Source organism: Erythranthe guttata, chromosome 11, assembly GCF_056151865.1.
Source record: "Erythranthe guttata isolate IM_541 chromosome 11, IM_541, whole genome shotgun sequence".
Lineage (NCBI taxonomy): Eukaryota > Viridiplantae > Streptophyta > Magnoliopsida > Lamiales > Phrymaceae > Erythranthe > Erythranthe guttata.
Genome location: NC_142543.1, coordinates 15,127,056 through 15,255,014, shown reverse-complemented (window position 1 = coordinate 15,255,014; position 127,959 = coordinate 15,127,056). Strand labels below are relative to the sequence as shown.

General features: G+C 34.4%; 3 protein-coding genes, 1 long non-coding RNA gene and 1 pseudogene across 6 annotated transcripts; 1 reads left to right on the top strand and 4 right to left on the bottom strand.

The window, feature by feature from the left end:
• Nucleotides 1-17,901: 17,901 nt before the first annotated feature.
• On the bottom strand, nucleotides 17,902-18,417 carry LOC148767075 (benzyl alcohol O-benzoyltransferase pseudogene; annotated as a pseudogene).
• A 9,649-nt stretch (nucleotides 18,418-28,066) lies between these two features.
• LOC105953396 (uncharacterized) lies at nucleotides 28,067-32,979 on the top strand. The gene is made up of 7 exons (XR_016034518.1): nucleotides 28,067-28,382; nucleotides 28,717-28,786; nucleotides 29,363-29,499; nucleotides 30,225-30,287; nucleotides 30,418-32,231; nucleotides 32,328-32,415; nucleotides 32,639-32,979. It is a non-coding gene; the product is annotated as an uncharacterized LOC105953396 (long non-coding RNA).
• A 14,972-nt stretch (nucleotides 32,980-47,951) lies between these two features.
• On the bottom strand, nucleotides 47,952-49,462 carry LOC148767074 (uncharacterized). Its single transcript, XM_088825754.1, has 2 exons — nucleotides 49,283-49,462; nucleotides 47,952-49,105 (listed from the first exon to the last, which is right to left on the bottom strand). Exons 1-2 carry the CDS (start codon nucleotides 49,372-49,374, stop codon nucleotides 48,037-48,039), a joined length of 1,161 nt encoding a protein of 386 aa, XP_088681880.1. The 5' UTR covers nucleotides 49,375-49,462; the 3' UTR covers nucleotides 47,952-48,036.
• Nucleotides 49,463-62,187: 12,725 nt separating this feature from the next.
• LOC105953395 (homeobox-leucine zipper protein ROC8) lies at nucleotides 62,188-123,586 on the bottom strand. Of its 3 annotated transcripts, none has more exons than XM_088825753.1 (10): nucleotides 123,436-123,586; nucleotides 67,110-67,314; nucleotides 66,092-66,198; nucleotides 64,722-64,870; nucleotides 64,435-64,552; nucleotides 64,164-64,355; nucleotides 63,550-63,936; nucleotides 63,388-63,479; nucleotides 63,076-63,286; nucleotides 62,188-62,884 (listed from the first exon to the last, which is right to left on the bottom strand). In XM_088825753.1, the coding sequence occupies exons 4-10, from the start codon at nucleotides 64,832-64,834 to the stop codon at nucleotides 62,546-62,548; spliced, it is 1,452 nt and encodes a 483-aa protein (XP_088681879.1). In that variant the 5' UTR covers nucleotides 64,835-64,870; nucleotides 66,092-66,198; nucleotides 67,110-67,314; nucleotides 123,436-123,586; the 3' UTR covers nucleotides 62,188-62,545. The 3 variants fall into 3 exon arrangements, with proteins under 3 accessions (XP_088681879.1, XP_088681877.1, XP_088681878.1); XM_088825751.1 differs by having other exon boundaries at nucleotides 66,092-66,183; XM_088825752.1 differs by lacking the exon at nucleotides 123,436-123,586 and having other exon boundaries at nucleotides 66,092-66,183; nucleotides 67,110-67,395.
• LOC105953394 (homeobox-leucine zipper protein HDG11) lies at nucleotides 117,060-123,455 on the bottom strand. Its single transcript, XM_012977055.2, is given in 12 exon segments — nucleotides 117,060-117,631; nucleotides 118,174-118,220; nucleotides 118,223-118,229; nucleotides 118,403-118,671; nucleotides 118,746-118,929; nucleotides 119,121-119,330; nucleotides 119,433-119,525; nucleotides 119,643-120,029; nucleotides 120,206-120,400; nucleotides 120,478-120,595; nucleotides 120,725-120,873; nucleotides 123,339-123,455. Coding segments are annotated over 11 exon segments (2,004 nt in total). The 5' UTR covers nucleotides 120,838-120,873; nucleotides 123,339-123,455; the 3' UTR covers nucleotides 117,060-117,250.
• Nucleotides 123,587-127,959: the final 4,373 nt, after the last annotated feature.

Sequence of the window (127,959 nt, the reverse complement as noted above, 5' to 3'; positions counted from 1 at the left end):
CAAATAATTTGGGGAAAAAAACACCCTTAAAAGACATATCATAAGGGACAGATGGAGTAATTAATAACATTACTAATAAGGGGAGCTAGATGATACATCTGTTTATTTATACGAGATGGATTTCAACTGTAGATCTGATTAAAAATTCATCTACTAAGCACACATACACATAGGTCTGTTGTGTGTGATTATGTATGAATCTACAGTTCAAATCCACCCAATATAAATAACTATGTATTATATTTAATTATCCTAATAATAATAACATTGTTATAAATAAAAATTAGTAAAAATAATGCTAACATCTGGCAATTAATAAGGGAAAATAATGATTTACTAATTAATATTAATATTTGGTTATTTAATTAGTATATGAATGGGCCAATGAAAGTTCCAATATAATTGTTCCATTTACAAAATAAAAAACAACAATAACTAAGATAATTAAAAACTCGTTACAAACTAAATTTCTCTTTAGCTACTCGCATTGTTGTTGTAAAACGAACCCGCATCGTAGAATTATGAACTCGACTTTTGACTCACTTTTTGTAGCCGATAACAGATATTTAACAGACACATACAGTAGAGTTTGATAATTTTAATCGTTCGATGTATAAATGGATATATCGGTGATTTTCAGTTTACTCAAACGTCGATTGGTATGCTGATGTCGGTCAATCGACTTTTTTAATAATAAAAATGTATTATAAATATTTAATTGTAATTCTTATTTTCTTGTTAAAATAATATATCAACGAAGTCAAACCTCAAAAAGTGAAAATACAAATTTATGAACATCTGTGTATTATTTCTATATTATAATTATTATTTTATTTCCTTTATTATATATTTACTTATTGTAGAATTTAGTTAAAAAAACTCTAAATTTTAAATACAATGTTTATTCGATAGTACCAACCAACCGACCCATTATTTATCTGATAAAGTCATATGTCAATAATTATCCAACCCATAATGATCAGGTCGGTAATGATTTTCAATATTCAGCAAAATTGGCAGGTCATCTAGTAGGTAATTGACCGATATTTGCTCGATCCGACCCCATGTCTGACCGGACTTATTTCTGTATTTGTACTGATAAAATTAAATAATTTTCTTACATGTTCTTTTGTATTAAAATACTCATTAATTGGAGATCAAAAGTGAGCAATTTGTTTGTCGAATAGATTCATGTTTGCACTTAGGTAAGATGAGTTATATATATGGGTTTTAAATTAGACTAACATTTTTATTTTAGAAGTGAAATAGCTGTTGGGTGCTAAATACCTAACACGCAAGTGCACGTATCGCAAACAAGTAGTAAAAGTGGATTCGTGAGAGTCGGATGTCGATTCCACAGGGAATACTCAAATTATCTAATCCTAAGTACCAATTTCTAACAACTATGATTTTTATCCAGCCTACGCAAGTTTGTCAAATTAAATCAACTAAAACAATTAAACTAATTATGAAAGCAAATAAACACTAGAAAATATCAATAAAAACGGACCTAGGATTTTATCTCCCCCCTATGCAAGAATTGCTCACCCAAAACCCCTCAATTATGAAATACATGATTCATGATTATTAACCCGAGACACTAATTTACTCATAACCCGCTGTCGCGTGTATTATGAGTCTATTATTCATAAACGATTCACTATATGTCTATGCAAACCAATTATAAATAAAGCATTAACTAACAAGTCTCGTAAATGGCTACCTAAGGTGATATCTGTATGTCTACGACACCACATGCAATTGACACACTCATCCGGTGAAAACTACTCGAAGGCTCTTCTACCTACCGTCTAATTATCAAAATAGCTCTGTCGAGTCAATCCCAATAATCACAGATAAAGCACATAAATTGATCAGGTTCATGCACTAACAATCATAACAAGTAGAAGAAATAATCATAAAATCATAATTGCATAATCTCAAGAAAACGGGTTCACCATCCCCACATAGGGTTCCGACAAAATCCTAGATTAAAAACTTAGCTACTCGTAATTCTTATGATAAGCAAAATAGAATAAATAAAACAAATAAGAAAAACTATGCTTGAGTCTTCGTTGATATTCGTTCTTCGCGTTTTGGGGTGTAAAATTTCGTGCTTATAGTGTAGAGACTTGTTGCTTTTATAGGCTTTTCTTGATAAGGAAGTAGTGGAAACGTAATAGGAATCAATTTTCGCCACTTTCCCCCATCAGGGTTTGTTCTTCGATTTTCGCCATGTTGGAGTCCGAATTTTGGAATGTTTTGTAAATAAGAATTGTAGCCCTTGAAATTATCTTTCCAATGCCGTAAACATCACCTAATTCGGGGTTCGTATGAGAGAGATATGCTCGAAATAGTGGACACTGTCAAAGCTGTGGCGAGATTCCTTCTTCCAATTTGATTTGTTTCCTTATTTGCAACTTTTTTCTTTCTTTTTGATCTTTTTTCCTTCATGAACACCTAATTCTCGTTTTTCACCTATAAAACACAAAATCAATCAATTAAAGCACAAATATAATTAAATCTAAACAAAAGATCCACGTAAAGTTAACGTATTGAGTGTATTATCTACACTCAACACACCCCCAAACTTGAACTTTTGCTTGTCCTCAAGCAAAATCTAATCGTAAGCAAATGACTCAACTACTGCATCTCATCACATAGATCAATGACCAACTTCATGTTTTCAGAACTTGTAATTATAATGAAAATTCGTAGGCATTCGCAAGCTCAAAATTCAAAAGCACTTAGTCACTTTCCATCATCAAAAACCACAAATCATGCAATTGCTTCAAGCATCCAATATTTGTAAATTAAAGATAGAAAAAATTTATGCTTACATGCATATGTTTGACTCCAAATACTCACCAAATTATTCTACTCTACTAATATCGAACATTAAGCTATTGGGGTCATTGGGGCTTTTTGGCTTTCAATTGTTAGGCTCTTTGGTCCGAGCTAGGTAATATGGGTATGTGTGGCTACTTTTTCTGAATTGAGGTGATTACGCCAAAATTTGAAATATAAGCGTTTGAAACAATGAAGTCACCTCTAAGGACTTTAATAAACTCGATTCTTAGGAGTTCAAAAGTCTCCACTTTTGCTCTTAAGACAATGGATCGAGCTTTCAAAACAATTCAACAACTAGTCCTTACTTCTCCCATCAAGTCTCTTCTTCTTCTTTTTTTTTTTTTTTTTTTTTTTTTTTTTTTTTTTTTATTATATATATAGACACATATATATTTTTCTTCTTCTTTTTCTCTTCTCTATTTTTTTTTTCTCTCTCTCTTTTTTTTTTTTTTTTTTTTCGAAAGCAATAAATAAACTAAAACAACTAAAATAAAAAAAAAAATCCTAAGCCATGCAAACTAAAAAATTAAAGCACATAAAAACAAGCAATTTTTCACCCCCAAACTTAAAATTTACATTGCCCTCAATGTAATTAACACGAAGTTCAAGGATAGAATACACCTGAATAAGTCGTCTTGGCCGTCTCCGGTTTTCTCTCCACCCTCGCTTTTATTATGCTTCAGTTGAGGTTCGCACGGCCGTATGAGATTTTGAACTGTTTTCCGCACGGCCCTGCGAAACTTGAATTCTGGGCAGTAGCCTATTGTTTCTCGGACGACCCTGCGAGAATTCAGTGTAAATTCCGCACGGCCGCGCCCCTTCTCAATTTTGGGCAGTAGCCTCTCCGATTTTCCACACGGCCGTGCTGGATTCAAGCTTTTTTTGGTGCGGCCGTGTGAAGTGCAAAATTGCACTTTGACCCCTGAAAATAAAAAAAATTGCTTATTTAATTAGCTTGCATGCTTATAAAATAAATAAATAAAATAAAACAAGAATCATAAATAATAATAAAAAAAAAAAAAAAAAAAAACGAAAATCTCGGGTTGCCTCCCGAGAAGCGCTAAGTTTATAGTCTTCAGCCAGACTTTGTTCCTTCTCTTCAATTCCTTAGCTTTTGAACCCATCTCCTAACTTCCTTTTGGAGAAAGTCTTGAATAAATGGGTTGATCCGATTCTTCTTTCGACTGGTTCGCTTAGGAATGCCCTTTAATTTATTCTTTTTGATGTCATGAGGCGTGCCAACATCGTCTTTTATCACGGTGTTTTGAGTAGGTGTTGTAACCAACTCAACCTTTTTCTTTTGTTCTCCTACATGCTCATTAGTATCCACAAAAAAATTTAAATCATGTAATTTAACAGGAAAAAGTTTAGAATCACTTACCTCATCAAGAAGATAACATCCATTAGCCGTAATAGGCTTTTCATCCACCCGGTACACCTTGAAGATCACTGTTTCTTCCCCCACACTCATTCTTAGCTCTCTCTTTCCTACATCAATAATTGACCTACCGGTTGCTAAGAAGGGGCGTCCTAAGATAAGGGGAATATTTTCATCTTCCTCTATGTCTAGTACTAGAAAATCGGCCGGGAGTATAAACTTATCTACCTTGACCAACACATCCTCCACTATACCTAAAGGGTGAGTAAAAGATCTATCGGCTAGCTGCAAGGTCACGGAAGTAGGCTTAATTTCTCCTAAATTCAGTTTCTCATAAATTGATAAAGGCATTAAATTTACGCTCGCCCCTTGATCACACAACGCCCGCCCAAAATACCTAGTACCTATTGTGCATGGAATGGTACAACTGCCCGGATCTCTAAGCTTCGGTGGAATTTTATTTGCAAGGATAGCACTACTTTGCTCATTGAGGTCTATGATTGCTGCACACTCCGGAATCCTAATCTTTTTCGATACAAGTTCCTTTATAAACTTAACCCAATTCGGCATATGCTTAAGTGCCTCAACAAAAGGAATATTAACATGCAATTTTTTAAGATAATCCAAAAATGACTGAAATTGCATATCAAGCTTAGAGTTTTGAAAACGTTGAGGGAAAGGTACCTTGGCAGTAGGTTCACTTACTGTGATCTTTGTGTTGCTTGGCCCGACCTCGGTTTTTTCCTTGGGCTCCTCTACAATAGGCGGTGGTGCAACGGACTTTTTAGGAACTTCCTCTAATTGCCTCCCATTTCGCAAACTCACTGCATTGCACTGCTCGATGTTGCTCTTTCGAGGATCTTCCGTATTCGACGGCAGTGCTCCCAACGGCCTCGCGTTTAGTTGGGTTGCAAGTTGCCCCATTTGTGTCTCAAGGTTCCGAATGGATGCTTGAGTCGCCGTCATGAATTGTGCTAAGATGTCAGCGAGGTCAACTCCTTGCGGTGGAGCTTGAGGTGGTGCTTGCCTTTGTCCTTGCTGATTTCCTCCCCATCCAAAGTTGGGGTGATCTTTCCATCCCGGATTATAGGTGTTGGAGTACGGGTTCCTCTGTTGTCGATTAGTGTCATGCACATAATTTAGAGACTCCGTTTCTTCTACCCACTGGTTGGGAACTTGGACTGCATGGACTTGTTGAGTTTGCAATGCTGCTACTTGCTTCGATAGTTCTCCAATTGGGCCGTGATTGTAGTGACTCCGTCTAGATCCAAAATTCCTCCCGTCTTGACTGCTCCGCTATTCGACCAGTCCGATGCCCGCATGTATTTGTTTCGAGCGATTCGCTCCAAGAGTTCGTATGCTTCGTCATAGGTCAAACTCATGAACATACATCCAGCTGCAGAGTCGAGCACTGTCCTCGAGTTGTCTTGCAGTCCATCGTAAAATATTTGCAGTTGGCGCCACTCTTGTAGTCCGTGATTCGGGCACCTCCTTACTAACTGTTTGAACCGCTCCCACGTCTCGAATAATGCTTCACCGGCTTCTTGTATGAAGTTTTGAATTTCTCGCCGGATTCGCTCAGTTTTTGTTGGGGAGTTGTATGTGTTCATGAAAAGTTGAGCTAGCTGGGCCCACGACGAGATGGAGTGCAGTGCACGAGTTTGCAACCATTCTCGGGCTGCTCCTTGTAGGGAGTGCTTGAACAGGCGGAGTTGCAGTGCTTCGGGTGCTACTCCGTTCATCTTGTGCGAGTCACACGTTTCGAGGAAGTTGACCAAGTGGAGGTGTGGATCTTCATGAGCCAATCCGCTGAATAGACCATTGTTTTGGAGCATCGTGAGAAGTCCCGCTCGAATCTCGAAATTGTTGGCTTCAATGGGGGGCTGCTGGATACTTGATTGAAACCCATTAAGCGTTGGAATGGTGTACTCCTGCAGTGCTCGTTGACGAGGTGGTGGATTAATTAGCTGGCGTTGTTCTTGCTCAACGACGACTTCCCCTGCCGCATTCGGTAGGCGCCCTTGGTCACCTCCCCCACGATTATTTTCTTCTTCCATTGTTGCGGGAGTGTTTTGAGCTAACCGTTGATTTCTCATGGCTTGCCTAAACGTTCGCTCAATTTCGGGGTCGAGAGGTAGCAAGCTCGTGTCGTTTCCTCTTCGCATAAAAAGTACCTAGAACAAAATAATAAAATAATTAAATAAAATAAAAAAAATTTGGCTGAAGTAAGAAAAACTTGTTGGGTGCTAAATACCAACACGCAAGTGCACGTATAGCAAACAAGTAGTAAAGTGGACTCGCGAGAGTCGGATGTCGATCCCACAGGGAATACTCAAATTATTTAATCCTAAGTACCAAATCCTAACAATTATGATTTTTATCCAGCCTACGCAGGGTTGTCAAATTAATTAACTAAATAAATTAAACTAATTAAGAAAGCAATTAAACACGAGAAAATATCAATATAAAACGGATCTAGGATTTTATCTTCCCCCTATGCAAGAATTGCTCACCCAAAACCCCTCAATTATGAAATATATGATTCATGATTATTAACCCGAGACACTAATTTACTCATAACCCGCTGTCGCGTGTATTATGAGTCTATTATTCATAAACGGTTCACTATATGTCTATGCAAACAACTTACGAATAAAGAATTAACTAACAAGTCTCGTAAACGGCTACCTAAGGTGATATCTGTATGTCTACGACACCACATGCAATTGACACACTCATCCGGTGAAAACTACTCGAAGGCTCTTATACTTACCGTCTAATTATCAAAATAGCTCTGTCGAGTCAATCCCAATAATCACAGATAAAGCACATAAATTGATCAAGTTCATGCACTAACAATCATAACAAGTATAAGAAATAATCATAAAATCATAATTGCATAATCTCGAGAAAACGGGTTCACAATCCCCACATAGGGTTCCAACAAAATTCTAGATTAAAAACTTAGCTACTCATAACGAAAAATATGATAAAAGTAATAAAAGTCATAGATTAAGAAAAGATAGGTGAAAGAAGAATTATGATGAAGAGTTGTCAATTCTCCGTCTTCGATTCTTCGTTCTCTCGCTCCTCTCGCTCCAAGGTTGTGTCAAAAGTCTCCTTTGATTCGTGCTTGGTTTGGGCTTAAATAGATGTCCCAACTTGGTAGATGATTCTAGGTTTCCTTGTGTGTTTAAAAGTCCAAAATTGCTTCCAGCGTGATTTGGCACAGCCGCGCGAAAATCAGTGCAATTCTCGCACGGCCGCGCGAGAATCGCCGAACCTTCTGCCCAAATTCAGCATTTGGCACGGCCGTGCCAAAAATAGGCTGATTTTGGCACGGCCGTGCGGGCCTGTTTTCAGCCAATTTCAGCATATTTTTGATTATTTCACTTTTGGCCCATATTTTCTCCAAATTTGCAGTTTTGACCCCAAACTTTTCCAATTCTTCAATTTATACGTAAAATACAATAAATCAACTTTTTAAGCACCAATTATCGTTAAATCACACCAAAAGCTCAAATAAAAAGATTCGATAAAGTGTAAAAATATACACTTAACACACCCCCAAACTTGATCTTTTGTTTGTCCTCAAGCAAAAACTAACAACTTTCACAGCAACACTCTCAACAAATGCCTCTCATCACATAGATTAATGGTCAATTTCATGTTTTCAGAACTTGCAATTATCATGAAAATTCTCAAAAATTTACAAGCTCGTCATTGCTAAAAACCACAAACCATGCTATCGCTTCAAGTATCCCATATTTGTACATTAAAATTTGAGAAAATTTATACTTACATATTAATATTCAACTCCAAATACTCACCAAATATCTTTACTCGGCTAGTATCAAATAATTGAGCTATTCGGATCATTGGGACTTTTTGGCTTTCAAATGTTGGGCTTTTTGGTTCGAGGTAGGAGATATGGGTAGAGGTGGCTATACTTCTTGAATTGGGGTGATTACGCCAAATTTTGAAAGATAGGCGTTTGAAACAATGAATTCACCTCTAAGGACTTTAATACACTCGATTCTTAAGAGTTCAAAAGTCTCCACTTTTGCTCTTAAGACAATGGATCGAGCTTTCAAAATAATTCAACAACTAGTCCTTACTTCCCCTTCTAGTCTCTTCTTCTTCTTTTTCTTTCTCTTCTTTTTTTTTTCTTCTTTTTTTTTTATTTTTTTTTATTTTTTTATTTTTTTATTTTTTTTTTTGGTAGATGAAGAAGAAGGACCTTATAAAATTTTCCAACCGAACTCCTCCAAAGGGTAATTCTTCAAGAATGTCCATTTATTCTACCTTATACACATTGGCTAAAAGAAAGAACACCGTTTCTCCAAGGCTCAATCGAGGTTCGAATGATAAAAATTTAAAGGTAGGCTTGAAAGGCTCAAACGGTTCAAAGATGGCCCAAATCACTTCCCAAATTGCTCAACAATTTAATATTTCACTTTGTAAATTCATAAGGCAGGTTCTAAAACCGAATAGCATATGATATAACATAAATTAAATCAAATTTTAAAAACACAAAACTTTCAACCAAAGCAACGCATAATTCGAGATTCCTAACAATGACTCCTTCTTACGACACTTTGAATCAAAAGCTCACCAAAATTCGATCAAAATCAAGATAAAGCAAGCAATTTCATCATTAAACATCAACCATCTTTCATCATCATGATTCATCGAAACATTTATCTCAAACTTTTTTTTTTTTTTTTTTTTAAAAAAACAATAAATAAACGAAAAAAAAAATCCTAAGGCATGCAAACTAAAAAATTAAAGCACATAAAAACAAGTAATTTTCCACCCCAAACTTAAAATTTACATTGTCCTCAATGCAATTAGAACAAAGTTCAAGGATAGAATACACCTGAGTAGTCGGAAGGTCCTTCTCCGGGATGCACTCTTTGCTGTTCGTTTAATCCACATTTAACGTCTAATCCCTTAGTGTTTGACTTTCGACCTAAAAATTAAAACAAGATTAAATTATTAGTTTGCGCATGCTATAATCCTAAGAAAAATAAAAATAAATAAAAATACGAAAATCGATAAATGCTTGGGTTGCCTCCCGAGAAGCGCTAAGTTTTAAGTCTTCAGCCAGACTTTGCTTCTTAAAACTGTTATGTCCAATCCAAAGCCTTGTAGATTGCGCATCCATCCATGAGCTCTATCACTTCAATTGCAACCAAGGCATGGATAGCATTGCAATATATCAGGATCCACCTTAGCTTGTAGTCTTTCTTGGTTGTAATCAATCGGGACGAAGCTAAGATGGGATCTTCATCACCCGCTCCCTCAAATCGGTACACAAAAACCTCACGTCCGCGTATAACCTCCACTTCAAACACATTCGTCTTCTCATCAACCTCTATTGATGCCTTCAAATCTACATTTAGATCAACGACAGGGTCCACAACTAGAATATCTTCAATCATTACATCCATCTCCTTCTTCTCTTGTTTTGAGACATCTTCGTGGTTTAGCTCGATTGCCTTCTCAGATTCATCATGCTCAAGTGTCTTCGTAATTTCTATTTCTCTCATATCGACACTATTTTCTGGACATGGAAGATTTTTCTCACCGCAGGCTTCACCCGAATTTTCTTTGATATAACCATTGCCGATTTCGTTTGGAATATTTTCAAGAGATTTAAATTTTAATTTGAGCGTCATCTCTTCCAGTTGCATCTCCATGTGTCGAAATGATGCTTGAGTGGACTTCATGAATTCGGCAATGATGGATACCAAATCAAGTTGTTCATCAGTGGTCTGCTGCTGCATTGGATAATAATTTTGAAAATCATCAATTTGTGGCTCTCTATGTTGAAACTCGTTCAAATCTTGGTCTTGAAAGCTTTGCTCGTATGTGTTGGTGTAAGTGTTCCAATAACCTTCGTTGGTAATTTCGACGAAATTTGTCGCCTTTGGTGATCCCCAACATTGATCGAAAAAATGATTTCCACCACATGCTGAACAAAACGGAGGCATATCATAGGTGTTTAGGAGGTATTCGTCAGATGGAAGCCATTCATATCCCGTTTGAGGTGCCCGAAGATTGTAACCAGACATGTAACAAAAACAAAAAAAAAAATAAAAATTAAAGTTAAAAATAAAAATAAAAATTAAATGGCTGAAGTAAAAAAAATTGCTCAAATTTGATATTAGAATAAATAGATAATTTAGCCGTATTCCCCGGCAACGGCGCCAAAAAACTTGTTGGGTGCTAAATACCAACACGCAAGTGCACGTATCGCAAACAAGTAGTAAAGTGGACTCGCGAGAGTCGGATGTCGATCCCACAGGGAATACTCAAATTATTTAATCCTAAGTACCAAATCCTAACAATAATGATTTTTATCCAGCCTACGCAAGGTTGTCAAATTAATTAACTAAATAAATTAAACTAATTAAGAAAGCAATTAAACACGAGAAAATATCAATATAAAACGGATCTAGGATTTTATCTTCCCCCTATGCAAGAATTGCTCACCCAAAACCCCTCAATTATGAAATATATGATTCATGATTAGTAACCCGAGACACTAATTTACTCATAACCCGCTGTCGCGTGTATTATGAGTCTATTATTCATAAACGGTTCACTATATGTCTATGCAAACAACTTACGAATAAAGCATTAACTAACAAGTCTCGTAAACGGCTACCTAAGGTGATATATGCATGTCTACGACACCACATGCAATTGACACACTCATCCGGTGAAAACTACTCGAAGGCTCTTATACTTACCGTCTAATTATCAAAATAGCTTTGTCGAGTCAATCCCAATAATCACAGATAAAGCACATAAATTGATCAAGTTCATGCACTAACAATCATAACAAGTATAAGAAATAATCATAAAATCGTAATTGCATAATCTCGAGAAAACGGGTTCACAATCCCCACATAGGGTTCCAACAAAATCCTAGATTAAAAACTTAGCTACTCATAACGAAAAACATGATAAAAGTAATAAAAGTCATAGATTAAGAAAAGATAGGTGAAAGAAGAATTATGATGAAGAGTTGTCAATTCTCCGTCTTCGATTCTTCGTTCTCTCGCTCCTCTCGCTCCAAGGTTGTGTCAAAAGTCTCCTTTGATTCGTGCTTGGTTTGGGCTTAAATAGATATCGCAAACAAGTAGTAAAGTGGACTCGCGAGAGTCGGATGTCGATCCCACATGGAATACTCAAATTATTTAATCCTAAGTACCAAATCCTAACAATTATGATTTTTATCCAGCCTACGCAAGGTTGTCAAATTAATTAACTAAATAAATTAAACTAATTAAGAAAGCAATTAAACACGAGAAAATATCAATATAAAACGGATCTAGGATTTTATCTTCCCCCTATGCAAGAATTGCTCACCCAAAACCCCTCAATTATGAAATATATGATTCATGATTAGTAACCCGAGACACTAATTTACTCATAACCCGCTGTCGCGTGTATTATGAGTCTATTATTCATAAACGGTTCACTATATGTCTATGCAAACAACTTACGAATAAAGCATTAACTAACAAGTCTCGTAAACGGCTACCTAAGGTGATATATGTATGTCTACGACACCACATGCAATTGACACACTCATCCGGTGAAAACTACTCGAAGGCTCTTATACTTACCGTCTAATTATCAAAATAGCTCTGTCGAGTCAATCCCAATAATCACAGATAAAGCACATAAATTGATCAAGTTCATGCACTAACAATCATAACAAGTATAAGAAATAATCATAAAATCATAATTGCATAATCTCGAGAAAACGGGTTCACAATCCCCACATAGGGTTCCAACAAAATCCTAGATTAAAAACTTAGCTACTCATAACGAAAAACATGATAAAAGTAATAAAAGTCATAGATTAAGAAAAGATAGGTGAAAGAAGAATTATGATGAAGAGTTTTCAATTCTCCGTCTTCGATTTTTCGTTCTCTCGCTCCTCTCGCTCCAAGGTTGTGTCAAAAGTCTCCTTTGATTCGTGCTTGGTTTGGGCTTAAATAGATGTCCCAACTTGGTAGATGATTCTAGGTTTCCTTGTGTGTTTAAAGGTCCAAAATTGCCTCCAGCGTGATTTGGCACGGCCGCGCGAAAATCAGTGCAATTCTCGCACGGCCGCGCGAGAATCGCCGAACCTTCTGCCCAAATTCAGCATTTGGCACGGCCGTGCCAAAAATAGGCTGATTTTGGCACGGCCGTGCGGGCCTGTTTTCAGCCAATTTCAGCATATTTTTGATTATTTCACTTTTGGCCCATATTTTCTCGAAATTTGCAGTTTTGACCCCAAACTTTTCCAATTCTTCAATTTATACCTAAAATACAATAAATCAACTTTTTAAGCACCAATTATCGTTAAATCACACCAAAAGCTCAAATAAAAAGATTCGATAAAGTGTAAAAATATACACTTAACAATAGCACACACTTATTTTATGTATGTACATTGATTATTCAGCCTTAGGACATTTTAAGAATACTAAGATTATTTATCATTGAAGTTTTACTCATTTTCATCTGTTATGATTGTTTCTATTTGATTTTGAAGTGTGATTGTTAAACATGTGTGGATCTATACATGTATATATAAATATGTGTAAAACATGTATGGCATGAATAATATGATATATACATGTATACATGAATAATATGATATAACTCGTTAAAGTTCAACAAACATAGCATAGAACAAATATAGTATTAATAGTTTGATTTTGTTCAAACTAAACACTTACAGTTACTAACTTATGGAATTGTAGCAGACATGCAATCTAATTTTTAATTAAATAAAATAACTTTCATAAATTATATAAAATATATAAGAATTCATTAAACTTTAAAATAATAATAAATAAAATTAAACTAAAAAATATAGACTTTCTAAATCATATCAATGTAAGAACATTTAATAAATAATAAGATGATTTTGTGAAGACCTTTTTTCAGAAAGATAGTAACATCATGGTCAAGTGTATTTGCTTAAGAGATACTTTGATATTAGTAAATAAAATTATATTTACCTTTGCAATTAGTATTCTTAATCTTCTACTTTAATAAAGTTCCTGCAAAACTCCAAACAATTAGAAATTACATATATCCATGCTTAATAAAAAAAAATTACATCAAAACAGCAAATAAATTCCCATCAATATATCCAAGAGGATTCGATTAGATAAATGCGATTATATAGTTGCACGGTAAACATAGGCCTTAAGACCCTGTTCTTTCGAATCCTATAGCGAGGTTTTGGGGCTGTTAACAAACTCCTCAAATAAACACTTTGATATTTATGGACAAAAGCAAGAAGAATAGCAGGAGTTTTGGATTGATGGTCTTCCAACGCAGCTATTATTGAATATTAATTATTAAATATTACTCCATTAATTAGCATTACGTACAATGTAACACACACATTGATGTTCAATGAATTAAAAATGATAAAATTAAGAATTAATTAATATTACTTTGTTGTCCCTCTAATCATACCTATTAAAAGGATATTTTTGTCCAAACAAAAAAGGGAAGAAACCACTAACTACATTCATCCTTTTATAAGTAGTATATATATATAATATATATAGATGAAATCAAAATATAATTTTAATTTGAAATATAATTAGTCAACTTTTGAAATTTCATTCTACAAAAGTCGATATTTCATCTTTGTTCTTCTAATATACATATAAAATAGGTTCGTCGTTTATTGTATACTAGTACTACACCCGTGGAATGCATGGGATAGCATTTTCAAAAGTGAAAAAGAAAAATATTTAAATACGTCATGAATAAAAATAGTAATAAAACAAGAAAATTTATTAGTAAAATTAAATTGACAAAGGGTTATATGAACTTAAATCGTCATAATATGAATTCATCGTTAAAGAAATGAAGTATATTGAACAAAACAAAAATTAATAAATGTGTCATACATGTATTCTTCAACTCCAGCAATTGATCACACCATTATTTAGTTCTTTAACAAAACCAATTAAAAATACGTATATAAATACTCAAAAATACGTTTCATTTAAATACATTTTGTAGTAACATAAAACTACTTATATACGAACATCCGTAAACCAATGTTTATAGTTGTATAACTGTAGTCGTAATCATAAGATACAACAATTATAAACTACCATTGTCGTGATCGTACTAAAAACGTTTTCAGTAATCGTAAGAAAAATTATACTATTATGTCCTTCCATTTGTAAGAGTTTACAAATTCGAGCACTGATGCTTCGCCTCTGGAGTCGCTTATCGAAGTCGAAATTTGAAAACTTATTGCCTCTTACTCCTTTCTTTTGGCAAATGCATCCGGAATAAAATCAAGATTGACATCTGGGGAAGCCCTGATAAAGTTTTAAACGGTTGAGTTAGGCTTTTAAGTTTATCGGGATTCTAAGTCATAATAAGATTTACTGTACGACTTGAATCATACTAAATAGAAACAAAAATATTCTAATGCAGTTACTTGCTCAACCTTAAAGAATACTGAAATAACAAATTATACGATCAAATTACTAACTGCATATTATAGCTTTTCAAATGTCAAACATTTGAATAAACATGAATTAAAATCAAGCCCATTTTTGTGAACATCTTAATTGATTCCCAAAATTTGGTTCTAATGTATATCATACAACCAAAAATACTTATATAACTTTGAACTGTGCACTGGGATTCGAAGTTGTAATTAGCTTTATTGAAAATATGGAAATAAAATTTCAAAAGTATCTAAAAAAAGAGATACCAAAACTATAAGGGACTTTAAGATATAGGTCCCTAGTGACAAAACTTATTAGAACTAAATGACAAGTCTAACTAAACATTTGCTTCACATCCTTTATAAATTTCATTCCAAAAATGCCCCACGTACAAAAAATAAAATATGCACCAAGTAATATTTAAACTGCATTTATAATTTTTTTCATTCGGCATTTAACATTTTTATTTTCGTATCTAGCATTTTTGTTATTATTTTTTTTTCGTAGAACAATTTTTTTTTCTTTTTGCATTTTCGTATTTTTTCCTTTTTTCTACATAATATTGAAAGTTGTGATTTTTTTTATTTTTTTTTCAGTCGTAGTCTTCTATATAAACCCGTAGGAAACCGTAGTAGTCCGTAGTCATGTATAGACACTCGTAGGAACTGTAGTAATCCATAGTCACGTATTCTTAAAACCATAATTCCTCCTTTGAACCCTAGCCGTCAGACACCATAGACACCCATACATACTCATAGACATCTATAGACATTAAATCGAAAAATCTTAGATCTGCCCCACCAAACTGTAGATCTCCTCCACCAAAACTTAGATCTGTGACGCCAACATCACCACGCCGCTAAAGATGCCACGAAACCCCGGCCCACCCACGCTGCCATTACCCCCCACAACGTCGAGCACCACCAACACCATCCCCCAGCCCCTGAGCGCCGCCCTCCGCCGCCGCCCTCATGACCAACGTAACGCCGCTCACCGCCGTCGTCGCCGCCACCATCACCATCCCTCCCCCATGCCACCGCCTCCAACACCATGCCGATTCTATCATCACAGCCACCATCCCCTCTCAAATCATGGGATGGAGTGTGGCGAGAGAGATATCTTGAGATTGAGAGAAATAAATCGAGAGAGCGAGACAGAAAGAACGAGAGGGAGAGAAGAAGAATAAAGAGGAAAAATAGATCTGAGAAGAAACATGAATATGTGGGTTATAAGATTTAGGGTGTAAGGGCAAGATAGGGATTAAAAAATAATTAAGGATGTGGGTCATATATTATTTCAATCTAAGGATTTAATTAAAAAATTGGATTTAGACTTGTCATTTAGTTCAAATTAGGTTTCGTATGAGGGACTCCTAGCATATTACCCCAAACTATAATCATTTTGTTCTCTCACTCACATTTAAACTAATGTATTCTCTTCAAAACAATTAATAGTATATAATCATATTACTTACCCTCTTACATAAACTTCAAACAACAGAAAGAAAATGCGTAATCAAAATGACTTTAGTTTTCCAAAACAAATAAAAGAGATATTAAAATAAAATCCATCAGTCAATGTGGAACAAATTCAGAATAGACATGTAATTTCTAATTTCTTAATTTGCAATCAAGATGTAGTGCATCGAAAAAATTGAGTTGGTTATTGGCATTTGTATGTAAATCACGGATAACCAACATACCCGTGTTTGCAAAGTATGCACGTCTGTATAAACCAACATTTCTCCCAAATCTGATATAATTGACTTGAACTATCGGGCCACCGTAACCTCTTTCATCACCATAGAAATTGCAAGCTTAAAAACATAATTTCAATCCATCAACCAAACAATTTTAATATTATAACACAACTAAAGATAGATTAAAATGCAGAAAATAGTACTTACATTTTTAGGCAGCAGAGTATCAGTAGTATCAGCCCGTGCCTTTTTTGATCATGCCACATCACCTATCTACATCATATGCTTTTCCACAGCCTTTCAACACGTTGTTATAGCCCTTTTTTTGTTAAATCAGCAATAAATAAAATTGAATATTGTAACTGAAAGTCTTTATTACTAATATTCTACTCCCAACCAACTCAAGTACATAAGACATGTCGCTTCAAATAAGTCAAAAAAATATGTTATCGATAGAACAACACCAGATGTTACTTCTTTGATATATAAGATTTACTCGTATAGCCACATTTTTTATTACTTACCAATTGTACAGGGTACAAATTTTTTTTTTTCTCTAAAAAAAAGACCCCGTCTATAAAGCCATCGAGCAATAACTCTTATAAACTTTAAACAATAACTCAAACTAAATATGATCAAAATTGAAAAAAAGTGAATCGTTATTACAAATAAGGAATTACGTAAGTTGACAATACCATCAAAGAGATTCCCATTAGACTAAGTCACAGACATAAGATTGGCAAGTTTCTCAAAAGTAAATTTGCAAACCAATAAAAAGAGAGGGGTTCACTTACATTATACAACTCCATATCTTGAAAGGATGATAGGGACTCATGGAAAGGGGGGAAAAGATTTATCATTGAGCGTTATGGTAATTACAGAAATTCGGCAAACATAGGGAATCACAGACGCCCCTTGAGCTTCACTTTTATTTTACACTCCCTTATCAGTAGGTGAAATTTAAAAAAAGATAATTAAAATTGAATATTTTGTAACCCGTAAAACGTAATTTGCCTACTGGATTCTGAAAATAAAAGTATCAAAATATTGCCCATCTACAAAGCAAAATTATGACATCTAAAGATTGTGAAACATTAGCCATGTACATAATCCATGATCAATCAATTTGTACATGCTCTTGGTCCACGCCCGCAGCCCTTGAGCGAATCCCGATTCCCGTTTTTGGAGAAGACCTTATTTGCTGAGATGGAGACTAAAATAGGGTTCAACATACTTTGATCAAGAAATAAAATTCCATCAAAAATATGTAAATGGTAGCAATCACAATCGTAAAAAAACTATTTGAAGATTAAAACTAACAAACTAGAGCACTATGAAGAATCAATATCTGAAATTGTTTTGGCATAAATTGGAACACAATATGCAGGGCAAATAAACTGAATTTGAAGTAAATAACTGATAATACCATAGGTTATTTAGAGGGATGCATCTTTAATATATGTAAGATTGAAAACTTAACAAGCACAAGTTTTCGAAATGAAAAGAGAAAATTCTTTGGGAAGTTTAACAAATATATCTTTAGCTTTTTCATGCAAGCATTGGATTATTATCATGTTTTCCACCAACATTTCAAGCTCCTTCGTGAACACATCCATTGCATTTTCGGGTAAACAAATGGAAACAACTATTCCATTATCACCCTTGTTATTTTTGTAGGGCATGTAAACACTCAATAGCTCAGGAACGAAACCAATGTTTTCTTTGGCCACGCCTCCATAAACGGCCTTTCCCCAACCGAAATCCACATCCTCGAAGCCCAAATGCCTTGCATTAGATACAACATAACCCCCAACAAACGAAAAACGGGACAGACGTTCGATTATCATTGGATCCGCCATTGCCTCGAGTTTCGCCTTCCTCAAGAGCTCCAATGCATAGTGATACGGGTTTTTCGATAAGCATTCACTCGTGGTTCTGGCTTTGGGGTCAATGCAATAGTTGTCGTAGTCCCCGACGGCAGAACAATCCATGTGGGGCCCACCCTGAGCTTATGCTGCACAAGCAATGGCTTTGGGCCCCACTTTCTAAGGGGCCCCTAAATTAAAATATATATATATATATATATATATATATATATATATATATATATATATATATATATATATATATATATATATATATATATATATATATATATATATATATATATATATATATATATATATATATATATATATATATATATATATATATATATATATATATATATACACACGCATATATATAGCCTTGTGTTTTAGTAATTTAAAATGGGCTTTTTATAAATCACAATATTTAATTGGCTTTAAGGGTCTATTTTCAATCCGGGTTCAAATTAATTGTACAATTTTCTGTCAAGCATTGGTGATAAAAAACAAAAATCCCTCAAATTTAATATTTTACTGTCCATCATTAGCTGGAAAAGAGAGAGAAATAATTCTTCTTTTTATCATAACTTATGGTGCAACTAAATTTTTTTATTAAAAAAAATAATATATATATATATATATATATATATATATATATATATATATATATATATATATATATATATATATATATATATATATATATATATATATATATATCCTCCTATAGATCAAAAATAGTGATATGTCCATATCATAATTTTTCCTTTGTGAAAACCCCCTTGAATATATTTATTTCCATTCTTACCCTCTAGTAGTTATGACGTTTTGTTTTTAATAATTATCCAGTATTTTCAAAATCTCTATTAATGAGACACCCAATCCCACTAATTAGGCTTAATTATATACTTTCCCTAATAAAACTGCTCTTAATTACCAATAAGCCCATGGTTCAACCCAAAATCTTTTTTACAAAATTATGGATAAGGTCCAGAGATTGTAAATTACTAAAAGACCTCTCAAATTTAATATACTCCGGTCTAATTTCATATATTTAACCCCAATTTCATAAATTATTGAATTTTGACCCTACTCAATTTTGACACTAACTTAACTGACGCCGACATTGATGTCAATCAGACAATCGTTGACCGGTGGTCAACACTAGTTGGTCTCCGTGTTGACTTTTCTTCATGGGGTTTTTTTTTTCCGCCGCCCCTTACCACCGATCAACGCCGGTCTTGTTGTTTTTTTTTCATCAACTTTTTTTTTTCAAAACCTTTCTTTTTACCCGATAAAACAATAATATTATTGTGGTTGACAGTAATATAACTTATTGTTTAACACAAGAATAATATTGCTATATTATCTAGCACATTAATATTTAATAACTATGTTATATAATAAATTATTGTGTAATACAGTAATATTATAATATAATGTTGAGCGGTCAACAAATTCAAACAGAATAAAAGACCAAAAAAATTATTATTGTTATGGTTGGCAGTAATATTGACTATAATATTAATGTCAAGCATAGTAATATTAGAGAGTTTGAAAGTAATATTACTGTCAACCACAGTAATATTATTATGTTAATCGGCCAACAAAACAAATAAAATTAAAAAATCCAAAAAAGGGTAATATTAATGTGGTTGACAATAATATTATTGCGTTGGCGGTAATTTTAAAGGATTAGGGGTAATTTCGTCATAAATATTAAAATTATCTTTGTTTAGAGCAACCCCAATGGAGTTATAAAATGGGGTATCAACACTCTTAAACACCATTCATACACAAAAAATAGAAAATTTTAAATTCAATGGAGTTGTCAAATGAGGGTTTTATTTTGATAATTCACCTTTTGGGATGTAAACTACATCGTGCAAACATAATTATAAAATGTGAGTTATGAAGTTAACCACCTCAATGTCCATATAGAAAATGGCATGTGACAATTAGATATACAAATCAATTTAATTATTTTTGATTAACAACCATATGATACCTATGGTTGGAGCAAATACATTTAAATAAATAAAATATAAAATATTGAATAAATATTTGCTAACTCATTTTGGTATTTTTTTCAGGGGTTATTTTACATACTCCTACCCAATGTTATTAGAACCGGACCGGACATAAAACCGGATGGACATATGGGTCACAGTTGGACCGGTTCAACCGGGTTCGACCCTGGTTTTTTAATTTAATTTAATATATATATATATATATATATATACATACAAACAAACATTTACCTCATTAAACAACATATCAAATACTCTAATTTAATCAAGAAACCATCCGTAACAATAATGTAGTCAAAACCATCCTCATCACATTTTTAAAATATAAAATATAAAAATCAGTTAATTTACTTTAAAAAATAACAAAGTCACAGACATTCAAGTATGTTTATCAAACACAAATTTTAAATATAATATAATATCACCTCTTAATAATAACTGTATTACTTTCAATTTCATGAAAACAATTGTGGAACTTGATTTTATTTTGAATTTGGTATTAATTTTATGTTGGTAAACATCCAACTTGCACGAGTATTGAAATAAAAATCATAATTCCTTACAAACAAAAGTCAAAAACAAGAGAAATCATACACCTTTAACCTTTACGTCAATCAATCCTTTGATTTTGTGAATGGCAAATTGCAGTGGCGGCGTAATCAATCAATTCCAGTGTCTGGTTTTGTTTGCAGCCAATGAAACGACTACGTTTAGAGGAAAAGAAACAAAAAAAAAAGAAAAAAAACGCGTTTTGGAGCAAAACTGGGGTCAGTGTCCGGTTCGCCGGGTCCCGGGTTTTCCCCAGTTCGACCGGGTTCCTGTCATTTGAACCCGGTTTTTGATTTCTCCGGTTTTGATAGTCAAACCGGACCGGTTTTAAGGTGGGTCGCGTCGAATCGGTCAGACCGGCCGGTCCGGTCCGGTTTTGACAACATTGCTCCTACCCACCAAATAAACTAGGGATAAACTCAAGCTCAAATCATCATTTTATTACATACCCCGCTGAGAAGCGAAAGTACTATATTACCCTTATATGCAATTTTCGGCCAAACTGCATTCAACATTTCTGGTCCTGCATTTATCATTTTCGCTGATTTATTTATTTATTATTATTATTATTATTATTATTAATTTTTTTAATAAACCTGTTTGTTATATGGGATTATTTTGTAGACCCCCCTTATTCCCAAATTATATAGAACTAACTACCAAGTGGATTACACTCTAAGGAAACCCCCCCTAATTTCGAAAATATTTTGACATACCCCCCTGGGCCCATCTGAAGTACCTATAATACCCTTTTAAAATTAGTTTTAAACCCTAGACACTCACATTTCGGTCTCTCTTCTTCTCCCAGATTCAAAATCCCGCCTCCACAAACCTCCCACCGGCGAAATTGCTTCCCGGAGCCATAACTCTCTCTCCGGTGGTCGGAATTCAATGGTTTAACTATCGTTGGAATCCTCTCGTCGAGGTCTTTCTTTTGGTGGTGATTTCATTCAGTTTGGAGAGCAGATCTGATTCTGCAATTTTTTTTCATTCGACGACGGTGGTCTTGCCGGAGGTGTTCTTTGTGTTCCACCAGTCGAAATTCGACGGGCTACCCACCGTTGGATTCCTCTCGTCGAGATCTATGTTTTGATGGTAATTTTGTTTATTTTTATGTTTACAGATTTATTTCTATAATTTTTTGCATTTGTGGGTGCGCGAAACTGTGGGTGGTTAGTAGCGGCGCCTAGGGTTTTGGTAGGAGGCGAGGGGGGTGAGGATTCACTGTATGTTTGATTTAAAATTTGTAGCATTTCCCAGCAATAACCTCTCTCTCTCTATCTCTCGATCTTTTAGTATTTGTTGATTTTTGAGTGTTTTGATGTTTCATCAAATTTTGTTGATTTACAACTAAGTAATTTTTTTTTCTTTTGATTTTGCAATTGCAGCTTATGAAAGCCATTGATCCTCTCCTTGAAGGTGTCAAAAATTTGGTTGAAGTCACTTGTGAAGCAGTGTTTGAAAAACTGTATACATTACTATACATTACTATCCATATATAGTAACATGTAGTTATATATGCATATATTTGTGTATTTTCAATTTTTTATCTTTTTTGGTTCTGAGGTGATTTATAATAAAAATATTGACATTTGTAAATTTTTTCTGGGGTTTATGAATTTCTTTTGTATAAGCCAGTATTCGTGTGTGTATACAATTGATCGACTAAAAATATGGGGAAAAAAACGAACATAACTACGAATTACTATAGGTACCATAGTTACATGTAGTTATTTTCAGTACTGCGGACGTATTGTTTTGAAAATTAAAAAAATTAAAAAAAATTAAAAAATTAAAAAAAAATATATTTTTTTTAATTTAAAAAAAAGTTAAAAAATAAAAAAAAATAAATATATATAAATTTAACAAACAGGTTTACTATTATTTATAAAAAAAAATAATAATAATAAATAAATCAGCGAAAATGAGAAATAAGTACCAGAAATGCTGAATGCAGTTTGGCCGAAAATTGCATATAAGGGTAGTATAGTACTTTCCCTTCTTCAGGGGGGTATATCAAAGGATGATTTGGGTTTGGGTTTATTTCTAATTTATTTGGTGGCTAGGGGGTATGTAAAATAACCCCTTGTTATATATATATATATATATATATATATATATATATATATATATATATATATATATATATATATATATATATATATATATATATATATATATATATATATATAAATTTAATTTTTTTAATTTTTTAATTTTTTAAAATAAACAGGTTTGACTGAAAATTGCGTATAAGGGCAGTCTAGTCTGTTTTTCTCGCAGCCGGATTACGACGTTGACTTTATTTATTTATTTATTTTTGTTTTTTTCGCGGCCGGATTCTGGCATTGACTTTTTCTAGTGGGTATTTTTTTACGCCCACCGCTAAACGTTGACCGTAATTGTGCTGTCAGTAACGGTAATTATACTGTCACTGACAATAAATTAACGTAATTATATTGTCACTGATGTGGTTGACAGTAATATTATTGTATTTACAGTTATTTTACTATCAACGACAGTAATATAATTACATTGACTTGTCAACAAATCAAACAAATTTATCAAAATATAACAAAAAGAAAAACGGCAGTACAATTACATAAATGTATTGTCAACGGCAGTACAATTACGTTAATGTATTGTCGGTGACAGTATAGTTACGTTAATTTACTATCAGTGACAGTATAATTACCTTTAATGACAGAACAATTACGGTCAACGTTAAGTGGCTGGCGTAAAAAAAAAAAATTTGAAAAGTCAACTCCGGAATCCGGCGGCAAAAAAATATTTAAAAAAAAAAGTTTTCGAAAAAAGAGAAGTCAATAGTACATAATAATAATGACTTTTGTTGTGTTAATATTACTGTGTTAAACTGTAGTATAATTAATGATATTACTGTGTTTAACAGTAATATAGTTAATATTATTTTCAACCACAACAATCTTGTTGTTTAAACGGGGGGCAAAAGGATGTTAAAGAAATTAAAAAAAAAATCGAAAAAGTCAACGTCGGAGACCAGCGTTGATCGGACGGTCAACGCTGGAAACTGGTTGCGAAAAAATCAGGAAGAAAAAAAAAATAATTCGAAAAATTTGAAGCTGAAAACTGGAGGAAAAATTAGGAAGGAAAAAAAAATCAACGCCGGAGACCAGCGGTTAACGGCGGTGGCGGACGAAATTGTCCATAAAAATGTGTTTTGGGTCAAAATTAAATAACCTGTGAAATTTGTGGTCAAATTAAGGTTAGATTAAATTAAATGATGAAATTGGAGCATATTAAAGTACGAGGGGCTATTCTAGTCTTTTACAAACCTCTGGAACATGTGTGTATTTTTTTGTAAATAAGTTTATTGTCTGAACATCTTTATGAATAAATGCACATTGATGGACTTATTTATAAAGTGCCTTTAAAAAAAAAATCCGGCAGTGGGTTGTCGGAGCTCCGGTTAGCTGACTGGTCGTTAGTTAACTTCAACATTAGTTGACATTTCATATTTTTTGTGTTTTGTCTTTTTTTTCTAATTTTTTTTCTCTAACGGCGGATCGTCGGAGCTTCGATTGGCTGACTCAGCATTAGTTAATTTTAACATTAATTGACATTTGACATTTCATTTTTATTTTCTTTTATCATTTTTTCTTTCTCTTAATTTACTTGGATGATAAGCATATTATTCTGAGCCCGTTCTTTTGGTGGAATCAAACCACCCCTTTATCTATAGTAACTATGGTTGGGATGCCGGCCCCCCGTATCCCGACTTATCCAACCCAAGCAGTCCATTAACCTTTCCTTTCGTAAAAATGAAATCTCTTTTTATGCAAGACCATGAGACGAATGAGACTCTAAAACAAAAATGACCACTTTACGACATCACAAATATCAATCAACGAGCATTCAAACAAAATCCAATTATACGCATATATACACGGCAATCACACACAATATCATATACATAACCACTTAAGTATAGCACATAATTCACATAATTATTATAGCATCATATTATATATTTATATATCATAAATTACACACACAACAGCACACACACACGGCACACACATATACACACAACATGCAGCCCCAAAACACACTTTAATTAGCATTAAATTATCAAACCATGCCCTTAAAGCACCAACATTTTTATCTTTTCATTAATGGGATTTCTCCCACTTTTATTCATTTAATGAATTAAAAATTCTTACAGCCCCTTAACATAGTTCAACTGGAGATTTTTAACCATAAATTCACATTCTCACAATTAATACTCAAGGCATAATGATTAAAACACGAAAGTTCCATTTATGATACATGCACAGCCAATATTTCGAAATAATAGCAAATGGCATCTAAATGTTCTCAAATTAAATTATAGGCTGCCTAACTGACTAAGTGAACAGATGCAAAAAGAATTTTGCAGTTTCCTCAGAAATTGGATTTATAAAAAATAAAATACTCGGCAAGTAGTGTTGAAGCCAAAAATGATTTTTCCAACAAATATTAATCCCAAACTATGGCCAAATAGAAAATAACAAAATTCCACTTACTCCTACTGAGATTTTAAAGGTGAAAACATTTTTCATGCTGAAATTTCAAGAAATTGCAGATTAGTCCTAAAAATTCATATACTATCTACACATGCAACCCCAAAAATCTTGAAAACTCATTTTCTTTTTCCAAAATTCCCAAAAATTCAAAATATTAAACCTTTAAACAAAAAATGCTTAGATTCACAGATTATAACATGGATTAGACATGCAAGAACACAAATACCAAGATTAGCACAAGATTTCAGATTTTACACAAAAAGCCCTAATTTTTCGAAAAGTGAGGAAATCTTTTAAGTAGTTTTGAAAATCCTTTTTCCTTACTATGATACCCTTTAATTGGAGCAAGATATTCGAGATTTCTTACCTATCAAAGCGTGTTGGCCGAAGAAAGAAAAACCTTCAAAAGAAAAGAGGGTTTTTAGAGGAAGAAAAGGAGGATGAAGAGAAATGAAGAAAACGAAGATACAATGTTACCTCCTTCAAGAAGTGGCTCCAAGATTGAACCAAGCTAGTTGAATGGAGAAGGGAAGAGCTTTGATATCAAGTTGGGAGGAGTTGAGATCTCCCGTAAGAGGGCAAGTGTTTTTGATGGTGTTCTTGGCATATTCAAGGGTGAAACTTATATAGGGGATTTGCATTTTGATTTCTATATTTTTTTTCTTGAAGAAATTTGAGCTGGTGGCCGATGGAGGAGGTGGTGCTTCGGTGGTGATGGTGGAGAGAGGACAAGTGGGAGTGTAGGTGTAAAAAAAAAGAAGAAGGTAGAGTGTCTCTTCACATTACTAATCCACATTGAGTGTTGGATTAGTGTAAATCATCACACTTTGACATGTGGACAAGCATGCATCTCTTTTCTAATTTTATTTCTTAATTAATAAAATATTAATCTCTCTCATACACACAAAACCGAACACACACATATACACATATACATGTACCTATATTACCTATAGTCTAGAGTAGGTTATAGCATAGGCATATATGTATGCATACATGTACGTATATATGCATGTTTTATGTATGTAATTATGATTAAATCATGAAATCACATAATTAAATTAATTATACACATAAGTCACATAATTTAATCTAGCACACAATTATCAATAATTAATCCATTTAAGCACATAATTATCGAAATAAAGTTGGCACATAATTATTCAACAAATTCCTAGCACATAAGGCATATAATCAAATCGGCATATAAGGATTATTAGTCTAAGCAAATAAGGCACTTAAAGCAATTAAGTTGATAAGGTAAATAAATTCCTAATAATTCCTACGTGAGAATTTTCGGTTATGGAATTTTGGTTAGGGATTAGGGTTTCGAAAATGTGGGGTGTTACAATCTTCCCCCCTTAAAATAATTTTGTCCCCAGAATTGTTACCTGACCCGAATAATTCCAGAAAGTGTTTACGCATTTCCTCTTGGCGTTCCCACGTGGCTTCTTCTAAAGTATGATTATGCCACGAGACTTTAACTAAGCGAATGTTTCGGTTACGTAGGATTTTGGTTTTGTATTCGAGGATTTGGGAGGATTTTTCTTCGTAGGTTAACTAACTCAACATTAGTTAACTTTAACATTAGTTGACATTAGACATTTTTTTCCCTTTATCTCCTTTTTTTTAATTCGGTTTCGGTGGTGGGTCGTTGGGGCTCTCATAACGATTTTAACTACTACGATTTTATTTTTATTATTATTATTATTATTATTATTATTATTATTATTATTATTATTATTATTATTATTATTATTATTATTATTATTATTATTATTATTATTATTATTATTATTATTATTATTATTATTATTATTATTATTATTATTATTATTATTATTATTTAAAAAAAACTAATTTCATTTATTTCTTTTTTATTTTTTTCTAGTAGTGGCCTGGATGGTGGGAGCTCTAGTTAGCTGACTCAATATTAGTTAACTTCAATTAGTTGACAACTTGACATTCATTTTTTTTTCTTTTATATCATTTATTTTATTTTAATTTATTTTTTCCGGCGGTGGGTCATTGGAGCTATAGTTAGCTGACCCAGCATTAGTTAACTTCAATTAGTTGAAATTCATTTTTTTTTTCTCTTTTTATTTTTTTTCCTTTTTTAATTTTCTTTGTAGCACCCCCCTCGGGTCGGGCGATAAATCGAACCGGTTTATCGGAAAACTTTAGATAGCGGAAGCAAAAAGGGATCTCTTTGTAATTTTAAAACTTTCGAGTAGGACCAAAATGTAATTTCTAAAAATATCTTTTTGGGTCATTTGAAAACCTTGGAAAACCTTAAGAATTTCGAAAACTCCTTAGGGTTATTTTGGTCGTTTAAATTTCTCGTTTTAGAAATAACTTTAAAAAGGCATATAATCAAATCGGCATATAAGGATTAATAGTCCAAGCAAATAAGGCACTTAGAGAAATTAATTTAATAAGGTAAATAAATTCCTAAAAATTCCTACATGAGAATTTCCGGGTTATGGAATTTTGGTTTTTATGGTTTTTTTTAAAATTGTTTTTAATTCCTTCAATTAGAGCCAATGACCTGATGACACGTGGCAGTCTTTGGCTATAAATAGCTGGAAAATTGAATTAGCTGTAGCTAAGTTGAGGTTTATAATGATGAATGGCTAGGCTATAGCAGGTTTCTTTGTATGTTTGGCACGAACAAAAATTATTAATTTAAAAAATGTAGCAATGGAACTCATATAATTGTTCATGATTTGACAAATAAATGCCTAATGAAATTTTTCTTTTCCCTCAAAAAGTAAAGAAACCCATTTCTGGAAACTCCAATACAACTTCCATATTTTTCAGTCACTTTCCAAATCTAGGTTTTGGCCTTCTTCCCTCTTTCCCCTCTTTCATTCTTCAGAGCCGCCTCCACAGCTTAGCCAACCTTCTGTTATTGGTGCTGTTCAGGGTATGATTACTGGTCTTGCTTGCATTACTCCTGGTGCAGGTACCGTGCTACCACCCCTCTATTTCTATTTCTATTTCATTTCATTATTTATTAATTAATTAATCAAAATTACATTTACAGTAGGTGTGTAATCTTATTGCACAAACATAAAGAGTTGAATTTTTTTTTGTGTAACTCTTATTTTCTTTATGCTTTTTCCACATTTTTTGATCTCTTTGTTTCTTCAGCTTTTTTTTTGAAGAAAATATTTTTTTATTTTCTTCTAATTTTTTCACAAAATAAATATTGGGTAGTCATTTATTGTATTGGGCATAAGACATTTTATGATTATTCACCAAATTTATTTGATATTGTTTACAAAATTTCTTAACAGGTTATTAATAAAAATGTCGATGTGAGAAGGAAGAGAAAGTTGGTTTTGCCTACAGCAAATAAGTTGATCTGTAAGTAATGCTCAAAAATTAAATACACTATATTAGATGATCAGATTCCATGTGTAGAAATACACTAGTTGTATTCATTATTGCAATATGGAGCTAGATATATGTGTATAATATGTATCATGTGTTGTCATTACTTTTTGAGAGAGAGAGAGAGAGAGAGAGAGAGAGAGAGAGAGATAACAGAGGACAAAAGAGATCATGTTTGTGTATTTTTATGTGTTTGTGTGTGAGTGTTTGTCACAAAAGTGTGTTTGTGTGTGTGTGTGTGTATGTCAAAAGTATGTATATGTCAAAATGTGTGTGTGTGTGTCAAAAGTATGTATATGTCAAAATGTGTGTGTGTGTCAAAAGTTTGTGAGTGTGTGTATGTGTGTGAAAAATGTGTTTGAGTGTGAAAAATGTGTGTTTGGAACCAAGTGGATCATGGTTGGATCCAAACATTAGTCTACATAAGTTGAGTAGAAATTATTTTGATTTTTGTTGCCATCTTTGTTTGTTTACATAGTTTTTATTTATTTATTTTAATTTCTTTTTCTTTAAAGTGATATATCTGCTTTTCTTGCCTTTGTTTTTCAGTTCGCATATCTTCTTAACTTTTGGACTATCCGTGCCGCCGAGCCGCCGCCGCCATTTGTACCGAAAATCTACGCCGCCGCCGACACTCTTTCTCCAAATCTTGTACGCTCTGCTCGTCATCGCCGGCATCACTCTAGGTATTAACTATTACATTTCAATTATCTTTGTTTGCACACATTTTTTTTATTTACTTTCTCTTTCTTTAAAGTGATATATCTGCTTTTTACTCCCCTTTATTTTTCTTTACATATTTCTTTGCATTATATATCTCAATATGAATTAATTATTTTTAGGAAAGTTGTAAACTGAGAATGGGCATATAACATGCCGTCTAATGTTCGTATGCATCTGATATATGTTCTTGCACCAGTAATTGGTCGGTAATTTTTCTCAATATCACTTGTTTTTTCCCCTGCCAAAGAATGTTCTAAATTCACATTTTACAAACTCCATATTTTCTGCAAGCTTTTATTGCCTTGAGAGAATTAAAATTGAGGAAAGTCTTGTGTGCCTTGAGTAATTCATAGGTAATACAAATGAATAGGCATTTGAGAAATTCCACACTTACTTAAAACTATAATTTGGTGCCTTAGTGTTGTTGGGGGTAAATTTATTTAACTAACGAGTTTCATTCGAACGAGTGAGTGAGAAGCCTATTGATAACTTTGGCTGGAATGTTGTCAATCCCTTGAATTTGATCTCTATGCAATGTTAGGAATAACCTAAAAGAGTTAATCCTCGTAGTCATAATTTTGCTTTTAGAGTAATTGTTTTTAATACGATATTTAGATTCAAGTCCAATTATTTTCCTTCAAGTAATTTTTTTTTCATTTGCAACACCGGGACTATAAAACATTACCAGACATGGCAGGCGTGGCAGTGGTAGATCCTAACTTAGCTCAAGTTGATGAACCGTTTATTGGAGGTATGTTTTTCATGAGTTTATTGCATTTACTAAATGCAATATACTCATTTTCATAATCTATTTTTTCTTTTCCTTTTTTTTTTTTCCTAAATAAATTGGGAACAACAAACAAATTTTCTTTCTTTTGTAGGGTCTAATGTTACCAAAAAAATCGTAGACCTTATAGATAAGTTAGATAAGGATAGTGTTGCGATAATGAAAGAAGACACTGATCTTGGGAAAGAATTAAGTGATGTTGTATCTTCTATTAGTACGAATTTAAGTGTCTGCATCGCCATATCAATGGCTGCAACTAATCTAGCTAAGGGGCACAAAGAGTCTTCACATTTTTATTAGGGTAAATAGCATTAAACCACCTGAACTTTTTAGGTTTTTGCACATCACCACCTGAACAAAATTTTTTTGCAGGAGTTCATCTGTACTTAATTAATTGTGCCACATTGCCCTTTTTTACCTGTTTGCAGGTCAAAATGACCTGTTCTCACCGCACGTGCGTTTCACATGACAAATACAAGGCTATTGATGTCTTTTCACTTCCTAAAATACTCAGCTCTAATTCCTGTTGAAATTCACACACTCTCACACATTTCATTCCATCCACTCTTTATCGTTTTCTAGGGAAAATGAAATCAAAGTAATTCCAAATTACAAAAGTCACAAGTGTGTTTGGTTCAGAAGAAAATGAATCAAAGTAATTCCAATTTCTTTAGTTCGATTTGGTATTCAGACGAAAATTAGAAGATAAATTATTGTTGGATAATTTTTTATAAAATAATAAAACCAAAAAAAAAAAGCACTTTCAGACCCAACCCCCTACCAAAACCCACCCATACCCACCCAAAACTAAAACTGAAACGGCGTCGTATCTAGGGGATGGACTTGCCGTTAAATTCAAGTCCTGAAGGGGCAGAATTGGGTGAAGCAGTGTGGGGATGGTGATTAGAGAAACGATAGGCTTATTACCTTCGTGTTTGATTTTCTCCGGTGCGACGGTGGTTGGGTTGGTGGTTGTTGTTGTAGCAGCCACATGCTAATTCTTTTTCGGTTCCTCCTTTGGAGTGAGGCAGCGCCAGCTGGGGGCGGCGATTGGGGACTACCACCGGCGGTGGTTGGGGTGACGGTTTTTACAGCCGCCGCCGCCGCCGCCGCATGCTAATCTCTTTTGTTGGTTCCTCCTGTGGAGTGAGGCGGCATCGGCAGAGGTGGCGATGGGTAACTAGCACAACCAAAAAAAGAATAAGAAGAGAGGAAGTACAGGGGAATATAATAATGGAGGGAAGGGGAGAATGATAGACAAATTAGAGAAATGAGAAAAATGAATGATAAATAATGGGAATAACGGTGAAATTGAGGGAGAATAGAAGCAATTGGGGTTTTTTTTAATGGAAAAGCCAATAATACCCTTGGATTTCGCATGTGCAAAGCGCGTTTGTCAAGAACCGGTCATTATGACCTGAAAACCACCGGCAAAAAATGGCAAAGCGGCACAATTAATTGAGTACAGGTGAACTCGTGCAAAAAAATATTGTTCAGGTGGTGAACCGCAAAAACTTAAAAAATTTAGGTGGTTTAATGCTATTTACCCTTTTTATTATGCCTACTTGGCTCTGATTTCTCTAGCCATCATTTTAAGTTTCTTATATTCGGCCGCTTATAAGCGAGTTGATCGTGAGGAAATGGAGAAAAGAGGGAGAAATATTAATCGTAGGAAGCTGTTATTGCAAGATATGGCAAAGATTATTAGGTTGCAGTTACAACCACTAGGCACTACGGAACCACTGTATTGGAATTGCTTGGAAAGAGTAAATCATGTCATTAGTACTCTAGACAAAAATGAGCATAGGAAATTGAATGGGTGGTGGTATTTGCCATCTTGCATGCCTCAAATCATTTTCATCATCTCTACTGCTGGTCTTGTGTGCTTGGCATTGTCGTCAACAAAAGGTAACTTTAAATTACAACTTGTGCTTTAAATTACAACTTGCGTTTAAAATTACAATTTGTGCTAACGAATTGAATTTTCATTTTTCTGTGATACAGCCCCGAACGAAAGTACTTTGGCTCCGGCTCCAGCTCTTGCTCCGGCTCCGAGTGGATGAACATGATGTGGTGTCAAGATATTACTAGGGTAAATTTTTTGGTGATTTTACAGATGTAGCTTCAAATTTTAATATTCTAAACATACTATGTTTGATGTTATTTCTTACTACCACTTCTCATATTTCAGCAATATATTTTCGATCATCATCTGAAAGTACAAGGATATCTTAAAACAAAATTGGACTTTTGAATGTCACCGTTTAATTTAACTTTGAGCTATCTTTGACTTCGGTTATTTCTTTCAACTGCAGCTGTTGGTGTATCATCTATGAGGGTACAATGTTGATCAGCCTCGAAATCTTGCAAAAAATGTGACAACTCAACGATGAATGAAACAGAGCTGCTCGTGTAATCCTTTTTGGCTGTTCTTCTATCGGATTTTTATTTTATTTTTTCCATCTTTTTTTTTTCGAGGAAATGAGTTTAGGAGTGTGACAAATGGCTGTCTTTCTACTGAATTTTGCCTGCACAAACAGATAAACTAATCTCGGTAGACAGATTAGATGACTAACTGTTGTGAAGTAACATTGTCTGAAACTATAATAGGCTATATATTTGTTGTTAAATATATAAGTACATATTTAGTTTAAAAGTATTTTATATATTAAAAAAAATGTTGTACAAAAAGTCAATTGGTTGGTTATTATTGACCAGTCGATCTTTCAAGAGTTTAGTAATTACGAATTAAAATAATAATTCCAACTTCAAATGGTCAATGAATACTCGACTATCGACTATAATTTTTTGCTCCACCATAGACAGACAATTGTGTAAAACATACTATGGAAATCTATATATAATAATATATACAAGTTTTGAAGTATATCAAAAAACCTGTTATATAACATATATAAGGTTTTTATTGTAATAAAAAAACAACAAAATTTGAATTCCTTAATCACAAGGTTTTCGTCTTTTTATCTCCAAATTTTCAGTTCCTAATATAAGTTCACATTATGCCATGATCAAGATTTTGTGTAGGCTGTTAACAGCAAACACAATGAAGGGGCTGATGGAAACTAAAGCATGCGTCATTTTTTCTTTTTTGTTTTTTATTTAACTTTTGAATAAACTTGTAGGAACTTTTAACACAATATATATATATATATATATATATATATATATATATATATATATATATATATATATATATATATATATATATATATATATATGACCAAGTTTTGAAGTTACAAATATCCCTTTAGGTGCTACAAATACAATTTTGATTTAGGGCAAATTACGAACATCCCCTGAGGTAAGGTCAAATTACGAAAACCCCCATCATGTTTGGGTAATTACAATCACCCATGTTTTTAAATATTTTCAATAATTTCTTTTTGTAATTCGGTTATTTATCGAACCAAATTGTATTTTTTGGTTCGGTAAACGATATGAAATGTTGGCGTACCGAATTTTCGTTACGGTTTTACCGAATTAACATTCATAAACTTACCTTTGAAGAGGTTTTTTCGTAAGATAACATATAGTTGATGAGTGGTTAGAATTACCAAAACAAGAGGGGTTTTTCGTAACTTACTTAATCATACCTCAGGTGTAACCGTAATTTGCCCTTTGATTTATCAATAAAATCCCTTTAAAATAATAAAAATACGTTATAGAATATACCCTATTAGCTCACAAGATTTACAATATATAAATACGTATACTAATAAACATAAGAGAGTAATAATGCTTTTGAGAGAAGTGCAAATTTATAGTAGCCGAAACACCGAGTAACGGACCTATCACCGGTTCATTTACTGTTACACGAAGTAAATAAAATACACCGAGTAAATAATTACCATTCATTAATCCACAAAAATACACACACCTATTGGTGTGTAGGTAAACAGTAAAGATTGCAATCATTTTCTTAACAAAATTTCCTGAGAATACATAATATAAATGCTCGGTTATTCCTTACCATTCGATAAATAACCAGGAAACTCATAAGTATATAATACTAACCAAAAACAATATATATAAGGGGGGAAAATATAATACATTATAATATGTATTCAACAAGAAAAACAAAACGTATCTGTTAGAATCTAGAGGTCTTAAGATATAAGTCCCGGTGACAAATCTTATTAGACTAAATGACAAATCTAACTAAATTTGCTTCACCTCCTTTATCAAAATACATTCCGAAAACGCCCCTCCACTCCTAAACTCAAAATTACAGGAGATTGTAAATATACTATGATGAACTATGGTATTATTTAACATTTTTAAGTTTGCATCTAATTTTTTTTTTACGTGGAACACCTTTTTTTTTTTTTTTTCTTTTTTTCATTTTACGTATTTTTTCATTATATAATCTATTGTTTTCCCTTCTTTTCTATATAAATTGAAAATTATGATTTTTTTAATTTTTTCGGTCGTAGACATCTACAGAAACTCGTACCAACCGTAGTAATCCGTAGTCACCCACACACATCTTGAAACCCTAACTCCTCCTTTGGACACTGGCCGCCAGACATCCATAGACACTCACAGACATCTATAGACATCCAAATCGAAAAATATTAAATTTTCCCATCCAAACCCTAGATCCGCTCCACCCAGGGCCGGCTCAACCCCTAGGCAAAATAGGTAGTTGCCTAGGGCCCCACGTTAAGTGGGGGCCCACCTATACACTTTTTTTTTCCTTTTGTTTTTAACACTAATACGTATTATATATTAGATAAAAAAATATGTATACAGTAGACATTAATTTTTTTTATATTATAAATTTTATATCTATTGTAGGCCTCTCAATTAATTAAGGGTTAATAGCATTTCGCCACCTAGACTTTGCCTGTTTTTGCACTTTACCACCTTAACTAAAAAAAGTTGCAAGCGCCCACCCAAACTCAGTTTTTTGACGCACATAACCACATAAGGGGAATATTCCGGCGAATATTCTCATTTTTCAACGCACGCGCGATGCACATGCGAAAGTTCAAGGGTTTTTCGTCTTTTCACCTGAAAATATCATAAGGGGTGAAATTGAAAGTACCAGGGACTCAATTGAACTTAATTTGAAACTTTCACAAATTTGAAATTAATTGAAGCTTTGTGGCTTCATCTCCCATGGGATAAAAACACCCACCGCTGCAGGCCTGTTTCAAAATGGAGCGAAAAAATCTCCAATAAAGAGATGAATAAGAACAACGACATCAATTTGTTGAAATTCGCCATGGATTAGAGAGACGAAGAACCCAACTCCGGAAGTGATTGAATCAGATTTCGGATTCTCGCTGGATAGCATGTGGTATCGGATGTACCACTGTTCTTCCTCGTCGCCGAGGTGCCCATTCACGACGGGCGAACCGATTTTGACGATTTCCCACGAATTGTTGGGGGCCCAAATCGAAGACTAAAACCCTAGAGAGAGACGAATTAGAAGGAATTGGTGGAATTGAAGTGGGGTGTGGATACTTGAATTGGGAATACTCTAGTAATTCTCATTTGTTGTCTCTTTGTTGGCGCTTTTGCTCATCAACAACAAGGCGTTTGAGGAATTGTCCAACGGTAGCCCCCCGGCCCAGCCGGAATTCTCCAACGGCAGCGCCCATTTTGTTTACCGGGCCCAGAAGGTGGGTGTTTTGATCCCATGGAAGATGAAGCCATAGAGCTTCAATTACTTTCGAATTTGTGAAAGTTTCAATTAAGTTCAATTGAGTCCCTCGTACTTTCAATTTCATCCCTTATAATATTTTCAAGTAAAAAGACGAAAAAGCCCTTGTACTTTTGCATGTGCATCGCACTTGCGTTGAAAAATGAGAATATTCGCCGGAATATTCCCCTTAGGTGGTTATGTGCGTCAAAAAATTGAGTTTGGGTGGGCGCTTGCAACTTTTTTTAGTTAAGGTGGTAAAGTGCAAAAACGGGCAAAGTCCAGGTGGCGAAATGCTATTAACCCATTAATTAATATAATAGACGATTAATAATACATGTATATTTAATTGTGTGGGTCATCGGTTACTTTAACTTAAATATCATCCCTCAATCATTATCACTTTTTTTCTCCACCTGACTTCAATAGGTGAAAATGTGCTATATTATAACCTTCTCTTTATTTTTTTGCCTTTTATTGATTTTTCTACTATTTTTGTTTGGATAGGCACATTTGATTTTTACTGCAATTTTCACTTTTTCTTTGATAATTTATAAAAAAAAAATTATACATAATAAAACATATGTATATAATATTAGGGCCCAAGTTTTGCTTCGCCCTGTGTCCAGTATCCTAAGATCGACCCTAATGTGATGGAAAAATCCGAACTACTAAAACTAAACATTTTTTTTGTTAGTGAATTACTTAATTATACTATAAACTCCCTAAAATTTCTATTTCTTACTAAAATATCACTCGTTTTTCTAATATTGAATTAAAATTTATCAATTTTGATATTTTTATTTGTTCTATTATTTAAAACAAATATTGTTGATGAATTTGAATTTGTTTATGTAAATAATTTAAAAACAATCGCAACCTTGTGAATTTACTTGTGCGCTAATACAAAATTTTCTGATCCTAGTATAAGGAATAATTTCATATACTATTTTAGTTTGGTAAAATTTATTTTTGTTTTGTATTTTCATTTTTGCATTAATTAATGCATTGCATCAATAAAAAAATAAGAAACTATATTTTAAATATAGGGCCCCAATATTTTGGCTTCGCCTAGGATCCCCAGCATGCTAGAGCCGGCTTTGGCTCCACCACGAAAACCCTAACACCCTCTTTGAACCCTAGCCGCCAGCAAGCCATAGACAACCATAGACACCCACAAAAATCCATAGTCATCCAAAAATAAAACCCTAGATCTACAACCACAGTCACCATATCAGCCAAAATAAAAACCTAGATTTGCAAAAATGTCACCATAGCTGCCACCACCTCCATATTCATCGCCTCACGACCTTTCTCTATCTCCATAACCAACCCCCCTTCATAATTGTGACAACGACTGCCCCTAACCACCTCCATAAATATCTCTACCATACCCACGACCTCCATGGCCGCTGCCATAGCAACTCCCACAATATGCACCGCCTCTATAGCTGTCGCCATTCACCATGACCGCCTCTATAACAACCCCCACGTTACTCGCCGCCTCCAAGACCACCCCCACCGCCACCATATACGCCATAGCCATATAAATGGGAGCAAGAGAGATCGAGAGGGAGAGAGAGAAAGACTAACATAACTGTAGAGAACGTGAGAAATGAACGAGAGAAAGAAAGAGAGAGATAATAAAAGAAAAGAAACAGATCTGGAATAGAGACACCTAAATAGAGTTAATATTTAGGGTATAAGGGCAAGTTAGAGATTAAAAAAATTAGGGATGTGGGACATATTATATTTTAAAATAGGGATGTATTTAAAAAAAATAGGTTGGGGTAGCCATTTAGTTCTAATTAAATTTGTTACGAGGGACCCAAGTATATTAACCCCTAAAATCTAATTGGATTCTAATAAATAAAGGATGAGTAAATACTTGGGCAACAAGTCCTTATGTGCCGTGAAACACAAAAGGGAAGTTCCCTTGTTTACTTTAATTCTTTAATTTGTCATTAATTTTTTTATTATATAGGAAACTTATGTTTTTAATTAAAAAAAAAGTTATTCTTGTTTTAATGACTTGTCTTATACGTATATTAGGTAACTTAGACTTAGTGGACTATGGTTTTTCTTGTTGTACATGGAATCAATAAATATAGAAGAGTATATATAGATAAGAGTAGCAAGGGTCGTTACTCAGCGGCTTTTTCGAGAGAAAGCTTCAAGAAAATATTTATTATCTCGTTTTTATTTTTATCCAACTTCATGATAAATATTATTTTCATAGAAAATATATTGGCTTCAAGGCTTTGTGGAGAAGACACCAAGGTTCAAGGATTATTCACAAGTTTGCTTCTTCTATACAAAAAGATCGGTTCTTCGGGATAGGTTCTTCGGGAGAGGGGCTTAAACAAGTTTGTTTAATTTTATTTTGAGGTAAAGAGAAGCTATTTTTGCCGGTTCGAAACGATTTTGTAAGCGAAGCCGAGCCAAACACGTGCAAAAGTGCATTCTAGCGGGTTGTGGTAGTGTTTGGTATTTCAAGCATAACTCTCGCATACAACCTCCGATTGAACTGATTCAAATGTCTTCAGAAAGACAACTTCAAGGACTACAACTTTTGTCAATACATATTTGTCAAATTCGGGATTAAAAAGAGGCCAAACAGTGTTTGAAGTTGATGCAGACGCCAGACCGCGACCAAACACCACCGGATCACGATCTGGGGTCAAATTCCAGTAAGCACACAAAGGACGCCCAAATCGTGATTCGAAACTCCTGGATCACAGCCTGGGGAGGTGGTGTGTAGTTTTCGAGGCTTCCACGTCGCAATCCAAGAAGTCCAGATCGCTATCTGGGCACATAAATCGAGACCACATATTTTTCTTTGTTTACTTACTATAAATTCAAGGTCTATTTTTCTTTTTTTGATCTCTCGACTTGTTCTTCGGTTTTCTCTTCGGTTCTCGCCAGTTCTTCGCAGGAAGTTTCGACGAGGGTTTCGACTCGAGTTTTTCATAAACTTTTCATTACGTTTATTTTATGAGTTCCCGTGTTCTACATTTCAATGCTATGTTTTGTAATGAACTGAGCATTTTCTCATTTTCTTTTACGGAAATGAAACCTTGTATATATTGATTTTGATTTCCAGATATGTGATCTATTTGTTGTTTTTTGATTCTGTTTATGTTTTCCTGTATTAAATGCTTTCAATTGTTTGACCAACAATTGAATTGATTGTAAATGTGAATGAACTCGAGAGAGGATTTCTCGTTTGAATTTAAGAAAACATAGCTCGCTTGTGGAAACGGAGACGTGATGCACCTCGGGCAGCCCTTAAGAACTGGACATAAATTCTCTCTTAAAAATCAGGTTATGAACGGAGACGTCGGACCTGTGCGTAGACTCTAACTACACTAGAGACGGGGGTTAGGGTATTTTAGTGTCTGGGTTAGGGAATATAGAATTAACATTAGATTCGGATCTGTAGATCTTTATTGATAGTAAATTGGTGGATTTTACCCTATAAGCATCACACGTCGGAATTCATCGCTTGTACTGGCGGACCGTTGCTTTTATTATTGTTGTTTTTTTTGTTTTTAGCTTCATGCCCCATCCTTACAATTGTCTAGATAAAGTTTAGGATAGTATAATTACGGTACTTGATAAATTTAAGAATTTAATTCCGTGTGGATTAATATCTGGAATTCACAATTCAACAATACGCAATACTGTACACTTGCGGTTATTAATACTTAGGTTTTACGCGTATCACCCTTATGTGCAATTTTAGCCCAACTCCATTCAGCATTATGACCAACTGCATTTAGCATTTTTGGACCTGCATTTATTATTTTTATAGATTTTTTATAATAAAAAAATATAAATGTTATTTATTATTATCTTTTATATATACCTTCTTTTGTATTTCTATTTTTATTTTTAAAATATTTTAATTTTTTTAGTTTTTATTTTTTTTCAAACTTTTGGGTGGGGTTATTCGAACCTTACCCAAGTCCCAACACTTGTAGATTATTGTTACGGGTAAAAAAAAATTGAAAATTTGACAAAACCCCCTCATTACACAAGTGTCATTACAATGGACCCAATTTTATTTTACATTTTTAAGATAAATCTAAAACAACTTTTATTAATTAAAAACACTTAATTATCACCATTATACCCCCTAACAAACAAGGTATCTTTAATTTTGATATTAAAAGATATATAATATATATTCCTTATATATCTTAAATAACACCTTATATACGTCTCTCTCTCTCTCTCTCTCTCTCTCTCTCTCTCTCTCTCTCTCTCTCCTTTAGTAAATATCTTAATTAAATCCAAAATTAGTAACGTCAAAAAAATGAAATTAATAATACACAATTATCATAAATTAATAATATTTAAACAGAAAATGAATGTAATTTCGAAATTAGTTGATGCGGACCAAACCCAGTTAAGCTTGAATTATTAATCTCGACTTTTCAAATATGCATGAGCACCACATTTTAAATACACAAGACGTAATTGAAAAGAATAAAAATATATATCATGGTTTAACAAAGCATTAAATTGAATGCAATATTACCGGTGGAAACAGCTTACAAAAAAGTACCCACAAAATTGCATAAAAAGCCCATTTGTAGCTAGAGTTATCAACCCCAAAAAATGTTATGTTTTAATGGATTATCAAAGCCCAACAACTCAATCAGGAGTTATCTCGAGAAAATTGTAGATGTATGAACATGTTTGTTTTGCTTGAACGTTATGTTGTTGTTTATCCGAGCATGAAAGCGAATTTGTAATTATACAGAGTGGTTTTCATGTTTACATAGTCGTTATACATAGTGGTTTTCATGTTTAAATAGCTGTTATACATAGTGGTATTCATGTTTACATAGTTGTTATACATAGTGGTTTTCATGTTTACATAGCTTTTATACAGAGTGGTTTTCATGTTTATATAATTGTTTATACAGAGTGGTTTTCATGTTTATATAGTTGTTTATACATAGTGGTTTTCATGTTTATATTGTTGTTTATACAGAGTAGTTTTCATGTGTGGATTATACTAATTTAACAATGGATTACACTAATTTAACAGTGGATTGCACTAATTTAATAGTGGATTACATTAATATTAATGTGGATTATGCTTATTTTATAGTAAATTTTACTTTAATTTTATAGTAATTTTCGATAAATTCAGTGGTTTTCGATGAGTATGTAGTGGATTTCAATTTGTTTTTAAATATTAACCACTTAAAAAACTGAAGAAAGAAAAAATAATTTTTGTTTTAAATTGTAAAAAAAAAAACCATCAAAAAATTAAATAAGAAATTGGGAAAGAATTAACTAAAATTACGTGAAATATGAGATATGGGGAAATAATAGGGGATGGAGTGAGATGGAGGAGATAATAGGGGGATTTGCATATCTACCAAAATTTAGATGAATTTTTCCACAATAATATAATATATTAATTTTCAATAATAGTAAATAGGGACATTTTGGACAATTAGAATCAATTGGATTTATAACAAATATCAATTAAAAAAAATGAATTTATTAAGAAGTCAAAATTCAATAAGGGGTGTTTGTGAAAGAGCCCAAAAAAAAATGGAACAAACTTTTTTCATTTTGATTTTCAAAATTCCATTTTTGAATTTTCCAATTATTTTTTACTGGAATTTCAATTCTATAAAAAATGTGCAATTTTCAATTTCCGATCCGATTAAATTCTTGAAATTAGTTTAAAAAATTCTATTTTTTGCTGAAAAAGACACAAGTAAATAATTTTATTATATATCTTAATTATTTGAAGTAGGACAAATAAAGTAAATAGTTAATTATATTCTTATTTTAGGGTTAATGAGGCATACCACTCATTTGAAAAAAAAAATTAGAACAAAACACCTCATATTATTTTTTATAGTTGGAAGTCTCTCATTTTTTCACAACCTGAAAATTCCTTCACTCTATCTGTCCGATGCAATTTATGTGTGTTTGTGTTTGGTACACGTAAAGTGGTCAATGCATTGCACTAATCTTTTATACCGCATTATATTAAAAAAATTGTATATGTTATTTTATTAGTATTTGTTATGGATTTATATATTCTGTCAATCTGAGAAAAAGAATTTCAATATCACAAATTTTTACTTGCTTTCCTGGATGCTTTCTTAAATAAGAGGCTACAATTTTCTTCATAAGTTCTTTTTTGTTTTTATTTTTTTCCCTTTTTCTTCTTCTCGGTTAGCTGTCTGCTACACTCTTTGTGTAGAACGTTTGTTAAGATAAGTGTTTTTTTTTTGTTTCTCATTGTATGATACACCTTTCGTTAGTCCATCTAGAATAGGTTTCGTTTTTTTTTTTTTTTTAGGGTTAACTTATGTATGTCTACGTTAATCTAGCTAGTGTGGTAATTCATGCATTTTATTAGTTCATGTATTTTATTAAGTTAATATTCATGTATGGTGTTGAAGAGTCATGGAGAAATTCATGTAACTAGATAATCAAGGGTCATTATTAGTGGGTATAAATACCCCTTGCATGTGGAATGACAGAACCGTGAGTTGCATATTCTCTTCTAAAAGTTTTGTCTTCTTCCCATTTTATTTTTCCTTCTTACAACAAAGTGGTATCAAGAGCCATTGTTTTATTCTTATAAGAAATGGTAAGTAATGGGTTGTATTCATTTCAATTTCCCGGTACGGTCTCACAAAGAAAATTATGAAAATTGGTGTTCGAGAAAGTGGCTAATGCCGACACCGCAAAGGAAGCTTGGGAGATTTTGCAGACCTCTCTCCAAGGAGTTAACAAAGTAAAAAAGGTTCGGCTTCAATCACTTCGAGGAAATTATGAAGCTTTGCGTATGGCGGAATCCGAATCAGTTTCGGATTATTGTTCGAGGGTGTTGGCCATTGTGAATCAATTAAAACGATATGGTGAAACACTCGAAGACGTCAAGGTGATCGAGAAGATCCTTCGTTCATTAACTTCGAAGTTCGATTATGTGGTGTGCGCTTTTGAAGAATCTAAAGACCTTAGCGAAATGACGGTTGATCAATTAATGGGTTCTCTTCAAGCCCATGAAGAAAGATTTTTGAAAAAGCAAGAGGAACCTCTAGAGCAAGCACTCAAAGCCAAAATTTTCTTTGGAGATGGTGCAAGGAAGAACTATGAAAGAGGCCGAGGTCCAGGAAGAGGTAGAAGTCATGGTCGTGGAAGTTTTGGAGGAAGAGAGGAAGAGGCAACTACGAAAGCCAGTCAAACGAAGAGAGTAACCATCAATCAACAAGAGGTCATGAGATGAGGAAGAGGAAGATATCAAAAATTCATAAATGCAGAAAAGAGGCCCGACAAATCTCACCTTAGGTGCTACAATTGTCAAAAACTCGGGCACTATGCGTGGGAATGCCGCAATGAGAAAAATAATATTGAAGAAAAGGCGAATCTAGTTGGTGAAAATCAAGAAGTCGAAGAGCCAACTTTGTTACTCGCTCTCAAAGGTGGAGACAAGGACGATAAAAAAATGTGGTACTTGGATAACGGAGCAAGCAATCATATATGTGTGGCGACAAGCTAAGGATAAGGTTGTGGAGCTCGATAAAGTGCGTGGGAATGTTACTTTTGGAGACTCCTCTAAAATTGAGATTCACGGAAAATGTACCATTTTAATTTTCTCGAAAAATGGTGACCATAAGCTAATCTATGATGTTTATTACGTGCCAAAATTAAAGAACTAGTATTTTGAGCTTGGGGAAACTTGTTGAAAAATGCTATGAAATTCACATGAAAAATCGTTGTCTTTGGCTAAGAGATTTCAATTCCAATTTAATTGCCAAAGTTTTTATGTCAAAGAATCGGATGTTTTTGCTAAATCTCGAGACTGTTGATGCAAAATGCTTGACGGCCGATGTCAAAGATGAAGCTTGGAGTTGGCACATGAGATATGGACATTTGAATTTTGATTCACTTAAAGCCTTGAAAGAAAAGGTGATGGTCCAAGGTCTACCGAGAATAAATTTTCCTAATAAATTATGTGAAGCTTGTCTTTTGGGAAAACATCTGAGGTAGAGTTTTCCAAAGCAATCCATGTCAAGAGAAATCAAACCGCTGCAACTTGTTCATGCCGATGTCTGTGGCCCAATCTCCCCACCTTCATTTGGTAAAAATAAGTGTTTTTTACTATTTATTGATGATTTTAGCAGAAATACTTGGATTTACTTTTTGAAGCATAAATCGGAAGTTTTTGGTGCATTCAAAAAGTTCAAGACGCTTGTGGAAAAGGAAAGCGGCTACGAAATCCAATCCTTAAGAACCGATAGGGGAGGCGAGTTCACGTCAAACGAATTCAATCTCTTTTGTGAAGAAAATGGAATTCGTCGTCCACTAACAGTTCCTAGATCGCCGCAACAAAATGGTGTAGTTGAGAGGAAAAATCGGACGATTCTCAATATGGCGAGGAGTATGCTAAAACCAAAAAAGACGCCGAATGAATTTTGGGCAGAAGCTGTTGCATGTGCAGGTTACTTGGCCAATCGTTCTCCAACAAAAAAACGTCGAAAATCAAGGGCAAATAACACTTGGGAGTTGTCTAATCTTCCCAACGACCATGAAGTTATTAGAGTCAAATCGATTTTTGAGGCGAAGAAAAATGATTTATATAGTGAAACGGAAGTTGTTAATGATTTGCTATGTTTCTTTGTAGATCATGAGCCCTTGACTTTCCTTGAAGTCGTGGAGGATGAAAAATGGAGACAAGCCATGCAAGAAGAAATTAGTGCCATTGAGAAAAATAACACTTGGGAGTTGTCTAATCTTCCCAACAACCATGAAGTTATTGGAGTCAAATGGATTTTTAAGGTGAAGAAAAATGCAAACGGAGAGGTGGAAAGATATAAAGCAAGGCTCGTCGCAAAAAGCTACAAGCAAAAGTATGGAGTTGATTATGATGAAGTATTTGCTCCAGTGGCCCGTATGGAAACAATCCGTTTGCTCATTTCTTTTGCGGCTCAAATGAGGTGGAAAATTTATCAACTTGATGTGAAGTCGGCGTTCCTTAATGGTTATCTTGAGGAAGAGGTCTACGTAGAACAACCAATGGGGTTTGAGATTGCCGGGCAAGAAGATAAAGTTTTGAAGCTAAAGAAGGCATTATATGGCTTGGAGCAAGCACCGAGAGCGTGGAATAGCCGTATCGACAAATACATCGAAGATAACGGTTTCACTCGTTGCCTTAATAAGTATGCTCTTTATGTTAAATCTTTTACAAATGGTTATGTTTTGCTCGTTTGTCTTTATGTTGATGACTTGATTTTTACGGGCAACGATTCGAGCTTATTTGACGAATTCAAAAAGGCTATGTCTTTTGAATTTGAGATGACGGATATTGGTCTCATGTCGTATTACTTGGGATTGGAAGTAAAGCAAATAAATGAAGGAATTTTTGTCTCTCAAGAAAGGTACGCAAATGAGGTGTTAAAGAAATTTCATATGCTCGGTTGTAATCCTGTGAACACCCCCGATGGAATGCGGAATGAAGTTGTCAAAATTTGACGACGGAGAGAAAGAAGATCCTACTCTTTTCAAAAGCTTCGTGGGAAGCTTGAGATATCTAACAAACACAAGGCCCGACATTCTCTTTGCGGTTGGAGTCGTAAGTCGATATATGGAATCTCCTACCTCAACGCACATGAAAGTTGCCAAAAGGATCCTTCGCTACTTAAAAGGTACTATCGGATTTGGAGTATTCTATTCTTCCGATCCTGTAGTGATTTCAAGCTTCAAGGTTTTTGTGATAGTGATTATGCCGGAGATATTGATGATCGAAAGAGCACCACCGGATATGTGTTCTTTATGGGAGAGTCGGCTATTTCTTGGAGTTCGAAAAAACAACCCATCGTTACTCTCTCAACTTGTGAGGCCGAGTATGTGGCAGCAACATCTTGTGCATGTCACGCAATTTGGCTTAAGAGGCTGCTTGAAGAACTTCATTTGCCACAAAAGAAAGCTACGGAGATTTTCGTCAATATTAAGTCGACAATTGCACTTGCCAAAAACCCGGTGTTCCATGATCGAAGCAAGCATATTGATACGAGGTATCATTTTATGAGAGTGTAGATTGCCAAGAAGAAAGTGAAGCTCAGCCTTGTCAACATGAAAGATCAAATTGCGGATATTTTTACGAAGCCTCTAAAGTTTGAGGATTTTAGAAGATTGAGAGAAAGTCTTGGAGTCATGAAGAAATTTTCAAATTAAGGGGGACTGTTGATTAATAATTTGAAATAAATTAGTACATTAATCTAGCTAGTGTGGTAATTCATGCATTTTATTAGTTGATGTATTTTATTAATTTAACATTCATGTATGGTATTGAAGAGTCATGGAGAAATTCATGTAACTAGATAATCAAGGGTCATTATTGGTGGGTATAAATACCCCTTGCATGTGGAATGACAGAACTGTGAGTTGCATATGCTCTTCTAAAAGTCTTGTCTTCTTCCCATTTTATTTTTCCTTCTTCCAACAGTCTGCTACACTATTTGTGTAGAACGTTTGTTATGATAAGTGTTTTTTTTCGTTTCTCACTGTAAGATAGGTTTCGTTTTTTTGTTTTTGTGTTTAGGGTTAACTTATGTATGTCTGACTAGTTAGAAGAAGGAAAATCAATCGAGAGACTCATTAATTAGGACGTAGCGGCGAGCCAAAGCGGACTGGAGTTGCTTCTCTTTTTTCTTTCCATGATATTTTTTTTCTTCGTTTTATTTTCCTATCTTCATTGTCTAATACAATGCCTATGTATTTCCAACTATTGCTAAAGCCACCAGGAAGCCACTGCCTGCACCAGTCAAGTATTTGTTTTTTCAACTCATTTTCTTCAGCATGTAAGATGAATGTTCTCAGAAATATCTCTTCTTCTGCCCGCATGGGTGTAGCTCAACTGGTTCCGGAGGTGGTAAGTTGGTGCAAGGTCCTAGGATCGAATCCTGGCAGCCGCAGTGTGGGAATTTCAACTCCAAATGAGGGTTGGTTCCTTGTGGGCACCAGGTCCGGGTCCGCTACCTTAACGGGCCGTTGAGTTACCATGATTTACATCCTCCATTAATCCTTGTCGGGCCAAGGGATGGGGGCCCTGGGGGCGAGGGATTCGCCTTTTTGGTGCAAGAAATATCTCTTCTTGATATTTCATTTTTTTTATTTATTTAAATAGCTATTTTCTTCTCTTTTGGAATTTCAAAAACCAAACCTTAAGTTTTGCTCCAAAGTTGTTGATAAAATAATTATATACCTCATGATTGCAATTAGTGGAATGTCTCTTATTTTCATCATACTATAGTTTGTTTTTGTTCATGTCATATAATTTACCCCGTTATTTTTTTTTTTTTTTACATAATGCTTTATTTTTTAGGAGGTCTATTGTTTTCTTCTCTTTTGATTATTTTTTTTCCACATAATGCGATACATACGTGTTGAAGAAACCACAAAATAAGTGAGATATATATTATTTTATCAAAAGAAAAATGAGATTTTGTGCATGTAATATTAAAAAAAAAATGTGATTTTTATGTTTGTCAGGTTTTGATCTTATTAAGTGTATTAATGTCATTACCTATTTATAATATATTTTTTATTTAGGTGGTATTGAAGTGAGAACCAATTGGTATTTGAAATAGCTATCCCCTTAGTTAAATTTGTATTATTGTTTCACATATATTTTATATATTGACACTCCGTATATAAATTTATTGTAGGATGGAAAAATATATGGTACAATAAAATAATAAAGTAATATATAGCCCTACCCGTGAAACACAGGGGTATGGTTACTAGTTTCATTTAATATTTAAATATTTTAAATTTATATATTTATTTAAAGGGTTTTAAAAAAATGAAGCCCATCAAAAAATTAATAAAATAACTAACTAGATACGTGCATTGATTCTCACAACTGCAAGCTAATTAAAAGTAGTTGAAAGACACGTGCATTGATTCTCGCAAATGATTTAAATGAATAAACTTTATTCAAAATAAATTACCCATAGATAACAGCAAGACTTTTAGTCTACTATGCTAACAATCTCCCACTTAGACTATCTCCCACTTAGACTCACGTTCATTGATTGATTGGAATGGATGATAAGCCTGAAAGCCACATAACCAATCATAATCTCGCATTAGCGAATCCATATGAGACTTTCTCAATCGAATTCTATTAACTGTATTTTTGTCTAAACGATAGGAAAACATTCCTCTATGTACCCAGAACAACACCAACTCATTCTTTTGAATGCAAATAACTTTTACACCAAGGAAGAAATCCGCAGTCAGAAAGTTTTCTCCCGGTGCATACTTGTTGAGGTCCCAATCAAGATGAACAACATACTTTCTAACCCAAGACCACTTTGTATAATTCTCGAGAATCCAGATGTCCATGGATTGATCTTTACGATCCACATAGCAAAAACACAATTGGTTGTCTTTCACCGAAAGATGTTGCAAATGGCAGCCTCCTTTGTCAACGACGACAGGACAGGGTTTGGTCGAGAAATCTTCAGTAACCATGTTAAACACCATGATTTCACCAACCATACTGATGCACCAATGAAGCGCATCATTCGCAATAGCTGGACGGTCATCAATCCTTGTTTCAAAGTTCAACGACCTTTGCCGAATATCCGGTCGGTAAGAAAAATACGGCTTCTTAGTACTTCTCCATCTCTTTTCTCCAAATAGGTAAAGATGATACTCAAACTGATTGTTGTTAGATTGTCTTACACTAAGAATTCTACATTCTTTTGCCTTAGGATGGAAGAAAAACCCGCACAAAGTACCTCCCCCGGAAGGACCATTGATTATTGTGACTCCTCTATTTTTGGAATTAGGATTCAAAACAACATGTTTATTCCACCGGTTTTCCCTATTATAGAGATCCATACCCGTTTTTGACAGCAAGATTAATCCATTGCAAGAACCAACAACATAACCAAACTTTACCGACTCGAGGGCCCTCGACCGACACTCTTTTTCAGAATTCCCATCGATAATGGAAACCCTCAGATGTTCGTGACAATAATAGCGAATAATTAGTGGTCTCGATTCACCACCAAACGACGAAATCAACATCTTCCACATCTTACAAATCATATCTTCGCTCCTGTGATTTTTATAGAATAACAGTTAGAGCTAAAACCACAACAAAAAATTGAAAAAGATGCAAAAAAATGCATGTCCTAAAAAAGAGGATTAGGCCTATGACATTAATTCTCGGTTTGTGCAAGAAATATATATACATAGGGAAATATATATGTGAAATATATATCTATATTCATACCTGAGCGACGACGAAGATCGACAAATTGAGAATGAGCTTGGTGAGAAATTGAATGGTTTGAAAAGGAGTTTAATTGTTTTATATATATACATAGGGAACAAGGAGAAACCTAATTTCACCTTAATTAGGACTCATAACTTAGAATAAAAAGAACTAAACACAAAAAGAAAAGTGGGTGCCCGAATTTTGGGGTTCGGTGGTAGTTAGGTGGGGGTATCCAAACCTAATTTGGATTCCTTCTTTATACTCGTTTTTTGTACTAATAATAAATCTTTCAACTTTTTTTTTTCAATTTTTTTTTTTAATTTAATTTTCGGAACATGTTACTTGTGTAAGTTTGTAATTTTAATCTTTTGTACTTAAATTTTATGGGGTAAATTTCACTTTCCCCCTATACTTTGGCTCGATATCACTTTACCCCCTTCTACTCTCGATTGCATCGAATTGCCCCCTTGTACTTATAAAATTGTCTCAATGTGACCCTTGCCCTTAGTTTTCAAACATTTGACCTTAACACCGTTTGATCTAAGTCTAAAAATTTCAAAAAAACCACCCCTCACAGTTTAAAAAATTATTAAAAAAATTGGTTGTAGTCGTGGACTATTTTTCTCGTTGTCTTGAATTTTCTATTAATTTTTTTTATTATTTTATTATTTTTTAATAATTATTTAAATTGAGAGGGATGGTTTTTTTGTAATTTTCAGACTTAGATCAAATGGTGTTAAAGGTCAAAGGTCTGAAAACTAATGGCGAGGACCACATTGAGACAATTTGACAAGTACAAGGGGTCTGAAAGATGTTTCTTGTTATGAATTATAGTACTGTTGGATTTGTTCGACCCTACACCGGGTGGGTCTTCTGCTACCATGAGTCTCTTTTTTGTATTTTATAATATATTCCCCGCTAGGGTTTACCTTTAGGGGTTTTAGAAAAATAAAAAAATAGGACACGTGGCAGCAGAAGACCCACCCGGTGTTTATCACCGGGTGTAGGGTCGAAGGAGCCGTACTGTTGTGCCCTAGAATGGAAAATATATAGGGATAGGTCCACCCCTAATATTCTTTCTTTCAGATAGCCCCTGGAGAGGTAAAAGTACTGTTGTGCCCTTATTTGTAATTTTCGCCCAACTGCATTCAACATTTCGCGAACTGTTTTTAGCATAATAGCCATCTGCACTTAGCATTTTTGAACCTGGATTTATCATTTTTTCAGATTTTTTTATAAAAAATTATAAGTTTTATATTATTATTATTTTTAACGATTTATTTATTTATTTATTTATTGTTTATTTTTTAATTTTTTTTAATTTTTTTCAACTTTCCAGCATATTCAAAACCTGCCCAGAAGGTGTTTGACAAAATCTCTGAACCAATTCCGGAAAAAAAACATGCAGCACCTGGCGAAGCTGCATATAATTCTTTTTTCGCCAAGAATAGAGTGCCCAAGAACGGATTCCAGCTCCCCGACTTCCCCAACGAAGTGGAAGAAGACATGATATTTCAGCCCGACGATGAAAGTGAAATCGAGGAAACATTCTGCATTTGTTTATTGGGCTATTTTGCTGGTAAAACACCACGAAAAATGGCCATGGATTCATAGACGATTCTGTTATTTTCGAATTTCATCTCAATTGAAGGATTCGAAATGGGGTTTTATTAGGGATTGGATTAACAGGTTCATTGGGGATATGGAGAATTAAGGATTTTAGAATAGAAATAGGGGAGGAGAATGACGTGTCGCTCCACATCATGTTTCGTCGACCAAGTAGGCACTGGGTGTTGTACAACTCAACATTTAACGGCTACATCACGTTTCGTCGACCAAGTAGGCACTGGGTGTTGTACAGCTCGACATTTAACGGCCACATAGACGTCACGTGAGCCACGCGTGCTATTTTCGTCGAAGTTAGCTGCCGACGTTAACGGCAGAACATAAAGTGATCAAAATTGGCAAGTTTGAGGACATATTTCGTGGATTGAAATGTTTGAGGACATAAATCGTTTTAGTGGTAAAGTTTAGGGACATAAACTGTAATTTTCCCTGAGTATAGTCATATATAGTGTAGTTTGTGGTATATAGCTTCAAATCTCACTTTTCAATACGACAACAACTCCGATTTAAATCAGTTGCAAATAAATTATTTTGATTTGACGATCATCATGTTCTCTCGATAAAAACTTAGTGAATAAAAGTTGCTCAAACACCGAGACATGTGACAAAAAATCAACAATTATCATTAACTGCAATAACACAATCAAATTCGAAAAACATAAATTATTATTAATATACGTTCAAATGTACAAATTAAAAATTAGTTCCTTCACAAGTCCATGTTCACATAATAATCCTCTACAGTAATACTTTGTGCTACATTCCTCAAATTTTCTGTAGTTTTTTCATAACTAAATTCTTCACTGAATGTAGCACAAAGTATATATATATATAAACAAAATGCAAACTTCCACCGATTATCAATATAACATCATCAAGCTTCTCTCTCTCTTTAAAAAAATATGAAACCTCAATATTCATCAAGAAACAAAAAGAGTGGAACATGGGATAAACAAGGTTGTGAATAGATAAAACTTTTGGTAATTCTATTGACCTATGCATCCCAATTTGTTTTGATTTTTAATTTATCCAAACACAAAAATTGTTAAGCAAACGATTAGGATTTAATAAAAATAACTAGACAACAGGGAAAAAAGAAAATGAATCACCTTGAAGGTGTAGATCTTGTATGTCTTTACGCTATTCTTTGTCCTTTTCTTCTTCTCTCTGCCGATGGCCGCCTTGCCGGCGTCCTTGGGGAGCTTCTTGCCAGCCTTCGGCTTCTTCTCCGCCACCACCACCGGAGATTTTTCTACTTTTGTGTTTTTTTTGGACATTGAGAGTTTGAGAGAGGGAGAGATAACGAGAGATGAAGAGAGGAAGAGAGAGAAAGAGATGAAGATAATACGACGTGGGTTGAGGCGGAAGAGATAGAAGATTAGGTCATGTTTTTGGTAACATATTTTTAGGAATTATGTGGCTAAGTGACCTAAGGATAGTACTGGGAATAAAATTTCTAGGGGGTTATCACAAAAGAAAAATTTAAGGAGTGGACATATCACCATTTCTTATCTATACGAGAGGCTTATTGCTAATGACCCCATAGTATTAAAGGGAAATTTAGTTAGAGAACTTAGACGAATAGCACTTTAGACTGAAAATACCTTTATCCTCCTCCTCCTGATCCAATCTCAAAATCAAATCTACTCCAGAAAATGGCGTTTCTTCAACTCCTCTACCCCTCCCTACCAGTCCTCTATCACCGAACGCCTAATCTATTTAAATCTTCACTCGGTTATCTTAATCTGAATGTTGATTTATTTTTTGTATTGTTTTTTTACTTTTAAAATTTTACGTTCGATTAACTTTCTGTCGAAATGACACCGGGATAACGTATTTTTAATACGCATTTTATTTTCCTCATAACTTTCGCTAAAGAACTTGAAGTGCATTAATTTAGCTCCATTAAAAACTAAATGGCAAGTCCTCCACCCAATATAACATAGAATAAATGGCGAATGACGTATTAGCCCCAAACAAAAACACTTAATTAGAAAAAGGTAATCCTACTTTTTTGTCTTATCAACTCATCAACAATTATTTGATTCTAAGAAAAACCCTCTCATATATAGAAAAAGGTAATCCTACTTTTTTGTCTTACAAATATATCAATGCATCAATACTTATTTGACTCTAAGAAAAACCTTCTCATATATATAAAAAATACTTTTTACTCCTTGAAACCTTAATTTATCCCAGTTTCATGATTTAAACCTAAATTTAGCCCCAATTTCCACCATTAACAAATTTTGGCCGTCACATGTTGATTTTTTTAATTTAATTTTTGGATATTTTTTGTATGAATTTTTTTTTCGGCTAGTCACCGGCGTTGATTATTTTATTTTTATTTTTCTGGCTTTTTGACCTCTATAAAATAATCTTACTGTACACAATAATATTACGGTGTTTCACAGTACTAATATTACTGTGTTTCACAGTAATATTATTGCGTTGTATTGCAAATATTACTGTCTCGGACATTAATATTGTCTTGGCATGCAAAATTACTGCCTCAGATAATAATATTGTTGTTAACACAGTATTCTTACTGTCTTGGGCTAAACTATTATTGTCTCAGATAATATTATGTTAACACGATAATATTATTGTGTTAATATTGATATTACTGTCTTGACCAGCATTATTACTTGCAGACAGTAATATTACAGTTAGCACTGTAATATTACAGTTAGAACTGTAATATTACTGTTTTGGTTGCTTAAAAATTGGAAAAAAGGTAAAAACAAATATATTTAATATTACTATTTAAGGCATATTACTATTTAAGGCATAAAGATCATTGTAATGTATTCATAATAATTCTACTTTGTTGACCAGGCAACGTCGAGGAAAAATGTTTTAGAAAAAAAGATTTACAAGAAAAAAAAAATCAACGGTTTGTGAACGAAAAAAAAGGTTCAGAAACACCATCGTGCAATATTTGTTAAGTTGGGCCATTATGGATGACATTGATGTAAATTATGTTTTGAGAGGTATTTGGGCATGAGACAAAAAAAAATGATTTTTTTTGTATGATTGATTTTTGTGTTGATAGGATTGCAGATAAGCCCTCCTCCTCGAGCATAGTGTAAACCATAGGCATCTATCCTACAACTTCTATAAATACCGATCATTTCTTCGATCAAAGAATCACACTTATTCGAGACTACCTCCGCCATGACTACCAAATATACATTGTTCTACAAACGCGCTTTATCCACTAGATTTTCTTTACGCATATATCAACCAATCAATACACTAACTAGAGCTTTAACTTTCAAAGTAACAAGGCATAACCCAGAGCTAATCCCTCCAACAAAGCCCACACCACATGAATTCAAGCCTCTCTCCGATATCGATGATGAAAAAGGCCTTTGTTTTCAAGTTCCAATCATACAATTTTACCGTATAAATCCCTCCGTCAAAGTGGACCCCATTGAGGTTGTCTGTAAAGCTATCGCTAAGGCATTGATTTCCTACTCCCGTTTGCCGGGCGGCTAAGGGGACACGCCGCCAAGAAGCTGGCGCCAGAGTGCACCGGTGAGGGGGTTATGTTCATTGAGGTGGATGTTGATGTGGCGTTGGAGCAATTTGGTGACGAGCTTCAGCCATTGGTGTCGTGTCTTGAGGAGCTCTTTATGAGGTGCCTGTTTCCGGTGGAATCATTAATGCTTTGTGCTTATCCAAGTATGTCCTGGCATATATTTATATGGCACTTTACAAATAAGCTTATCAATGGGGATTTATTCATCAAGGACCCAAAACAAAAAACCCTTTTACAAAAAAGTCCTCACATCGTTCAGAGGTTTGTAAAACATAAAATAGCCCCACACATTTTAATATGCTACAATTTCGTCATTTAATTTAATTTAACCTCAATTTGACCCCGAATTTCACAAATTATTCAATTTTGACCCAAAACACAATTTTGAATACAATTTCATCTGTCGTCGTCGTTGCCCGCCAGTCTCAGGCGTTGACTGTTACGATTTTTTTTATTTCTTTATTATTTTTTTGAATTTTTTGTTTCTTTAACATCTTTTGCCCTCGTTTAAACAACAATATTTTTGTGATTGACAGTAATATTAACTATATTACTGTTAAACTACAGTTTAACACAGTAATATTGCTATATTAATCGCTAGCACAGTAATATTAACACAACAAAAGCCGTTATTATTGTATAATAGAGTAATAGTAATATGTTGACCGTTTCAACAAAGGTAAACATAATAAAAAATCAAAAGAATTATTATTGATGTAGTTGACATTAATATTATTGTAGCAACAGTAATATTACCGTCAACCACAATAATATTGTTGTGTTTATAGTAATATTACAATAGTAGACAGTATTACGTTACTCCGTCAACAACTCAAACAAAACAAAAAACCCAAAAAAATAATAATATTAATGTGGTTGAGAGTAATGTTATTGTGTTTAGAGTTATTTTAGTGTCAACGATAATAATATAACTACGTTGACTTGTCAACAAATCAAACAAAAAAAAAGAGCCAAAAAATAAAAATATTGTCGTTGACTGTAATTATACTGTCAACGACAGTACAATGACATAAATGTACTGTCAACGACATTACAATTGTTTTAATGTACTGTCAACAACAATATAATTACGTTAATGTACTGTCCATGACAGTATAATTACTGTTAATGACAGTACAATTACGGTCAACGTTTAGCGGTGGGGGTAAAAAAACAGGTCCAAATTTTAGGTCAAAAAAATCGAAAAAGTCAACGCCAATAAATCCCTGACCATTTATTATTATTATTATTATTATTACTAGTAATTGTACCCGTGCGATGCACGGGACAACAAATTGCATTCTTTTGATGTTGTAAGAATATAAACAAACGTTTGATGTATCGTATGATCGAAATTCTATTATACTGGAACATTATTAAGTATACTACACACAAAAAAAAAAAGGACATAACTTTACTGTTGAATAATTTTCCAAATGAATTGAATCAGCTAATACCAGTAGATTGAAAATTTGAACCAGGAAAAAAATCATCAATTATGTCTTCCATGTTGAGCTTAAAAGTAATTAGATTTAATAACTAAGTTAACATAATCAAAACTAAACTATCGACAACATACCATCGTAAAAGGCCATCTATACATCTTGCATCGGAACTAAGCCCTTCTCCACTGCCTCATTTTAAGGTTGTTTTGCCACTGGAATTAACAATTGGAAAATTAAGAAACAAAAATAAATATAAACAATAAATTAAATATCGCATACAAACAATAAGTCTTGAAGGTCGACTTCCAATAGCTTGTGGCTCCGCCCATTTTTGGTTAATTTTCTCAAATCATCCCTTTCAATAACATGTCCAATAACATATAAAATGAAATAATTGTTATCCATAAAATTTGAAAACTTTGGTATAAATTAATGAAACACATAATTTAACAAAATGAAATTACCTATAAGCCATGATGGAAAAAGATGTAAACTAATCGCCACACATGCAATAGGATGAAGAAGAAGATAAGAAACAAAATCTAAAGTCGGGTTACCAAAAGAAGAAGCCTTAGGTAGGGAAGAAATAAAATTCAAATGTTGCAGACATTCTGTAAAACGATGACACAAAATCCGCTAGGGATGAAAATCAGATTTATTTACCCTTTTCTGTAAAAATCGAAAATCAGATTATTATAAATAATATCTAGGAGAATTTGATGAAAATCGATAATAATATTTAAAATAATATTTCGGAGATAAAAATTTGATAAAAAAATCAAAAAATAATATTTAGGAGATAAAAATCAAAAATAAAATTTAAAATAATAGTTAGGAGATAAAAATTTGATAAAAAATCGAAAATAATATTTCAAATAATGTTAATGAGATAAAAGTTGATAAAATATGAAAATAATAATTAGAATAATATTTAGGAGATAAAATATGATTAAAATCAAAATTATTATTTAAAATAATATTTAGGAGATAAAAATTTGATAACAATCGAAAATAATATTTAGGAGACAATAATCTGATAAAAAACGAAAATAATATTTAGGAGATAAAAAACTAATAAAAACATGATAAAACTCGAAAAAAATATTTAAAATATTATTTAGGAGATATAAATTTGATAAAATTCGAAAATAATATTTAGGAGATAAAAATCTGCTAAAAGTTGAAAATTATATTTAAAATTATAGTTAGGACTTAGGAGATATAAATTTGATAAAATTAAAAAAATATTATTTATAATATTATTTAGGAGATAAAAATTTGAGAAAAATAAAAAATAATATTTAGGAGACAAAAATCTGATAAAAATAAAAAATAATATTTAAAATAATATTTAGGGGATACAAATATGATAAAATTCAAAAATAATATTTAAAATAATATTTAAGGAGATAAAAATTTGATAAAAATTGAAAAAAAAATTACAAATATGACATTAGGGTTTCTTAGGGTTGCCCTAGCGTTTCTTTCTTTTATATATAAGATATCTAGGAGAATTTGATGAAAATCGATAATAATATATAAAATAATATTTAGGAGGAAAAAATTTGATAAAAAAATCCAAAAATAATATTTAGGAGATAAAAATCAAAAATAAAATTTAAAATAATAGTTAGGAGATAAAAATTTGATAAAAAATCGAAAATAATATTTCAAATAATGTTAATGAGATAAAGTTGATAAAATATGAAAATAATAATTAGAATAATATTTAGGAGATAAAATATGATTAAAATCAAAATTATAATTTAAAATAATATTTAGGAGATAAAAATTTGATAAAAATCGAAAATAATATTTAGGAGATAATAATCTGATAATAAACGAAAATAATATTTAGGAGACAAAAAACTAATAAAAACATGATAAAACTCGAAAAAAATATTTAAAATATTATTTAGGAGATATAAATTTGATAAAATTCGAAAATAATATTTAGGAGATAAAAATCTACTAAAAGTTTAGCAGACAATAATCTGATAAAAAACGAAAATAATATTTAGGAGATAAAAAACTAATAAAAACATGATAAAACTCGAAAAAAATATTTAAAATATTATTTAGGAGATATCAATTTGATAAAATTCGAAAATAATATTTAGGAGATAAAAATCTGCTAAAAGTTGAAAATTATATTTAAAATTATAGTTAGGACTTAGGGGATATAAATTTGATAAAATTAAAAAAAATATTATTTATAATAATATTTAGGAGATAAAAATTTGATAAAAATAAAAAATAATATTTAGGAGACAAAAATCTGACAAAAATAAAAAATAATATTTAAAATAATATTTAGGGGATACAAATATGATAAAATTCAAAAATAATATTTAAAATAATATTTAAGGAGATAAAAATTTGATAAAAATTGAAAAAAAATTAGAAATATGACATTAGGGTTTCTTAGGGTTGCCCTAGCGTTTCTTACTTTTATATATAAGATATCTAGGAGAATTTGATGAAAATCGATAATAATATATAAAATAATATTTAGGAGGAAAAAATTTGATAAAAAAATCCAAAAATAATATTTAGGAGATAAAAATCAAAAATAAAATTTAAAATAATAGTTAGGAGATAAAAATTTGATAAAAAATCGAAAATAATATTTCAAATAATGTTAATGAGATAAAAGTTGATAAAATATGAAAATAATAATTTGAATAATAGTTAGGAGATAAAATATGATTAAAATCAAAATTATTATTTAAAATAATATTTAGGAGATAAAAATTTGATAAAAATCAAAAATAATATTTAGGAGACAATAATCTGATAAAAAACGAAAATAATATTTAGGAGATAAAAAACTAATAAAAACATGATAAAACTCGAAAAAAATATTTAAAATATTATTTAGGAGATATAAATTTGATAAAATTCGAAAATAATATTTAGGAGATAAAAATCTGCTAAAAGTTGAAAATTATATTTAAAATTATAGTTAGGACTTAGGAGATATAAATTTGATAAAATTAAAAAAATATTATTTATAATAATATTTAGGAGATAAAAATTTGATAAAAATAAAAAATAATATTTAGGAGACAAAAATCTTATAAAAATAAAAAATAATATTTAAAATAATATTTAGGGGATACAAATATGATAAAATTCAAAACTAATATTTAAAATAATATTAAAGAGATAAAAATTTTTATCAAATTGAAAAAAAATTACAAATATTACATTAGGGTTTCTTAGGGTTGCCCTAGCGTTTCTTTCTTTTATATATAAGATTATTATTATTATTATTATTATTATTATTATTAGAGTAAAAAGCAGTTTGCCCCCTAAACTAATGGCCATTTTGCATTTTACCCCCTAAACAAAAAAGTTTTGCACAATTTTACCTAAACTCGTTAATTTGTTGCAGTTTGCCCCTAAACCGAATTTTCCGGCAATTTTGGACGGAAAGTCAAACACGTGCATTGCACGTGAAATTTGCAGGGGTAAATTCATACATTCTCTTCCATTGTATATATTAAATATTAATTAAATCATTAACATAAAAAAAAAGTAAATAAAGAAAAAAAAGAAAAAAAAACAAAACCACCTGCAACATCATCTTCCCTCGCCCACCCACCGCCCGCGATTTACCTATGCACTCCAAAGCTCGATCTTGCACCACCGATAAAGACGGCGAAGATCCTCTCTCCACCCTTGCCGACACCAACCGCCCGACACGCTCCCTAGTCCCTCCCTTTCCTCCGCCGCTTTCTCCTCCATCTTCGCCGCCCTTATCTATTATCTCTCCTCCGATCCCAACTACGCCTCCACCATATAGCCTCCAATGTCCACTCTCTCTCTCCGGTCAAATCATAAATGTCCTCGATTCTTCCTTAGTGAGAGAAATCAAAATCATAAGTGTCCCTATCACCAATTCTCGCAGCCTCCGCAATTTTACCCCATTCTTGTTGATGTTGATCTTGTTCTTAGCACGTGCTTCCTTCTTAAATTTCGCCGCTGAAGTTTTGAAGGGCTCCTTCGTCAGCCCAAGTTTCACGGCGTCGCCGACAAAACAGAGTAGGTTAACAATGGGATGGTGGGCGGTTGTGGGCTAGGGTTGTGGTCTGGGATTATTGGCTGGGATTTGGGGGTGGGTCTTGTTGTTGAATTCCGTTCTCAGTTGTTGTGCTGGAGTTGGTCAGGTAAATCGCGGCGGCGGAAGTGGTGGGAATTGGAGGCAGCTGTGGAGGATAAATGAACGGCAAAGAAGAAGAAATAGAACAGAGGAAATAAAATGGAGAATTAAAAAAAAAAAAAAAAAAAAAAAAAAAAAAAAAAAAAAAAGATAAAAAAGGCATGTGGCAGGTGTTTTGATTTTTTCCTTTTTTATGATGATTTTATATTAATGCATAGAATTTAAGTAAATTGACAAATTTACCCCTGTAAATTGCTGCACGTGCAACGCATATAATTTAACATTCCGTCCAAAATTGACGGAAAATTCAGTTTAGGGGGCACCGTGCAACGAATTAATGAGTTTAGGTAAAAATGTGCTAATTTTTTTTGTTTGGGGGGTAAAGTGCAAAACGGCTCTTAATTTAGGGGGCAAACTGCTTATTATTATTATTATTATTATTATTATTATTATTATTATTATTATTATTATTATTATTATTATTATTATTATTTTGCATTTTGTTATTTTTTCTGATTTGTTGATAAGTCAACGTAATTATATTACTGTCGTTGACGGTAAAATTACTATAAACACAATGGTATTACTGTCAACTATAGCAATTTAATTTTTTTGCTTTGTTGTTTAGTTTTATTTGTTGACCAATTAACGTAATAATATTATTGTCTACTATTGTAGTATTACTGTAAATACAATAATTTTACTGTGGTTGCGGTAATATTATTGTTGTTACAGTAGTATTACTATGGATGACAATATTATTACTGTTAACCACATTAATATTACTTCTTTTGGTTTTCTAATTATGTTTGTCCTTATTGAATGGTCAACATATTAATATTACTCTATTAAACAATAAGAGTGATTTTTGTTGTGTTAATATTACTGTGATAGAGAATAACATAGCAATATTACTGTGTTAAGATGTATAGTTAATATGCATGTCAACCACAACAATATTGATGTTTGAACGAGACAAAAAGATGTTAAAGTAAAAAATAATTTGTTTTAAAAAAAATGAAAAAATCAACGCCGGAAATCGGCTGAAAAATCAGGAGAATTTAAAAAAAAAATGAAAAAGTCAACACCGGAGACCGGCGGAAAAATAAGGAGAAAAGTAAAAAAAAAAAAAAAAAAAAAAAAAAAAAAATGGTCCACGCCGTTTAATTGAATATTTTGTGAAATTTGGGGTTAAATTGATGTTAAAGTAAATTAAAGGATGAAACTGGAACATATTAAAATATGAGAAGGTATTTTAGTCCTTTATAAAGAAATCAATACCATAAATAATTTCTGTTAATAGCATAGTATTAAAATATACATCATTAAACAAAATACAATTTAAAAAAAAAAATGCTTTTTTTCATTTCAATACCAAAAATTAAAAAAATGAAAAAATTATATTCTTCTCCCCCAAACCCAAACTCAAACCCTCTCTTCTTCTTCATCTTCTTACAAACCCTCCAAAAAATCTCAAAACTCAAAAAAATCAAAAACCTCACAAAACTTATAAAATGAAGTCACAACAAGACAATAAAATGGTGGTTTACATGGAAGGAGAACCCATTAAAGTATGTAATAATGTCTTCTTTGAGCTTCAGGTTAGATTTTTTAGTTTTTTTTTTTTTAAATTCGCCTACAGTTTTCGATACATATAGATCAAATTTTTGATCATTTTTCAACACCAACTTGTCGAAAATTGCATTAAAAAAAAAATTCGACATGTATGTGTCGAACTTCATTTTTTTAATACAATTTTCGACAAGTTGATGTTGAAAATTGACCAAAAATCCGACCTGCATGTGTCGAATAACTATGGCGGATTTAAAAAAAATCTTCAAAATCGACTTTTAAGCTCAAAAAAGACATGGATACATATCTTAATGGGTTCTCCTTGCTCGTAAACTACTATTTTATTGTCTTTTGACTCCATTTTGCATGTTGTTTAAGGTTTTGATTTCTTTAGTTTTGAGATTTTTTTAGCAGGGTTTGTTAGTAGGAGGAGGAAGAAGAAGAAGAAGAAGAAGATGAAGAAGAAGAAGAGGAGGAGGAGGAGGTGGTGAGGGGTTTGTAAAGAGGGAGATGGAGATGGGTTTGAGAGGGGGTTTGTGTGTTTGGCATTGAAGAATGAAAAATGACATTTGTAATGTATGTTTGGTTTTGATTTTCATTTAAGGGTTTTGAATATTAGTAATTGTTTTAACGGTATAAAAAAAAATGAAACAAGTATCAATTAATGAAAAAACAAATCAATATTCGAGAAGATAAAAAAATCCGAAATTAATCATAATAATCAAGCGCCGCCTTGATCTTTTTAACAGTGGCGCTGATTAGGGTATGCACGGTGGCAACCGACTCCATATTCAGTTGCGTTGTCAATTGGCTGTGAAAAATTAATATCCGGAAAGCAACTGTGAGAAGCGAGCCACCGCTACCGGTGTTGGAACTGGTTGAAGCTCCGTTGGTGCCTCTGCTAGTAGCACGGCCATCGGTAGAGATCACAAAACCCGACGGCAGAATCGGTATTTTCGTACTTGTGCTCTTCTTTTCTCGTCTTGGAAGAAGTTAAAGAGATGCTCCTTGGAAAAGGGAAGCCAAAGCGAGGTAGCTGCGCTAACAATGAATCCATCAGGTTGATGAGGTCCGTTACTTTTTCGGAGCGCGACATAAACTCCGCTATTTTGATATTCCGACGGATTGGGACAATCGAGTTTATCCGACATGCACAGTTCTTCGAAAAAACTCACCACCATTCTTTGGGAACCACAAACGAAGTCTCTGTACAGACGATGAGTCGATAACTTGTCGTCCACTTGTACATGTTCAATCCATGTAACCTATTCAAGAAAAATAATATTCAGTATGTAGACAGCGTAAAAGAATAGAGTTAATTGCATTCGGCACCCCGTATTATATCGAATTGCTAAAAACACCCATGAGTTCTGGCTCGAAACTCTAAATCGACACATAATATGAGATAAAGATGCACTTAAAAAGAAACAAATGGGTTTTTATATAGAGAACTCACTGTTGATTTTCCATTTGAAATATCTTGAATAATACACCCTGAAGGAAACCTCCAAGAACGAGTGCGAACGGAATCTTGGAGCTGTGTTATGAAATCGTAGGACACGTCCACCAACACCCAAGTGCTCGAATTAATTTGGCGGGAATATCGAATGAAGAAAAATTCTCGGGGAGCAACAAGTGGTGATAAAATGTGCATTTTTTGATACATCTGCGCACCAAAATAAGTCAAAACATTCAATTTTTTATCCGTTCAGATATCCCGAAAATATAATGATAATAATAATAATATGAATTTTTTGAGGTCCTTCCCAAATGTAACAAACCACCAAATATTCCAGTATCGATTGCTTCAAGGGTCGTCGCTTTTGTGACGATAGTAGGAAAAATTTCCTTCCATTTGTTCTGCAAATTATTAGCAAATAAATTTTCACTTAAAAAAAAAAAAAACAATTCCAATGTGTAACATACATACCACATCAACAAGCATTTCGATTAAATGTGTGGCAGACATTGCCACCTCGCCCGAATCTTTCGAAGATTCAAACCGAGCACTTGAAGTGTTGACCTGGTTTGACTTGGGGAAAATCATATCATAACTATCTCGACGTAAAGTATATCTCCCATGATCCGATGGAGCTTCGAACCACAGCGGCTCGTTCACACGTAACAGCTCCAGAAGTTCGTTCATTGCAGCGACAGCTGTCTCGATAATGACAGATTTATCCACATGTGTCAGGCTTGTTGACCAATGTTGTGACATATATTGTTGACCAGGTGCACTAGTACTGGGCTCGGTTCCAGCAAAAGGCAAAGCTGGATTTCCGGTATAATTGGTGAAAAAGTTGACCGCTCGTTCGTACTGAAAAAAAAAAGTTTACGAAAAAACCGATAATTAATAAATGTCCAAAATATGCATCTCATAGTGATTGCAGGTTTCTTGAATATATGCTTTTACTCGTGCAATTAAATAAACTCGGACATAAGTGGTTGCTATACTTGCTAAATACAGAAACGACGAAACTTTTCATGTGCAAAAAGTAAAGATCTCGATTATTTAGTAGATAATATATCGATCGATCAGATCACCTCTTCTTTCCGACGTGCATTTTCGATTCTCAATCTCTGCAGATTTTGGCGTTTCTCTTCTTCACAAACACCTGAATTATTGCAAGAGGGACAAAAGGCGTTTTTCAGAACCTCGTGCATCGAAAGGTTCTCGAAATGAATTCTTTGGTTCTCCGAGCGGAGGGAATTGTTGTCTGCTCTCTCGTTTAGAGCCTACAAAACATAATATACAAACAAGTAAATAAATCATCGTAAAACGACCATAGAAAACAATTGCGTAAGAATAAAGCACCTTCATCTGAGTTCGTTTATTTTGAAACCAGAACTTTATCTGCTTTTGGTCAAGGCCGAGTTCTCTGCTCAATTGTTGCCTCTGGTTCTTGTCCGGGTGCGGACATTCGTTATAGAAACTGCGTAAATATCATAAATCGGGAAACGAAAAAATTTTATATAGAGAAATTCTATTTTAAGTGTCTCGTCTTTCGAATGTACCGAGAAATTTTCAGCCATGCAAATGAAGGTTTATGAAAAATCGAAATGTAAATGGAATAAAATTATTTAGACAGAAATTAATCGTACGCCTCGAGCTGCTGAATTTGTTCGGTAGTGTGACGGTGGTATTGCTTCTTGCCCTCTCGTGAGTTGTAGTTTTCTTCATCGCCCGATCCATTTCTTCTGTTAGACAAATCCATCTCTTCGTATCAAACACAACAGCTCTTTTTTTATTCCTAACAACACACAAAAAAAAATTATTATTATTCATTATATATATACAACAAATTCATATAGAAACCGAAAAAATGGACTCACCTAAGTCGAAAAACTCTGTAAAACACAGTATGAGTAAAAAACAATATTTACACATACTCTGGAAAACACAGTATGTGTAAATAATTCTGCTATATGAAAATATGGTTGTCTTGGACTCAATATATAGCTTGACCTAAACGAGAGGTAACAAGCAAAAAAAGAATTCTATGACGATATTCGAAATAATTTCAGATACGAGATACCCTACTGAATGTGGACGGAATCTCAGGGTCAACAGAATCCTGCTGAATAGAAAATATATACATCATAGAATATAATTTATGTCTTTATTTGAAATATCAAATGCAGATTCTAATGATTAAATAATGATTATGAATGTATAGCAGTAATTCAAAAGTTTCCTTTTATTCAATTAGCTTATATGGATTGTTAATGAATTTAGTAATTGATGGTTTGAATAACATTTACTCAGAATCTGTCATTTTTTGATTCTGATTGTTCTTATCTGCAACGAGACTGAAGACAGATAACTTAATCAACACGAAAAGAAAAAATACATATATCGCGTATTCGTTGTCATGAATTCAATATTACGGAGAAGACCTCAGTTTCCTAAAACGAACAATTTATATACACTACTAATAATCACAGAGAAGACCTCACTTTCCCTCAGTTTCATATTGCTGAGAGTGCTAATCGGTTATTCGTCGACATTACGCACCTTGTAAACAAAGTTATTTCCTTTCTTTTTCTACTAGTTCATCGAGAAAAAATAAACATGCCTGTATATATATATATATATATATATATATATATGGCCTTCGACGTCCTAAAATGAAAAGGTTGAATAAAAGTTAAGGTTTAGTACCAACAAATGAATCATTTAACATCATGGTCCATCTAAATTGATACATTTATTTCCTCGATGCTCCATGCACGTAAATTGGGAACAAGAACTTCCTTCTTTCTATTAAATAACAACTCAGTCCATTCAGTTTCAATTAAATATACTATTAGTTCCAACATATTATGCTGGAGTACTTTACCTCGGAATATCTATTCCGAGGTGTAAAAGATAATAACAAGATCTTATGCTATCATACCTTCAATAATTGCAAGTTAGTAACTAAAATTATGAAAAAAATGAATTTGAGCCATATTTTTTGACGACTTTATACCAGTCGAGTTGTCTGAACCTCCGACGATCAAGCCCTTCGTTTCATGCAAGGTCACAAAGAGTAGCATATATTCTCTGATTCTTGCATATACCCTGCACAAATAATACCTATATCATTTAGCAAAATTTAATTACTAATTTACGGTGAAACATTGAAATCTAATCACATCCCACAAAGAAAAATGTATCAATAAACATATTCCCAATCGCGAAGCACTTCGGCAAGCAACGAATAATCGATCGGGGTTTCAGCTGATGGAAGTAGTTTTATTCGAATATCAATCACGTAACGAGTAATTATTGCAGTAAAATTATCACTATCTAAGGAAAAAACACGAGTTAGTTCTTGAAAACATCTATTAATAGACATTTACGAACCTTGTGAACGAAGTTATTTTCTTTCTTTTTTCTACTATTCATTAAGAAAAATAAACGTAGTTAGATAAATATCTCATTCGACTTTCCTATAACGAACAATACGTATACATTATCTCCAACATGGCTTTAATTAATCATTAATTAACATCATGCTCCTTGCATGAAAATCGGGAATATACTTCATTTAAACTATCCCTTAGTCCATTCAAATTTCGATTAAAACTAACAGTACGATACACTATGAGTTCCAATATAGTATGCTGAAGTCTAATCGTAAGGTGAAAACGTAAAAACCTAATCCCGAGATATAATTAGTCTATCAAATTTATCAAAATTTCACTATTAACCTAATTAAGGTGAAACATTGAAATCTAATCTCCTCCGACGTAGAAAAATGTATGCAATATCCGCATCAATAAATTCTCGATGACGAAGCACTAACGACACGTAACGAATAATCGATCGGGGTTTCGGTTGATGGAAGTAGTTATATTCGAGTATCAATCATGTAACAAGTAACTATTGCAGTAAAATCATCACTACATAGGGCAAAAAAAACAAGCTAGAAATCAAAACTAACAATGGAACTTCAAATTAGGGAGATAAATTGCAGAAGAGCTCGAAATGCCCAAAGGTACAACCTGTTGCAGAGCTATGTACAAACATCAAGCAGCATTTTGCCCTCTTTTTTCTTCACTTCTTCGCTTTTTATTTTTCTTTCCCATCTCCCCCGCAGAGAAGAAACCAAAAAAAAAACAAAAAATTAGTACGCCAATAGGGCAAGGGCTGGGCCACCGTTCTGGCGGCGTCCAATAGGCAGTTTTCAGCACTGCGCCGCCGGTCAGCCTCATCTCCGGCTGCCTCATCTCCGACCTTGTTCGACAAATGAATTGCTATTTTCCAGACATCGCAAAAAAACTTAATCGTTTTGAGCAACATTCTAAAACTCTATTATAAAGCTAGGTTGCGGTTATATGCAAGACTAATTCCACTTGTGCAAGACCAAATTAAAATTTTTAATGTATAAATACTATAATACCCTTATTTATTAAAAAAATAAAAAATTCCAAATATGCAAGACCAAAAATTCAAAAACACAAAAAATCCTATCACAAGACTACAAAACCACAAGACCAACTCTCATCTTCTCCATCTTCCAAAATCCACAAGACCTTTCTACTTCCTCCTCCATTAACCCACAAAACCTAGAAATTCAAAATCATCAAAACTCAACAAATCTTACAAAGATGGCAAGTATGGAGTCAGAAGACATCACAATAGAAGATTTTACGATGGAGGAACCCAAGAATGTATGCATTTATGGGTTTTTTTAGCTAGAATATTGATTTTCCAAAAAAAATCCCGCGCAAACGAATTCGACATGTACAGGTCGAATTTTACAGGTAAAAATCGACATTTAGATGTCGATTTTGAGGTATAAAATTCGACATTTGAATTTGTGCTATAAATTCGACATGTCAATGTCGATTTTTACCTATGAAATTCGACGGTTAAGTGTCGATTTGTAGCATAATTTTTCGACACCTTAGTGTCGATTTTTGTTTTTTTCTCATTATTTGTATTTGGTCTTACATGAGAAAAAAAAAAGTCAATTTAATTTATGGGCATACTTGTCATTCCATCTTAATAAAATAGAATCTTTTGGAATCTTTCTTTAATTTGGTCTTGCACAAGTGGAATGAGTATTGCATATAACCGCAGCCTTAAAGTTATTATTGTTTTTCTTTTTTCTTTTTTTTTAAATCCGGGAAAATTATAGTTTTCGTCTATCAAGTTTGCATCAATTTCACTCAAAAAAAATATACATTTGGTCCCTCATGTTCTAATAATTTAACACTTTTGGTCATTTCCGTCAATTTACCGTTAGTCCGTTGGTTAAGAAAGTTATGGAATATGTTTCATCCCGATTCGTTAGTTTTTACGGAAAATTGACGGAAATGAATAAAAATGTTGAATTTTTTTAAAGGGACAAATGTGTTTTTTGTGAATATGGGGTACCGAATCTGAAATCGGTGCAAATTTGAAGGACGAAAACTGTATTTTTCTCTTTAAATTCCAAGAGGGACCAAAACCCATCCATATCATCGTCAAAAATAAAAATACCGTTATCTATAAATTAATATAGTTATGACTGAATAAATTCTATTAATTTAATGAAATATTAAACTATCGAACTAAAATTTTATTATGTTTTTACTTAATGGGGATGAGAAAAAACTATTATTTAAGCGACGTTATTAATTTATCGAAGTCCTACTGTAAAATAAAGTTTTATTTCTAATGAAGTAAGCAAATCGGATCTCCATATCGAAGTTCAACTGTAAAACAAATTCTCTTTTGGAGACCAAAATGGAGACCAAAATGGAGACCCGATAGAATTAGAGTTTCTAAAAAACAAAACTCCACAATAGAAGGCTTTATAATTTTGAGTCTCTAAATCATATTACGGATTATTTTATATAGTAGTTTATTAGGGCTCAAATTTCATGCATATACGAGGTTGTAGATAATTTTTTTTTTAATAGTCTTAATTATTTTTAATACATATTTCGATCCAAAAAATTAAAAAATTCTGAAAAGGATATGAAATGTTGAACTACAACCATTGAATATGATTTTAATTAAAGTATTTGTAACCACCACTAATTTCCACCGCCTTTCACCCCAAACGGTTTTTTTATTTTTTACTCTCATTTAAACCTAATTCAGTACAATATAGCACGCCCCTCCTCCCTCAATTTCCTTTTTCTCCCTATTCTTCAACACGCTAGAAACAGAGAGGAAAAAAATTATATTACAAGTTTCTTCAAGTATTGACAGCCAACTCAACCCTCTACTTCTAATTTCTTCAATTCTCATTCACAGAACCATAAATTCAATCAAATTCCCCTAAAATTCTACAAGCATTGGAGAGAAAAGAAAAAGAAAATAAAACTCACAATCTGAAAATTTAGAAGTGGTGAAAATGATGAAGAACAATTAATTAAAGGTATTTATGCTTTTTTTCTTTTCTTTTTTCTTACTGTTGATAACCAACGATCAAATTTGCAAATCGTTCAAATATTAATTTTTATTTGAAAACAAAATCGAAATCTAAATGCAAGAAATTGAGTCTTGTTTGAAGTTGGGTCTCATAAAATATGAGTCTCCAAACAAAGACCTATATGTAGGAACAAGTCTGGAGATTTGCATCGAGGCCCTCTATATTTCTTGTTGGTATTGGATTTTCTACCACAGTCTCCATATTGTGCAGCCAAATGGAGTTTGCTTACGCGACTGGAAATGTCCTAAATCCTAATAGCCTAAAAGTGGCTTAGTCGGAATATTAGGATCGATCGGCAAAAGACAAAAGTTTGCCGTCCAACAATGAAAATCAAAGGCTAGAGTACCAATTTTAGCGAACAAACTATCAAGTTTTCGCACATCATGTTATTTTTAAGGGGAAATGTGGGATACTCACTAATTTTGAAAATATATATGGATAGGTCCTATGGATTTTTCTTTCCTAGTCAAAAACTCAAATTCTAATCTTAATTTGACAGCCCCCCCTAGACAAGTTGAAATACCTGTTTTACTCTTTTAGTTACAATTCAAACCCTAACCCATATTTTCTTTTTCCACAAACTCTCTCAGCCGTTATTCTCACTCTTTCTCCCTCTTTTTCTTCTTTCTCTCTCTAACTCTCTCTCTCTCTCTCTCTCTCTCTCTCTCTCTCTCTCTCTCTCTCTCTCTCTCTCTCTCTCTCTCTCTCTCTCTCTCTCTCTCTCTCTCTCTCTCTCTCTCTCTCTCTCTCTCTTCTTTCTCTCTCTAACTCACTCTCTTTCTTCGGCACACAGCTCTCCGCGGCCACCTCGGCTCCCTACCGCCTTGCGTCGCCCATCGTCGTTGCTTCCCCCACCTCCTTGCGCCACCGACGTTGCTCTCCCACAGCCTTGCGTCGCCGCCCCTGCTCCTCCACAACCTTGCGCCGCCGCCACTTTACGCGTGCTCGATGCAATCGCCGCCTTGAATCACCCGTCCAAATCGAATATACTCGGTGATGCCAAAAACATGATGGATGAGGGTTTGTTTGTTTTAAATTCGTTTTAGATCTTTTTCTACTTCCGTTTGAAGAAATGGTTTCTACGTTATTGTTTTAGTTTCTTCTCTCTTTTTTAGGGATGGGTCGAACCAGATCTATTATTTCTTATAAAAAAAAACACAGATCTACTATGTTTTTCAAGATCTGTGAACAATTAATATTAATATCTTTTTTGTTGCATTAATTTGATTTTTTATTTTGTTTGATTCTTATCTTGTTCATTTTTGTTATAATTCAAATGTAATTTATTTTTTTGTATTTATTTGAAGATGACCCGAAATACCTTAAGTGTAAGAGCTTTGTTTGTCTGTAATAGAAACTTAATCAGTAGTGGTTACTTAGTGTTTCAGGTGAATATACAGTTATATGTAGTCATATGCAGTCATATACAGTCATGGCTACATATAAACTATACATGACTATACAATTTGTAATATACTATAGTCATTTGTAGTCGATTTCAATACGGTATATTTATCGGAAAAAAAACAAAAAAATCATTGTTTTTTTGTATTTTTTCATGTCATATAATTTGCATGTTCCATTTTGCTCTTTAACTCGTATTTTTTTGTCGCGGGTTTTGCTATTTGTATAATTTTATGAGATGCAGAGAATAAGATGTGCCGAAGTGCCTTGTGAAGTTGGATTCATACTGCAGTAGTCTAGACTTTATGTTAATATAGATAACTATCAATAATTGTAGATAACTATAGTCACGTGTAGTAACATATAGTTATATATATGCTATGTGTTTTTTAATGTATAGTAATGCGTGTTCATGTTTGAAGATAATATACATGTGATTGTGTTTTTTCATTTTTTTTTTGGTTAGTTGATTTATAATACCAAGATTTAAATTGTGAATTTTGTTGTTGGTGTAGATAATTTTGGGGTAAAAAGATAGTAAGTACATAAATACATATAACTATACATGACTGTGGTATACTATAGTTACGTGTAGTATACTATAGTCATGTGTAGTCAATTCCAGTACAGTAAACTTTTCAAAAACAAATCTTACAAAAAAAATTTAAAAAAAAATTAAAAAAATCAAAAAATTAAAAAATTAAAAAATAACTAAAAAATTAAAAAATAAAAGAAATAAAAAAAATAAAAATAAAAAACAAAAGATGGTATATATAAAAAATAAACATTTTTATTTTTTATTAAATTAATAAATAAAAATGATAAATGCAGGCCCAAAAATGCTAAATGCGGTTGGGCATATGTTGAATGCAGGGGCGAAAATACTGAATGCAATCAGCCGAAAATTGCAATTAAGGGCACAATAGTACTTTTGTCTCTCTAGGGGGTATCTCAAAGGAAGAATTTTAGGGGTGGACCTATCCGTATATATTTTTCATTCTAGGGGTCTATATCAAATGGACCCTATTTTTAAACAATTTTATAATTTTGGTATGCATTTGGTTATTTGTTGATCCACTCATAAATTAAGGCCAATAATAATTGGGCACTTTACAAATAAGTCTATCAATGGGTATTTATTTATAAGTGAGTTCAAATAATAAACTCTTTTGCCTTTGATTAAAATATAGTTGATTTTGTCTTTTTTTTAGTTGTGATTCGTTATTTTTAGTAGTCAGATTCTTAATCGATTATGCTTCACAAGAGATTAATATATCTGATAGAGAAAAAAAATTAAAAACAAAAAAGAAAAAAAAAACTTTCAAAAGTTTTTACTTAATCGACTATGTTTCGTAATCGATTTTCCTTAATCGACTATGCTTCATAGTCGATTAATAAAACTGATAGAAAAAAAAGGCTAATGACCATTGCATGATGCAATGATGATGTGGGCACGTGACCCAATGATAATGTGGCGGACGGAGGTAAATTGGAAATAATTATAGTTGGAAATGAGTGTGGGTTTTGTCAAATGAAGTAAAATATTTTGGACCTCTCCCTATTAAAAGAAGTAATGGGGGTCTACATCCCTCCATAGTCCATCAAATACTTGTTCGGCCAAGGGATGGGGGCCCTGGGGCAAAGGATTTCACATTTTAGTGCTAGTAATGAGGTTTTTTTTTAGATCGCCTATAATAATTAGGATTTTTCTAGCGTCTGATAGCTCAAAAACTCGCTGAGGTCAGATACCCCCTATATTACCATTCATTTAAATAAGTGTTCTAAAAATCGGCCAAGGCGGTCGATTAATCGGCCACCGAGGCGAAGGTGGTCCAAAACCTTTACGATTTTAGTGTAAATGTTTGAAAAATCGGTTTTTGACCTTTGAGGCGGTCCGAGGCGGTCTGAAGCGGTATGAGACGGTCCGAGGCGGTCAAACCTTTAAGGTGAGTCAAATTTCGGTAGCAAAAATCGCAAAAATTCTGTCAAAAATCGGTTTTTTTTTTTTTTAATCAAAATAAAAGTTGGGATTTTAATAAAAAACAAAATATGAGTTTATGCTTTATTTTGTTTTTAATTATTATTGTTACAAAACTAGTGATGTATGCCAAGAATGTATGTAAATTCAAAAAAATTGCCTTTTTATTTATATTTTATAAGGATATTTATGTATTATGATCTTATAATTATTAAACTTTTATTATGTTATTAGAATATATACATGATGGAGATATAACTATGTTTAAATATTTTTTATCTATGTTTTGAGTATTTATAAATAATATCTACAAATATATTATATTAAATTTTAAAAACCGATTTATTTGCGATTTATCACCGATTAACCACCGCCGCACCAATTAATCGTGAGTCGGTCCCTGACCGCCTCCGACCCGATTATCACTTTTTACAACCTTGTTTTAAATAGATCAGATCTGAACCGTTGAATCAAAAAGTGATTTTGGATTTCCTAGAAAAATAAATAAAATAATAATTTTAGCAATTACGAATCTATCCTTCTCACTTAAAATTATTTATTACATTAAAATAAAATAAGTTTATATGTAATAGTCTATTCTACCCTCAATTACATTCACTGAAATTCAATTTCAGCCCACAACTAATTTTTCTTATCTCATTATACTTCTTTTGCTCATCATTTTCCACTCTCTTCTTCCACATTTTTCACAGGGTTTTTGGCATTTTGCACTCTTAAATTACACCCTTTTGGTACTTTGCACTCTTAAATTGCAAAATTGGCAGATTGCACCCTTTAAATATAAATTATTTGGCACTTTGCAGCCCAAATAACTTTTGGCTTAGAAAACCTACCTGCAACTTACTGGAAATCTAGAAGATGGGAGAATTCATAATTTTCTTATTATCTATCCTCTTCCCTCATTCTTAATCACTGTTCCACCATTTTTATCTTTCGTCCCTTCAATCAAAAAATCCTAAAAAAAATTTAGCCATTTCTTTCAATGGTAAAATCGGTATAAACACTAAACAATAATAGTAAATCACATTTTTTTTTCTTTGTATGAAAAATAATGTAACTGGAAATTTTAGGGTGAGCCCTCAAATTTTTTTTTTTGAATAGTCAAATGATAAAATAAGATTACTGAGAAGTTTATTTGGTAGTGGACAGGTGGTGCATATTAGTTTCATGATGCAAAGATTTTTGTACTCCCATTGAATAGTTTGGATCTGCAAAATTATTAAAAAAAAATAGCGTTACCATGGAATAAAACTTGATTTTTTGAAGGTGTGTTATCGGACTCTTTTCTGTATATTCCCGACCATTCTTGAGTTTTAGTTCAGAATTTACATATTATGGCAAATAGAAACGGGTAAGAAGAATTTAGGATTTTTTGATTAATATGACGAAATATAAAAATTGTGGAACGATGATTAAGAATTGGGGGAAGAGGATAAATAATTAGAGAATTGCGAATTTGTCCATCTTTCAGGTTTTCAACAAGTTGCAGGTAATTTTTCCAAGGCAAAGGTTATTTGGGATGCAAAGTGCCAAATAATTTATGTTTGAATGGTGCAATCTGCCAATTTTGCAATTTAATGGTGCAAAGTGCCAAAAGGGTGTAATTCAATGATGCAAAGTGCCAAAAACCCTTTTTCACAATATAACGGCACTCAAGAACCGAGCTTTCAAAATCTGAGTTCCAATGAAATCTTCACAAATTTGAGATTTATTTAGAATAATGTTCTATCTTTAACCAATTTATACTGTTAGAACCCTAATTCAGAGTTCATATCAGGAGAGAGAATCGAAGAATGAAGAAGAAGAAAAACTGTTATTGAAAAATCTGGAAAAAAGTGTTTTACAACGGTAACAAAATCAGCTTTAAATAGCTGTTACAATAACTACCTAAAAGTGCTAAAAGGAAGAAAAATACTAATAAAAACGTGATATCTAAAACACGTTTTATTAAGAACAGAAAGACAATATGATAAATGCTATACAAAAATTACTACATATAAGATACAATATCTACATATCCAATATCCCCCCCTCAAGATGGACTTGAACAAGCATAAATGTTGAGAAAAGCCATCTTGGACAACAAATGGGAAAAAGCAGGAAGAGGCAATGCTTTGGTGAAGAGATCTGCAAGTTGATCACAGCTCTTAACAGGCATGAGTCTGAACTTCTTTTGTTTAACCTGCTGCCTGACAAAATGACAATCAATTTCTATGTGCTTAGTTCTTTCATGAAAAGTTGGATTAGAGGCAATATGAACAGCAGCCAAATTGTCACAAAAAAGCAAAGTAGATGGTGGAACAGCTTGAAAATCACATAGCAGCTGGAGAACCCAAACCAGTTCACTAGCTGTGGTAGCTAGAGCTCTGTATTCTGCCTCTGCAGAAGATCTTGAAACAGTGACCTGCTTTTTGGATTTCCAAGAGATCAAAGAATCACCCAAAAAAATACAAAAACCAGTAGTAGACTTCCTTGTATCAAGACAAGATCCCCAATCAGCATCTGAAAAGCCTTTGATTATAAGGTCTGAAGTAGATGAATAAAATAAACCTTGACCTGGAGCTGCTTTAAGATATCTTAAAAGATGATGAACAGCCTGCATATGTGAAGTACGAGGAGCAGAAACAAATTGACTAAGTTTATGAACAGTATAAGCAATGTCTGGCCTAGTAATGGTAAGATACAGCAGCCTGCCAATGAGTCTTCTATAAGCTGAAGAATCTGCCAGTAATTCACCATTTTCAGAAGCAAGTTTCAATTTAGGATCCATGGGTAAGGTAACTGGCTTACAGTCTGTATATTTAGTATCAGCAAGAAGAGTGAGAGCATACTGCCTCTGAGAAATAAAAATACCAGAGTGAGACCTTGCAATTTCAATACCCAAAAAGTATTTCATAGGACCAAGATCTTTAAGCTTAAATTTAGTACTCAAAACTTGCTTGAAACCTGCAATATTAGCAGAACTAGGACCAGCAATGACCATGTCATCAACATAAAGTAACAAGACAATAAAAGAAGAGCCAGAACCTCTGGTAAACAAAGAATAATCATTTTGAGATTGAACAAAACCAAGAGCCAAAATAACCTCAGTAAACTTAGCATTCCATTGCCTGGAAGCTTGCTTAAGCCCATACAAAGACTTATGTAACTTACACACTAAAGAAGAAGAAGAACCTGAAGATGTAGAGGTCTGAAAGTACCCCAAAGGCAAATCCATATAGACTTCTTCATGCAAATCTCCATTGAGGAAAGCATTATTAACATCCAGTTGATGCAGCTCCCAACCATGAACAGCAGCTAAAGCAAGCAAAACCTTAACAGAAACAAGCTTAACAACAGGTGAGAAAGTATCAATATAATCCACACCTTCTAGTTGAGTAAAACCTCTAGCTACCAACCTAGCTTTATACCTGTCAATAGAACCATCTTGCTTTCTCTTGAGCTTATATACCCATTTACAACTAATAGTATGTTTATCAGGAGGCAAAGGAACAACAGACCAAGTGTGATTGGCCTCAAGAGCATCAAGCTCTTCTCTCATAGCATCAACCCATTGAGGATGCTGAACAGCTTGTTTGTAAGTATGAGGTTCAGAATCATGAGCAAGATTAAGAACAAAATGTCTATAATCACTAGATAACTTGTCATAAGACAATACAGAAGCAATAGGGTAAAGAGACTTATGCAACCCAAAACAAGCATAATCAGTCAAGTATGAAGGAGGCTTAATCTGCCTACCAGACCTTCTAGGCTGAGAAGGAGAAGGAGAAGATATAGGATCTACATAAGGCTCAGTGGGAACAGCAGACAGAGGAATAGACTGAGAAAGAGGCACAATAGGCTGAGAATCAAACACAGAATCAATGGAAGAATGAGGAATAGAGACAAAAGGAAACTGATCCTCATGAAATATCACATCTCTAGAAAAAAACACTTCCCTACTATTAATATCCAAGAGTTTATAACCTTTAACACCAGTAGGATACCCAAGAAACACACAAGGCCTTGCTCTAGGTTGAAACTTATCTCTGGCAGCAGCCAATGTGGAAGCAAAAGACAGACAACCAAAAACCTTAAGAGAAGTATAATCAAAAGGAGACTGAGGATAAAGAATACTGTAAGGAGAAACATTGTGTAAGATTTTAGAAGGAATACGATTAATAAGATAAACAGCAGTACTAACACAATCACTCCAGTACTCAACAGGAATTTTGGACTCAAAAAACAAAGAACGAGCCACATTCAAAATGTGCTGATGTTTTCTCTCAACAATAGCATTCTGCTGAGGAGTTTGCACACAAGAAAACTGATGTAAAATGCCCAGATGAGCAAACAAATGATTAAAAGACAACTCTGGAGCATTATCAGAACGAAACACTTTAATGGTCTTACCAAATTGAGTCTGAACCATAGAAATAAAACGAGGAATCACCACTAAAGCATCAGACTTAGAATGAACCAAATGAACCCATGTATACCTGGAACAATCATCTACTATAGTAATGAAATATTTAAAACCATTATAAGAAGGAACTTTATAAGGGCCCCAAATGTCACAATGAATGAGATCAAAAACATGATCAGCAACATGATTATGAGAAGGAAAAGAAAGTCTCTTTTGTTTAGCAACAGGACAAACATGACAACAACTGTCTTTAGGAGGAGCAAAACCAGAAGATACAGGAAGAAAAGCTTTTAAAAACATCAATTTCTTGAAAGGAACATGACCTAGTCTCTTATGCCAAACAGTGGCAGAAACTTGATTACAAACAAACACAGAATTACAAGCAGATATTGAAGGAGGTGGCAGAAAAGGAGGTGAATCCAAAACATAAAGTTCCTCAACTTTTCTACCCCTGCCAATCATCTTGAAGAACTTGTCCTGTATGACAAAATTAAAGGCAGAAAAACCAATAAAAAACTGAGTATTTTGAAGAAAAGCACTCACAGAAATGAGATTAAACTTGAACTGAGGAACATAAAAAACCCCAGTAAGAAATATCTCCTTAGACAAACGAACATCACCCACAAAAGACACAATTAACACAGAAGAATCAGGTAAAAGAACCCTGAAATTACTAACAGGCCTGATATTAATGAACAACTGTTTATCATGACAAATATGTTTAGAAGCACCTGAATCTAAAATCCAATCAGCAGATGACAAAGAAGGAACACCAGATAAAGCACAAATACCTGTCACACAAGAAACCGTAGCTGTATCAGCTCCAGCTCCAGGAACAGATTGTGGCTGAAAAGAAGCAGCAGATTGTTGCTGTTGAGCAGCCATGTGGGAAGAAAACATAGACATGAACTGCTGACACTGAGAAGGAGTCATTGACTGAAGATAACCATCCACTTGTTGAGAGCTTACACCTGTATCTGAAGAATGAGAATCCAAAGAAGAATCAAAACCAGAAACCTGATTAGCATGAGAAGCAAAACGAGATTTCTGTGGCTTATAAGATGGGGGATATCCATGAAGTTTGTAACACTTCTCCACAGTGTGACCCTGCATATTGCAATGTGTGCAGAAACTGCGTTCTCTCTTCTTTAAACCAGGATTGTAGAACTGGTTATTAATGGACCGCTTAAACCCCTCATTCTTGACAGAAAAAACAGATCCAGAAGAATCAACATGTGAAGAGACAACTGATCTCTGACGCTCTTCTTGAGAAATGAATGCAAACACCTTAGAAATGGGAGGAAGCGGATCCATGAGCAAGATTTGACCACGAGTGGAAGCTAGACTATCATTCAACCCCATAAGAAAACTCATGACATACTCTTGATTATAATGAGCCTGTAATTTTTCAAAACCCCCACAATCACACTTTCCACATGAACAACACGGCCTATAATTCGCCAACTCATCCCAAATTGCCTTGACCTTAGTGAAATATACATTCACTGACTGACTACCTTGGGTAAGATTCGCCAAATCACGACGCAATTGAAATATGCGAGGGCCATTTGTCTGTGAAAACCTAGTTTTTAGATCATCCCAAATTTCTTTTGCCGAATTCGAGTACATAATACTACCTTGAATGTCCTTGGAAACCGAATTGATAATCCAAGACATGACAATATTATTATTCCGAATCCAAGCATTACGCATAATCAACTCATCAGCAGCAGGCTCTGAAATCGTGCCATCAATAAACCCAATTTTGTTCTTCACCGTTAATGAAATAGTCATGGCTCGCGACCACGAAGCATAATTGTCTTCCGTCAATAGCTGCGAAACCAGAATCAAATTCGGACCATCCGACGGATGAAGAAACATCGGATGCGAAACATCATCCAACGGAGAACGAGCTGGTGGCGCCATGGATTAGAAACACCAGAAACAGCAATCGCTTACGGGAGATGAACAATAATCACGCGGAAACGAGAAAAAAAACCGACCAGGAGATCGAATCAATTGAAAACTGATACCATGTTAGAACCCTAATTCAGAGTTCATATCAGGAGAGAGAATCGAAGAATGAAGAAGAAGAAAAACTGTTATTGAAAAATCTGGAAAAAAGTGTTTTACAACGGTAACAAAATCAGCTTTAAATAGCTGTTACAATAACTACCTAAAAGTGCTAAAAGGAAGAAAAATACTAATAAAAACGTGATATCTAAAACACGTTTTATTAAGAACAGAAAGACAATATGATAAATGCTATACAAAAATTACTACATATAAGATACAATATCTACATATCCAATATATACCATTGATTTGATGTTTGGGACGAATTGTGATGATTTGGGCTGTTTTAGAGATTTTTCAGAAAAAAACATATATAATAAATGTGGTGGGTTTAGAGCAGGGTTTTTCTTTTCTTCCTTTTTAGTTTATATTCTATTATTTATTAATATTTAATAAATGTTTAAATAATGTTATAATTTGTTTAATAAGTATTTAATCAATGTTAATTATTGTATAGAAATTGTTTAATACTTAAAAAGTTTAATAAGTATTGACTAAATATATTCAAGGTTTGATAAATATATAATAAAAAATCTATAATTATTTAAGAATGTCAAAAAAAACTTACTTACTTAATAAATGGTAAAAAAAAACATTTATTAAATGTTAATTTTTTCAAAATTACTTTTAAAAAAATCATTAAATGTTTAATAATTAATAATTCATTAAATTTTTTTTTCAAATAGTAATGATAAACAATTTTAAATGCTTAATAATGTAAAGAGTTAAATACAAAAGCACCCCTGTACTATGCACTTTGTATCATGTACCCCCTGTACTACACACAAATACAAACCCCCCTATCGCTATATTTTTTCCAAAATCTGACGAAAATACCCCTGCTAATCCTATAAATATAAGGGTTTGTTTTAGCCATTTTCCACTATATTTTTTAACATTTTCGGTTGATTTTACTTGGAAATTTTTTTATATTTTTCTTCAAAACATTTAACTACTTAGATTTTTACTTTTTTTCTGAATAAAACCTTTTATTTTTGTCTTTTTGAATTTCTTCATTTTTTTCTTAAATGTCTTCCGGTATTTCAAATTCTCAAAAATAATAATCATAGGATATTTGAACTATCGGAAGACATTTAAGAAAAAAAAAATGAAGAAACTCAATATGACAAAAATAAAAAAAAATTATTTGGAAAATTAAAAAAATCCAAGCAATTAGATGTTTTTGAGAAAAAAATATAAATACCAAAATTTCTCACGTAAAATTGAGTGAAAATGGTAAAAGAAAAATATAGTGAAAAATGACTCAAAATATATATATATATATATATATATATATATATATATATATATATATATATATATATATATATATATATATATATATATATATATATATATATATATATATATATATATATATATGCTTGAGTAGGGGTATTTTTGTCATACTTTGGCAAAAATGTAATATGAGGGGATTTTTGTATTTATGTGTAGTACAAATGGTATATGATACAAAGTCCATAGTACAGGGGTATTTTTGTAGTTAACCCTAATGTAAATAAATACTTAGAGTTATTCCTAAAAAATATAGAGTATTCCATTTGTCCACACGGCTAAGGGTACTCCTCCTGAAAAAATAAACAAAAATATATAACAAAAATTAAATTAAAAAATGCTTTAAAATGACTCGATATACCGGTTTTAACAACAATACTTTTTTTATTTATAATGTATTTATGTTTAATATTCCTTTTTAGCATTTAGTTTGTTTAAATATAGGTTTTGTTATGAAAAATAGTACAAAGATAACTACTACTTCCTCATTGCCTTTATACTTGTCACTTTTGACATATTTTCATATTTCAAATTATTTGTCATTTTACTATTCCAGTGACTAGTTAATTGCATTTTTTTCAATTTCGCCTTATCTCACACATAATTAATTGAAATATAATTATTTAAAAATCAATTAATGACATGGACATTTTAGCAATTTACTATATAATTATATTGAGTGGAGTTATATTCCTAATTGAAATATGTTACTTCTAATACTAATTTTATTGCAAATTAGTATTAAGATGATACCGTTCATTAGACTATGTTACTTCCAATACAGTTGTAGTGTTCTTCGAAGTTCTTGGTAACATGTATACATAGAAAAATTTATGAGGTTGAGATGGAGAAAAGTGGGGCAGTTAAGAAAAGAAGTTAAAGATCATGTTGAGTGGAAACCAACAAAAAAAAAAGAGAAAACAATAAATCACAGTTAATCGTGATTAGTGGAGAAGGAAAAAAAGAAAAAAAATAATAATAATCATATATAAGAAAAAAAAAGAAAAAAAAAAAAAGAAACATGCAATAAAAAACTATTGTGGATTAGATTGTGGGATGGAAAAAAAAGCAGAAAACAAATATAATTAATTATTAAAAAAAAAAAACGTGTACATTGAAGAGGAGAAAAGAAAGGAGAAAATAAAGAGATTTGTTATGAAAAAAAAAAAACTATTTTTTGATGGTTTCGAGGAAAACATTTCTTTTATATATAAAAATGTTTGAATTAATAAAATGGGTCATTATAAATAAGTCCATCAATGGGTACTTATTAATAAAAATTAAAAAGATTCAGGCAAAAAACTCACTTACAAATAAGTCCACACATGGTCCAGATTTTATAAATGACTACAATAACCTCTCATACTTTAATATGCTCAAATTTCATCATTAATTTAATTTAACCTTAATTTGACCCCAAACTTCACAAACTATTTAATTTTGACCCAAATTTTTTTTTTCCAATTTTTTTTTTCTACCGGATTTAATCCGGCGTTGACTTTTTTTTTTTTTTTTTTCTACCGGATTTTTTCGCCGGTTCCCGGCGTTGACTTTATTTTTTTCTCCTCATTTTTCAACCACCGTTTTCCAGCGTTGACTTTTTCGATTTTTTTTTCTGTAACATTTGTTTTTCGATTAAACAACAATATTGTTGTGATTGACAGTAATATTAACTATATTACTGTTAAACACAGTAAAATTAACTAAACTACAGTTTAACACAGTAATATTGCTATATTAATCTCTAGCACATTAATATTAACACAACATAACTCATTATTATTGTGTAATAGAGTAATATTATTATGTTGACCGTTCAACAAATGTAAACATAATAAAAAACCAAAAGAATTAATATTACTGTGACTGACAGTACTATTACTATAACAACAGTAATATTACCGTCAACCACAGTAATATTACAATAATAGACAGTAATATTATTACGTTACTCTGTGAATAACTCAAACAAACAAAAAAAATCCAAACAAAATAATAATATTGATGTGGTTGACAGCAATATTACTATAACAACAGTAATATTACCGCCAACCACCGTAATATTATTGTGTTTACAGTAATATTACAATAATATACAGTAATATTATTACGTGAATAACTCAAACAAAACGAAAAACCAAAAAAATAATTATACTGATGTTGTTGACAGTAATATTGTTGTATTTACAATTATTTTACTGTCAACGACACTAATATAATTACGTTGACTTGTCAACAAATCAAACAAAAAAAAATAGATAATAATATTACGTTAATTTACTGTCAACGACAGAACAATTACATAAATGTATTGTCTGTTGGAGATATTAATACTAAATGATACATTTCACTAACAGCTTAAGCTTTTGGTTGAGATGGTCATTCAACATGGTATCAGAGTCAGGCCAAATGAAAAGGTCCTGAGTTCGAATCCCACCGCCACCCAGTTCAAATATTTCAAGTGTAAGGCTTCAAATGTAATTCGCCTGCACTTGAGGGGGCGTGTTGGAGATATTAATACTAAATGATACATTTCACTACCCATTTAAAAATATTTCAAGTGCAAGGCTTCAAATGGAATTCGCCTGCACTTGAGGGGGCGTATTGGAGATATTAATATTAAATGATACATTTCACTAATATTGTCAACGGCAGTGCAATTACGTTAATTAACTGTCATTAATAGCATAATTACGTTAATTTATTGTCAGTGACAGCAAAATTACGGTCAACGTTTAAAAAAAAAAAAAAAAACTTAAAACGTCAACGCCGGAATCCGGCGGCGGAAAAAAACAGACCAGAAAAAAAAAATCGAAAAGTCAACGCCGGAATCCAGTGGCAAAAAAATTTGAAAAAAAAAAGTTTTTGAAAAAAGAAAGTCAAAATTGAATTTTGTGGTCAAAATTGGATTTTTTTGGACAAAATTGATTACATTGGGGTTACAATTAAGAATTGGGTATAAAGAGTTGGGGGTAATATTTTCATATACATGAATGTTTTCTTTATTTATAATAAATATTAAATGGATGGGCTTATTGGCGAAAGAGATATAACCCCTAAACCTAGAATAATAAAGATGTTTGGTTATGGACTTATGCACAAAAACCCCTTACTAAAAAGGGATTATTTGCCAAAACTCCCTGGTTACACATGTGCAGTTACAATGAGTCCAAAAAAAAATTATATTTTAAGATAAATCCAAAATATTTTTAACTAATAAAAATTAATTAAATTTTACCATTATACCCTTATAGTAATCTATGTTTAACCCTAAACTTCTACAGACTTTTATTCATTATTTATCACGTGGCCTCTCTCCAACACCCCTCTTCTAGTTTGTTTAAACATAGGTTTTGTTATAAATACTTTTTTATTTATAATATATTTATATTTAATATTCCTTTTTAGCATTTAGTTTGTTTAAATATAGGTTTTGTTATGAAAATTAATACTAAGATAACTACTACTTCCTCATTTCCTTTATACTTGTCACTTTTGACATTTTTTCATCTTTCAAATTATTTGTCATTTTACTATTCCAATGACTAGTTAATTGCATTTTTTTTTCAATTTTGCCCTTTCTCACACATAATTAATTGAAATATAATTATTTAAAAATTAATTAATGGCATGGGTATTTTAGTAATTTACTATATAATTATATTGAGCGGAGTTATATTCCTAATTGAAATATGTTACTTCTAATACTAATTTTATTGCAAATTAGTATTAAGATGATACCGTTCATTAGACTATGTTACTTTCAATACTAATACTAATTTCATTGCAAAATAGTATTAAGGCAATACTAATTCATGTACTGGATTATTTAAATAGATGCTTAGAATTTTACTCCCAATGGGACTATATTAGTACTCATACTAAATTCCTTGCAAATTAGTGCTAAGAAAATACTAATTTATTCAACTCAATAATTAAATGAGTATTATTATACTCCTAATTGAATTATGCTACTTCCAATACTAAATTCACTGCATATTAGTATTAAGATTTAAGATAATACTAATGTATTGGATTATAATTAAATGTGTAAAAATATACTTCTAATTGGACTATGTTATACTTTCAATACTAAATTCATTGCAATATATTATTAGTACTAATATATTAAATTTAGTAACTAGATTTGTAAATTTATAATCCAAATTGGACTATGTTATACCAAATTCATTGCAATTTTTTTTTTTCTTTTGAGAAAATTAAGTCATTGTAAATTAGTATTAAGATAGTACTAAATTATTGAATTTAATAGTTGAATGCGTATAATTAAATTTTTAATTGGACTATGTTACTTCCAATCTAGATTCTTGCAAATTAGTTTTAAGATAAGACTAATGTATTAAATTTTATAATTAAAAGTGTAAAAATATACTCCTAATTGGAATATGTTACTTCAAATACTAAATTCATTACAAATTAATTAAGATAGTACTAATATATTTGAATTTAGTAATTACATATTTAAAATTATACTCCCAATTATATTGTAGTATGTTATGTCAAATAATAAATTCAATGCAAATTAGTGTTTGGATAATTGAATGAGTAGAATTATACTCGTAAATGGACTAAATTGAGATACTGTCTCATACGATAATTTTCTCTATCTAGTTTTTAATAAATATATACAATTTCTGACCCAGAACGGAAGCACTCTAAAAAATTAATTTCTACGAATTAATCCTATAGAACAAAATAACATTCGGAATCCACCGAAAACTCTGGAATCCACCAGAAAAATAGAGAAAACTCTAAATAATTTTATTAAAATTCCAAATTCTTTTCAAAATAAAGTCATAAGGCAGCTATGTATACTAAAAAACTGAAAACCCTAATTAAAATAAGAAAATACTAAAAATTACCAAAAACGACAAAAATGAGTTAAATCCTAATTCTAGTAGATCACGTAATTTTGGGAACAACCCAATTTACGGAATCCTAATACGATTTTTCTATGATTTGATATTAATTTTCTAAAACTTACCTAAAATAGCAAAACCGAACTTTTAGGAGTCTAAACGACGTTGGATTGCTAAAATTTGACGTGATTCATGAGCTTTTCTCATGAGTTTTGTTCCTTGCGCCGTTTCACTTGAGATAGAGTTTGTTTCGTACTCAAATACAATTTGAGTTTTTCGAAAACCCTTACTTTTCCATAATTTCTTTCGATATTTCCACCAATGGCCATTGATAACTCTTCTCCGAATTAAATAGTTATTTTGCAACTCGAATCCAATTTGACGTCCCTTATCACAAAATAACATTCGGAATCCAATTTTTCTGGTGGATTCCAGAGTTTTCGGTGGATTCCGAATGTTATTTTGTTCTATAGGATTAATTCGTAAAAATTAATTCTTTACAGTGTTTCCGTTCTGCGTCAATTTCTTTAACATAATTTTCATTTCAAACATATTCATATTTGAATTTCCTAACAAATAAATTCAATTTTATTTAATAACGAGGAAGTTAATGTCCAATAACACATACATACATACTAAGCGGCAAAAGCTAGGGTTTTTAACCTTTTTATTTGTTCAATTATCACGGACACGACACGGCCATGGGCCGATTCGGGCCGGCACGGTTTATTTTTTCCGGAATCGGAACATGCCCGTACTACACACGGTTCGGCGGGCCGGGTCATCCCGCCGGTTCACTCCGGTTTCGGGCCTATCCGGGCCGGTTCCGGGTCACCTTGATGCATGAGAACAGTTTTCTTCATCTATGTGGTATTGATAGTTTTATGCATCATTGATTTTGGTTTGAAGTATTTGTAAAACATGATGGAATAGTAAAACTTTCCTCAAGTCTATGGTGTATTGTCTTTCTTGATGAATTGATGTAGATGGTGATAGAAGATAGATATATGATGCAGCTATATACCATGGTGTATGTTTTAATAGTGAAATTCATATGGTATTTTTAATTATTTATATTGTGAGTTTCCATGCATTACTCTTTAAGCTCTTCCAAAAAATTATTGCATGCTTGCACAATTTTTCATTAGTAAACAGTGAATTTGAACATTTGTACCACCAGGTTTCCTTAAGTAGCCCTGTGTTCTGGTTTCCATACCTTAATTAGGATCGAAAAAACTAAAAGATTGGCAACATAATTCAGATCCAATGTGGATGGCCTCAGTTTGCCATGGAGAAATCCAATGTTGTTTTTGCTTTTAATTATCTTTAAACCCGAAAATCGGATTAAAACTACAATTTATTGAAGAATGTATCCGGTTGTTTTTAACTTGCGAAAATAAGACCATCAAGATACATAACCAGCAGATATCATTGCATAATATATCCACATACATAAAACACAAATACAGTAACAATGAACAAAACAAAAAGGAGAGAAATAGAGAAATATACCCATAAGTCATCTTGCGGAAGACGATTTGTAGCCACATCACATACACACTTCGAAAACGTTATAAGAAAAATCGAACCTGACAAACACCAAGGCACCAAAACTGGATTTACAGAAAATCAAAAAGCTTTTCAAAGAATGTCCAAAAAAAATCTAATTCAATGTGATATGTCTAATTGGGCCAACCCAATGGGCCTACAATTTCTTTACCTATTGGGCCACGAGCCCAATATCTAAGACCATTATCACCGATGCCCAATCACCTTCAAATAAGGTTCGGGCCCAACAATCTCATCTAAGCTATAAATAAAGGTTTGAACTCATTCCTCAAGGTACGTCCTATTAACTGAGCAATACTACAACTGTATTCTCTGGACTATTTTCTTTGATCAGCACGTCTGACTTGAGCGTCGGAGGGGTTTCTGCCGGATCAACCCCCGGCCTAGTTCACGTGTTCTATGATCGCCGGTACCTCAGGATCATCAAGTTGTCAAGCTACTGATCCGCTTTGCTCTCCCAGTTCGTTTTCTACACTACCCCAGGTGATCTATATTTTAGCATCATCATTTTGGCGCCGTCTGTGGGAACGATGCAAACCAGATCACGTAGCCAACAAGATCCTCCTGAGGCGTCAGCTCGGAGAGAAAATGACACAACTAATCAAGATCCTCCTGAGGCGTCAGCTCGGAGAGAAAATGACATAGCTAATCAAGATCCTCCTGAGGCGTCAGCTCGGAGATAAAATAACACAGCTAATCAAGATCCCCCTGAGGCGTCAGCTCGGAGAGAAAATGACACAACTAATCAAGATCCTCCTGAGGCGTCAGCTCGGAGAGAAAATGACACAGCTAATCAAGATCCTCCTGAGGCGTCAGCTCGGAGAGAAAACGACACAGTTAATAACCTCCCAGTCCGTGGAGGATCTGGCATGCCACCTCCTCCACGTACCGCGAAGCCACTTCCTCCACGTGCCGCGGAGCCAGCTCCTCCACGTGCTGCAGATCCACCTCGCGAGGTTCAGGTGATCCCCCCTCGGGACCCACCACTCGCCGATCCACCACTCCCTGCTCCTCGAATGGTTCAAATAACCGAGGATGCGCTTCAACGCGGAAGCTTCAACTCGCGCTGCCACAGAGGCCGTGACCCAATATATCGCCACGATGGGAGGAAATGCTCCCAACGCGATACCAACACCTGCTCCACATGTGGAGCCACCTATGGCACCACCGCCATCGACTCCCTGGGGCTTACATCTGCCCCCAAAACATTTCGCTCGCCAAGGGTTATCGGCTCCCTGGGGGCTTACATCTGCCCCCAAAATATTTCGTTCGCCAAGGGTTATCGACTCCCTGGGGGTATACAGTGCCCCCAAAACATTTCGCTCGCCAAGGGTTATCGACTCCCTGGGAGCTTACATCTGCCCCCAAAATATTTCGTTCGCCAAGGGTTATCGACTCCCTGGGGTGTACAATGCCCCCAAAATATTTCGTTCGCCATGGGTTATCACCTCCATGGGAGGCTACCTCCGCCCCCCTCGAACGGTTCAGATAACCGAAGAGGACCTTCAGCGTATGATCGCCGAACCTTCAACAAGATCAACTTCTACTTGCTCCTCTAACGGTTCAGATAACCGATACTGACCTTCAGCGTACGACCGCGAAAGTTTCAACTCGTGTTGTCACTGAAGCAATGGAACAACCCTGCGCATCAACATCAAACCATAGGTCTCGGACGCCTCACCCTAAAGTGGGGGGCTATCCCATCCCAAAGTTGGCATCACCCTTATCCTTCAACCCTAAGTGGGGGCACATCCACTCTCGAGAGACGAGTATAATCTCCCTACTCAAAAAAAAGAACATCCCCAAAGGGGTGAACATCGACCGCCTAAAAATAAAATAAAAAAGATTAAAAAAAAAATATATATATATATATATATATATATATATATATATATATATATATATATATATATATATATATATATATATATATATATATATATATATATCGGGCACGATTCTGAGGCAGCGCGCGGCACAATTCCCGAGGCGCGCATCCGGCACGCTTCCCGATGCCCGCGCGCGGGCACGATTCCCGAGGCAGCGCACGGCACGATTCCCGAGGCGCGCATCCGGCACGCTTCCCGATGCGTGCGGGGGCACGATTCCCGAGGCAACACTCGACACGCTTCCCGCGGCGCGCATTCCGCTCGCATCCCGATGCGCGCGCGGGCACGCATCCCGAGACAGCACGCGAGCACGCTTCCCGAGGCAGTGCGTGGGCACGATTCCCGAGGCAGTGCGCGTCGCAATTCCCGAGGCGCACATCCGGCACACTACCCGATGCTCGCGCGAGCACGATTCCTGAGGCAGCGCGCGGGCACGATTCCTGATGCAGCGCGCGTGCACGATTCCCGAGGTAACGCGCGGGCACGATTCCCGAGGCGCGCGCCAGCACGCTTCCTGAGGCAGCGCGCGGGCAAGCTACCCGAGGCAGCGCGCAGGCACGCTTCCCGAGGCAGCGCGCATCTGGCACGCTTCCCGATGCGCGCGCGGGCACGCTTCCCGAGGTAACGCGCGGGCACGATTCCCGAGGCAGTGTGCGACACGCTTCCCGAGGCCCGCATACAACACGCTTCCCAAGGTGCTCGCGTGCACGCTTCCCGAGGCAAAAAAAAAACTCGGGCACGAAACCTGAGGCGCGCGCGACATGTCTCCTGAGGCAAAAACAGGCACGTTTCCCGAGGCGCGCGTGTGCACGAATCCCGAGGTGTGCGCGGGCACGAATCCCGATGCGCGCACGACACGATTCCTGAGGCAAAAAATACTCGGACACGATTCCCGAGGCGCACATTCGACACGCTTCCCGAGAAAAAAACCTGGGCACGATTCCCGAGGTGCGCACGGGCACGTCTTACGAGGCACACGCGACACGTTTCCCGATGCGCGCATTCGGCACGCTTCCCGAGGCACGCATTCTGCACGCTTCCCGATGCAAAAAAAAAAAAAAAGTGAATAAAGCAACATGCTGCGTCACTCTCGAGGAAGTCCCTATCAGCTCATCATGAAATTCTTAACAGCTCCACACTCTCTCTCTCCGTGCACTTCATGCGCGCGTGCCCCCCCCCCCCCATGTGGGCTACTGCGCGCATGGACCCCAACTGCGCGCAAACTCAGGCACATCAGCGTCCTACAATGCGTGCCGCCTCTCCTACCTCGTAGCACGCGCATACCTGAGGTCGCGCGCAACTCTCAAAATTCTACCTCAAATCACGTGAAGATTTTGACGCACTTTACTAAATCGCGCGAGAATTTCTTTGCGCTCCACCAAATCGCTTGATAGCTTCACCTCGCTTAACCAAATTGTGCGAGCTCTTCAACGCGCCTACCAAGTCGCGCTCGCTATCAAACGGATAAATAAAAAAAAAGTTATTTCTCCACGCCACGCCAACGATTAACGCAAGACTACAGCACCGGTCTACTCTCGACACGATCCGGTACCCTTTCCGACTTGGCTCCCACATCGTCTCGAGAGCGGGGGGCTTGCGAGACAACTCCCACGAGGAGCCAACTCCCTCGGGTCTAGGAAACCACAGCGAGATAACTCCCACGAGGAGATAACTCGCCCCGTCCTATAACCCCTTGCGAGGCAACTCCCACGAGGAGCCAACTCCCTCGGGTCTAGGAAACCACAGCGAGATAACTCCCACGAGGAGATAACTCGCCCCGTTCTATAACCCCTTGCGAGGCAACTCCCACGAGGAGCCAACTCCCTCGGGTCTAGGAAACCACAGCGAGATAACTCCCATGAGGAGATAACTCGCTCCGTCCTATAACCCCTTGCGAGGCAACTCCCACGAGGAGCCAACTCCCCGGGAGACCACTCCCTCCGTCCTATAACCCCTTGCGAGGCAACTCCCACGAGGAGCCAACTCCCTCGGGTCTAGGAAACCACAGCGAGATAACTCCCACGAGGAGATAACTTGCCCCGTCCTATAACCCCTTGCGAGGCAACTCCCACGAGGAGCCAACTCCCTCGGGTCTAGGAAACCACAGCGAGATAACTCCCACGAGGAGATAACTCGCTCCGTCCTATAACCCCTTGCGAGGCAACTCCCATGAGGAGCCAACTCCCTCGGGTCTACGAAACCACAGCGAGATAACTCCCACGAGGAGATAACTCGCTCAGTCATATAACCCGTTGCGAGGCAACTCTCACGAGGAGCCAACTCGCTCGATACTACAAATCCGTTGCAAGGCAACTCCCACGTGCAACCACCTCGCTCGATAATAAGACTCGCTGCGAGACAACTCCCACGAGGAGACAACTCGCTCAGAGCAACCTCAATCCGCACGCTCCTCAATCGTGCGTCATCCAATGCTCCTACAACTTCGCTGCAAGACAACTCTCTCGAAGAGACAACTCGCTCGCAATGCAATACATAATCGCAAGCTCAAGTTAGCACGATTATAACCCTAGAAACACTTATGACCCACGAGGTCTAACAAAGGGAACGATCCCCAATAAAAAACTCTTGAGAGCCTGATCCCCTCCTCAAGTACATCACGCACAAGGCTATATGTAAACACATACAAGCAACGCGTCAAAACATTGACAATGTCAATAAATAACAACTCCCACGAGGAGAATACTAGCTCCGTGCTACTACATTATCGCGAGGCAACTCCCACGAGGAGATAACTCGATCAACTCTATTACCCCACGACGAGACAACTCCCACGAGGAGATTACTTGATCCGTGCTACCACATTGTCGCGAGACAACTCCCACGAGGAGATAACTCGATCAACTATATTACCCTGCGACGAGACAACTCCCACGAGGAGATAATTCGCTACTACATCGTCGCGGGACAACACCGACGACTCAAATAACTTACATAGCGACAACTTGGTCGCGCTACGCGCCAACGCGCATTCACGCCCCTCCGACACACGCTCCAATGTGTTTTCGCACACCATCGACTACTACAATTTTTACTCTCGACACGATTTGTCACCCATTCCAATATGGCCCCCACATCGACTCGAGAGTGGGGGGCTTAATGATATGCCTAATTGGGCCAACCCAATGGGCCTACAATTTCTTTACCTATTGGGCCACGAGCCCAATATCTAAGACCATTATCACCGAGGCCCAATCACCTTCAAATAAGGTTTGGGCCCAACAATCTCATCTAAGCTATAATTAAAGGTTTGAATTCATTCCTCAAGGTACGTCCTATTAACTGAGCAATACTACAACTGTATTCTCTGGACTATTTTCTATGATCAACACGTCTGACTTGAGCGTCGGAGGGATTTCTGCCGGATCAACCCCCGGCCTAGTTCACGTGTTCTATGATGGCAGGTACCTCAGGATCATCAAGTTGTCAAGCTACTGATCCGTTTTGCTCTCCCAGTTCGTTTTCTACACTACCCCAGGTGATCTATATTTTAGCATCATCACAATGCATTAATAAAATAAAAAAAATCAATAATGGAAACAGATATTTGCATGATTACCTGCTATAGACAGGATGAACATTCCATAATGGTTAGTTAACAAGTGTTAAATTCGATATTTGGACATTTACAGAGTACAATATTTCAATTAAATACTCTAGTTTACCGTGATTCTTTCTCCCTTGTGCAATTTCTTTCACCAGGATTCACCCTGCCCATTGATGGTGTCATTATCCCCTGGAAAAACAAATCACGTAAAAATTTAATAATTCAAATACCACAAAATCTTGTGACAAAGATAAGAGTAAACTGCAAAATGTACCCCTGTGTAATCTCTAAATAGTAAAAAAAACCTTGTGATAAATAAACTAGCAAAAACCCCCCTGTGAAATTTAGTCAAAGACAAAAACCCCCTGATTGACTTGTGTGTGGCTCACTCGCGGGTTGCGCGACTGGGAGTTGGTTTTTGGACGTGAAATGACGAAATTGACCCTTAAAATGTGTTTATATGTATATATATTATATGTATACATATTTTCTTTTTAATTTGATTGTTTAAAAATTAAAATATTATTAAAAAATAGTAACTAAGTAAATTGAAAAATTATTAAAAATTTATTAATAAAATTAAGTATATATTTTTTTAAATACATAATAATAAAATTTAAGTTTTCTTTTGATGTAGGGATAATTTAAAATATATAAAAAATTATGTGATAATAAAAATAGAAATAAATTAAAGACCCCATTGTACCTTTATAATTAAGATATAACAAAAATAAAATAATTGTTGTAAATAATATGGAAAAGTGGGTCTTCCTATCCTAACACATGAAAGGTTGTAACCTCCATAAACCACTATAGATTCTCAACTTCCCACTACCCCATTATCCCCACACATTGTAGTGGTTGTAACTCCTTTGTAACTTCTGGTGGATTACACCTATATAAATGAGAATCTCCCCTCCCCTAAATACCCACAATTATCTCTCTACGGATTGTTGTTCTTTGCATTCTTTCTTTCTCTCCTTTCCTTATTATTTACATTCTTATGTATATCCACAATCACAAACCAAAGAGCTAGATAAATAGGCCATTTTACAACACGTTATCAGCACGAAATGCTCGTCGTGATCGTGGAAAGACAATCGTTCGTGGGACTAGGATACTTGAAGAATTTGTGATTCAGGTGCTCGTGAAAAATGAACCATTTTTGGCACGTGGATGCTTGAAGAACTTGTGATTCGAGTTCGTTCGTGAAATGGTAATCTTGTTCAAAGAATACAATATATTCTTCAACATTTGGGTTTAAGCGTTTCAAGTAAGCCGTAATCCCTTGCAATTTCGATTTCGTAAGAAATGCACTAGATCTATTTAATGGCATGAAATGCATGAAGTACACATATTTATCTTCAAGTCATTATTTCATTTATACCGTGGATAATTTCAAAATATGATGTGATTCGTAATTATTGGAAGCATGCTTAATATGTTACAGTATGGTATAAATATCACAATGATTGTTTTTTGGTATGTGGTATAGCAAATTATTTTATCATTATCAACGATAAATGTGTGATTGTATATTGTCAGAGGATTATAATATCTTGCTGGTTTATTCCATGTTTCGAGGATTTGATATGAAATTGTATTATGAATGTTTTATCATAATATTTAGAATACAGTGCACTAAGAAGCTTATGAATAAATATGCACTGTAGAATGAGGGGTGAATATATTTGATGATAAATGTGAAATTGTTTATGTTTCTTACTGAACGTGATTGTAGCCATATTAATAGAATTTCCTTTCTTGGTTGAATTTGTACTCCATGAATTGTTAGAAAATTTTGCTACAATAACTTGGTCATTTCATTTTAAGATGATCTAATGCACTACTGATACTTGATAGCATTATGGATCTATTTAGTTAATTCATGATTACCTACCGGAATAATTTCAGAATTAGTTCGTGGAATTTATATGAGATAGTACATGTTATATATTATTTATATTATTTAGCATGTTATATTTTATATATTTGACAATTTACAAAGTCTTAATTGCATGAAGATTTTAGCCCATCTCTAATGGAGAATTCTATTAAATTGATCCATCTGCCATATGTAATTTTTGTTGGGTTTCGGGCACGAGTACGCAGCGGAAAACAAAAATTTAATGCGATTTAAACTACTTTAAAGCACATAAGCACATGCCCGACAAATTTAATCAATTAATTGCGTACCTTTGCGCTTCCAGCGAAATTAAATAACAACATATATGCTAATTAATTTAACCGAATTTAAATCAATTAACATGCTCGCGTTTAAACCAAATAACATGCTTGCAATGATTTAAAACGATTACACATAATCACATAAAATCATACGAAAGCAAACATGAATATATATAACGTTTAAACGAAACAAGAACTTCAAGTTCGTGTGTTTACCTCTTGAAGCGTGAGGTAAAAGCGCTAAGCAAGTCGAGATTGCTACGGAAACCAATCCGTACAATCGGGGCAGCAGCGGTGCAGCGGCAGCGGCGGTGAGACGGCCACGGCGGCGCGTGAAACTCACGCGCGGTCTTTCCGGGGCGGCGCGTGGGGCAGCGTGCGGCTTCGGCTCGTGCGCTGCTCCTCGATTCTTCGATCTTCGGTCTTCCTCCTCTCGGATTTCACCTCGTATACTTCGATCTACTAAACACGTGGCACTAGACACGTAATAGTTAGAAAAACGGAAGAAAAAGAGAAGGAAAGAAACTACCGAAACAATCGGCCGATGAACGGCCGATTCCGGTGAAGCTCCGGCGACGGCGCCGGTGACGGCCGCGGGGAGAGGGCGAGAGAGAGAGGGAGAACGGCTGCTAGGGTTAGGGTTTTTACTTGTTTGTGCAAGACCTATAAATCTTGTATTTATAGTGTCTTGCATAAAACCCTAGCGGGCTTAAGTTGGACCGGGCCCAACAGCTTAAGTTCGCTAGTACTTTTACTTGCTCGTTTCTCTCAATCCAATGACCGAAAAATTGCAACGATTACATTTTTGGAATCATTATAAAGTCCTCGTCATTACGAGTGTCAATTCTCATTTTCAACTTTCTAAAAGTGGAAACCCTAGTTCAGTGCACTTTCTAAATTTAGAAACTTCCCGATTTAGAAAGTCCACTACAACGTTCGCCTATTCTTTTCCTTTTCTTATTCTCATTCATAATTCCAAATTACGAATGTTGGATCCAATCATATTGACTTCCAATCATGCAAAGATAAACTATTTTACCTTTGACCGTTTATTCAAAGATCTCATGTGCACGAGCAGTGTGACCCTCGATGGTTCAGGTGTAAGCTAGCCGTGGGCCCACGACCCTTTGTGGTCAAAACTCGTCCCTTAGAGTTACGATTAAGATGAAGCTCGTTTCACCTTAATCACCCAACGAATCAAGATTGGCGTCTAGCAACTACGCGTCATAATTCCCTAGATACAAATGAAGTGCCTGCAAGAACCTTCAGATATAGTTAACGTACAGTACGGTCCCTTCGATTCATATGTCCCGATCGAACTAGAGGCATTGGTTCATTGATTCCTCTTTATATGTTCAATGACGGTGCGATCGTTCTAAGTATTGTAATCGTCACGTGCATGACTTAGAGAATCGAATCCTCAAATCATCACTTAGTCAGCTCTGGCCAGAGACTTAGAATGATTACAAACTTTCAGAACACACAGGACATCCAAGACTATTCTAGCGATCGAATCCCCGACTACAATGCACAGACCTCCCACTAGATTTCGGACTGCACGAACACTGGCTCTTGGGATGGTCCTCGGTGGAACTCAGGGACAGGCCACGATACAGCTGGTCCTCTAGTGAAGTCACGGTGATGTCTAGGTCATAAGGACTAATGGTGTACAACTATACCATAGATATCTCTACTCGATTATTGGGAACCACTTAGAGATTTCTAGGGTGAGGGAGTTCAGTGAACTCGTCAACTTACGAGCACCCACCTATGCATGCCGATATCACAATACCGTTTACTGATGAGATGCAGTACACATACACTAAGTGCTAGTCTTAATGGGAAAGGCCGATATCCTCATTAGTGGCGTAACCCTTCGACTAGGAACACGTTTAACAGTTATAATACTTAAGTAAATATCTCACGATCCTAACGATCAATTACTAGTACTTGTAATAACTGTAAGGACTATATCTATGCTTGTGACAAAGGGACAAAGATATAGAATGCCAAGGTGTTTTATCATTAATACGAATAAAGGTTCGTTTATTACAATAATAAATACGAAAGACCACAGCCACATGTTGGCTTGTTGGTCACCTACTCTAACAATCTCCCACTTGACCTAAAGCCAACTACCCATAAACCGCAATCCCATCGACTCTCGATGTTTCTCATGGACCGATCTCGGCAAAGGCTTCGTGAAGGGGTCTGCTACGTTCTCTTCCGAGGTGACTCGTTCTACCTTAACTTCACCTCTATCAATGATCTCTCGGATCACGTGATACTTCCTCAGAATATGCTTCGACTTCTGATGAGATCGTGGCTCCTTAGCTTGCGCCACGGCTCCGGTGTTATCACAGTACAATGGTACTGGATCACTAGCATCAGGAATGACACCCAACTCTTGGATGAATTTCCTTATCCAAGTCCCTTCTTTTGCAGCTTCGGATGCTGCAATGTATTCCGCTTCGGTAGTGGAATCAGCCGTCGTGTTTTGCTTGGAACTCTTCCAACACACGGCACCACCATTAAGCGTGAATATGAATCCAGAATTCGACTTTGAGTCGTCCACGTCTGATTGAAAACTAGAGTCGGTAAAACCCTCTAATTTCAACTCGGCACCCCCATACACTAGTAGAAAACCGGCCACAGGCGACGAAAAATTGCGACGAAACTAGGACTCTTGCGACGAAATTAGGACTCCTGCGACGATTTATATTTCGTCGCACTGGGGGTCCAAATTCGTCGCCAATGATAGACCAAAAATATATCCTTAGTTCTTCGCAAGTACTTGAGGATATCTTTCACGTCTTTCCAGTGAGCCGGGTCGGGGTTAGACTGATATCTGCTTGTGACACTCACAGCATACGCAATATCGGGTCTCGTACATAGCATGCCATACATTATGCTTCTTATGGCAGAAGCATAGGGCGTCCTTTTCATCTCCTCGATTTCACTAGGTGTTTGCGGACACATAGATTTCGAGAGACGAACCCCATGGGACATTGGCAAGAATCCCTTCTTGGATTCTTCCATGCTAAACCGTTTCATAACGGTGTCTATGTACAGGCTTTGGGATAAACCAAGCATCTTTCTCGCTCTATCTCTATAGATGCGTATTCCTAATACGTAAGATGCTTCTCCCAAATCCTTCATTGAGAAACGTGTGGACAACCATGCTTTCGTTTGCTGCAACATTCCTACATCATTCCCAATGAGTAGAATGTCGTCAACGTAAAGCACTAAAAATATCACTGCCCTCCCACTAACTTTCTTGTATACACAAGGTTCCTCCGGATTCTTCTCAAAATCAAACCCTTTGATAGTTGAGTCGAACCTAATGTTCCAACTACGGGATGCTTGTTTCAATCCATAAATGGATCGCTGGAGCTTGCAAACCTTTTGCTCACTTCCAGAAGATATGAAGCCTTCCGGCTGCGCCATGTAAATTTCTTCCTCAATATCTCCATTAAGGAAGGCGGTCTTCACATTCATTTGCCATATCTCGTAGTCGTACCACGCAGCTATGGCCAGCAAAATCCTAATGGACTTCAGCATCGCGACTGGCGAAAAGGTTTCCTCATAGTCAACACCTTGCCTTTGAGTGTATCCTTTTGCTACCAATCTAGCTTTATAGGTCGACACCTTTCCATCCACTCCAATTTTCTTCTTATAGATCCACTTGCAGCCAATAGGAACAATTCCTTTAGGTGGATCTACCAAGGTCCACACCTTGTTGGAGTACATGGAGTCCATTTCGGATTTCATGGCAGTTAGCCAATGTCCCATGTCCGCATCCGATACGGCCTCATTGTATGTTCTTGGATCTCGTCCAAGATCAACATGATCTTCATCATTTTCGAGGAGGAATAACCTATCCGGCATTTTCCGAACTCTTTCGGATCTACGTACCGTAGGTTCAGGAGGTATATTAGTGGTTTGTTGTATTGGTTCGATTACTTGTTCTTGCGTTTGAACTTCACTTTGTGGTTCTTGAACTACTTCAAGTTCTATCATGCTGCCCTTTCTATCGGATAGAAACTCCCTTTCCAAAAAGGTGGCATTTCTCGAAACAAACGTCTTTGCTTCTTTGACATAATAGAACTCGTATCCCATTGAGTCTTCGGGATACCCCACAAAATAGCACAAGTCGGATTTACTATCCAACTTATCTCCCACTAACTGCTTCACATAAGCGGGACAACCCCATATCCTAATATGTTTGTAGTTGGGTTTTCGGGAATGCCAAAGTTCATAAGGTGTGGATTTAACTGCTTTGGTGTTAACTCTATTCAGCAAATACGCGGCAGTACGAAGTGCATGACCCCATAAGTATGCCGGTAAGTTCGTGAACCCCATCATTGATCGAACCATATCTAATAAAGTTCGATTCCGACGTTCGGATACTCCATTAAGTTGAGGAGTTCCCGGTGGAGTCCATTGGGACTGTATCCCATTTTCTTTTAGATAGTCAATGAACTCGATGCTCAAGTATTCTCCACCACGATCGGATCGCAGCTTCTTAATACTTCGTCCGAGTTGCTTTTCCACTTCGTGTCTAAAATCTTTGAACCTTTCAAATGTTTCGGACTTGTACTTCATCAAGTACACATACCCATACCTAGAATAATCGTCGGTAAAGGTAGCGAAGTAGTTATATCCACCCTTCGCACTAACACTTAGTGGACCACATACGTCTGTATGGATCAAATCCAAAAGACCCTCGGCTCGTTCCATTTTCCCTTTGTAGGGTGACTTGGTCATTTTCCCTTTAAGGCAAGATTCACAAGTTTGTAGTGATTTCACGTCCTCCAAAGAGAACAATCCTTCACTAACAAAATCGTTCATCCTTCTTAAAGAGACATGACCTAATCTAGCGTGCCAAAGTTGTGCGGGGTTTTGATCTATCTCCTTACGTTTTGCTGATATAACATTAATAGGTATTTCACTTGGATTTAGTTCATACAAGTTGTTTAATAGTCGTCCTTTGCAAATCAAATTCTCATTCTTTTGTATAATGCAAATCGAATTTCCAAAAACAAAAGTAAAACCTTCAATGTCTAATACAGGAATAGAAATAAGGTTTCTAATGAGCGACGGAACAAATAAACAATCGTTCAAAACAATAGGAAAACTAGAATCCAAAACATTTAAGTAAATTGTGCCAATGGCTTCAGCAGCAACTCTTGCTCCATTCCCCATCCTTAGGAAGGTCTCACCCGCTCTAATTCTTCGACTTCTTGTCATTAGCTGCAAATCATTGCACAAATGTGAGCCACAGCCCGTATCCAATACCCAAGAAGAAGAGTTGACAGACAAATTTACGTCAATGAAATACGTACCCTTTTCAGAACCTTTCTGCTTCAGGTAAGCCTTGCAGTTGCGGCGCCAATGTCTTTTTTTCTTTCCACAGTGATGGCAAGCATCATCAACTTGTTTGCTAACCTTTGCTTTGGGGCCCCCACTACCTTCACCCACTTCGAACTTGCTGTTTGGGAAGGGAACTCTTTCCTTTCTCTTCTTTTGGAAAGAACTCTTCTTTCCAGAAGTGGCAGCAATGAGAACAGACTTCTCTTTCTTAATGGTGGACTCGAAGCTGACTAACATGTTCATTAACTCATCCAAGGGAGGATCTAGTTTGTTCATGTTGAAGTTCACTATGAACGATTCATAGGAACTAGGAAGAGACAACAGGATCAAATCCAACGAGAGCTCGGCCGGGAGGGTGACATCAAGATTCACTAGCTTTTCAAGGAGAGTGATCATTTTGAGACAGTGCTCGTGGACCGAAGTCCCTTCGCGCAGTCTCGCTGTGATCAACTCCTTTGTAGCAGCGTACCTCGATGCCCTAATATTCTCACTATACATGCTATCGAGATGAGCCTTTATATCGAAAGCATGCAAGTGAGACTCATATTTCCTCGCAAGCGCGGGCTCCATGGCGGCAATCATATAGCACCTAGCATGAGTGTCATCTTTCTTCCAAACTTCATAAGTTTCCTTTTCAGCATCAGTCGCTGTGGCAGGTATAGTGGCGGGAAGTCTCTCGTTCAAAACATAGAGACGCCCCTCAACAGTTAGCACAAGCTTAAGACTACGCAACCAATCTAGGTAATTAGGGCCATTGAGTTTATTGTCGAGGATTGACATTATGGGATTCTTAGACATGATTATCTGAGACATATAGAGAAGAGGATTATTAGAGATTTGCGTTAAATGATTGTTACAATTAAATGTTTGGACTTATGTTATTTAATTGTTCTCCCACTAATTTTATCGAATTCCACTTCCCTCTAGTAGACAAACGAGAAAACTGATTTTTCTTAATGGGCTTTAGGTCCAATGGACAAATATAACCCGTAGTTAATCTAGCCCGATTATATTTGCCCAAAGGTAGATCACAATCAATCATATCCTCAATATGACCCTAAATTAATTTTCCTCACACTTGATAATGACCTAAGTTAATCTCGCGAATATCAAAATCGTCGTGTGTCAAGTCTAACCTACCAATCAAAGATGCTCATAGAACTTGATTATGCCAAACTAATGCAGTCCCTAGTTAATCTAGCCGACCACGTTAATCCAACATAACCCTTTTCTATGGCTACCTTCATCGCTATGTCAATTGGATTACAGCTTACTCTACCATAGCACTCCCCGCTAACACGGCTTACTGCACTATAGTAAAGGGCTACACATAATCCAACCGTTGGCAGAAGGAAAGAAATAACTCAACAGATTGGGTTTTTCTTTATAGCTTGAAATGATTCTTAATTAAATTAAGAATGAGGGATTTTTATTAAAATGTTTTATCTCATCAGAAGGTTTTGGATTGGTCTATGTGATTCCTACATCTATGTTCTCTAAAGGTATATGGAAGCGCATATTGTCCTAAGAGGAACATACGACCTAATTTCATAATTAATTACATTAATTAATTATCGAGTTTTTCAAAATAATTACAGAACCTCAACTAGCATAAATCATTCAAATAATGTTCAGGGACTACTAATTAAGTTGAACCATAATCAAAATTATGAACGTGTTCTATTAATTGAAATCAATTTAACAATTTAAATTAATTAATTAATCTAACACATATTTACTAAAATAGATGATTGTCGATCCAATTATCTAATTGGGATTAATTGAAAATAATTTTCCAAAAATTAAAATCAATTTGTTTGAAGTTTAATTTTAGAAATCTGAAATAATTTTTTTTTTTTTTTTATTTTCAGTGAACCGGTTCGGCCGACCGGTCTGACCGGTTCGGACCGAAGCGGTCCGGTTCTGCCCGGTCCATTTGACCCAAATCAGTGGGCCGGGTCAGTCGGACCGAGAACCGGTCTGACCGACCCGAATCCACTTGGATTCGGTCGATTGGATCGTGCACAACCATCGAACCGGCCGGTCCGACCGGTTCGATCCGAACATTTAAAAACCGACGTTTTAAAAACAATTTCAGATCCGATTTTCCAATTTTAAACAATTTTAAAGCTGGAAAAATTCTAAACAATATTTCAAAAATATTTTAAACTTACGAAAACTCCCAATTACATAATACGACAATCGCTACTTTAATAAATCGAACATGCATAAAATCATAGCATATTAAACGACGCAATTAATTGCGCAACGAGCTCTGATATCACTGTTGGGTTTCGGGCACGCGTACGCAGCGGAAAACAAAAATTTAATGCGATTTAAACTACTTTAAAGCACATAAGCACATGCCCGACAAATTTAATCAATTAATTGCGTACCTTTGCGCTTCCAGCGAAATTAAATAACAACATATATGCTAATTAATTTAACCGAATTTAAATCAATTAACATACTCGCGTTTAAACCAAATAACATGCTTGCAATGATTTAAAACGATTACACATAATCACATAAAATCATACGAAAGCAAACATGAATATATATAACGTTTAAACGAAACAAGAACTTCAAGTTCGTGTGTTTACCTCTTGAAGCGTGAGGTAAAAGCGCTAAGCAAGTCGAGATTGCTACGGAAACCAATCCGTACAATCGGGGCAGCAGCGGTGCAGCGGCAGCGGCGGTGAGACGGCCACGGCGGCGCGTGAAACTCACGCGCAGTCTTTCCGGGGCGGCGCGTGGGGCAGCGTGCGGCTTCGGCTCGTGCGTTGCTCCTCGATTCTTCGATCTTCGGTCTTCCTCCTCTCGGATTTCACCTCGTATACTTCGATCTACTAAACACGTGGCACTAGACACGTAATAGTTAGAAAAACGGAAGAAAAAGAGAAGGAAAGAAACTACCGAAACAATCGGCCGATGAACGGCCGATTCCGGTGAAGCTCCGGCGACGGCGCCGGTGACGGCCGCGGGGAGAGGGCGAGAGAGAGAGGGAGAACGGCTGCTAGGGTTAGGGTTTTTACTTGTTTGTGCAAGACCTATAAATCTTGTATTTATAGTGTCTTGCATAAAACCCTAGCGGGCTTAAGTTGGACCGGGCCCAACAGTTTAAGTTCGCTAGTACTTTTACTTGCTCTTTTCTCTCAATCCAATGACCGAAAAATTGCAACGATTACATTTTCGGAATCATTATAAAGTCCTCGTCATTACGAGTGTCAATTCTCATTTTCAACTTTCTAAAAGTGGAAACCCTAGTTCAGTGCACTTTCTAAATTTGGAAACTTCCCGATTTAGAAAGTCCACTACAACGTTCGCCTATTCTTTTCCTTTTCTTATTCTCATTCATAATTCCAAATTACGAATGTTGGATCCAATCATATTGACTTCCAATCATGCAAAGATAAACTATTTTACCTTTGACCGTTTATTCAAAGATCTCATGTGCACGAGCAGTGTGACCCTCGATGGTTCAGGTGTAAGCTAGCTGTGGGCCCACAACCCTTTGTGGTCAAAACTCGTCCCTTAGAGTTACGATTAAGATGAAGCTCGTTTCACCTTAATCACCCAACGAATCAAGATTGGCGTCTAGCAACTACGCGTCATGATTCCCTAGATACAAATGAAGTGCCTGCAAGAACCTTCAGATATAGTTAACGTACAGTACGGTCCCTTCGATTCATATGTCCCGATCGAACTAGAGGCATTGGTTCATCGAGACCTCTTTATATGTTCAATGACGGTGCGATCGTTCTAAGTATTGTAATCGTCACGTGCATGACTTAGAGAATCGAATCCTCTAATCATCACTTAGTCAGCTCTGGCCAGAGACTTAGAATGATTACAAACTTTCAGAACACACACGACATCCAAGACTATTCTAGCGATCGAATCCCCGACTACAATGCACAGACCTCCCACTAGATTTCGGACTGCACGAACACTGGCCCTTGGGATGGTCCTCGGTGGAACTCAGGGACAGGTCACGATACAGCTGGTCCTCTAGTGAAGTCACGGTGATGTCTAGGTCATAAGGACTAATGGTGTACAACTATACCATAGATATCTCTACTCGATTATTGGGAACCACTTAGAGATTTCTAGGGTGAGGGAGTTCAGTGAACTCGTCAACTTACGAGCACCCACTTATGCATGCCGATATCACAATACCGTTTACTGATGAGATGCAGTACACATACACTAAGTGCTAGTCTTAATGGGAAAGGCCGATATCCTCATTAGTGGCGTAACCCTTCGACTAGGAACACGTTTACTTAAGTAAATATCTCACGATCCTAACGATCAATTACTAGTACTTGTAATAACTGTAAGGACTATATCTATGCTTGTGACAAAGGGACAAAGATATAGAATGCCAAGGTGTTTTATCATTAATACGAATAAAGGTTCGTTTATTACAATAATAAATACGAAAGACCACAGCCACATGTTGGCTTGTTGGTCACCTACTCTAACAATTTTGTGATATGAAAATGGTAAGAAATATTCCGTTCGTGTTTATGGTTTATCGTATGTAATCCATGAATGTGTATGAACATGCGGTGTATGAATTATTAGACCAGAAGTTCTAGTATGTGCAAAATATTCATGAAATTGTTTATGGAGGTTACATTCCCATAAAACAATAATACTCCTTATTGTATTTGATTTGAGATAAAACACATGAGAAAATTCAAGTTCACCCAACTTAATGTATCTGGTGAAAGTTATATTAGTTGGAAAATGGATGTTAAGATCCATATGCTTAGTGGCCAATTGAGAATGATTGTTTTCAATGATAATTTATTAGGTAAAGCCGAGAAGGCTGAAACTATGTTTCTGATTACGAGATAATTAGATGAAGTCCTTCGTCTGGACTATTCATCGAACGAGGGTCCCCATACATAATGGGATAACCTGACTAGTCGTTTTAATTACCAAAAGACAATACACTTGCCCGAAGCAAGGAGCATGTGTTCATAAACGTTTTGTATATATGAACTTTAAAATCCGAATAGAGCTCAAAATCAGAACATATATATATGGTGGATCTGAGCATTGGTCGCCCACTGTAGTGCGAGAAACTTTGGGGCTGGGAATGCAAATAATAATGCACCAGCATAGACTGAGTTGACATAGACAAATGTTTCAATGTATAGCCCGTCGCTCAGCTTCCGTACTTGGGCACATCTGACCAAATAACCTATGTTGGGATATGATTGAACTATTGATTTCATGCATTATGTTTATTTTATTACTCGGGTTTATTATTTTATTGAAGTTCAATCATCTTACTTCATATGCTCATGTTATGAACCATATTCATATTTTGATTATGTCTAGTTTATGCTCTAGACCATATATTTATGCTCTAAGTTAATTATTATGTTATTCAGTGGTGTTTGCTTGATGAATTTATTTAGTACCTGAAGTACTGAAAATATAAGATTAGAATATATAACGCTCTGGACATGACATGTGGGGATAAATGTCTGGCAGATAGTGCGACTACACATACTATCCTTACAGATAAGTCGTACTTTATTAATTTCATGTCTATTAGTAGCAAAACCTCTTTGATAACTAAATGAGGCATACAGAGTTTTGATAGATGGTTATGGTAATGTCCACATTATGTTATTTTATGGCACAATATTGCCCATTGAAGTAGCTCATTTTTTCTCCACGTTCCAGAAGAACGTTATTAAACTTTAAAGATATTTGAGCTAATGGTTATTAAATTGAAACCATTGAAGACAAGAAATCGAATATATGTGCATCATCTCTAACGTGTACGGCCAGAAGCGTACATTGGAAAAATTAGAGGAATTTTTTGACACGGTTATGTAGAACCACAATTTGAATGCCAGGAGCATAAGTTGTCGATTGCTCGAAATTAAGTAATTTGATTATATGTCAGCGTACGCACATACATATAATGATTCAATTCCTTTCTTGGAGGTAATCCAAGAAGATATATGTGAAATATGTATCACCATCTATAACTTAAATTTAGAACCTTAGACAGTGATCTCTTACCCGCTCAAATTGCGGACTGTCACTTTGATGAGATTGTCTTCCCGCCGTTAGGGGGAGGAAAGAACGTCCACACTAACCTTCCTGAAGAACGGCGTGAAGTCGTGTAAGACGACCCCACCGTGTCTCATCAAGATCCTTTACTTCAGATAATTGATATATAGATTAACAGATCATCCACACTAACGTTCCTGAAGAACGGCGTGAAGTCGTGTGGGACGACAACTAAATTTGCAAAGAATGTCAACACTAATGTTCCTGAAGAACAACATGAAGTCGTGTATGGCGAATAATGTCAGACTCATTCTATGGTTTGAAAAAGTGACGAGATCTCAAATAAGCCTGCAAGGATAGATGTCCTAGAAGGAAAATTGCGGGTAGACCATCAATCCATGTTAACTAGTCTTGCCTCCCTTCCTATGAGAGGGGGAGCGCAATGGGACCAAATGATTCTCACCCCCAGAAGTGGATGAATGCCCAATAATTGAATCCGGTTAGCACTAGTATAAATGGAATCCCACCTGATCCATCTCATAAAATAATTTTGGACTATGGATTCGTCCTGCAGACGAAGTCGGGGGACGCCTCGACATTAATATCCATTCTCGTGAAAAGGAAAAACTCGGTTAGTTATTCATGCATGAACGAGATGTGGTATTGGGATGAAATGATCATCGATGATAAACTTCCATACACAGTAGCTACTGGATGTTTTAACGAGTGATGATATAAAACCTGGATCAATTGATAAGTGTAAACAAAGGGATGATGGCCGAAATGAAAACAAAAATCAATCCAAGCTGAATTTGATTCCTTGATAAAATGAAGAGTGTAGAGACCATTAGTTCCTACAACTCCTTGAATTTCACCCATGGGATATAAGTGAGTACTCACAAATAAAAGAAACGAGATTGGGAGCCAAAAAGCTCATCTCATAGCTTAAACGAGATTGGGAGTCAGGAGACTCATCTCAATAGCTCAAGGAATAAAATGAGATTGGGAACCAGAAGATTCATCTCATAGCTTAAACGAGATTGGGAGCCAGGAGACTCATCTCAATAGCTCAAGGAATAAAATGAGATTGGGAACCAGAAGATTCATCTCATAGCTTAAACGAGATTGGGAACCAGGAGACTCATCTCAATAGCTCAAGGAATAAAATGAGATTGGGAACCAGAAGATTCATCTCATAGCTTAAACGAGATTGGGAGCCAGGAGACTCATCTCATAACTCAATTAATGAAATGAGTTGGGAACCAGGAGATTCATCTCATAGCTCAAATGAGATTCGTAACCAGAAGATTCATCTCATAGCTCAAGCGAGATTGGGAGCCAGGAGACTCACCTCATAACTCAATTAATGAAATGAGATTGGGAACCAGAGATTCATCTCATAAATTAAACAAGATTGGGAGCCAGAAGACTTATCTCATAGCTCGGCGAGATTGGGAGACAGAAGACTCATATCATAGTACAATGATTTAAGAGCAAATGAGATTGAGAGCTCGAAGACTCATCTCGTAGTTCAAGGATTTCCTCAGCAACCCGAGATTGATTTTAAAGAGGTATACTCTCTCATGATAAATGTTATTAAATGCGTGGTCAACAAGTATCTTACGGGGATCTCGATACAAATATTTATATGGAAGTTCCAGAAGGACTTCGATTTCCCGAAGCAATTAGTTCAAAACATGGAACATAAACTCAGTTGGGCTGAGACGTTCACTTTAATTATGACTAGAAATATTCCAGAATAATATAGGATAATCGCCTAAGTGAACAATTGCTCGGAAGAGAATAGGTGAACAATAATTGGTTTGGTTCATCCTATTACTACAATTTATATTAAGGATTTGAACTTGATTTGGACTACTGAAGAAGTCATGTAAGAAAAACTCAATTGTTGAAAATTTGAGTTCAAGATCAAAGATCTAAAGAAGACTCTCGACCGACTTAAAATTTATCATGTCAATTATATTTATGTCCATCAATCGAATTACATCGAGAAGATGTTATGGATAAAGAGAAATTATCGAGTAACACCTATGGGAGTTGGAAAGTGGAATAGGTCCAATGATTCATTCCGTCCCATGGTGAAGGACGATGAAGTGTTAGCACCAGAAGTGCCATATGTAAAAGCAATATATGCATTATTATGCTTAACTTCATGTACTCGATATGATTTACCTTTTCGGTAAATTTATTAGATAGACTTATCTCAACTTACCGACACGCCATATGCATCAATGAATGAGGCGAAACTTGTGGTTTGTATTAGCATTGACTAGAAGTCATATCCACACAAAGCTTGTTCCCATTCCATGGTTTAGTATTGGGAAAATAGCTATGTCTTGGGGTTCTATGAAATGTACCTCAGTTGTCACTAGATCAAAACAAGCATGATGTTTGCTTCACGAGATAGTGAGTGAATGCACATGGCCTGAAGCCATGATTAGGCATGTTCGAGATTCATGTGAATGAAGATCCTACGGGATTGTATTTTACTGTAATACAGTATGCATTGAGCAAATGAAGATCGGCTTCATTAAAGTGACAACTCCATGTACATAGCTTTGAAGTTTTCTTCAATCAGCAACAACAATAGCCTAAACAAATAATGATCCCGCAAATCAAAATTTGAGATAACTGCTCCAACTTTAAGAATAAGTTTGCCTAAAGTCATCTTTTGAAAACATGTTAAGGCTATTGACTTGAGTAGATTATCCGAGTTAACTCCCTTGTACATATCAGGGGGAGTTAACTTGAGGGGGAGTACCGTGTAGGTACTCAGTATCCAGAAGATACCCGGATGCCCTGTTGTACTCTTTTTCCTGTGTGCGAGGTTTATTTTTCCTACGGGGTTTTCGTTACTCGCCAAGGTTTTAACGAGGCAACACATGCTGATTGGAAAGATTGTGCGTTGTACTCTTTTTCCTAACCGAGGTTGTTTTTTCCCACTGGGTTTTTATTACTCGGAAGGTTTTAACGAGGCAACATGAAAAGCACAATAGTGTTTTGATAGGAATCGCCAAGGGGGTGTGTTGTAAATAATATGGAAAAGTGAGTCTTCCTATCCTAACACATGAGAGGTTGTAACCTCCATAAACCACTATAGATTCTCAACTTCCCACTACCCCATTATCCCCACACATTGTAGTGGTTGTAACTCCTATGTAACTCCTTTGTAACTTCTGGTGGATTACACCTATATAAATGAGAATATCCCCTCCCCTAAATACCCACAATTATCTCTCTACGGATTGTTGTTCTTTGCATTCTTTCTTTCTCTCATTTCCTTTTTATTTACATTCTTATGTATATCCACAATCACAAACCAAAGAGCTAGATAAATAGGCCATTTTACAACAATAATTAAAATATTTAAAAAATATAAGAATTTATTAATTGCAAAATTCCGGGGGTATTTGGGTCTTTTTATATGAAGTCAACCCTCAAATGAGTAATGGGCCGAGTGTGCTATTTAAGTAATTTCACAGTGGGGTTTTTGCTAGTTTATTTATCATAGGGGGTTTTTCGCTGTTTAGAGATTACGTAGGGGTACTTTTGCAGTTTACTCCAAAGATAATTATATTATATCAATACATACAACTATCATTTTTTTTTTTAATTTTACCTGTAATAACTGTTGGGAAAATTGGTTAAAAATTGAGTCATGAACAATTTTTTATCAATGTTATTGTACGGTCTAATTGAGTATATAAATGAATTTTGGATTAGAACCAATTTTGTGGTGAATGAAAAAAAATACTAGTCCAAAATATAAGGAAAGTGGGATTTGAGTTATCCCACATTGGAAAAGTAGAGAAGTACTGAGCTGTATATATATCAAAATATTGGGACGGGCCAAAAACATTAGGTCATGGGTTTTTAACCCATTGGGCCCTTATTACTCGAAGCCCATCTCGATTGGTCTGATTGGTCTGAATTGGTGCGGCCGAACCAATGCAAACCATTCGGCTCAACTCGAAATGGTGCAACCACTCCCAATTGGCTCAACTCGAAATGGTGCAACCATTCAAAACAAAAGGTACCTTTTTGCTCCAAAGGACACTACTTTTCGAACCTTATAAATAGACCCTAACTTTCCCAAAATTCCTCACTTCAATCCAAAACAAGCCTACTACATATTAAGCCTACCCTTCACAGATTCTCTCGAAAAGTTCTACACAAAGTACAGTTCGTCGTACTTGGGATTTGGAGTGCTCCTATTCCAAGTTTTGCCGTTGTATCTTGGGAGACGATTTCCATTTAATCCGTTAGCACCGTTGCGGGGAAATTTCGTCTTAAGGACAGAGACAACTCGCCTCGGCAAAATTCTCGTTCATAGCAGATTTCCAACAATTAATTAATTTGTTCAACCAATTTACTAAATTCACTACCCCTTTTATGTATCGGGAACAACAATCTTAAGACGAAATCTTTTTGATTTAGTAAATTGTGTTTTCTGCACACTTTGGTAAACGAGATGGAGAAGAAGATAGTCTGCCAAAAATCAAGAAGTTACAAAATACAATTGGAGAAAGTTTATTTTCGGACAGAACATGAAGTCCACATTCTTTCCCATTTTCGAAGGTGTTAAAGTCCGAATATGGCAAATTAACATTTCACAGAAGTTGTAGATAATCAAGTTAGCTTTCCAGAACATGTTAGATCGTCACAATCGGAGATCGTACGAGGAAGTTATGATGAAAACACGAAAGGGTGGCAGAACTGCCAATGCACCTTTTCATGAAAAATACAAACCGTTCGTGACCAATGCAACTCGTCGCATATTAACGCATCACCAATGTCCAATGCACGAAATTTTGGTGCAAATTTACAGCACACCTATTCCGACTTCGAGGCTTATTTTGATCATGATCCGGTCCGAATCTCAGAAAACATAAAAGATAAAAGTTGTAGAAAAGTTTGTTGGCTGTTCGGATCATATTGAATCAACAAAATCGGACTTGGGATGGAAGAGATATGAATAAATCATTCAGCACTGCCATAATATTGACACGATTTGGTGCTACCCACAAATTTTGAATTGACGAACATATAATTTATCGGGTACGCTTTTTAATTATAAGAATCTATTTGTGAAATATATTGATAATGCTATATGATATAATGGTGGATTATTGCATGACAGTTTAATTTTCTATGTGGAAGCATGGTAAACCATATACAATATATATGCTTAATGAATATTCACGATGTTTGTGTATGTACATTAATAATAGAAAAATTTTTATCCTAAATAAAATAAAGTGATAGCGTATGTGCTAATTATTTGAATAAGTTTATCATAAACCGCATGATAAGTGCTATACTAATGACATTTCTCATGGAAATGCAATATTTATTTGCATAAATTGCTTATAGTTTGATATGGGATTAACTTTCTCCCAATTTGATGTGGAACTGTCCGGTTGATTGATTTTCGAATATGTGAGTACGTGATCTTATTAACGTTTTTACTATTGTCATGATCGATTAGACTTGTCTCATATATTAAGTATGAGTTACTTAGTAAGAGGAATATTATTATACATATTATTTTTTGCGTAAGCCATACTAATTCCTTAGAATTGTGTTATTGCATTGACATGCATTGATTACGTGCTATAGAATTTTTATCGATTCATTATATTGGACATGAATTTATTTATGCCATGAAATATTATGTTCAAATTTGATGTTATTATATACTCGTGCGTATACTATGTATATGTTGATATAATATGCTTGATATATTGTTTCTTTCTATGATCAACTAGTATGAAAGACGTGCTCACATGTCAAATATTATGTTTATTATAATATTGATGTACATATGAATCATACTACGGTTTAATTAAAAGCATGATTTGAAATAAAATTGAAAGAAAGAGAAGCTCAATTCATGATAACACATGAGTAGTTCTTGTCTCAAGAACATAAAAGAAGATCGAATCGTTGGTTTGATTTGATTTGATATCACATTTGCAAAATAATGATCTACAATGTGAATGGATGAGATCGGATTTTGATTTTTCAAAGATCCGAAATAGTTGTTAACAACAATGGATGTTTTGTTGAAATAAAATTCGAGCAGTTTACTTAAGAGCTCGTTTTGTAGAATTAAATCGTTGGATTTGACTGAATTTTGAACAGCATGTTTAGGACATGCAATCCTAAATTATGAATAATTAAGATTAGAATTTATATATTCTAACTTTAATGTTGAATAGTGGAGATCAACCACCATTTGAAGAGATTAATATTCTCTTGTTTATTGACAAGATTTAAGTACCTTGACGAGTTTCTCTTTTGAGGAAAAAGAAGAAATCTGATTATCTTAATTGTTGACAAGATTTAAGTATCTTGAGAAGATTTTTCTTGTTGTGCTTTCTTGAGAGAAAGAAAAACAATACTTTGTAATTAAATCTTATTGGTGATCCAAAATATTTTTCTAACTAAAGAAGAAATGTATTTTGTTACATTGTATCCTTATTAATAAAATAAAAATAAGGATTTCAGAGCATTTAAATGTTATGTGAATGAAAGTTGGAAAGTGCCAACTTTGACAAATGAATGAAAAATGAGAACCAAAACTTTTGGAAAAAGTTTATGGATATTATATTGATAAATTCTAGAATATATACTCTAGAATTTGTGGTGGAAATTAGATATCTCGAGCTAACCACATTAATATTTAGAAATGTGGGGGTCTTTATCCCGAGCTAACCACATAAATATTTAGAAATGTGGGGGTGTTTAGGCAAAGGTAAAAAAAAGTACCTAAGTTAATATACAATGCCTAGTATAGTTAAGTGGATAAAATACTTAAGCATATTCATTGAATATGCAAATAATGATTGTGCATAAGATAGTCATTCTTGATGCAAATTACATTATATTTTTCTTGTAAAATAAGAAAATAAATAAGTTCTAAATAAGAGAACTAATAAATGTCTAAGTGGTAAATCATCAAAGTGATGAATAACCAAGTTAAAATATGTGTGATTGGTAAATCATCAAAGTGATGAACAACCAAGATACAACAAGATGACAAAGAAAATCAATATGTTTGATTTTGATTTGATTTTATAATTTATGAGTTATAAAATGAACAAAGGACAATTATTGAAATATTGTCTACATTGGAAGAATGTACGTGGAAGTTAGTTTGTCTTCTTCCAAGTAGTAAACCATTAAGGTTTCGATGGACTATTCAAAGGAATGATTAAGGGTGGTCCAATAAAGCTAAATTATATAGCTATGTAAAAATCTTGATTATTTATAACAATGTAATATCAAGCTAAATTAAATAGCTATGGAAATATTCTAAAGTAATATTTGATAAAATTGTGTTTGTAATAACGAGTGTGGCCAGTGTGTTTATATTAAAAGCACATGGAAGTATATGTCTATAGACGACATTATAATCATGAGATAGTGATCATGATACTATTTTGAACGTTGAGAAAATATTGGAAAAGTAAAAATAAAATTTTGATGTCAAAAGACGAGGGTCTAGACGATGTAATCTTACAGATTAAAATCACTAAGACAAAGATAGTCTTATTGAAAGTCTCATGTTGAGACACTACTAGAAAATTGATCTAGTTATCTAAAGACCAAGGGTTTACCTTGCCAAAAATAATGATGAACAATGGTTCAATTACAAATATTTTTGGATAGTTTGGCAGCATAATGAATTGCAAACTAGTAAATATGTAATTCCAAAAATAATAATCATTCAATGATATTATAAGGGTTCTTAGGTAATCTAAGTATAGCCTTTAAATGGATTACATTAAAGAAAATATCTTATTGTATTAGGAAAGTACATTGGATATATGAGTCCACTAAGATTATGTATCTTGGAAATCCTCAAACAAAATTGAATAGCTCGATTCATGGTCGAATTCGAATGTATAACTTGAGATAAGGTTATAAAAGAAGTTGAATAAACTTCATAAAATTATTGGAGGATGTTCCGTGTTGGACTAAGTCGGTGTCTACAATTATGAATAAATTGTGATAACCAATCGGTTACGTTAAGGGCACAAACGACATGTATAATGGCAAGTATCGATACACTCGTACACATAAGACCATTAGGCAATTGATCTCAAAAGAAATAATATAACATTGATTATGAAAATCAATGGTTAATAGCGGATCCGCGACTAAAAGTCAACTAAAGAGATCAAACATATTGCCTGTCTAGGGGAGTGAGATTAAAACCCATAAATTAAGGACAATCTTGGTGGTAACCCAACCATGCTGACTGGAGATCCCAAGAACTGGTTCAAAAGGGACAACTAAGCTAAGAAAGTTCAGTGATGCACTAAGGAGTGTATATTCCTATGGAATAATATATTTCCAACTCATTCCCGTGATAGACATTAGTGCTGCCTGCAGAGAGGGTAAAGGATAAGCGAAAGCTTTTAATGATTCCAAAACCTTATAACAAAAGGTGAGGTATTGGCAGGATACCTTTAATAGGAGATCACCTATGTAAGTGTATGAAGTGAGGGCCGCTTCAAAAAAAACTTGACAAACACTTATGAATCCAAGATGTGTGTCCATGGCCAAAACGGACACAATCATGAGAACTAAGGAAATGTGAGAATAGTATTGTGTGGGTTGCATTGTCTTGGTTTACACGAACGGCTGACAGTTCAAGACATCGCGTTCACTACTCAGCCTAGTAAATCCGATGTAACTCCACTACGGAAGGTTCAAAGCTATATGCTACCTATCCCGATGCAATACTATTCGCGGGAACTCTAGAGAGAATCGACGCCCTCGTTTTCATTCATGTGGGGGATTGTTGGGAAAATTGGTTAAAAATTGAGTCATGAACAATTTTTTATCAATGTTATTGTACGGTCTAATTGAGTATATAAATGAATTTTGGATTAGAACCAATTTTGTGGTGAATGAAAAAAATACTAGTCCAAAATATAAGGAAAGTGGGATTTGAGTTATCCCACATTGGAAAAGTAGAGAAGTACTGAGCTGTATATATATCAAAATATTGGGACGGGCCAAAAACATTAGGTCATGGGTTTTTAACCCATTGGGCCCTTATTACTCGAAGCCCATCTCGATTGGTCTGATTGGTCTGAATTGGTGCGGCCGAACCAATGCAAACCATTCGGCTCAACTCGAAATGGTGCAACCACTCCCAATTGGCTCAACTCGAAATGGTGCAACCATTCAAAACAAAAGGTACCTTTTTGCTCCAAAGGACACTACTTTTCGAACCTTATAAATAGACCCTAACTTTCCCAAAATTCCTCACTTCAATCCAAAACAAGCCTACTACATATTAAGCCTACCCTTCACAGATTCTCTCGAAAAGTTCTACACAAAGTACAGTTCGTCGTACTTGGGATTTGGAGTGCTCCTATTCCAAGTTTTGCCGTTGTATCTTGGGAGACGATTTCCATTTAATCCGTTAGCACCGTTGCGGGGAAATTTCGTCTTAAGGACAGAGACAACTCGCCTCGGCAAAATTCTCGTTCATAGCAGATTTCCAACAATTAATTAATTTGTTCAACCAATTTACTAAATTCACTACCCCTTTTATGTATCGGGAACAACAATAACTACATCAGTTAGGTTGCTAAAAAGCTGGATTAAGACGTCTAGATAGTAAATGTTTCTTGTGTATCTCAATTCTCAAGTGAAAGAATCAGAACTTTACAAGTTTTAGTTCCAATCTTACATACAGATAAAAAAAGATTAGTTGAAACCATTTTAACTTGGTATAAGGTTATAACAATAAGTGCATTAAAGTGACATCTAAATACTACTAGCCAAGAAAATAATGAAACTCAGATTTTTCGTAAAGGAAATAAGACTCCAGCAAGGAGAAAAGAAAAAAAAAATGAAAAAAAAAAAAAAAAAAAAAAAAAAAAAAAAATCACATATCACAGAATATGGAAGAAATGTGTTAAGCACAAAGTACAAACTAGTAGGAATTTAACCATGAAACTACAGTACACATTTAAGTATTTTGGTTTGGGGGTGATTATATATAATGTACAAAATTAAGTATTCCAAATAGTTGTTAAGGAATGTGACAAATACATATTAGTCCACTATAAAATTGTGCTTAATCCAGACTACATGGAACTGAAGAAAAGTGACCATGCATAAAATTGTATCAATAGATAAATACATGCATATTATAATTTATAGCACGAATTAATAAATTTAAACACTCAATTACCATAGCATGAATGTCTAGGTCAAATTTCAAATTGATTTCGAGAAACATAATTTCTTGGGAAGAAAAGAACATTTTAAACCGAAGGTTTATACTGAAAATCCCCTTTATCAATGTTAAAACATAGAGATTAAAAAAAATCAATTATTTTCTATATCAATACAACTATAAGATAAATACATCACATTTTTACCCTTTTGCTAAAACATGAATGAGGACAATCGTTGATTTTCATTACCTCGTCCTTCAACGAGCGAACCAGGCATCGATGATGTGGTACTCCTTACGATCAATTTTTACTAGGTTCGTACTGTAAACTGTAAATTCTTAGGATCATACTAGGTTGTACTAGTACTTAAAATCAACGATTATAATTATTCACTAATTATTTTCTACGCACCAAATTCAATCGTTTAGGTCCGAGTAGTACAACCCCTCTCGGAACCTAGACAACCCCATATTAAATCGGACCCTAGACAACCCCATATTAAATAGATTTAAAATTGATAAAAAATATAAAGGATAATAAAGTCATTTGTATAAATTTATTAATTTTATTCTTTAAATCTGATATTTAAATAGTAAGGGCTTTTAGGTCAATACACATAAAAATTAAAATTTGTATTTTTTTTGACACGTGTCGTGTCAGCCATTAACATCCTACCTGAACAGCAAGTTCTAAATAATATATATATATGAATATTACTAACTGTTTTAACGGTATAAAAAAAATAAAACAAGCAAAACAAAAAGTATGATTTAATGAAAAAAACATTATTCAAGAAGATAAAATCCGAAATTAATCATAATAATGAAGCGCCGCCTTGATCTTTTTAACGGTGGAGCTGATTAGGGTATGCACGGTGGCGACGGACTCCATATTCAGTTGCGTTGTCAATTGGCTGTGACAAATTAAGATCTGGAAAGCAACTGTGAGAAGCGAGCCACCGCTACCGGTGTTGGAACTGGTTGAAGCTCCGTTGGTGCCTCTGCTGCTAGCACGGCCATCGGTAGATATCACAAAACCCGACGGCAGAATCGGTATTTTCGTTGCGTCGTCCCCATTCACCACAGAGAGGAGAGCCTTTAAATCCATCGGGGCGTAGATTATGGCTGCCCCTAGAGAGTCGATGCTACTCTCTTGCAGCACCACCATCTTATTTTCTTTGGGCACAAAAGGCTGCAGATTTAATAAAAAAAATATATTTCAATGATATTAAAGTGAAGTTAAAAAGATAATAATAATAATAACAAATTGTTAAATAAACTTTATTGTGCTAATTGCGTGCTCGATAAACTGTGTCGTGTCTACACTAACAATGCACAATAGTTCCAGTTTCGGTAGTGCAAATGCAGTAGGATGACAATTTATGATAAATTAACGACTTTATTGTGCTAGCTGCGTGCTACATAAATTCTGCGTCGTATTTGAACTAATAGTGCACACGTAAATATTTATTTCGATTCCGGTTTTAGTGCAAATGTAGGTCGATATCAATTTATAATAAATTAACAATTAATCAAATTATACGCTGTTCAAAATCAAATTACGAGTAAACGAACTATGGCACCCCAGCTTTTATCAAGGCACTAATTAATTTTATTTTCATTCTATAGATCACATTGATTGAGAAGCTTGTTGTACATTTATCGGCCTTCATACCAATTTCGAGCCCAGTAAACAAATAATTAATTAATTAATTAAATAAATCGGTAAGTAACCTGGACGATGGAGATACGATTTCCGGGATGTGTCCCGGTTGAGATAAGACATCCCACTGCACATAACATATAAACACATTTTTAGTCTTTCTATCTTATTTCCAATCCATTAAGACATCGTTTGGTTGCCAAGATTGGATTAGTCGGGACAAGATTACATAATCTTATAAAACAAAGTTGCAATTTGATAATCGAGACAAAAGTCGGTAACTTATTTTTTTTTACGTACCTGTGCTCTTCTTTTCTCGTCTTGGAAGAAGTTGAAGAGATGCTCCTTCGAAAAGGGAAGCCAAAGCGAGGTAGCTGCGCTAACAATGAATCCATCAGGTTGATGAGGTCCGTTACTTTTCCGGAGCGAGACACAAACTCCGCTATTTTGATATTCCGACGGATTTGGAAAATCGAGTTTATCCGACATGCACAATACTTCGAAAAAACTCTCCACCATTCTTCGGGAAAGATTCATTACGTTTCTCTTTCCTTCAAGTGACTCGATAACTGAATGACAAATGAACGGAAATAGTAATTAACGGTTTTTTAACCACAATTTCTTAATAATAATAATAATATACCTCCTTCGAGTTCGTTTGTTGGTGTGGCGATTAGCCCATTTGAGAATGCAAATCTCTCGCACATTCGTTGAAGAGTAATAATCCATCGTTTGGCTCCATATGCTTGAGAACCACAAACGAAGTCTCTGTACAGACGATGAGTCGATAATTTGTCGTCCACTTGTACATGTTCAATCCATGTAACCTATTCAAGAAAATTGATATTCAGTATGTAGACAGTGTAAAAGAATAGAGTTAATAGCATTCGGCACCCCGTATTACATCAAATTGCTAAAAACACCCATGAGTTCTGTCTTGAAACTCTAAATCGACACATAATATGAGATAAAGATGCACTTAAAAAGAAACAAATGGGTTTTTATATAGAGAACTCACTGTTGATTTTCCATTTGAAATATCTTGAATAATACACCCTGAAGGAAACCTCCAAGAACGAGTGGGAACGGAATCTTGGAGCTGTGTTATGAAATCGTAGGACACGTCCACCAACACCCAAGTGCTCGAATTAATTTGGCGGAAATATCGAATGAAGAAAAATTCCCGGGGAGCAACGAGTGGTGACAAAATGTGCATTTTTTGATACATCTGCGCACCAAAATAAGTCAAAACATTCAATTTTTTATCCATTCAGATATCCCGAAAAAAACAATGATAACAATAATAATAAGGATTTTTTGAGGTCCTTACCAAATGTAACAAACCACCAAATATTCCAGTATCGATTACTTCAAGGGTCGTCGCTTTCGTGACGATGGTCGGAAAAATTTCCTTCCATTTGTTCTGCAAATTATTAGCAAATAAATTTTCACTTTTAAAATAAAATTAAAAAAAAAAAAAAAAAAAAAAAAAAAAAAAAAAAAAAAAAAAAAAAAAAACTCCAATGTGTAACATATATACCACATCAACAAGCATTTCGATTAAATGTGTGGCAGACATTGCCACCTCCCCCGAATCTTTCGAAGATTCAAACCGAGCACTTGAAGTGTTGACCTGATTTGACTTGGGGAAAATCATATCGTAACTATCTCGACGTAATGTACATCTCCCATGATCCGATGGAGCTTCGATCCACAGTGGCTCGTTCACACGTAACAGCTCCATAAGTTCGTTCATGGCAGCGACAGCTGTCTCGATAATGACAGATTTATCCACATGTGTCACACTTGTTGACCAATGCTGCGACATATATTGTTGACCAGGTGCACTAGTACTGGGCTCCGTTCCAACGGAAGGCAGAATTGGATTTCCCATGTAATTGGTCAAGAAGTTGACCGCTCGTTCGTGCTGAAAAAAAAGGTTTACGAAAAAACCGATAATTAATAAATGTCTCAAATAAGCATCTCGTCCTTTTACTCGTGCAATTAAATAAACTCGGACATAAGGTGGTTGCTATACTTGCTAAATATGGAAAAATGACGAAACTTTTCATGTGCAAAAAATAAACTTTTCAATCAGCTCACCTCTTCTTTCAGACGTGCATTTTCGATTCTCAATCTCTGCAGATTTTGGCGTTTCTCTTCTTCACAAACGCCTGAGCTATTATTGCAAGAGGGACAAAAGGCGTTTTTCAGAGCCTCGTGCATCGAAAGGTTCTCGAAATGAAATCTTTCGTTCTCCGAGCGGAGGGAATTGTTGTCTGCTCTCCCGTTTAAAGCCTATAAACATAATATACAATCAAGTTAATAAATCATCGTAGAAAATATTTGCGTAATCTGTATAAAGAATAAAGCACCTTTATCTGAGTTCTTTTATTTTGAAACCAGAATTTTATCTGCTTTTGGTCAAGGCCGAGTTCTCTGCTCAATTGTTGCCTTTGGTTCTTGTCCGGGTGCGGACATTCGTTATAGAAACTGTGTAAATATCATAAATCGGGAAACGGAAAAATATTATATAGAGAAATTTTCAGCCATGCAAATGAAGGTTTAGGAAAAATCGAAATGTAAGTGGAATAAAATTATTTAGATAGAAATTAATCGTACGCCTCGAGCTGCTGAATTTGTTCGGTAGTGTGACGATGGTATTGCTTCTTGCCATTTCGTGAGTTGTAGTTTTCTTCATCGCCTGATCCATTTCTTCTGTTAGACAAATCCATCTCTTCGTATCAAACACAACAGCTCTTTTTTTATTCCTAACACCACAAAAAAAAATTTTTAAAAAATTTAAAAAATATATATTATTCATGATATATATATATATATATATATATATATATATATATATATATATATATATATATATATATATATATATATATATATATACAAAGACTTCAGATAGAAACCGAAAAAACGAACTCACCGAAGTCCAAAAACTCTGGAAAACACAGTATGAGTAAAAAAAAAATATGTAAATAATTCTGCTATATGAAAATATGGTTGTCTTGGACTCAATATATAGCTTGACCTAAACGAGAGGTAACAAGCAAAAAAAGAATTCTATGACGATATTCGAAATAATTTCAGATACGAGATACCCTACTGAATGTGGACGGAATCTCAAGGTCAACAGAATCCTGCTGAATAGAAAATATATACATCATAGAATATAATTTATGTCTTTATTTGAAATATCAAATGCAGATTCTAATGATTAAATAATGATTATGAATGTATAGCAGTAATTCAAATGTTTCCTTTTATTGCATTAGCTTATATGGATTGTTAATGAATTTAGTAATTGATGGTTTGAATAACATTTATTCAGAATCTGTCATTTCTTGATTCTGATTGTTCTTATCTGCAACGAGACTAAAGACCGATAGCCTAATCAACACGAAAAGAAAAGATATATATATATATATATATATATATATATATATATATTATCGCGTATTTGTTGTCATGAATCCAATATTACGGAGAAGACCTCAGTTTCCTATTGCCGAGTGCTGATCAGTTATCCCGTAAAAAAGTTATTTCCTTTTTTTCTACTAGTTCTTCGAGAATAATAAACATACCTATACATATATATATCCTTCGACTTCCTAAAACGAAAAATTTATATACACTATTTATAATCACAGAGAAGACCTCAGTTTCCCTCAGTTTCATATTGCCGAGAATGCTAATCGGTTATTTGTCGACATTACGCACCTTGTAAACAAAGTTATTTCCTTTCTTTCTCTACTAGTTCATCGAGAAAAAATAAACATGCCATGCCTATATATATATATATATATATATATATATATATATATATATATATATATATATATATATATATATATGGCCTTCGACTTCCTAAAACGAAAAGGTTGAATAAAAGTTACCAACAAATGAATCATTTAACATCATGTTCCATCTAAATTGATACATTTATTTCCTCGATGCTCCATGCACGTAAATCGGGAACAAGAACTTCCTTCTTTTGATTAAATAACTCAGTCCATTCAGTTTCAATTAAATATACTATTAGTTCCAACATATTATGCTGGAGTACTTTGCCTCGGAATATCCTTTCCGATTTTTAAAAAATAATTACAGATCTTATGCAATCATACTTCAATAATTGCAAGTAAACATTACATATATAAAAATAGCCAGGAAAATCTTGTAACTAAAATTATTAAAAAAAATGAATTTGAGCCATATTTTTTGACGACTTTATACCAGTCGACTTGTCTGAAGTTTCAATGATCAAGCCCTTCGTTTCATGCAAGGTCACAAAGAGTAGCATATATTCTCTGAATCTTGCATATACCATGCACAAATCATACCTATTTTTTTCAGCAAAATTTAATTACTAACTTACGCTGAAACTTTGAAATCTAATCACATCCCGCTTAGAAAAATGTATCAATAAACATATTCCCAGTCGCGAAGCACTTCAAGTAACGAATAATCGATCGGGGTTTCAGCTGATGGAAGTAGTTATATTCAAATATCAATCATGCAACAAGTAATTATTGCAGTAAAATTATCACTATTTAAGGCAAAAACACAAGCTAGTTCTTGAAAACATCAATTAATAGACATTTACGTACCTTGTGAACGAAGTTATTTTCTTTCCTTTTTCTACTATTCATCAAGAAAAATAAACATAGTTAGATAAATATCGCATCCGACTTTCCTATAATGAACAATCCGTACACATTATCTCCAACACGGCTTTAACTAATCATTAATTAACATCATGCTCCATCCTTTTGTAAATTGATACATCTTTTTGAAAATCGGGAACTTCACTTAAACTATCCCTCGACTCGGTTCTCACTGCACCAAATAACAACTCGGTCCATCCAATTCCGATTAAAACTAACAGTACGATACACTATTAGTAGTATGCTAACTCTAATCTTAAGGTGAAAACGTTGAAATCTACTCTCCTCCGACGTAGAAAAATGTATGCAATTTCCATACTCCATATCAATAAATTCTCGATGACGAAGCACTACGACACGTGACGAATAATCGATCGGGGTTTCAGTTGATGGAAGTAGTTTTATTCGAATATCAATCATGTAACAAGTATGTATTGCAGTAAAATCATCACTACCTAGGGAAAAAATACACAAGCTAGAAAACAAAATTAACAATGGAACTTCAAATTAGGGAGATAAATTGAAGAAGAGCTCGAAATGCCCAAAGGTACAACCTGTTGCAGCGCGATGTGCAAACATCAAGCAGCATTTTTCCCTCTTTTTTCTTCTTCATCTTCACACCGTTGTGGCGGCGCTGCGCCGCCGGTCAGCGGCTTCTTCTTCTTCCTCCGGCTGCCTCATCTCTAACAGGTGAAAATGATGGACGATTACAATTTACAATTATGCTTGTTCGACATATGAATTACTTTTTTCCAGACATCGCAAAAAAACTTAATCGTTTTGAGCAACATTCTAAAACTCTATTAAGTATTAAGTATTAACGATTAAAGTTATTATTGTTTTTCTTTTTCTTTTTCACCCCTCAAGTTTGCATCAATTTCTCATTTGGTTTTCCATGTTCACAAAAAACCACATTTGGTCCCTCATGTTCCAATAATTTAACACTTTTTGTCATTTCCGTCAATTTACCGTTAGTTAAGAAAGTCATGGAACACATTTGATTCCGTTAGTTTTAACAGAAAATTGACGGAAATTAATAAAAATGTTGAGTTTTTGAAAACGGACTAAATGTGTTTTTTTTAATATCGAGACCAAATGTGAAATCGGTGCAAACTTGAAGGATGAAAACTGTATTTTTCTCTTTAAATTCCAATACGGACCAAAACCCGTCCATATCATCGTCAAAAATAAAAATACAGTTATCTATAAATTAATATAGTTGGGATTACAAAATTCTGTTAATTTAATGAAATATTAAATTATCGAACTAAAATTTTTTGTATGTTTTTACTGAATGGGGATCAGAAAAAATTATTATTTTCGAACTCCATATCGAAGTTCTAATGTAAAACAAATTTTGTTTTGGAGACACAAATGGAGACTCGATAATTTTGAGTCTCTAAATCATATTACGGATTATTTTCTATAGCAATTTTATTAGGGCTCAAATTTTATTTATATACGAGGTTATAGATAATTAAATTTTAATTGAACAGTCTTAATTATTTTTAATACATATTTCGATCAAAAAAATGAAAATTTCTGAAAAGATATGAAATGTTGAACTACAACCATTGGATATGATTTCAATTAAAGTATTTATAAGCCCGCATGGGTGTAGCTCAATTGGTTCCGGAGGTGGTAAGTTGGTGCAAGGTCCTAGGATCGAATCCTGGCAGCCGCAGTGTGGGAATTTCAACTCCAAATGAGGGTTGGTTCCTTGTGGGCACCAGGTCCGGGTCCGCTACCTTAACGGGCCATTGAGTTACCATGATTTACATCCTCCATCAATCCTTGTCGAGCCAAGGGATGGGGGCCCTGGGGGCGAGGGATTCGCCTTTTGGTGCAATTAAAGTATTTATAACCCCACTAATTTCCACCGCCTTTCACCCCACACGATTTTTTATTTTTTACTCTCCTTTTAAACATAATTCAGGACAACATCTCCCTCAAATTCATTTTTCTCCCTCTTCTTCAACACCCTAGAAACAGAGAGGGAAAAAAATTATACTACGAATTTCTTCAAGTATTGACAGTCAACTCAACCCTCTACTTCTAATTTCTTCAATTCTCATTCACTGAACCATAAATCCAATCAAATTCCCTAAAATTCTACAATCATTGAAGAGAAAAGAAAATGAAAATAAAACTCACAATCTGAAATTTAGAAGTGATGAAGATGATGAAGAACAATTAATTAAAGGTATTTGTGCTTTTTTCCTTTTCTTTTTTTCTTACTGACAACGATCATATTTGCAAATCAGTCAAATTTAAATTTTTATTTGAAAAAAAAAAATCGAAATCTAAATGCAAGAAATTGAGTCTTGTTTGAAGTTGGGTCTCATAAAATATAGGAGTCTCCAAACAAAAACCTATATATAGGAGCAAGTTTGATAATTTGCATCGAGGCCCTCTAAATTTCTTGATGGTGTCGGATTTTCTACCATAATCTCTATATTTTGCAGTCAAATAAAGTTTGCTTGTGGGCACCAGGTCCGGGTCCGCTACCTTAACGGGCCATTGAGTTACCATGATTTACATCCTCCATCAATCCTTGTCGAGCCAAGGGATGGGGGCCCTGGGGGCGAGGGATTCACCTTTTGGTGCAATTAAAGTATTTATAACCCCACTAATTTCCACCGCCTTTCACCCCACACGATTTTTTATTTTTTACTCTCCTTTTAAACATAATTCAGTACAACATCTCCCTCAAATTCATTTTTTCTCCCTCTTCTTCAACACCCTAGAAACAGAGAGGGAAAAAAATTATACTACGAATTTCTTCAAGTATTGACAGTCAACTCAACCCTCTACTTCTAATTTCTTCAATTCTCATTCACTGAACCATAAATCCAATCAAATTCCTAAAATTCTACAATCATTGAAGAGAAAAGAAAATGAAAATAAAACTCACAATCTGAAATTTAGAAGTGATGAAGATGATGAAGAACAATTAATTAAAGGTATTTATGCTTTTTTCCTTTTCTTTTTTTCTTACTGACAACGATCATATTTGCAAATCGGTCAAATTTAAATTTTTATTTGAAAAAAAAAATCGAAATCTAAATGCAAGAAATTGAGTCTTGTTTGAAGTTGGGTCTCATAAAATATAGGAGTCTCCAAACAAAAACCTATATATAGGAGCAAGTTTGATAATTTGCATCGAGGCCCTCTAAATTTCTTGATGGTGTCGGATTTTCTACCATAATCTCTATATTTTGCAGTCAAATAAAGTTTGCTTACTCGACTGGAAATGTCCTAAATCCTAACAGCCTAAAAGTGGCTTAGTCGGAATATTAGAATCCATCGGCAAAAGACAAAAGTTTGCCGTCCAGCAAATGAAAATCAAAGGCTAAACTACCAATTTTAGTCAAACTATCAAGTTTTCGCACATCATGTTATTTTTAAGGCGGCGGTTATATGCAAGCCCATTTTTTTATTAGTTCAAGACCTCCAACATAAAAATACTAATTTACCCTTAATGAAATTTAAAATTAAATAAAAAACACAAAACATTAAAAAATAAAAAAAATTATTTGCTTTGTGCAAGACCAAATAAAATACATAAATCCAGAAATCCCTCTTCCTTATTTCACGATTTAAAACTCTCCTCCTTCTTCTTCACAAACCCAGCGAGAAATCCTACACACCAAAATTATCAAATACATACCAAACATTCACGATGGAACCAAAAAACAATGATATGGTGGTTTACGAGGGTGGAGAACAGAATGAAGTATGTTTTAACCGTTTATTTTTGCTTTTGAGTTTTTTTGTTGGGAAAAAAATCGACGATACCAAAAATCGGTCTGCAAATACCGATTTTTGTTACTAAAGTCGGTAACCACATTCCGATTATTTTAATAAAAATCGGTACTTAAAAACCGATTTTTGTAGTAAACATCGGCATGACAACACCGATTTGTTTTTGTATTATCGGTAATGTCATCATGCTGACTTGTACTACAAAAATCGGTTTTTTAGTACCGATTTTATTATCTGTGTTTTTTCTTTAAGACCGTTTTCTCATACTTTCGTGCAACAACCTATGCGATTGATGGAGGATTATTCAAATGAATTATCTAATGAATAAATATTTGAGATAATTAAGGAAATTGCTCTACTCGATTGGGTTAAAAGAGTTGGTAGACGCCACCGAATGGTGATAAACATTTTTGTTTCAAATATTTAAAAAATATCAATTAACCAAATATATAATGTATTATTTAAAAAAAATCGAAAAATATCGGTATCCGAAAACCGATTTTGTACTCAATAATCGACATTAGAACGCCGATTTTGACTTGTAAAGTCGACATTGTGTCGCCGATTTGGTTAAAAAAATCGGCATTATGACTCCGATTTTCGTGTACAAAATCGGTCTGGGTAAACCGATTTGGGAAACCGACGAAAAAAAAACCAATTTCAATCTCAATTTTTTTTCAAAAATCGGCCAAATCATTGCAACCCAACAAGAAATAATTATAGATTAATGTTCATTCATACATATTTATCAAGAATCAATGTTCGATTAATATTTTCGAATTTTCAAATAAAAATTTAGTAAAAAGGACACCGATGCTCGATTGATGTTTTCGAATATACAAATAAAAGTTTAGTAAAAAGGACTTACTTGTTGGTGGTTGTGCGGTGGTGGTAATGGTGCGGTGGGTGGGTCGGTGGTCATCGTCGGTGCGGTGGAAGTCTCGCTGGTCGGCATCGCGACGGTCGTGATATTTTCTTTTCTTTTTCTTTTTTTTTTTGTATTTTTTGATTGTTGGTCTTGAACAAATTAAAAATGGAATTTATTTGTCTTTGAGTATTATTTGTGGATAAGGATATATTTGTCATTTTTGGTCTTGATGTAATAAAATTAGATTAATTTACGGGCTTGAACTAATAAACTCTTTTATGTTGTTTTGAACTAATAAAAAAACTGACTTGCATATAACCGCCGCCTATTTTTAAACAATTTTATAATTTTGGTATGCATTTGGTCATCTACGGCTCGGTTGTTGTCATGTTGATCCACTCATAAATTAAGGCCAATAATAATGCGTGAGGGAGGACTCCTTTAAATTGGATAATTAATGAAAGTAAACTACTTATATTATCCTTAATCTATATAATATATAAAGGGAGAATACACAATTGAAGTTTTGACATCTTTAATTT

Excerpts from the sequence above, each read along its gene's own strand:
- LOC148767074 (XM_088825754.1), bottom strand. The coding sequence starts at position 49,374 with ATGTATATATATAAAACAATTAAACTCCTTTTCAAACCATTCAATTTC. Across the intron at positions 49,106-49,282 it reads CGATCTTCGTCGTCGCTCAG|GAGCGAAGATATGATTTGTA; the intron begins GTATGAATATAG and ends TAAAAATCACAG.
- LOC105953395 (XM_088825753.1), bottom strand. The coding sequence starts at position 64,834 with ATGGATTTGTCTAACAGAAGAAATGGATCGGGCGATGAAGAAAACTAC. Across the intron at positions 63,287-63,387 it reads TTTGGTGGTTTGTTACATTT|GATGTATCAAAAAATGCACA; the intron begins GGGAAGGACCTC and ends TTTTGGTGCGCA. Across the intron at positions 62,885-63,075 it reads TTTCAAATGGAAAATCAACA|GTTACATGGATTGAACATGT; the intron begins GTGAGTTCTCTA and ends TTTCTTGAATAG.